At 35.1% G+C, this 122,428-nt stretch overlaps 1 long non-coding RNA gene and 1 pseudogene across 1 annotated transcript; one reads left to right on the top strand and one right to left on the bottom strand.

Annotated features, from left to right (window-relative positions):
- Positions 1-10,082: 10,082 nt before the first annotated feature.
- Positions 10,083-21,558, bottom strand: LOC131874286 (uncharacterized). The gene is made up of 3 exons (XR_009371815.1): positions 21,065-21,558; positions 10,859-10,952; positions 10,083-10,770 (listed from the first exon to the last, which is right to left on the bottom strand). It is a non-coding gene; the product is annotated as an uncharacterized LOC131874286 (long non-coding RNA).
- Positions 21,559-32,758: 11,200 nt separating this feature from the next.
- LOC131046413 (naringenin,2-oxoglutarate 3-dioxygenase-like) lies at positions 32,759-71,952 on the top strand (annotated as a pseudogene).
- The last annotated feature ends 50,476 nt before the right edge of the window (positions 71,953-122,428 follow it).

Genomic DNA, 122,428 nt, shown 5'->3' with positions numbered 1-122,428 from the left:
GTGTAACATGTTTAAAAATATGTATGAAGTGAAATAATCTTGCATGAAATGTATTTGAACTTTCACATTCACTTATGTCAATATTTTAACTTTAACATTTACTTTGTATACATTTGAAGAGTGCTTGAACAAATTATGTGTGAAATAGACAAATTATATGTGAAATGTGTTTTAACTTTGACAACCACTTTGTTGCATTTGTACTTTAGCATTCATGTGTAAGTTTGACTTTTTTATGGTCACCTATTATTAAGAATAGACTAACTTTGAAATTCACTTATCTTGTATGTTTGAACTTAAATGCTTATTTTTTGTGTTGTTGAAGTAACTTTTTGTGAAACCTTTTCAAATTAGGTACACATTCACTTTTGTGTGTTTTTAATTTGGTATGTTTGAACTAACTTTGTGTATATTTGAACTTTAGCATTTACTTTGTATGCCTGTGATGTGTGTGTTTGAACAAACTATGTGCAAAATGAACAAACATCATGTGAAATATGTTTGATTTGTAGACAACCATTTTGTTGTGTTTATACTTTGACATGTGTGTGTATGTTTACACCTTCACATTTACTTTGTGTGAAGAGTGGATTCACTTTAGCAATCAATTATGTTGTATTCTTGAAATTTAGTGTAAAATATGTTTGAACTCTGAGATTCACTCTATTTGTGTTTGTACTTTGACATTATTGAACTTTGAACTTTGAGATTCACTCTATTTGTGTTTACTTTATGTGTCTTTGAACTATTTTTTTGTGAAACATGTTTATATTTGGCATGTTTAAATACACTCCATGTTTTTGAAAAAAAATGCATGTTTATTTTATGTGTGGTTAAACTATGACATGCATTCACTTTTTTTTGTGCAAAATTTGTTGTAACTTTGAAATTCATTTTGTGTGAATTGTGTTTATGTGTTTGGAAATTAATTTTGATATTTACTTGGTGTATTCTTAAATTATCATTGGCATTCACTTTGTGTGGTGTATGCTTTAACTTTGTCATGTTTGAGCAAAGTCCATGTGTTTTGTTTCTATGTGGATTGAAAGGTAATTTTGACATTTCCTTTGTGTGATGTTTGTATTTTAACTAACTTTGGAATTCACTTTGTGTGGTGTCTTTATATTAACTTTGACTTTCATTTTGAGTGGTGTGTATTTTAACTACTTTGTGTTTAAGAAAATTTCATGTGCATCATGGTTTAACTTCTTTTCAAAGTTCATGTGGTTTTTCTATGTACTTGTTTAAACTATTAAAAGGGATCCACATGCAACAACCACTTAAATAGTCAATACATGAATGTGCTATTTAAATCTCACCCAAATTCAATAATGAAATTTTAGAGGCTTTAAAAATGTGAGTCAACTTTATCTTTTTAACCTCTCAAACAACAAATTAAAAAAAAATTATATTTGAAACAAATTTCAATTTTAAGAGATTCAATTTAATGTGTATTTTTTGGACCATGTCTATTAAGAGATCAAAATATACTATTGAAAGATCAAAATGTCTATTAAGAAATCAAAATGCACCATTAATCTTATTTGTTTTTTATTCTTTAATTAATTAAAAATTAAAATACTATTATTTTTTATTTTCAATTAATTAATACATATAGAATAAATTTGACCCAAGCTCAATTTTAATATATGGATCTAGATTGTTTAAATTTTTTGGAAGGGTTGAATAGACATTTGTTACTGTCGTTTCAAGTGGGAATGGACTCAACAAGTGTTTATCTAGTCCCCAAATTTGTGAATGAAGATAAAGAGAAATGTGCAAAAAAATAGAGTAAAGAAAAGCAATAAACAAAGAGACGACAAATGATATATAGTGGTTCACCAATGTTGGCTACATCCACTATCAAAGTAGGTAAAATCTTATTCCATCAATGTTTTTTACATAATACAGAATAAAACATCTGCAAATACAACAATAAAGATTTCATCGAAGAAAGAGAAGTCAAACAACCAAAGGACACGACCTTTGGGCAAACCAAAGGCCACGACCATTGGGCTTCACTGATGGTATGATGAAAGAATAAGTATCTGGTAGAATACTGAGAGGGGGGTGAATCAGTATATTGAAAAATTGATACAAAGTTTCCAAACTCAAACTCAGTCAAACAAAGTAAACATATCTTAGTCAAGATCAATATCCATAAGAATACTTGACATCAACCGGTTTAACTGTTATGACAACTTTAACAGTAAAAAACTTCAATCTTGTAAACATCAACAATGATTAATCATAACTCAACATATTCATCTCTCAATGCTTCTACTTAACATGCCTTAACAAAAGTTAACCAAATCAACAAATAAGATCACAACCACAAAAGCATTCACCACTTGACACAAATTTTTATACGTGGAAAAACCCAAATAGGTAAAAATCACGGTGAGATGAGACTCACAAGGATAGCTATCTGAACTCTTTCAAAGTTCTCCCTTTTAGGAGCCAAGCCTATTAAAGCTTCACAATAAGTCTTGTTAAGAACTGATTCCAGTTAGGAATCACTTGGTTAAGGGATTTACAAATATGCCTTGATGAAAAGCACAATACCCTATTAGGAGTAACCTCATTGGAGGATTTAAGAATCCAAGCTAATGGACCACCTTGTTAGAGGATTTAATGAGTAACCAAGCTTGTTAGAGCTTACCCGGTTAAGGGATTTCACTTCTATTGTAATTGTTAGAAAACAACAGGTTTTCTTGATCCGTCTGAGTAGCACTACATTTTCTTGATCAGATCCTTCTAAGCTTCAATCTGCCTTCACTCAAAGTGCAGATCCATTCACCGGTTAGGCAACTACACACTCAATAGGTTTCTATCAATCTTGCCAACAACCTTTACAAACAACTTCATCGACCTTAAATACAAATCAATTAGGTCGGTAACACAACAAAAACCTAATTCTCATCATCGAGATTACAAAAAAGTCGGTACAATATTGACCGTTAGAAATCATGATAATCTCTTCACAGTCTTTAGGAAAATTCCAACTGCTCCATGATCACCATTTCATCAAACTTTGTAACTCATCACGCTTGTGCATTAGATGCAATCCACTTTGCTCCTTCCCTAGACAAAAAACAAACACGCCAAAACAATTTGAACATATCCTCATACAATGATCACACGTGTCTCTATCATTACCGCTTATCAGATAATAAACCAACAAACTTGATCGGTTAGGGTTTAATAGCTGATAGGGTTTATCGGTTCAACCCGATTTACAACATCTTCCACAAATCTCTTCTTACCTATTACTAGCCAATATCAAAAACAACAATATCAGCAATAACATGAATACCATTACCGATTCAATTAACATCAATGACAACATATCATTAATGCAATCTCTATGCAAAATGCCAACATTCACTTCTTTAAAAAACTCCCACTTGAAGGCCAATGAAGATTGTTCCATATCAAGACTTCCCCTCTGTTTCCTCTAATATCAAATTGGTACAATGTCGAGAGAAGTCCTACAAAATTTGAGCTTCTCTCTCACGATTGCCTTTGTCAAAGCATCAACTAGATTCAAGGTTGTATCAATTTTAGCAACCAGTAACTTTCCCTCTTCGGCTAAATGATGAACATAGTGATGTCACAAGTCAATATTCTTATAGTGATGTTGAGATGTATGATGCTTAGCCATAAAAATGGTGTTGCTACTATCACAAAAAGGAACAAAATCATATTGTTTATAGCTCAACTTACATAACAAATGCTGCAACCATATCATCTCCCTGGCTCTTTCAAAGAGATCCATGTATTCAGCCTCAGTGGAAGAAAGAGTAACTGATTGTTGCAATCTGGATTCAACCCAACTAATTGCTGCCCCAATAAAAGTGAAAACATAACCGGTAGTAGACCTTTGTTTTTCTAAATCCCTACCTAAACCATAATCAACAAACCCTTGTAGTTGAGCATTGTCTCTTCCAAAACACAAACCATAATCAAAAGTACCTTTTAGATACCTTAAGATCCATTTGACCACCTCCCAATCAGATTTACCAGGATTACTCATAAATCATCTTACTACTCCCATTGCATGAGCAATATCCAGATGAGTAGAGACCATGACATACATAATACTGCCAAATGCATATGTATAAGGAATGCCTTTAATAAATTCTTGATCCTTGTGTTTTTAGACACATTTCAGAAGATAAACAAAAATGACTAGCTAAAGGAGTGCTTACAGGCTTAGCATCGGTCATACCAAATCTATCCAATACCTTATCAATGTATTGTTTCTGTGACAACTTGATTTCTCTCTTCTTCCTATACCAATAAATGGTCATTCCAATAACTCGTTTTGTTGCCCCTAAATCACTCATAGAAAACCTATTAGCTAACTAATCCTTAAGCTCACAAACAATCCTCATGCTAGTGCCAATTACTAACATGTCATCAACATAAAGTAGAACTATAACAAATTCACCATTGGGAAGTTGTTTGAAATAAACACACAGATCAAATTTACAGTGTATACTTATGCCTAATCATGAAGCAATCAAATTTAAGTTACCATTTCCTTGGGGCTTACTTGAGCCCATACAAACTTCCCTTCAACCTACAATAAAGATGCTCTTGTCCCTATTGTGCAAATCCTTTAGGCTGCTCCATATGCAATCCTTTGAATCAACATCTCCATGTAACAACATAGTCTTAACATCAAGTTGTTCAAGCTCAAGGTCCCAAACAACTGAAAGACCAAAACTAATTGAATGGTTGTCATTTTCACAACTGGTGAAAATATCTCATCAAAATCTATTCCTTTCTATTGAGCATAACCTTTCACAACCAGCCTGACCCGATAATATTTCTTGCCTCCATCTTCTTCCTTCAATTTGTACACCCATTTGTTCTTCAATGCTTTACTATGATAGCTCTATCTAGGCCTTTGATAGCTCACGTCATAGTTGCTCCCTCTCGTCTCATCTGAGCTCTACCTCTATCCATGCTGAATCAAATAGATCCTCATGTTGTCCTACACTCCTATGAGGTCTATGCAAGATATGTGAAGATTGAGGAATACGTGATGAAGTGACGATGTTAGATAGTGTGTGTTGGATAAGATCTCACCATCCCTGGACGTTGAATGTAGAAGAGAGAACAAGATTATATAGACATTATCGCTTAAAAATTTAAATGATTAAATTAAAATAATAATGAACCTTTACCTGGGTCACCCTCCGGCCAGTGTGGGTCAAATGTGATAGGGGCCTATGCCATGGTTGTCTGTGGTTTGGAGCCACTCCCCTCTCCATGCTCATAGAGCCTTGGTACCTCGAGATGAAGGCCTGTTAAAGATGAGCGATGTAAGCTTGAGATTGGCCTCTCAAGGGTTGTCTCCTCCACATCCCCCACTACATCCTCTCTTCTATCCTCTATTGCTGGAGGATCTAGGGCTATGTTGTTAGGGTCTGTGGGATCGAGGACATCATCTTCCTCATCATCATCATCCTCATCATCCTCATCATCATCCTCATCCTCCTCATCATCATCCTCATCCTTATCGGCATCCTCCTCATCATCATCCTCATCCTTATCATCATCCTCCTCATCCTTCTGCTTGTCTGCATCATCATCTCCCTCTTGGCCTCCCTCCCCCTCGATGTCAGTTCCTCCTCTTGATCTCCCTCCTCATCTCTCTCATCTTGGTAATCCTAAGTATCCTCAGACACCTCATGATCATTGTTGTGAGAATCAACTTCTCTCATCCATTGGCCAAGATTCCCCCTCGGATAGTCTAATAGGAATATGGCTTTGGGGTAGTTCATGTCCCACCATGTGATATAGTTGTGTTTCACTCTGACATCATTATTGAATGGGACAATTATGTATGTATCCTCATCATTTGAATCTGTCAACTCTATCTCATTAGTGGTAGGCCTAGGGACTGCTCCTAGTCTCACAACAACTCGAGAGTAGGTCGATATGGTTAAAAGAATGCCCTTCTCTAAACCAAACTGGGCTGCATCACTCAATCAAAATAAAATGGGATGATGATGTAACTGTGGTGACCCTCTAGAAAGTGGTTCCTCTACATGAGGCGAAGCTATCTGTGCTGATCTGGCCAAGTGGCCATCTGCCAGTACGGCCTCCACACAATATAATATGATCTCAATCTATCAATGGTCACTCTCTAGTATAACAAATCACCCCTCTACCATGGTCTAATAAGTGGATAAGCATATGTCATAGGATCATTGACATCCAAATCCACCAGACACTATGTTGGTCTGGTACATGTAATGTTCTCGAACATCCAGACTTGTAGAAGGGTGCAAGTCATCAAACTCATTCCCTCCCCATATGCAAAATATCCCAAATCATGATAGAGGTGGGCTAGCATACTCCGTCCCCATGAGAATACAATTCACTACTCCTCCATCACACAGATGGCATATGTAAGGCCCTTGTGAATGTGACTACCTCATCCATTGGGGAATATGGTTATCCCCACTGTAGCTATCATCAATCTCCTCATAAGTGGAACTCTGCCAGTAGGATGAAGTAGACAACTAATGAGGATCTAACCCTTCATCTCTACATGCATGGGTCTACCAATGCAATACACTTGCTCTCTCCTCAAAGTTGTCAATGTGTGATCCATCTAATATCTAAATGTTTGTCCTCTGATAGGGAGTCTGAGAATGTAGTACACATCCTCCAATGTGACTATCATCTCTCCCACAGGAAAGACAAAGGTGGAAGTATCTGAATTCCATCTCTCCATCATGGCCATGAGCATTGTCAGATGAAACTTGATGGAGGGCATATTGCACACGCACCACATGCTCACTTCCTTAAGAAGTTGTCGATCCTCCAGTGACATTTGTGGAATATGACTCCTCAAATTTAGGTATGTGAGCCCGATAGTGTGCTCCCACATGTATGGTAATATCTGCAAAATCAAAAAATTATGAATTAGTAATCCATTCAAAATCTAAATTAATTAACTCATCACCTATCACTTGATCATGTGCATGCCTCTGGTCACCCTATCTAGGGACCAAAGAGCCATAGTAGGATTAGGGCACTCTAGGAGGACTAGGGTGCTCTAGTGGGACCATGGCACCCTGGGAGGACTAGGGCGCCCAACAAGGACCATGGCATCCTTGTTGGGGGCACATGTAGATTAGGGTTTCCTTCCTAGTCAAAAAGTCAACTCAACCAAACAAAAAGTCAACAAAAAGTCAACTTGCAATTAAGCAGACCTACCTCGTCAAGTGGGACATCCTCAATAACGACGCACCACAGAATCTCCATCCGAGTGGGAATCATGGGTTGATACTGGGGCATTTTTTGCTAAGTGGGCTCCTCTCCTACACTTTGAGATGAAAAGGTGAAAATGACAAAGGAATAGTATCATTGTCACTATTAACGTATAAATTCTTTTAAAAAACCCTAATTTTGTATTTTCACTTAATCATTCATATCTTGCCCTAGAGAAATTTGATTCTCGCACCACTGGTTGTGTTGGAATCGTGTATCAGTTCTCTTTCTTACCAAATGTTCCATGATGTCCTTCGATCTTGTATCGGGTTTCGTTGAGAGCATTTGTCATCACTTCTTTTTGCAATTCGTCATGGTAAAAATGATACCCTATTTCAACTCACTAATTAGCAACTTGAAATAGGGGGGCATATAGCTACCTACAAATTTCATCATTTCCTTAGTAAGCATTTAGGTGATTTTGCGATTTTTATTAACAATGCGGTTTTGTAAGATGCGGTTTCTAACAATGTACTACAAATACCATTGGGGGCTTCGTCCGACACCATATGGATATATCCTTTTTTCATAATTTTTAGTTTTCTATACTTTTCTCCCTCCCCCATCTCTCTCTCAGGAATTTGTGTCTTGCCCTCTCCCTCCCTACCTTTTGCTCTCACTGTCCCTCTCTCTAAGGTCCCTCCTCTCTCTCCTTCTAATGTCTCCTCTCTCTATTTGTTCTCATCTCTCTCTACCTCCCTCCTCTCTCCCTTTCTCATAATTTTATCTCACTCAAGTTATTGTCTCTCTTTTCCTTCCCTCTCACTTTATTTCTATCTATCTCTCTTTGGTCTCATGCTCTCTTACCATCCCTCCCTCCTCTCTCTAAGGTCTCCCTCTCTCTCTCTCTCTCTCTCTCTCTCTCTCTCTCTCTCTCTCTCTCTCTCTCTCTCTCTCTCTCTCTCTCTCTCTCTCTCTCTCTCTCATAATTTTCTCTCACTCAAGTTGTTGCCTCTCTTTCCCTCGCTTGAGCTCTCTCTATCTCTCAGGTCTCCCACTCTTACTTAGGTTGTATATCACATCCATCTCCCTCTCTTTCCCTCCCTAACTCCTCTCTCACTTGGGCTCTCTCTTTGGTCTCATTCTGCCTCACTCCCTTCCTCCCCTCTCTCACACCTCTCTCTCTATCCCTCTCACTCCCTCCCTCTGTCCTTATCCCTCCCTTTCTCATTCATTCTCTCTTGAGTCCATGTGTGTCTCTCTCTCTCTCTGTCTGTGGTCTAATTCTCCCTTGATCCCTTCCTCCCTCTCTCTCTGGTCTACCCCTCTCTCACACCTCTCTCTCTCTCTATCTCTCACTCCCTCCCTTTGTCCTTAGCGCTCTCTCTCTCTCTCTATCTCTCACTCCCTCCCTTTGTCCTTAGCTCTCTCTCTCTCTCTCTCTCTCTCTCTCTCTCTCTCTGTTTGTATGTCTCTCTCTTTCTAAATAACCCTCTAAGGTCTCCCCATTTCTTTAAATAACACCCTCTATCCTTTTTTTTCTCTCACTCTTAGTTCTCTCCCCTTATTTACCTACAAATAATCTCGTCTCTCTCTCTCTCTCTCTCTCTCTCTCTCTCTCTCTCTCTCTCTCATTCATTCTCACTTGGGCTCTCTCAATTCATTGTGTATTTTTCTTTATCTCTGTTTGTCTCTTTGTCTCTCACTGAGTTCTCCACCTCTCATTCCATCTCTCTCTAAGGTCTCCACCTCTTTCTCTCCCTCATCTCTCTCTCTCTCTCTCTCTCTCTCTCTCTCTCTCTCTCTCTCTCTCTCTCTCTCTCTCGGATTCTTAAAATACAAGGTGAACTCCAAAGATACTTAAAATAACAACACACAAATGTAATGACAAAATTACCTTTCAACACACATATATAAATAACACACACGGACAATCTTCGAGCATGGCAATGTTTTAAAGCATACACCACACAAAGGAAATATCAAAATTAACTCCTGTTATAAACACAATTCATATAAGATGAATTTCAAAGTGAATGCATACCATAGTTTAAACACACATTAAATAAACATGCAATATTTTTCAAACACATGGAGTTTCTTCAAACATGTCAAATATAAACATGTTTCACAAAAAAATACTTCAAACACACACAAAGTAAACACTTAAGTTCAACATTGTCAAAGTACAAACACACACAGTGAATCCCAAAGTTCAAACATACAACATAAGTGATTGTCAAAGTTAATGCATTCTTTGAACACAAAGTGAATGTCTAAGTATAAACAAAATATTATGGTTTTTAAACTTGAAACATATTTCACATTATGGTTTGTTTGTTTCAGACATAGTTTGTTTAAACACACACTTCACACATATACACAAACTTAGTTCAAACATACCAAACTAGAAACACAATTTGAAAAGGTTTCACAAAAAGTAAACATTTAAGTTAAAACATGTGAGAGTATAGGTACAAAAAATGTGAATGCCAAAGTTCAAACATACAACAAAAGTGATATTAGAAGTTAGTATATTCTTAATATAAGGTGAACATAAAAATTCAAACTTACACACAAATGTTAAAGTACAAATTCAACAAAATGGTTGTCAAAGTTAAATACATTTCACACAAGTTGTTTGTTTCACACATAATTTGTTCAAACATACTCCATATACAAAATAAATTTTAAAGTTAAAATATTGACATAAATAAATGAAAGTTCAAACACATTTCATGCATTTCATTTCACACATCTTTTTCAAACATACAATTCACTTATATCTTGTCTAAAAATGAAATTAAAAAAATGCAATAATAAAGTAAAATAAAAATTAACACAGAAACACTAGGCTGAAAAAAATGGCCATGACCAATGACCATTCCCTGCAGCCTTGAGGAGGGGGCCAATTCAACCCCTCCGAATTTTTATTTTTTTTAAATTAAACAACAAATCCATTACATATCAATGTACAAATAAGTTTACTGATTTCAACAATTAATTCAAAAGTGCAACAAAAAAAATTAAAATTTTCTTGCACTCACATGAGCTATTGCTGCAGAGAATTATTACACCATAGTCAGAGATTTTTAAAATTGAATTGATTGTTGCCTAAAAATTCAGAGTCACATAAAATGACAAATACAATGGTGAAGTAATGGAATGAAATCAAAAGCTTGAACTAATATGGTAATTGGTAATCCTGGGACATATGCCTATATTAGATGCGTAAGAAATTGGCTGACCTTGATGCAACAATTCTGCTGATTTCAACACCTGGTATTACTCTGATGCCATATTTAGGAGCAGCTTTCAAGCAGACGGTGCCCCTGCCATAGTGTCATGGTTTGTCAGTACTCAGGGCAAGCACTGACACATGTTCTATGCATGCTCTAAACCATTCAAAAGTTTATTCACGAATTAAATACTTTTGAAAAAAATTTGTCTTGTCTGTTTTTCATATATATGGCATATGGAACATCAACATAGAATTTGTAATCTTAAGGTAGGCCTCAACAATGAACCAATATTGCCCTGCAGTGACATACGCAGTCAAATATGTTACAAAACTCAAAATATGCACAAATATAAGTTGACTAAAAGAATATTAAATTCACTCAACCTCACGTCCCCACTACTTCACATCCTTTTGGCATTCTGTAGCTATTGAAACATATTGGCCTACTTTTGTGTCCACGCAATTTGTTTCAATTTACCTATACAACAAACAAAGAAGAGTCATTCCCAAATGCCTCAAATAAACAAAATCATATATTATATGATGTAAGCCATGAGATTGCCAGCATACGCATTATAAACTTCATAAAATGCTGCCAAACACAAATTTAATATTAAAAAAACTAATGAAATGATAATAGACATCATAAATTTAAAATTAAAAAATTAATGAAATGGTAACAAACGTCCTAGATTGTAGATCATCACTAGAGTATAGAGATGAGCTAGAATGTCTCAAATGCTCAACAGAATCTTGTGTTCTCGGATTGCAGACCAATTCTACAATCTTCTGAACATAAATTTAATATTAAAGAACTAATGAAATGGTAATAGAGATCCTAGGATCTTCTGAACATAGCAGGGCATAAGGCTTCGGAGCGGATGAGTTGAACATTGCACCCGGTGGCACTCTGGAGATGTCAACTGTGTGAATTCCTGGGTGATTTGTGGATATGGTCTGTCTGTGTGGATAATTAGTTGATTTCTACTAAGAAACAAAGGCACAGAAATGCAAGAGTTAAAAAGCAGGGGATGATTGGCTGATTTGAGTGAGATAAGATGGGGACGGGGCCAGATCTTCAGGGGATAATGTTTTGAAGCACATTTTTTGAAACCTCTATATTGTCTATTCCAGAAGAAGAACAAAGAGTACAGATATAAATATAAATACAAATACAATCTAGGCATAATCTGAAGAAATAATATCAGCCCAGGTGAAAACTGGGCGAGCAGAATGGCTAAAAGAGGATTTAGATTTTTGTTTCTAGAACAATAAAGTATAATTTGGAGAAATACCATAACTTCTAAAACTGAATGTTATAGGTTGTTGATCTTTAGGGGAAATAGATTTGATGAAAAGGGAGTAAAGACAGGACGTTGTTACCTCCATTGATTCACAGCTGAACTCTGCCAAAGGAATTGTTCTGCATGAATTGTTAGCAAGTACCACTGTCAAACTTTTCTCTAGCACCCCTATGTCTGAGTGAGAACCAAAATTATGAATATTAATACGGTAAGCATGGTTGGAAGACAGAAAAAAGATAAGTACCACTGTCAAACTTCTCTTTAGAACCCCTATGTCTGAGTGAGAACCAAAATGATGAATATTAATATGGTAAGCATGGTTGGAAGACATTGTTGAATGAACCATAATAGTGAACAAAGCTGCTATGAAGGTATGAGATGTGTCAAAACACTATAGGTAGAGGTGGTTTAGTGCATTTGATAGGGCCATTGACAGAGTATATCACAAAGTGGTAAATTAGACCACAAATAATGGCCATGTAGATGACAGTACTAAATAACAGTGTTACCTTTGTTATGCTGCATTGTCCTTGATGACAAAAAGGTTTTGGTGACTATATAGCTTTATCTCTATGAATAGTGGACAGGTGTAAGCAGATTAATTTTTGGTATTCATTGATAGTGAAACTTTTTGTGGAAGAGAAGAAGGTAGGTTCAGTGACCAGTGGTTCTTCAAATTCGCATTGTGGTATTTTTTGATTTAATAATCTACAGGTATGAATGTTTCAGATGGTAATATTTTATGGCTAATTTTGTGGGGATTTCTCGCAATTGTTTTAGCATCAAATTGTCAAATTGTTATTTTTGCAGTATGTTTTGTGAAACCGTGAGAGGTAAAAAGTAAAAAAAGAAGTGAAAGAAAAAAAGAAAGAAAGATAAAAGTGTTTTCTCTTGTCAAACCATGAAGGGTAAAAAGTAAAATGGAAGTGAAAGAAGAAAAAAAATAGAAAGATAAAAGTGTTTACTCTTCTATTTTTAAAAAAATGAAAAAGATGGTCCCGAGTATTTTTCCAGTTATCAAAAATGCAAAGATTAAAAATATCTTTCTTGCTACTATATTCTTCCAAAGAAATAATCACAAGTAATTTTTTTTGAAACAAAAATTGGGAAAAGGAAAGAAGTATTTCTAAAGAGATCCTATGCAGTACATTTATTTTGGTGATAAATTTTTATTAACTCCAACCTAAGTTAGGGTTTGGTAACCCTACTCAAGGATGAACACACAAAACAGTTTTATTCCGGTTGTGATTCAGTTCTATCAAACCCGTATTACAGTTTGGGAACCTGATTTTGGAGCGTGGTCAAGGAAGAAGTTTTGTTAGTTGGTTTTGCTTGATGAAGGATAGATCTCTTGAATATAACAGGGTGTAACAAAAAAAAAAAAAATAGAGATGGCGGTGATAGACCATCTTTTGTATTAATCTTGTTCAGTGATTGACAAGTTGAGAGTTGCATAATATGATGCACTTCTGAATTTATCAGTGCTCGTAATTGGAGATATTTTCTTGATATCATTTGTGACACAGGGGTCGGTGCTCCTTGAAGTTTGAGACTTCTAAATACAGTGTAAGGAGTGGGTGCTTCTTGAGATAATAAAATATTCTTTTATCGAGTGGTTTTTCTACCCCAAGAGGGTTTTCCACTCATGAAAATCTGTGTTGTGTGCTAATCCACTTTATGTGCTCCATTAGATGAATGCTCTGATACATTTATTTATGCTTCATTGTTGTTTTACAAAATTTTAATTCTTTATGCTGGTCACTTTGTTTTTTAATTAATTCTACCAGTCATAATTTGATGCTTTGACAAGTTCAATAAGAAACATATCAAGATTACTCAATTATATATATTGTTTAATCAGAAATGCATGCTTCGATACAAGTTAGGGTGTCATATGTGTGTTAAAAGAGTTTTCCAAAGTAAAAAAAAAATTAAAGAGAGTTAAATTGATTATTGACTCTGATTCACCCCCCCCTCTCAGAGTCAATCCACTTCCAACAAGTGGTATCAGAGCGTAGGGTCCCATCTTTTAGGTCTATCCTAGGGATTGTTCCTAGTCTTTTGGAAGTCTTGTCATGGCTTATTCACAAGAAGGTGCCTCTCTTTCAAGAGCTCCCCTCTTTGATGGCACAGATTATGTGTTTTGGAAGATCAGAATGGAAACGTACTTGATCTATGTTGATGTAAATGTGTGGAACATTGTTATCACAAAATATGTTGTTCCTAATGCTATTCCTTCAGATCCTGATGCTAAATCTCAGTATGAGTTAAATGCTAGAGCAAAACATGCTCTCTTGTGTGGTCTTACCAAGGATGTTTTTGTTAAAGTTATGCATTGTGCATCTGCTCATGAAATATGGAGCAAGCTTGAAACTATTTATCAAGGTGATGCAAAGGTCAAAGAATCTAAAATTCTCACACTCAAGAATCAGTTTGAGTCATTGAGAGTGAAAGAAGATGAGACTATTGCAAATTATTTTCTTAGAATTGATGAAGTTGTGAATTCAAGAAGGGGTCTTGGTGAAAATGTTGATGAAAAAGATGTTGTTAGAAAGGTTATTAGAACTTTACTTCCTAAATTTGAAACTAAGGTGTCAACTTTAGAAGAAAAGAAAAGCTTTTCAACTATGTCTCTTGACAGCCTACAAAGCATACTCACAGCCTATGAAATGAGGATAGGTAGTAATCCTTCTAGTTCTAAAGAAACTGCATTTAAAGTAGAAAAGAAGGACGAACTAGATAGTGAGTCTGAACTTTCAGATGCTATAGAAGCTTTGCTAGTTAGAAAGTTAAAAAAGAAGTATAAGGGAAAATTACCCTTCAAATGTTTTAATTGCGGCAAAGCTGGGCACTTTGCTGCTCAATGTCCCCTGAGTGATCAAAATAATGAAGAAGAAAAACCAGAAAAAGTATTCAAAATGAAAAAATGGAACTCTAAAAAGAAATTCAATCCTTTTCAGAAAAAGAAGAGTCTTTTTATTAAAGAAGATTCTGAAAATGATTCAGATGACTCACCTTGTGAAGGTGATGAAACCTTGTTTATGGCTGCAATAGAAACTTCCTCAAAGAAAGATTTAAATAACATATCAGTAGATCAATCTGATGATTTAGATCAAGGTGAAATTGATCTTGAAGGAGAGTTACTGTGTGCTCTCAAAGAAATCAAAAGGTTTAAGAAACTTGTAGCTTCTCATGAAAGTGAAAAACAGATTTTACAAATTGAATTAAAAGATTCAAAGCAAACAGTTGAGGATCTGAAAGTCTTACTTGCTGATAGTGAATTGAAAGTTAACATTTTGGAACAGCAAAGTAGTTCTTTACATAAGCAGATTGAGCAGTATGAAAGTACCTTGCATTTGAATGAAATCTTAAGCAAACAAAAACAATGCAAGAATTTGACAAGTATAGGTTTTGATAGTGTCGAATCATCAAAACAAATTACTAAAATTGCAAATAAAAAACAATTTCAGGCCTACAATAGAATGACTCCTTTTAGGTTTGGGTTCTTTCATGGTTACTGTTTTTACTGCAACAAGTTTGGCCATAAGGTTAACACTTGCAGATTTTTGCAACATAGAACTTCTATGTTTGGACATAATCAAGCCTCTAGTTTTCCAAATACTGTGAAGTGCATTAAGTGTAACTTCTTTGGACATACTTCTTCTCAATGCAAGTCAAAAGAAAAAATTCATAAGGTGTGGAAACCAAAGTTTGTCCCTAGTTCTGAACAGTCTATGATAGTGCAAACTGCATTTCTTTCAAGTAAAAAGTCATTGTGGGTGTTGGACAGTGGCTGTTCACACCATATGACAGGAGACAGAAATAAATTCCTTCATTTTGAAAACTTTGATGAAGGTTTTGTAAGATTTGGTGATAATTCAGGAGCCTTTGTCAGAGGTAAAGGCACATTACTGCTAAATGATGACACTCCTATTCATGATGTTTATTTTGTTGAAGGATTAAAACACAATTTGTTGAGTGTCAGTCAAATTTGTGACAGTGGTTATAATGTATCTTTTAGTTCTCAAGGTTGTGCTATCAAAAATAAATCTGGTAAAATTGTTGCTACTGGTTTGAGGACTATTGGGAATGTTTACAATTTACTTGACTCCACATATTATGAAAATAATGTAGGTATGTGTCTTATGGGTCAAGTAGAAGAAAACTGGTTATGGCACAAGCGCTTGGGACATGTAAACTTTGATAATCTAGTTCGAATCAGCAAGAACCAGAATGTCAGAGGTTTACCCATCTTGAGAAAACCATTAAATATTGTGTGCAAAGAGTGTTTGAAAGGTAAACAGACAAAAGTATCTTTTAAATCTAAAGAACACTCTTCTACTAGTCCTTTACAACTTGTTCATACAGATTTATGTGGTCCAACAAGGACACAATCCATCAATGGTGAAAAATACTTCATGCTCTTTGTGGATGATTATACAAGAATGGTATGGGTCACTTTTCTCAAACATAAATCTGAAGCATTTGACAGATTTAAAATTTTTAGGAAAATGGTTGAACGTGAAACTGATTTAAAACTTAAATGTTTAAGATCAGACAAGGGTGGTGAATTTACATCACAGGAATTTGTTGATTATTGTGAAAAACATGGCATTAAAAGATAGTATACTACTGCTCGAACACCTCAACAAAATGGGGTGGTTGAGAGGAAAAACAGAACAGTCAAAGAGATGGCTCGCACAATGCTTAATGAGGCAAATCTGCCAGACAGATATTGGAAAGAAGCTGTTCACACAGCTGTTTATATTCTGAATCGTGTGCAAATTAGGGTAAAATCTACTTTTACTCCTTATGAACTCTGGTATGGTAAAGTTGCTTCAATTAAGTATTTCAAGATTTTTGGGTGCAAGTGTTATATAAAAAGAGATGAAGAGAATCTAGGAAGCTTTGATGCTAAGACTGATGAGGGTATATTTCTTGGATATTCTACTCATAGCAAAGCTTATAGGTGTTTCAATAATAGATTGAACAAAATTGTTGAAACTGTTAATGTAAAATTTGATGAGCAATTCTTTCTAAGTGATGGTATGCAGGATGTTGAAGAGGATATACCAATAAGACTGGAACAAGTTTCTAAATCTGCTGAAGCAGAAATTACAAATGAGAAGAGTCCTCCATCAAGTCCTAAAGCAGAAAATCTTTTACATACACCCTCTAGAATAATTACTAAAAGACATCCTCAAAGTCAAATTATTGGTGAAATAGATGCAGGAATCTTGACTAGGAGAAGAGTAAGAATTGGTGAACAAGCTCAAATGGCTGAGCATTACTGTCTGGTAACTAATTTTGGACCTAAGTCTGTTTCTGAAGCTCTTTCTAATGATTGTTGGTTGAATGCAATGCAAGATGAAATCAATCAAATAGAAAAGAATAAAACCTGGGAACTAGTGCCTAGACCAGATGATAAAAATGTTATAGGGGATAAATGGATTTTCAGAAATAAACTTGATGAATCTGGTAAAGTTGTTAGGAATAAAGCACGCTTTGTGTGTAAAGGCTATGCACAGCAAGAAGGTGTAGATTTTGGTGAAACATTTGCACCTGTTGCTAGGCTAGAGTCAATACGAATATTTTTGGCATACTCCTGTTATAAAAATTTTAAAATTTATCAAATGGATGTTAAAATAGCATTCCTAAATGGTTATCTTGATGAAGAGGTATATATGGAACAGCCAGAAGGGTTTGTCTCTGCAGATAAACCTGATTATGTATACAGGTTGAAAAAGGCTCTATATGGTCTTAAACAAGCTCCAAGAGCTTGGTACTCCAGGTTAGATGCTCACCTTACAACAAATGGATTTACTAGAGGTGGAGTTGACAGTAACTTATATGTCAAAGTTGAAGGTAATGATATTTTACTTGTTGAGGTCTATGTGGATGATATCATTTTTGGCTGCAATAATGATTCTTTATCCAAAAAAATTTCAAAACTCATGGAATCTGAATTTGAAATGTCCATGTTGGGTGAATTAACCTTCTTTCTTGGTCTTCAAGTAATGCAGCTTGAACAAGGCATTTTTTTTTCACAAACCAAATATGCAAAAGAAATGCTAAAGAAGTTTAATATGATAGATTGCAAACCTGTTAGTACTCCAATGGAGACTAGCTGTAAATTAACCAAGGCAGATGACTCACCTGAAGTCAATCAATCTGAGTACAGATCAATGATAGGCAGCTTACTTTATTTAACTACATCTAGGCCTGATTTAATGTGTGCAGTCTGTTTGGTTTCACAATTTCAATCTGCCCCTAAACAATCTCATTTGATAGCTGTGAAAAGAATTTTAAAGTACATTCAAGGTACTTTAGACTATGGTTTATGGTATCCACGAAATAATGATTTTACTCTTGTTGGTTTTACGGATGCTGACTGGGCTGGCTGTTTAGATGATAGAAAAAGCACCAGTGGTGCAGCTTTCTTCCTAGGAGATCGTCTTGTTGCCTGGCATAGCAAAAAGCAAGAATGTGTCACTTTATCAACTACAGAATCTGAGTATATTGCCGCAACAACTTGTTGTACCCAATTAATCTGGATGTCTTATCAACTTGCTGATATGGGTATTACAGTAAACAAGCCAATTTCTATTTTTTGTGATAACACTAGTGCCATAAATCTTTCTAAAAATCCTATTATGCACTCACGCACTAAACATGTTGCAATAAAGTTACATTTTCTACGTGAACAGGTGTTAGCTAATGAATTTCAACTTTTATATGTGCCTTCCCAGGCACAAGTGGCTGACATTTTCACAAAGGCTATCTAAAGAAGTATTTGAACATTTCAGAGACAGGTTGGGAGTTATCTCTCAATCTATTCTTGCTTAATATCTTGCATTCTATGAGGGGGAGCATCACTCTCCCCAAGTTTTTCCCTTTGTCCTTGAGACAAAAAGGGGGAGAAGCCAGTTGTTCTTACAGGTTATTCTAAAGTTTCACAGTTGGAATTACAGGTTTCACAGATAGTTGGAATTACAGGTTGTTCGAAGGTTTCACAAATTAATTGGCAATTTACTCAAGTGGTATTTATGGTATCATGATGTTGTTTCTAGCAGTTAATGATGGTTCAGTTTTATGATGGTTCAGTTTTTGCCATCAAGGACAAAGGGGGAGTTTGTTACCTTTGTTATGCTGCATTGTCCTTGATGACAAAAAGGTTTTGGTGACTATATAGTTTTATCTCTATGAATAGTGGACAGGTGTAAGCAAATTAATTTTTGGTATTCATTGATAGTGAAACTTTTTGTGGAAGAGAAGAAGATAGGTTCAGTGACCAGTGGTTCTTCAAATTCGCATTGTGGTATTTTTTGATTTAATAATCTACAGGTATGAATGCTTCAGATGGTAATATTTTATGGCTAATTTTGTGGGGATTTCTCGCAATTGTTTTAGCATCAAATTGTCAAATTGTTATTTTTGCAGTATGTTTTGTGAAACCGTGAGGGGTAAAAAGTAAAAAAGGAAGTGAAAGAAAAAAAGAAAGAAAGATAAAAGTGTTTTCTCTTGTCAAACCATGAAGGGTAAAAAGTAAAATGGAAGTGAAAGAAGAAAAAAAATAGAAAGATAAAAGTGTTTATTCTTCTACTTTTAAAAAAATGAAAAAGATGGTCCCAAGTATTTTTCCAGTTATCAAAAATGCAAAGATTAAAAATATCTTTTTTGCTACTATATTCTTCCAAAGAAATAATCACGAGTAATTTTTTTTGAAACAAAAATTGGGAAAAGGAAAGAAGTATTTCTAAAGAGATCCTATGCAGTACATTTATTTTGGTGATAAATTTTTATTAACTCCAACCTAAGTTAGGGTTTGGTAACCCTACTCAAGGATGAACACACAAAACAGTTTTATTCCGGTTGTGATTCAGTTCTATAAAACCCGTATTACAGTTTGGGAACCTGATTTTGGAGCGTGGTCAAGGAAGAAGTTTTGTTAGTTGGTTTTGCTTGATGAAGGATAGATCTCTTGAATATAACAGGGTGTAACAAAAAAAAAAAAAATAGATATGGCGGTGATAGACCATTTTTTGTATTAATCTTGTTCAGTGATTGACAAGTTGAGAGTTGCATAATATGATGCACTTCTGAATTTATCAGTGCTCGTAATTGGAGATATTTTCTTGATATCATTTGTGACATAGGGGTCGGTGCTCCTTGAAGTTTGAGACTTCTAAATACAGTGTAAGGAGTGGGTGCTTCTTGAGATAATAAAATATTCTTTTATCGAGTGGTTTTTCTACCCCAAGAGGGTTTTCCACTCATGAAAATCTGTGTTGTGTGCTAATCCACTTTATGTGTTCCATTAGATGAATGCTCTGATACATTTATTTATGCTTCATTGTTGTTCTACAAAATTTTAATTCTTTATGCTGGTCACTTTGTTTTTTAATTAATTCTACCAGTCATAATTTGATGCTTTGACAAGTTCAATAAGAAGCATATCAAGATTACTCAATTATATATATTTTTTAATCAGAAATGCATGCTTCGATACAAGTTAGGGTGTCATATGTATGTTAAAAGAGTTTTCCAAAGTAAAAAAAAAATTAAAGAGAGTTAAATTGATTATTGACTCTGATTCACCCCCGCCTCTCAGAGTCAATCCACTTCCAACAAACAGTGCATAATAGTCCAAGCATCATAAAACTAGAAAAAGGGTTAGTGGAAAGAAAGTTAGAAATCAAAAGCAATCAGAATCCTAGATGGTGGTAGAGGTTCAAGATGGCGAGATAATTCGCAAATTAGAGATTGTAGGACGAGTACATAGAATTTTGACGTCGTTTGGGTCAAGAAGCCACAGATGACAGAGCACGCTTCGAGAGGATAAGAGTTCTATTACATTTGTTATTCACAGACCTTGCTAGGCATATAGTGGCAATCTAGAGACCTAACCATCATAAAGACAAATACACTTCACACATGATAGTAGCAAGACAATGTCTGTGAGTTCTTTCTTTAAATTCTATGGACTGTTAAGGGTGGATAGTTTTTATAATAATAGCAGACTGAACTTGACAGAGACCTGCTTCACTCACAGGTTAAAGCCAAATGTTCCATAAGGATTAGAAACCCATTGTGCTCCAATGAGGCGGAGGGACTTTTATTTCCATTTTACCAATTAAAAAAACCCTCTGTAATATTAATTCACCATTAAAATCCTAAATGGGCAATGGGTTCTCTGCTATACAAGTCATTCCCTGCTACATAAAGAAGATTATCATATTGGGAAAATAGCTAAGGGAAAAAAGAAAGAATTATAAAATTAGCTTACCAAGATATCCGAAGGCAATGATGTAATATACGTCTCCTCCTCTAAATGCACCTCGCTTTTAAATTATGGGGGACAATCTTCCACTGGGTGAATGGCATACATTGGACTTAAACCCCTTTCTTCTGATGTGCATAGTTCAACCGAATTTCCATGACAGTCAGAGCTCGCTGCATTTCGTTTTCTTACCATTAGGTGGGCATACATTGGACTTAAACCCCTGTCTTCTGTTGTGCATAGTTCAACTAAATTTCCATGCATTTCGTTTTCTTTCCATTAGGCGGGAGCCATTAATTGTCGGTGCAATTCTTGAAACATGTCGCATTAGGAGTAAATCTTTTGAACATAGCAGGGCATAGGGCATCGGCGCAGATGAGCTAAACTTTGCACCCGTTGGCACTCTGGAGGTGTTAATTGTGTGAATTCCTGGGCGATTTCCATGACAGTCAGAGCTCGCTGCATTTCGTTTTCTTACCATTAGGTGGGCATACATTGGACTTAAACCCGTCTTCTGTTGTGCATAGTTCAACTAAATTTCCATGCATTTCGTTTTCTTTCCATTAGGCGGGAGCCATTAATTGTCGGTGCAATTCTTGAAACATGTCGCATTAGGAGTAAATCTTTTGAACATAGCAGGGCATAGGGCATCGGCGCAGGTGAGCTAAACTTTGCACCCGTTGGCACTCTGGAGGTGTTAATTGTGTGAATTCCTGGGCGATTTCTACTAAGAGACCAAGGAACAGAAATGCAAAGTTGAAAAACTGGCGATAATTGCTTAAATGAGTGAGGTAAGATCTTGAGGGAATTATGTTGTGAAGCACATTGGAAATAGATTTGATAAAAAGGGAGTAAAGACTGAACTATCCTACGGTGAAATCCAACCGATTGAAGAGTCGATTGCACGGAGCACCGCCATTGGGAGGGGTGTGGAAGATGAGAAATCCAACCGAACGGGTCTGAGAATGCTATATATAATAGCTGAAAGAATGGAGCGTGTTTTTTCCTTTAACGGTACCATTTTTTTTTTCAAACTCCAATGGCTATGGAGAGGGTTTTTCTTCAACGGTAACATGCTTTTTTCAATTGCAATAGATCACCTACAAGCATGTTTTTTTCAAATGCAATAGCTCCGAGAGATACTTTTTTTTCAAATGCAATAGCCCCAAATGTAATAGAAAAGAAAAATACCTTCTTTTTTTTCAAAATTTAATTTTCAAATTATTCACTCATCAATTCAAATAAAATAATAATAATTTGAAAAACAATCTTAAACTAGTTAAATAAATTGTTTACAACATAATTTAGAAATAAGTATTTTTAAGAAAATTAATTAAGAAAGAAAGGCAATCAATCAAGTTTAAAGTTTTCATAATTTTTTTGAATTTAAAATTGAGCTGACAAATTAAGTCTAAATTTCAATAAAATTATAAATTGAGCTGATAAATTAAGATCTAAAGTAATATAACTATCCAATTGTCACAACAAAAAAAACTTAAATTAATATGATTTGTGCATATCTTATATAACATTAATATGATACTTTCTATGAAAAGAAGTCTTGGACATCACTATGGGTTGATTTGATTTAGCAAAAATTTCAGCATAAAAATGAGTTTTGTCATGGACACTATTTTCATTTAATGTAAAAAAAAAAATCATTTAATTCAATTACAAATGGCATTATGAACATGTAGCTCATCATTCTAATGTGTAATGACAAAGATCTGAAATTCTACACTCTTTTTTTGAAAATAGCATTCCATCACATTCATGATAACAATGATGTAACATATAATCTAGGGTAGCAATCAAGTAATTTTTAGTAAAGCAATTTCTCATAATTTGTGCATACTACATGTTGTCCATTATAACATAATTAGAACATACATAAGTACCAATGGAGGAGAATAATTAAACTAGAAACATACCTTTAAATACAATTTTGTAAGGTCCTATAGGCTCCTTTTCCTTAACTGGTCTTGGATCACTTTGGGTGTAAAAGGTGTGTAGAGGTAGAGTGTTACTTGCCCAAAGACTCTCCTCGGTTAGGTTAAGTTAACCATCTCTTCATTTATGAGTTTGTTAATAAACCCTCCCACTCCCTGCCTTAAAAAGGGTAATAATCCCATAATGAATTCACATATAAATCTAACATTAACATTCATGACAAAAATAACCTCTCATTAGTAATAGAGTCTTAATAGCTAATTCTCACACCCATTAGTATGCAATTTTCAACCCAAAGCACTTCTACTATTAGTTTCTTAATCTTTCTAGTTGTTGTCCTTTTTTCTTGAGGATTATATATGGTTGAGGGTTTAAAACTTATGTCTATGTCATCCTAATCTATCTTTCATGGAAGATATAGTCTCCAATAGTTATATGGACTAAGCTTTATCTATTTTGAGATAATTTTAAAGAGAGAACTAGATTACATTTTTACTATCATTATACTAAATTTGGGTTGCCTGAGATCTAAGTTCTAGTTGAGATGAGAAATATTTGTGTTTTGTTCCTCGAAGGATTTTGTTTTGGCTAAGCTATTAGATTCATTATGCCTTAAGTAGATTTCTTATTTTGATGAAGTTTTAGGTGTTGAAATAATGAAACTTCCAAGTATTAAACTTAATAGTCTCATAGATATGCTAGCAACCCTATTGTTGCTCTTACTTGAGCCATGGGTAACAAGAAGACAAATAATCAAGAAAGATGTGAATGGTCTTTATAAGGCATCAAAGTAGATACATGGCATTGGAGAGGTCAAGTGTTGGGGCATTAGAGTTAAACATTGCAAATTCTATTGAAGCATGGGTGTCATCACACTATTGAAGATCACTAGGTGGAAGTTGTCATCGTTGATCCACGGGAAGGGCTTCTATAGGAAAATGAGGGGACTTGTAGGAAACAAAGAGTAAGAGACAAATTAAACAAATAGTCTGCCAATGTTTTATACGAGGTGAAAGTCATGGAGCGTGCTTAATAGTAACAAAGCCATGGAGCTGGATGAAAAAAAAAAACCAAAAAACAAAGAACATATTTTCTCTCAAAAAATTGTTCCCAAATTATTTAGTCACGAATTCAAATGCAAAAATAATAAATAGGAAAATAACTTTGAATCAAATAAATAATTTTTTTATAACATAATTTATAAACAAGTTTTAGTTCCAAGAAAATTAATTAGAAAGGAAAGGTGGTCTATCAAGCTTGAAGTTTTTGTAAACTTTTTAATTGATCACAAATTAAGACTAAAAATTCGTAAATTTTAAATCGAGGTGACAAATCACTTGTCCGAATTTCAATATATTTACAATTGAGTTGCCAAATTAAGACCTAAAGTATTATAAATGTGCAATTGTGGAAACAAATTGAAACTTAAATTAGTAAAAATTTGTAATTTAAATAGTAAATTATTAAACCTAAAAAAAATTGTGCATGTATCCTGTTAGGATAACCGGATGACAACTGAGAGGGGGGGGTGAATCAATTGTCAACAGATTATATTAATCAAACCACTTTATAACTTTTAACCGGAGCACATAAACATTGAATGTCGGAATAGCAGAAACAGATACCGGTAAGTAATAAAACTTAAGAATAAAATAGAGAATTAACACAATGCAACCATACCACATAACACCATGATTTGTACACAGAAAACCCAGTAAAGGGAAAAAGCACGGTGGGAAGCCTACCCACAGTCAGATGATACTTCTGCAGAAAGTATGTGATACAATGAAGGGCCTACACATGCAGGAAGGCACACTGCCTAGAGCATAAGGCTCATTACAAAAGAGTCTCACTTACTACAGAGAGGTTATAACCACCTCAAGATAATTGGACAACAATCCAGAAGAATGAACTACTAGAGATAGCATCTACCATGCCTGATTACAGTCCCAGTTAAGCTCAATACCGGAGGCCTTTGACCTCTTACTTAAACCCAGTTTGATCACCTATGATCGACCAAATCTCCTTTGCATATGATATTACATTCCATGACCACGATACATATTTTTCATTCCATACCATGATCTACAATGAGATCTTACATCAATTTATACAAACCCTAAGGCCTAAACCAATTGGGTCGGCCACCTAAAAGATATTACAATAAGATCATTACATACATCCATATTACAATGATATGCCATGTCGGCTTAAGACCAAAACAATAATAACCAATCCATAAAACATCCTTGTAACATGTAGAGAACACATTAACATGATACCAGACCTAATTTGGGTCCACCATGCCAAAGCAATGTCTCCAATCAGTTGAGGCACGATCAAGGATCACCTTCTGCATCCTAGATTCCATCTAGAAGTTGCACCAACACCACTTATGCATTCTATCAAATATTCTTAGTGAAACCTCTGTCGGTTAAACCTTAAACCCTTACTGGTAACACAAGATCTTCTACCGGTAACCAAAACCTGTCTGTCAGTAACCAACCAAAACAACTAGTGTTGACATCAATGACAAAACATCAATGCAACACATAATCAATTCATCCATATTTCCAACATTGTCCTACATAACATTCACATGATATTATCTATGAAATGATAGTCTTGGCCATCACTAAGGGGTTTGATGGAATTTAGAAACAATTTAAGAAAAATAAAAAAGGTTTTGTCATCAATACTATTTTTATTTAATTTAGGTGTAAAAAGATAGTCTTCATCATCATTAATATTTTCATTTAATTCAACACATTAGTTGCATCACACAATAAGTTCTTAATAGGTAGTAACCACTTAGATTCCCAATCATTCTCATAATCAAAATTATGTTGCTCCAAGCTACTTTCACATTTTTGCACATTCTTATCCACTTCAAGTTGTTTGGAACAATTCACGGACCTAATTAAGCAAATATAAACTTTGTTTCTTTAGTGTTATTGAGATATTTTACTAGTAATTTTCATCACCCATTGTACAATCTATTGTGTATACAAATCAAATAAAGAGTGAACACTCATAATCTAGTGTACTATTATTTGTTTCAACTTTTAATTCAATACCTCATGCTTGGGAGACTTAGTGCAATAGCTTCTTTATACTTTATTGATTCCCGAGTATTCGAGGAGAGACAGGTTAAACAACTTTGGATGCCTATTTCTAGAAATCATATTGAAGTTGAGGAAAAATCAACTCTACAGCTCCTAAAGATCACCTGCATGCAAACCTGTCATAGAAGGAGAGAAGCAAAAAAGCTATGGAGGCCAGAATTCAGAGATCCAGAAAAGAGGAGTCATATTGATTGTGCAACAAGAATGCAATTCAATAATTATAGTTGTTATAAAAATACAAAGAGAGAATCCTTATAAAAGGATACTCGAAACCCTAAAGAATTATAAGATTCCTAAGTTTAGATTAAGCATGGAGTATAATAGATTAATAATTAAATAAATAATTATTAGCTAATAAAAGATAACTCCAACACCCCCCCTTAAGATGAACTTAGGGAGTAGCTAAAAAAAAACTAAGGACTTAAAAAGCATGTAAAAAATGCAGGAAAGCAACAATGGGTCCCGACAACTAGGCTCGATGAGGTACCCAAGTACAATAAAATCTCTGTAAAGTGTAGAAAAAGGAGAAAACCCTGTGGGAACAAAAACTCCTCTCCAAGAAGAGATGAAAGCTCAAGTGAAGGACTAAGAAGCCTCCAAACAAGAGCGTTCCAGAAGATAGAAACAAAAGACAAGCAGAAGAATCACTGAAACATGAAGAAGTTGCAAATACTGTCGAAGAGTAACTACTGATATGAAGAACCTCCACTTAAATAGAACATGACCAAGTAGAGAAGGCTATAATCTGCATGAGTGCCCTCAAATGACACTACTCGAATCATATGGCAAACAAAGGCAAACAACTGAACTCGAAGATACAGATGACATGAAACATCAAAGCCTAAAGAGATGATCAAATGAACCAAGGAAGCATTAGAACAATAGGAAAAACCTCCCCATAATGCTGAAAAGCGAGAGGGACAGGGACACTGAAAAGAATGACCAACAAGAACTGCATGACGAAGAACCAGGAACATCGAAGGTGTAGAGAAAGTACATAGTGTCATGGAAGGAACACTCACTTGACACACATCATGAGGCTAATGTCATGGAAGGAACACTCACATGAAAAAGGTAGATGGAAAACAAAGGCAAACATCAACTCCCCCATGGCACTTTATAAGTAGTCCATGTACAATAAGACACAAGGTGTGCAAGATCCCAAGTATACAATGCATGATGATACTTTATCTCAGTGCATTTGCATAAAGAAAATTCCACAATGATCAAAAGAGACAGAGAACTAGAAATAGAAAGAACAACCAAAGATGAGACATCCTACTCAAAGAAAGAGATCCTAGGACCTGAAACATCCAAGATATTCACTAGAGTGCTAAAAAGAAAAAAATGAATGAAATATACTTGGAGCATAACATGGAAATAAAACTCATATGAATGGAAAGAACACAGAACAAGTTTTCCAACGATATAAAGTTTTCGAAAAACGGAGTTTGGATGCTCAAGTTATGTCTCCCGGAGTGCAAAAATGAACTTCTGGCTTTGATAGAAAAAAAACCATCAAAAAAGAAAAATAAAAAATTCAAACTTTTAGATCTGGATAGAGCTCAGAAAGAGCTTTCCGACGATATAAGGTTTGTCGAAAAATGCCTCCGTATGACCAAGTTACGACCAAAAGAAAAAAAACCCTCTTGTAGGGCATAAAGAGGGTAAAAATAAAAATTATTTTATTTTATTATTTTTTATTTTTTTCTCGAAATCTGTGCCAAGAAAAAGGGCATAAATGAAATTTGAAGATAAATCGATTCCTTCATTTTACCTATCCAATACTTTTAAAAAGGAACTGACAACTCAAATGCCTCTAAAATGGTTTTGCAAAACTACATTTAGTTATTAAGCCATCTAATGAATGTCTTGTATATCAATAATCAAACATAATAAGGTATTTCACATAATGAATTGAAGTCAATGACATTGTTATGAGTACACTATTCTCAAACATCTCTACCCACATTTAGGCAAGAATTTAGAAATCTTCAAAGTGACAATAACTTCTATATGCATATGCCCCACACTAAGTTACCTACCTTATCTGGATATCAAGGGAAATTTAGAAATGTTTCAATATTTAAGGCTTTTGGTTAAATAAATTTTGTTTACCTGGTGCAAATTAAATAGGTGAATTTCAAATTTTCTTTCATCTAGGAGACAATTATCTTTTATTTTGAAATTATTTTCTTTTATTTTTAAATTATTTTATTTTTATTTTTAAATTGTTTAAATACATACAATAATGTGATGTGTTTTTAATATTTTTATACTATTTAAAAATATATAAGTAATTTACATAAATTTATGTAATATAAAATCTTATGATATATTTTTAAATTCAATATTTTTGTACTTGTTCATTTTATTTCAAGCTATTAAGTAATAAAATGTATCAATAGTTTTGAATTTGAATCCAAGCTCCAATGACAAGGAGCTCACAAATCACACTAATGGCGAGGAAGAATTTAGAGGGAAAGAAGTTAAAAACAAAATGCTAGCTGATTTGTATAATTTAAATATCGATAAGGTTCAAATAGATAGATAAGTTCCAATGACAAGTAGTTCACAATTCACACTGAAATTTTAATGAAGATGTATATTTTAAATTTTAATTTTTTTCAAAATTTTATACCTCACAACATTAATAATATACTACAAACTTTGTAAGATATCATGGGCAACATTTATATGTTAAATAAATTATAGGTGGACAATTATGTTGCTTCTTTTTATGAATTCTTTCACTTGAACACATTTTACTTTTTCTAGAGCTCTCTTTTCTTCTTGTTTGTAAATATGGCATTAGTGGTTCTATGTTAGTATTGTCATTTTTTCCTTTTAACTTGGTTTAAAGATTTGATTTATTATTTCATTAGATATTCAGTTTTTTTTAATATTGGATTTTCAAAAACATCTTTATTTGGTGCTTCAAACTTGTGGCTTGGCCTTAAAAAGTATTATGTTCACAAGTTTATTTGAATTTACTTATTATTTTTATGAATTTTTTATAATTACAAAATATTTGTACCTCATAGTGAATGGATTTGTGGGTGTTGGTGTGATTCTTGCAATAGACTAACATAGTGGACTTTTTGTTTACTGCATTACTTTTAGATAAGTTGTTGATAGGGCTCAAATGTTTCATGGATCTAATCATAGGATAGATCGCATGCTTATCTATCTATTTGAACCTTATCGGTATTTAAATTTCTTTGTATCAATATAATTGTCTCACCTTTAAAATATTTACTTTTGTGTTGTCTTTACTTTTAGTTGGAACTTTGTTTGAAATTATGGACCATGGATTAATTATTATATCCATAGTTTACTTTTCTATCAAAATATTTTCTACTATTTTCTTATGTGGTCTCTTTCCCTTCAACCTAGATTCAAACCATTCTTTAGACAATTGAATTCTCTTGCTTTGTTGTTTGATTCCAAAATAATTATAATTGTTATTCTATCTTTTTATATTTTATTTCTTGCAGAATTTTAAGTTGCTTTATTTGATTCTACTTACTTGATCCTCTTCCAACGTATAACTTATTAGGTTTCAATTATGTTTCCTTATTCTATCTGATTTCTCCTAACATTTAACCATGTGGATGAGTAATGCTCTTCATTTTGTTGACAGTGGATGACGTGCTAGAAAAGTTAGTTATCTGATATATGAGATTTCTCAAACATACAAATAAAGGTTGCTAATTTATTTCAAAAACTATTATAGGTTGATGATTCCTATCATGATAGAGATCTCTATTGAAGACTAGATCTTTTATATCAAATTCAATTCCTACTCTTTGAAGTATAGAATGATATTCTATTTTATCCTTCCATATTCATATAAATAGTACCTAATATTCAAGATGAAATGATACAGAATATTGTAGGGCAAGAAGTTTGGTTGACAATGGAAGAGGCACAAAGGAATAACAACATACTTAACAAGTTGAACAACACTATCATTGCTCTTATTCCCAAGTCAAATAATTCTTATAATTATTTTGGTCTCATCTCTTTGTGCAATACAATTTACAAGATTATTACTAAAGGTCTAGCATGCATATTATCTATAATTATTTGAGATAATATTTCTATGGAGCAAGGCGATTTCATGTTAGGTAAGGAAATCTATAAAGATATTCTAATTGGTCATATATTTATGAATTCTATTTAAGAGAGAATAATTATGGCTATGGAATCAAACTTGATATAATGAAGGCTTATGATAAGGTTAGTTGAAGTTTTCTTTTATAATTTATAAATTTGGCTTTAGCTCTCCTTGGTGCAAATTAATTTTTGAGTGCATATCTTCAACTAGGTTTTTAGTACTAATTAATGGATCACCAATAGGATTCTTTCACTCCTAACAAGGTTTAAGGCAAAGGGACCTCGCTTTCCCTTATATTTTTATCATTATGATAAAATCATTGAGTAGAATTATTATGATAGAAAATATGAGGGGAAGCTAGAGCTTTATTAGAATAACTGATGAGGTTCCCCATTTACTCACTTTGTTTGTAGATGATACCTTGTTGTTTGATAATTTTTACTACAAAGAAGTTTTTGAAATTAGTATTGTGCTATCTAACTACTACTAGGTGTCAAGAAATATATCAACAAGGATAATCTAAAAAACAATTCTTTAATACTGTTGCAAGCATTATTATGAATTTTTTTTTAACTTATTGGGTTTTAAAGGGGATGTTCTTCCATACACTTATCTTGGACTTCCTTTATTTTTGTGAATGAGTAAGATTACCTTTTTGGATAGAGTGATTTCATCAATTAACTCTAAGTTATACTCTTGGGAAAGTAAGTAGTTGGCAATGGTCAGAAGATCCTTCTTGTTAAGTCTATTTTATCAGTTGTCCCTACTTACATGATGTCTCATTTGTTTATGCCATCAAATGTTATTTATTGCATGACAAAAATTATCATGAGATCTTTTTTATAGAGTGATAAGGGTGAAAAACATGAATTGGCTTTATTGGACTAAGAGAACGCAAGTTTAAACCCCTTTGGGGGTTTGGAACTAGAGATCTAGTAGTCTATAATTTTTCTTTGGACACAAAATTAGCTTGCAAACTTTATGCTTCACTAAGATCTAAATGGTATAAAAATTTACAAAATTAGTATCTAGATTCTATTGATTGCATTCATTTTAAAAATTTCCAACCCACCTCAACGTTCTTGCATATAGAACTTTATAATCAAATGTAGGGAAATTATATCTTCAAATTTACCATGGACTACATTCACAATGGAAAGAAGACTCTATTTTGGAATGATTCTTGAAATGGATATGATGTATTTGATAGGAGAATATATATTATTCTAAAAATCTAATTTATTAGTAGAATGGGAGAACAAGTGGAAGATAAGATTGAGGTCAGTTAGAATAATAACCTACCATTTGTTAAATGGAGAGATTTCTCTTCCTATCATTTCCTAGAAAATAAAAAAAATCTATTTTAAAGAGTATAATAGACAAGGGACAAGTATTCTATTCTAGAAAAGAGGACAAATTAAGTTTGTTGGGATTCATAATTGGTTTTTATTGTGTTAAAGAAGAATATAGTAGCTAACAAGGACTTGTTCCTTCACAAAATTTACTTCTTAGCCTATGTTGTGATAAACCGTGTCTTTTGAAGGCTAGTTCCTTTTCTTAGCTAGTATTTCAAAATAAGGTTGTTACAAGTGACAGAGTGCAAAAAAATTAATAATTTTGTGGATTTAAGATGTTCATTATATAAGGAAGTTAATGCTACTTTAGATAATCTATTTGTTCACTTTAAATTTACTTGTAAATGTTGGGAATGGTTATGGGATCATCTTCTTTAGAAGAGTGCTCCTCTAAAATAATGCTTCGTATATTTTCTAACTAGCCTTTTCTTTACAAGAGCTCTATATTTGGAAGCATGTAGTGGGTTTCCCCGTCTCTACTCATTTGGCATATTTAGAGGGATAAATTTTAGGATTTTTCAAAGACTTTTCCAATGCATGAGGAGTAATGATTTACAAATTAGAACTAGCAATTTATTGAAACTATTACAATGTCTTATGTTTTCTCTTTCTCAGTAAGATAGAAGCTTCTCATCATAAGATTCTAATACAATTAAAGTTGACTTTAGTAAAAAAAGGTCAAATTCCTCCTTCTCTTGGATAGATAGTTTAAAATTTTGAATGGCCTCATCATTCATGTACCATTACCTATACCACATGTGTCTAAATAAATATGGATAGATAGTTTTTCATTTTTTTATTTCAAAAGAATCTAATTGTCTAAAAAAAAAAAAATTGTATGATATAATGATTATTTGTACAAATCAAAATTCATATTTAAAATCAAAACATATATAGATTTATATTGTTATACAACTACTAATTATATACTACTAAAATATTTTAAAATTTTACTTATAATTCTTATAAATTGAACCTCTTATAAATACTCTTATAAATACGAGTGTCAGTTTAGAAATATTTATAATTGCACTTGAAACAACATGCTATCGTACGTTATAAAAACATAAAAGCAGACTACCGTTTAAAAACATAGCTGTTATATTAACATAACTATTGGAAAAAGCATGCTACCGTTAATAAAAAAAGACGCTCTCTTCTTTCACCTATTAAAATGGCAGACGATCTCAGAATGCAGGGGCCAGAGAGAGGAAGAAAGTAAGCAATGCCTGCAAGCAACGAGGAATTATAAGGAGTTGGTGTGCACCATGTCTCAGTTCTCTCGAGACTTCTTCGCCCTTCCATCGGAGGAGAAGCTCGGATACCACATGCGAGAGGGAAAGCGTGGAGGATTCTTGGTGAGCAGTCATCTGCACTGGAGAGAAATCTGCGCTTACTTCGCTCAACCCCTGCACCAACGTAACTAACTACACTCGCTGGATGAAGGTAAGTCCTCTCTCTCTCTATCCGTAATTTCTCTCCCTAATTGTGATGGGTATAATGTAAATACCCCTGTTATGAATTAGGAATACCCTACATTTGTTTTCATTCTGTGCAAAGAGATTATGGACAAGTACAGTGAGGAGCCCGAGGCGGTGACCAGGGCGTGCGTGGAGATGGACCAGAAGGTGGTGATAAACTACTACCCCAAATGCCCACAGCCACAGCCTGATATGAAGCCATTACTTTGCTCCTCCAAGACCGGGAGGGTGGCCTCCGGACGACAGGATCATTGTCAAGCCTATCCAGGGAGCTTCCGCAGTCAATCTCGGCGACCGCATGCATGTCAGTATTCCTGCTATATTACTCTCCAATTTCATCAATTTTCAAGGTTATTTAGTTCTAATAGTGTGGGTTCAATTGTGACTGATCAGTTTCTGAGCAATGTGAAGTTCAAGAGCGCGGACCATCAGGTTGGGGTTAACTCCAATAGTAGTAGATTGTCCGTTGCAGAAAGCAATCGTGTACCCACTGAAGTTGAAGGAGGGAGAACAGTGCGTCATGGAAGAGCCCATCACCTTTACTCAGATGTTCTCTCGCAAGATGAGCTGTGATATTGAACTCGCTTGCCATAAGAAGCTCGCCAAGCTCGCGCCTGCCCCTGAATCTGCCTCTGCCCTGCATCTCAGTAAACTAATTCAGCATTAATGCTCTTGAAAACATCATGTTGTCTCAATAAAAAGCTATTTAGTTTGTATGAAAGTGTAGTATGCAAGAGCCCACGGACAATCTAGTCCTCCTATTCTTTGTTTTCTGCAAATCCCCTCGCTCAACTGGAGAAGCCCTTTCCCCACAATGATTTCCTCTCCTCTGCAATGTTGTCCGAGAGAGTGATGTTCAGAATCATCTTCGGAGGAATGTTGTCCGAGAGAGTGATGGCTCCAGTGTGTTCAGTTGACCGTTGCGATGCCCTATGCCCTGCATCTGCTCCGACACTTCTGCAGAGGAATGTTGTAAGTCCCACATGCACAGTGCCTCCAAAGGAATTCTTGAGTTTAATTACTTAAATTCAGGTGCTGATTTTTCCTCTTTTTTGTTTAATTTGGTTAATGAATATATGTTTTTATAAGGGATTTTATAATTTCAAAGAACACGTGTAGAGTGTCATCATATTTTATTTTTATGACATGAATGTTAACTTGGCCAACAAAGAACAAAAGATTCTCTTGAGCATTTGAGATATTCTAGTTCATCTCTCTACTCTGTAGTGATGGTCTGCAATCTAGTATCTTTGTTATCATTTCATTAGTTTTTTAATATTAAATTTATGTTTGGCAGCAATTGATGAAGTTGGTCTGCAATCTAGGATATATTATGCTTGCTTTGTTTGCTTGTTGAGTCAACTCCTTTTCTTGGGCACCCAGCTGAGTCATCCCCTGGTCTGCAATGAAGGACATGATTGCTCTGACTTTATCCAGCTGAAGATGTTCCCAGATACTTGCAAAAACGGGTGATTTTATCAAATTGTCCTCCATATCTTCTCACCTATCTTCCAAGTTACCAATTGATTCCTATATCCTTGCAACTATGTAAAACTCGCTGAAACTACCATGACTACCCCCTCCCTGATTTCAGGTCATGTGACAAGTGACTTGAAGATGATTAAATCCCTTATAGCATTGACAGTGTATGACATTGCCAGGCAGTATTGGTTAAATATTAGTTGTGCAGTCAAGGTGTTGTAGGCAGTCAAGGTGTTGTAGGCATCTAAGTGGGAGGTGTGGCTGCTGCAAAGTCTCTTGAGTCCTCCTTATCTACCAGTTTAAACCTTTTCTTAAGATGACAAATGCTATGTAGATGGTGTACTTTTAAGGATGTCATATATATGGGAAACAAACGATACAAATTATTTCTCTATAAATCTTTAAAAAATTATTTATTCAGTGAATAAAGTTTTGAATAGTTTAGAGTGCTTGCCCTGACAGACCATGACACTGTGGCAGGGGTACCAGCTATCTTGGAAGCTGTTCATAAATTCTAAATGTTGAAATCAGCGCAATTGTCCCATCAAAGTTAGAGCATATGTTCAAGCTTTTGATTTCTTTGCCTGAGTTTTACATATTCAAATAGACTCTCTGATCCATTACAAGCTTTGGATTTCTTTCCCTTAATTAAATCCTTGCAATTAACCAGAAAAGTCATATTTGATCACCTAAATCATTATATTTGATCACCTGAATTATTATATTATACATATTTGAGCTCTTTCTATGAATCGGGTTCCTGGCTTGGTTACCCTGGTAGAATGAAAAGCACTCATACAGAAATTTTGAACTCTTTCTACTTTTCAATTTTTTATTAATAAAACTTTAATATAAATTAAGCTAGGGCATTGACATCTATGATTCAAAAATATGTTTTATTTGTTATTTTCTTTCTTCATCCATAGGACTGCTGACAGAATTTTATTTATTTTATAGTCTACTATAACTTATTCTGGAAAAGGAGAACAAGTACAGATATTAGCTTATTACGGTAGTTGTAGACCTCCCTGCAAAATTTTCTGTGAGTTCTACTTTAATATGTTTGTTTCGTGTTTTTCTTTTCTATTTTGATTATAGATAGTTTTTAAAAGAATTAAATTGTTATTTTGGTTTCGTCTTTTTTTGTGGTTGGTGATTTTCCAGCAGCAATGATGATAAGGAGGAGGAAAAAAGAAGCAGAACTCTAAAGAAGATAATGTAAACTAATTCCTCAACTTAATTTTAAAAATCTCTCACTATGATTGTAATAATTCTTTGCAGCAATAGCTCACCCAGCAAACTTCAATTTTACTGTTGTACTTATTTGTCTATTGATATGTAAATGGATTCGTTGTTTAATAAAAATAAATTATTTGGGAGGGGTTGAATTGGCCCCCTCCTAAGGTTGCAGGGAACGGTAATTGGTCATGGCCATTTTTTCAGCCTGATGTTTCTGTGTTGATTTTTGTTTTGTTTTTTTTATTGCATTTTTTAAATTTTATTTTAAACATGATATTAAGTGAACTATATGAATGAAAAAGTTGTGTAAAATGAAATAATGTTGCATGAAATGTGTTTGAACTTTCATTCACTTATGTCAATATTTTAACTTTAGCATTTATTTTGTATATATATTTGAAGAGTATGTTTGAGCAAATTATGTGTGAAACAAACAAATTGTATGTGAAATGTGTTTTAACTTTGGCAACCACTTAGTTGCATTTGTACTTCAGCATTTTTTGTGTAAGTTTGAATTTTTATGTCAGTCTTATATTAAGAATATAAAAACTTTTGGTTTCACTTATGTTGTATGTTTGAACTTTGGCATTCACATTTTTTCTATCTATACTTTGACATGTTTTAACTTAAATGTTTACTTTTTGTGTCATTGAAGTAACTTTTTGTGAAACCTTTTCAAATTGTGTTTTTAGTTTGCTATGTTTGAAATAACTTTGTGTATATTTAATCTTTAATATTTTACCTTTTATATGTGTGAAGTGTGTTTTCAAACAAACTATGTGTAAGATGAACAAACATAATGTGAAATATGTTTTAACTTTGACATGTGTGTGTATGTTTATACTTCAACATTCACTTTGTGTGAAGAGTGTATCAACTTTGACAACCATTTGTGTTATATGTTTGAAATTTAGTGTGAAGTGTGGTTGAACTTTGAGATTCACTGTGTGTGTTTCCTTGTACTTTGCCATTGTTGAGCTTATGTGTTTACTTTGAAAGTGTTTGAAGCATTGTTTTGTGAAATATTTTATATTTGACATGTTTAAGTAATCTCCATGTGTTAAAAAAAATTTGCATATTTATTTAATGTGTGGTTAAACTATGGAAAAAATTTGCATATTTATTTAATGTGTGGTTAAACTATGGCATGCATTCACTTTTTGTTTGTGCAAAATATGTTGTAACTTTAACATCCATTTTTTATATGAATTGTTATTTGGAAGTTAATTTAAATGATATTTGCTTTGTGTGGTGTATGCTTTAAAACTTTGTCATGTTTGAGGAAAGTTCATGTGTTTTGTTTCTATGTTTGTGTTTTTTATAGGCAATTTTGACATAACCTTTTTGTGTCGTTTGTATTTTAAGTAACTTTGTAGTTCACTTTGTGTGATGTGTCTTTGAATCAAATTTGACATTCATTTTGAGCAGTGTGTGTTTTAACTTCTTCATGTTTAAGAAAATTTCATGTGTATCACAATTTAACTTCTCCAACGTGTGTTTCTTTTATATGTCTTTGTTTGAAAGGTAATTGTGTTTGTGTGTGTGTGAGAGAGAGACAAAGAGACAGAGAGAGGGATTGCGACAAAAAGAGAGGGGGATACATGACAAAGTTGAAAAGAGAGAAGGGTGTGAGGGATGGAATGAGGGGGAGAATGAGAAAGAGGGAGAGAGTGAGAGAATACATGAGAGAGAGGAGAGGGAGGAGGGAGAGAGAGGGAGAGAGCGAGAGAATAAGTGAGAGAGAGGAGAGGAAGGAGGGAGAGAGGGAGGGAGGGAAAGACAGGAAGCAAATTGAGAGAGAGATATATGAATGGAGGGAAAGAGAGGCAGAGACTTGAGAGAGAGAATGAGAGAGAGCCCAAGTGAGAGGAGGGAGGTTGTGATAGAATGAGAGGGGAAGATGGTGCAGGAGCACCTAACCCAAACGTACACCAGGAGGTTAAAGATCATTCCATGAATCATTTCACTCATATTTGAGTTTATATGGTCATTTTAATGTACTTTGAGTCATTATGAGGTCATATCTAAGGCTAAAAGAGCCAATTGTAATGAGTTGTCCAAGTTGTCCTAATAAGGTCTTGATTGGGTTTATGAGGTCAAATTTGTATAAACAAGTCATGAAAGGGTAAAAAAGGTTGTAAAAGGTCATTTGAACTCCATTTTTAAGTATTTGGAAGGTTCATGTGAAGTCTTACAAGTTTGGAGTTCATATTCATCAAAGTTGTCATTTGTGGCATTAAGTGTTGTCAAGCAACAAACCATGTTCTAAAAGTTGCAAACTAAGGATGTAATTGGTCTTGGGCAGTTGTAACTGCCATATGTATGTGTGGAGGTTATAAAAACCATCATTTGGTCGAATCCAATGGGGGTGTGTATGATCGGAGGAAGGAAATGAATAACATTTGAAGTTTTTACACACTCCACATTTTTTCTTGGTATTGCAGTCTGATCATTCACGTTTTTCTTTATGAAAAGTCATTTGTCTCCATTGGAAATATATTGTATATGATAATGGCATGAGTTAAATTTGTTTTCCCTTTGGTTTCATTTAATTTCAATCACTTTGAAGCAAGTTATGCAAGTTTTGGTGAAAACTGTCAAAAAACCCTCCAAATTGGGGTTTGTGGAGAGTTTCACTAAAATATTTTGATTGCACCATTGGAATTTTTTTTAACTTTTGTGTTTGCTAGAGGGTTGAATTATCTTTCAAATGAATTCAGTTTAATTGTGATTGGTTAAGTATTTTATGAGATATTTGATGCCCTAGGCGGACTGGGAATGCAAATTTCTTGTTTTTTTTTGGTAACAGTCAAAACGGTCTCGATGCAGGGACCATAACGCTTAACTCCATCATTGGATTGTTCTTAATTTTGGATATTGTTTTAAAACCCTAGTTTTCTACAACCTCACCAAAGCGATCTTCAATATATTGTCAAGTTTGAAACTTATTAATAACAAAGTACAGGTCTATCAGACTGTCATTAATTGGGATAACATAATGCATTGTTTGGGTCTTGATTAATGTTCAATAGGTTAAAAGCGATATGAAAGATTTGATATTGGATTAGTTGGTTGATAGTAATCTTTTTAGATGCCTCAAAAATATCAAGGTTGCAGACTGAAGAATATTTTGGGTCATTGAGCACCCTAGGATTGGGACTCCATGGTTGATTTGGGGTTCTTGGTTGGTTTTTCATGATGCTCTGCATCAAATTGGTATCAGAGCCCAGCAAAAGATATGGGCTAGGAAAGTTGTTTATGTTGTGTTTGGTTGCAGGTGTTGAATCCACCTAACTGCAGAGGAACGGGTTGAGGAGAGGACCTGGTTGTGGTTGCCAAAAGACTAGGGAGAGAGGACAAAGATACTCCTAGGTGAGGCAAAGGAAGTATGAGTTTGTGTGTGTACAGTAGGAGAGGTGGATGCCTGAGGAACACCTTGAGTTGCAGCCATTGGATACTCCATGGATGTGAGTAGTTGAGAGGATGATTACCTTTTTGAAGTTGGTAGCAGTAGCATGAGGATAATGAGAGAATGATGAAACGAAGAGGCAGAGATAAAGATAAAGACAAAGACAAAGTTTCAAACCAAGATACAAAATTTTCTTGCAGGTTATTTCCAAGGGACTTGGAAAGCTTTCAAGGTCGGTAGTATGGTGCAGGAGCACCTAACCCAAACGTACACCAGGAGGTTAAATATCATGTCATGAATCATTTCACTCATATTTGAGTTTATATGGTCATTTTAATGTACTTTGAGTCATTACGATGTCACATGTAAGGCTAAAAGAGCTAATTGTAATGAGTTGTCCTAATAAGGTCTTGATTGGGTTTATGAGGTCAAATTTGTATAAACAAGTCATGAAAGGGTAAAAAAGGTTGTAAAAGATCATTTGAAGTCCATTTTTATGTATTTGGAAGGTTCATGTGAAGTCTTACAAGTTTGGAGTTCATATTCATCAAAGTTGTCATTTGTGGCATTAAGTGTTGTCAAGCAACAAACCATGTTCTAAAAATTGCAAACCAAGGATGTAATTGGTCTTGGGCAGTTGTAACTGCCATATGTATGTGTGGAGGTTATAAAAACCATCATTTAGTTGAATCCAATGGGGGTGTGTATAATTGGAGGAAGGAAATGAATAACATTTGAAGTTTTTACACACTCCACATTGTTTTCTGGGTATTGCAGTCTGATCATTCACGTTTTTATTTATAAAAAATCATTTTTATCCATTGGAAATATATTGGATATGATAATGGAATGGGTTAACTTTTTTTCCCTTTGGTTTCATTTAATTTCAATCACTTTGAAGCAAGTTATGCAAGTTTTGGTAAAAACTGTCAAAAAAACCCTCCAAATTGGGGTTTGTGGAGAGTTTCACTAAAAAAATTTGATTGCACCATTGTAAATTGTTTTAACTTTTGTGTTTTCTAGAGTGTTGAATTATATTTCAAATGAATTCAGTTTCAATGTGATTAAGTATTTAATGAGATATGTGATGCCCTAGGCGGACTGGGAATGCAGATTTCTTGTTTTTTTTGTAAGAGTCAAAACGGTCTCGGTACAGAGACCATAACGCTTAACTCCACCATTGGATTGTTCTCAATTTTGGATATGGTTTTAGAACCCTAGTTTTCTACACCCTCACTGAAGCGATCTTCAAACTATTATCGGGTTTGAAAGTTATTAATAACAAAGAACGGGTCTATCAGACTGTCATTAATTGGGACAACATAATGCATTATTTGGGTCTTGATTAATGTTTAATGGGTTATAAAATGATATGAAAGATTTGATATTGGATTGGTTGGTTGATAGTAATCTTTTTAGATGCCTCAAAAATATCAAGGCTACAGATTGAAGATTATTTTGGGTCACTGAGCACCCTAGGATTGGGAATCAATGGTTGATTTGGGGTTCATGGTTGGTTTTTCATGACGCTCTGCATCAAATTGGTATCAGAGCCCAGCAAAAGATCTGGGCTAGGAAAGTTGTTTATGTTGTGTTTGGTTGCAGGTGTTGGATCCACCTAACTACAGAGGAATGGGTTGAGGAGAGCACCTAGTTGTGGTTGCCAAAAGACTAGGGAGAGAGGAAAAAGATACTCCTAGGTGAGGCAAAGGAAGTATGAGTTTGTGTGTGTGCAGTAGGAGAGGTGGATGCCTAAGGAACACCTTGAGTTGCAACCATTGGATACTCCATGGATGTGAGTAGTTGAGAGGATGATTACCTTTTTGAAGTTGGTAGCAATAGCATGAGGATAATGAGAGAAAGATGAAATGAAGAGGAAGAGATAAAGATGAAGACAAAGACAAAGTTTCAGACCAAGATACAAAATTTTCTTGCAAGTTGTTTCCAAGGGACCTGGAAAGCTTTCAAGGTCAGTAGTATGGTGCAGGAACACCAAACCCAAATTTACACTAGGAGGTTAAAGATCATGTCATGAATCATTTCACTCATATTTGAGTTTATATGGTCATTTTAATGTACTTTGAGTCATTATGAGGTCATATGTAAGGCTAAAAGAGCCAATTGTAATGAGTTGTCCAAGTTGTCCTAATAAAGTCTTGATTGGGTTTATGAGGTCTTACAAGTTTGGAGTTCATATTCATCAAAGTTGTCATTTGTGGCATTAAGTGTTGTCAAGCAACAAACCATGTTCTAAAAGTTGCAAACCACGGATGTAATTGGTCTTGGGTAGTTGTAACTACCATATGTATGTGTGGAGGTTATAAAAACCATCATTTGGTCGAACCCAATGGGGGTGTGTATGATTGGAGGAAGGAAATGAATAACATTTGAAGTTTTTACACACTCCACATTGTTTTCTAGGTATTGCAATCTCATCATTCACATTTTTCTTTATGAAAAATCATTTGTATCCATTGGAAATATATTAGATAAGATAATGGCATGGGTTAAATTGGTTTTCCCTTTGGTTTCATTTAATTTCAATCACTTTGAAGCAAGTTATTCAAGTTTTGGTGCAAATTGTCAAAAAACCCTCCAAATTGGGGTTTGTGGAGAGTTTCCCTAAAATATTTTAATTGCACCATTGGAAATTGTTTTAAATTTTGTGTTTGCTAGAGGGTTGAATTATCTTTCAAATGAATTCAATTTCAATGTGATTGGTTAAGTATTTTATGATATATTTGATGCCCTAGGCAAATTGGGAATGCATATTTCTTATTTTTTTGTAACAGTCAAAACGGTCTCGGTGCAGAGACCATAACACTTAACTCCACCGTTGGATTGTTCTCAAATTTTGATATGCTTTTATAACCCTAGTTTTCTACACCCTCATCGACGTGATCTTCAAAATGATGTCGAGTTTGAAAGTTATTAATAACAGAGTGTGGGTCTATCAAACTGTCATTAATTGGGACAACATAATGCATTGTTTGGGTCTTGATTCATGTTTAATGGGTTATAAAACAATATGAAAGATTTGATATTGGATTGGTTGGTTGCTAGTAATATTGTTAGATTCTTGAAAAATATCAAGGCTACAGATTGAAGATTATTTTGGGTCATTGAGCACCCTAGGATTGGGACTCCATGGTTGATTTGGGGTTCTTGGTTGGTTTTTCATGATGCTCTACATCAAATTGGTATCAGAGCCCAGCAAAAGATCTGGGCTAGGAAATTTGTTTATGTTGTGTTTGGTTGCAGGTGTTGGATCCACCTAATTGCAGAGGAACAGGTCGAGGAGATAACTTGGTTGTGGTTGCCAAAAGACTAGGGAGAGAGGAAAAAGATACTCCTAGGTGAGGCAAAAGGAAGTATGAGTTTGTGTGTGTGTAGTAGGAGAGGTGGATGCCTGAGGAACACCTTGAGTTGCAGTCATTGGATACTCCATAGATGTGAGTAGTTGAGAGGATGATAACCTTTTTAAAGTTGGTAGCAGCAACATGAGGATAATGAGAGAATGATGAAAGGAAGAGGAAGAGATAAAGATGAAGACAAAGACAAAGTTTCAGACCAAGATACAAAATTTTCTTGCAGGTTGTTTCCAAGGGACTTGGAAATCTTTCAAGGTCAGTAGTATGGTGCAAGAGCACCTAACCCAAAATTACAATAGGAGGTTAAAGATCATGCCATGAATCATTTCACTCATATTTGAGTTTATATGGTCATTTTAATGTACTTTGAGTCATTATGAGGTCATATGTAAGGCTAAAAGAGCCAATTGTAATGAGTTGTTCAAGTTGTCCTAATAAGGACTTGATTGGGTTTATGAGGTCAAATTTGTTTAAACGAGTCATGAAAGGGTAAAAAATGTTGTAAAAGGTCATTTGAAGTCCATTTTTATGTATTTGGAAGGTTCATGTGACGTCTTACTAGTTTGGAGTTCATATTCATCAAAGTTGTCATTTGTGACATTAAGTGTTGTCAAGAAACAAACCATGTTCTAAAAGTTGCAAACCAAGGATGTAATTGGTCTTGGGAAGTTGTAACTACCATATGTATGTGTGGAGGTTATAAAAACAATCATTTGGTCAAATCCAATGGGGGTGCATATGATTGGAGGAAGGAAATGAATAACATTTGAAGTTTTTACACACTCCACATTGTTTTCTGGGTATTGCAGTCTGATCATTCACGTTTTTCTTTATGAAAAATCATTTGTATCCATTGGAAATATATTGGATATGATAATGGCATGAGTTAACTTTATTTTCCCTTTCGTTTCATTTAATTTCAATCACTTTGAAGCAAGTTATGCAAGTTTTGGTGAAAACTTTCAAAAAACCCTCCAAATTGGGGTGTGGAGAGTTTCACTAAAATATTTTGATTGCACCATTGGAAATTGTTTTAACTTTTGTGTTTGCTAGAGGGTTGAATTATGTTTTAATTTAATTTAGTTTCAATGTGATTGGTTAATTATTTTATGAGATATTTGATGCCCTAGGCGAACTGGGAATTCAGATTTCTTGTTTTTCTTCGTAATAGTCAAAACGGTCTCAGTGCAGAGACAATAACGCTTAATTCCACTGTTGGATTGTTCTCAATTTTGGATATGGTTTTAGAAACCTATTTTTCTACAGCATCACCGAAGCGAGCTTCAAAATATTGTTGGGTTTGAAAGGTATTAATAACAGAGTACGGGTCTATCAGACTATCATTAATTGGGACAACATAATGCATTGTTTGGGTGTAGATTAATGTTTAATGGGTTATAAAATGATATGAAAGATTTTATATTGGATTGATTGGTTGGTTGATAGTAATCTTTTTAGAAGCCTAAAAAGTATCAAGGTTACAGATTGAAGATTATTTTGGGTCATTGAGCACCCTAGGATTGGGACTCCATGGTTGATTTGGGGTTCTTGGTTGGTTTTTCATGATGCTCTGCATCAAATTGGTATCAGAGCTCAGCAAAAGATCTAGGCTAGGAAATTTGTTTATGTTGTGTTTGGTTGCAGGTGTTGGATCCACCTAACTGCAGAGGAACTATTTGAGGAGTGAACCAATTTATGGTTGCGAAAAGACTAAGGAGGGAGGAAAAAGATACTCCTAGGTGAGGCAAAGGAAGTATGAGTTTGTGTGTGTACAGTAGGAGAGGTGGATGCCTGGGGAACACCTTGAGTTGCAGCCATTGGATACTCCATGGATGTGAGTAGTTGAGAGGATGATTACCTTTTTGAATTTGGTAGCAACAAAATGAGGATAATGAGAGAATGATGAAAGGAAGAGGTAGAGATAAAGATGAAGACAAAGACAAAGTTTCAAACCAAGATACAAAATTTTCTTGTAGGTTGTTTTCAAGGGACTTGGAAAGATTTCAAGGTCTGTAGTATGGTGCAGGAGCACCTAACCCAAACGTACACCAGGAGGTTAAAGATCATGCCATGAATCATTTCACTCATATTTGAGTTTAAATGGTTATTTTAATGTACTTTGAGTCATTATGAGGTCATATGTAAGGCTAAAAGAGCCAATTGTAATGAGTTGTCCAAGTTGTCGTAATAAGGTCTTGATTGGGGTTTATGAGGTGAAATTTGTATAAACAAGTCATGAAAGGGTAAAAAAGGTTTTAAAAGGTAATTTGAAGTCCATTTTTATGTATTTGGAAGGTTCATGTTAAGTTTTACAAGTTTGGAGTTCATATTCATCAAAGTTGTCATTTGTGGCATTAAGTGTTGTCAAGCAACAAACCATGTTCTAAAAGTTGCAAACCAAGGATGTAATTGGTATTGGGAAGTTTTAACTGCCATATGTATGTGTGGAGGTTATAAAAACCATCATTTGGTCGAATCCAATCGGGGTGTGTATGATTGGAGGAAGGAAATGAATAACATTTGAAGTTTTTACACACTCCACATTGTTTTCTGGGTATTGCAGTGTGATCATTCACATTTTTCTTTATGAAAAATCATTTGTATCCATTGGAAATATATTGGATATGATAATGGCATGAGTTTACTTTATTTTCCCTTTGAAATTCATTTAATTTCAATCACTTTGAAGCAAGTTATGCAAGTTTTGGTGAAAACTGTCAAAAAACCCTCCAAATTGGGGTTTGTGGAGAGTTTCACTAAAATATTTTGATTGCACCATTGGAAATTGTTTTAACTTTTGTGTTTTCTAGAGGGTTGAATTATATTTCAAATGAATTCAGTTTCAATGTGACTGGTTAAGTATTTTATGAGATATTTGATGCCCTAGGCGGACTGGGAATGCAGATTTCTTGTTTTTTTTATAACAGCCAAAATGGTCTTGGTGCATAGACCATAACTCTTAACTCCACCATTATATTGTTCTCAATTTTGGATATGGTTTTAGAAAGATAGATTTCTACAGTCTCGCTAAAGCGAGCTTCAAAATATTGTTGGGTTTGAAAGTTATTAATAACAGAGTACGGGTCTATCAAATTGTCATTAATTGGGACAACATAATGCATTGTTTAGGTCTTGATTAAAGGTTTAATGGGTTATAAAATGATATGAAAGATTTGATATTGGATTGGTTGGTTGATAGTAATCTTTTTAGATGCTTGATAAATGTCAAGGTTGGAGATTGAAGATTATTTTGGGACATTGAGCATCCTAGGATTGGGACTCCATGGTTGATTTGGGGTTCTTGGTTGGTTTTTCATGATGCTCTGCATGAGAAGACCTGAGAGAGTTACTTGGAGAGAGATAGATTGACTAACAAACAAAGAGATGAAGATGAAGTGAGAGAGGAGAGATGGAATGAGAGTGGGACAATTGTGAGAGACATGCACACAAAGAGAGAGAGGGGGGAGAGAATTAAGAGAGGTAGTGACTTGAGAGAGAAAATGAGTGAGAGAAGGGGGGGAAGAGAGAGAGATGGTGGGAGGGATGGAATGAGAGGTGGAGAACTAAAAGAGAGAGCCCAAGTGAGAGAGGAGGGAGGTTGCAATAAAAAGAGAGAGTGAGACATAAGAGAGTTAGAGAGAGGTAGATAGATAGGCGCAAATTGAGAAGGGAGGGTGTGAGGGATATGAGGGTGAGAAATAGGAGAGAGGGAGACTTGAAAGCAAGAGAATGAGTGAGAGGGAGAGATTAGGGTGGCAGGGTAGGGAGGGTGTGATGGAAAGATAGGGGGAGACATGAGAGAGTTATGTAGAGAGAGGGTGGAAGAGAGGAAAATAGAGGGGGAGAGAGAAGGATGGACAAAAGGAGAGCCAAAGTATTGAGAGAGAATGAGTGAGAGGAGAGAGAGAGGGGAGAGGATTGGGAGAGAGAGGGAGAGAGAGTCCAAGTTAGAAATGGTGGGAGGGAAATAGATGCAACAACTTGAGAGAGAGAGGGGGGGGAGGGATCAAATCAAAGGGGAAGACTTATGAGAGAGAGAGGAGAGGGTGGGAGGGAAGGAATTAGAGGTGGAGAAATGAGAGAGAGAGCCCAAGTGAAAGAGGGAGGTTGTGACAGAAAGAGAGGGGTAGACATGAAAGAGTTAGAAAGAGAGATAAGTAGAGAGAGAGAGAGAGAGAGAGAGAGAGACACACACACACACACACACACAAAAAAAAAAAAAAAAAAAACACACAAAGAATTGAGAGAGAGAGAGAGAGAGAGAGAGGGGGGGGGGGGGTGAAGATGATGAAAATAAATGTTTAGCTATGTGTCTAAACATGAAAATTAAATCTAAACCTAAGCATATTACCTAAGAACTATTGGGTTTGAGTGGAAGTAGATGCACCCATGTTTACTTGATTTGCTCTTTTGGGCATTGTTATTGGGAGGAATATGGCTACTAAAACGAGTGTCATGATGTTAGGATGAAGATAGATTAGATAGAAAAATGGAAAACATAAGGATATGAGAGAAGAGGCCTTAATTTTTATATTTTTCATGAGTAAAATCAATGACCAAGATTAAAGATAGATGGATGCATAGGATTGGATAGGAGTGTGGTCCTATATTTGGAGGTTTAGCCTTGTGACAAGTACCACAAGGAAAAGTGAGGTGTAAGGGCTAAGTGTGCTTACACATGTGTGAGCACACATTGGGAAGAACATGAAAGAGACATGTCTATGACATGTGTAAGAGAGTAGGGTGGCTTGTGAAAATGACATATAAGAGGTAGGGTCGCATTCTCACACATGTGAGAAAGAGGAGAGTAGGGATACTTGTCACATGATGACAAGTTTAGATATTGATCCATGTAAATAGATCCAAGGGCTAGGATTTAGTGGTCAAGGATTGAGCGTAATGTGGAATTTAATAATAGGGAAAATGGTAATGAGGGTTGATTAACTTAAATTAATTAATTAAGTAGGCATTAATTAAATGATTTAGTGGCAAATTTTGTAAGATAAGGTTAGAAACAATTAAATAAATGCAATTTAATTTAGGGTGAGGAGTAAAAGTAAAGGATTAATTAAATAAATAATAAATATTTATTTAATTGGCTAGAATGGGATAAGGTCAAGTGTGGTTGGGTATGGACAAATTTTTGTGTTTATAGGGGAGAAGAGAGGCAACGACTTGAAAGAGAGCCAATGACTTGAGAGAGAGAGAGAGAGAGAGAGAGAGAGATCCCAAGTGTGAGTGGAGGGAGGTTGTTGCAGAAAGAGATCACGAGACCTAGAGAGAGAGAGAGAGGAAGGTAGGAGGAGTGGAATGAAAGGTAGAGAACTTAGAGAGAGAGAGAGAGAAACATAGAGAGATGGATACATAGTGAGATAGGAGAGTGACGGGGATATAATGAGATGGGGATAATAGAGAGAGAGAGAGGAATCATATAATATATAAGGTTTTATAACCATATATTGGAATATTATATATAAATGTTATAAGAATGTGACCCCTAATAACATTATTTTCTAATAGAGAGAGGGCAGAAGGAAGGGGGAGAGAGGGGGGGGGGGAAGATAGGCAGTGACTTAAGAGAGAGAGAGAGAGAGAGAGAGAGAGAGAGAGAGAGAGAGAAGGAAAGAGAGGTAGAGACTTGAGAGAGACAAGGAATGAGTGAGAGAGGCAGAGAGAGCAAGAGGAAGAGACCAGAGAGAGAAAAAGGCACACACACACAAAGAGAGAGGGAGGGAGGGCAAGAAAGAGAGGCAAAGACTTGAGAGAGAAAAGGAATGAGTGAGAGAGGGAGAGGGAAAGAGGAAGAGACTAGAGAGAGAGAGAGAGAGAGAGAGAGAGAGGGAGAGAGAGGGAGAGTGTATGTGCCAAAATTACCTGAGGTAAAAGTCTAGTATGGAGAGAGGTGCACTTTGCACTATACTTATTAAACCCAAGTGTTACTATACTCGTAGCAGAGATAAAAACCTTATATTTTGGGAAGCGTATGAAAAAGTATGCCACAAGGTTTGTATCCATTTGTTTCGAATGTCAGAGGGTGAAGGAAGAACACCAACACCCAATAGATTTGTTACAACCTAACATTGTGCCAAAATGGAAGTGGCAGATTATTAGTATGGACTTAGTCCAAGGATTTCCTATGTCTAGAAACAAGCATAATGATATACAAGTAGTGGTTGATAATCTTACTAAGGTAACCCATTTTATACTTAGAAATTTAACTAATAGAGAATCCATTATAGCCCATAAATTTGTTCAAGAAATATTCAGACTACATGAGGTACCAAAAAATATAATATCTAATAGGGATGCTAGAATGAAATCCAAATTTAAATGGCAAACCGAGTTTCCAACCTTAGGTACTCAACTGAACATTAGTTCAGCTTATTATCTAGAAATAGATAGTCAGATAGAAAGGGTCAATCAAGTTTTGGAAGACCTTTTGAGAATGTACTGCATGGACGAACAATACAAATGGGAAGATACCTACCCTTGATTAAATTTACATATAATTATTCCTAGAAGTCATCCATAAAGATGACACCATTTGAGGCATTATACAGAAGGAGGTGTAGGACCCCTATCACCTAAGATAAGCTGGAAGATAGGATAACCTTTGATCATGAAATGTTCTCAAAAATGGAAAAACAAGTCAAGTTGATCATAAAAAGGTTAGCAGAAGCTAAAGATCAACTTAAAAGCTATGCAGATACAAACTGAACACCCAAGCAATTTGAGGTGGGAGAGTAAGTACTCTTATGAGTTAAACCTCAAAAAAGTGCCATCAAATATCGAAAATCATCAAAACTTCCACCTAGATTTGTAGGACCGTTTGAGGTTCTTGAAGCCATTAGCCCAGTTGCATACATAATTTCTCTACCACCAAGTCTTGCTCAGTTGCATGATGTATATCATGTATGTTACCTTAAAAAGTGTATATAAGATTTTGCACACATGATTGATTGGAGTTCTTTGCAAATATAGGGCCCAAGGGTGGTCATGATTGAACTAGTTAGGGTGCTCGAGCTACGTAAGCTTGACTAATGTAATAGAGAAGTCAAATAGTGTAAACTTCAATGAGACTAATACTTCAATGATAATGCAACTTGGGAGGATTATGATGAAACTCACTTGGGGTTTCCTCACTTGTTTAATGTTTTCAATAGTTGAACTATTTTCCAAATGTTTGGATAAATGATATTTCATTTTGATGATTAATGGAGATACTCTAAATAATCAAGGACGATGATTCACAAGGGAAAGGATATGTTACATCCCTCTTGATCATTGATGATTTGCTATATTTATTAATGCACCTATACGTGATGTTAATATCTTTGAAAAATTCTTCAAAATGCATATGTGAATGAAAAATCATTAAGTTTTATTGAGCTATTTAATTGTGTTTATACATGTCAGAAATAATGATGAGATTTTGGGCTAACTACATTTTTATAACTTAGTGGTTGCAAGAAATGTATTGTCCTTCAAGAAGGGAGGGAAAGTATAATCGGGTATGGGAGGTAAGTAGATGATGGGTCGTATTGCCATTTGTATCCCAAAACCCTGTAAGTTTTGGTCATGTCATTTTTTATTAGAACCAAAGGTGGTGCAGTTGTGACTAGGTACCTAGTGTGGTCAACCCTAAAATGTTAGTTGAGTTGTTTATGTTCCATCTCTAATGTGAACTCATGTCATTGACTCAATATTTCTTATGGTTAATTTCAAAGTTAAGAAGTAATCAAATAGATCACTATGGACTTTTTTATTCTAATTTAAATTTAATATAAAACATAAATGATTATGTATGTATAAATGATAAGTCTATATATACATATGTGTATTTGTGTGTGTGTGTGTGTGTGTGTGTGTGTGCGCGTGCCACATAATAATGAAATAAAATAAAAATTAGTGTATTGGTTGATGGCCATATAAGTATGTGAATTATACAAAGGTGGTGCTAAACATTTATGCTACTCTATTGGCTATCAAAACCAATACAAGAGGATTTTAATTAGTGTATGAATTACTAAGCGCTTGCCGCCACTATGCTATTATCTTGGAATTTGTTTTTGATTAGGAAAGCAGGGAATTAGGGCCTTGACCCATTACAACAAAGCAGGGGTGCTCACCCCAAAGGACATAAGAGGTCACAACAGACACTCACAACACAAAGGTCAAAACACCTATAAAACATCAGCCCAACAACTACAGAAAGAAAGAGGCCATCGAACGACAAACAACCCCAAGGCCAACAAGGCCCAATAAACACAAAATCAAAAGGATCCTTGTAAAAAATAGTGAGTAGATACCCACAGAGGGGCAACTATACAAGGGGGGTAAGAGGCTCCCCAAGTCAACCAGAAGATCATAATGGCTAACCCCTAGTAGGAAGTCCATTCCTCTTCAGCAAAACCCCTTTTTACCTTGATAGAAAAGGAGCCCACCTCAATAGGTGCAAAAAAAGAAAAGAATGATAGACTAGTGAGCCAACCGAGAGTCCATCTAAAAGCCAACCCACCACAGAGAAGATAAGAGCACCAAGAAGAATCAATGGCCTCTTTTTCACAACCAATCACAACCTCCATAGGGGATGCATCCACCTCCATAGGATCTACAGAAGAAGAGGAAGAGAAAAAATGAAGCCAAACTCTCATCATGGCGAACAAAACACTCCCCACCTCGAAAGGGGCAACATCAAACTCCAAGGTAGCCTTGGGGTTAAGCACAAACCCGAAACTAACGCCAATCCATAACCAACGACTAACAAGGATGAGCCCATGAAAACTAACAGAAAGCCCTTGGATAACAAGGATAACATGATAACTATCCATAGAAACCAAAATGGATAGTCTCATCAAGAAAATAAAACACAACCCAATGGTGAAGGCATATGCCACCATTGACCAAATCCAAAGGGCATAACCCCTATCACCATAATCTAGATCAAGCACCATCAAAGGAAGTACAACAAAAAAATACTTGGGGTACAAGACCCTATTCAAAAAGCACAAAGAGCCATCTGTAAGGCCCAACGAGTTCCATACGAGACAAACCCTCACCACAATCCAATATACCACAGGAGGCGTTCACAACTAGGTAGTTTCCAAGCACATTGAAGGCAATGCCCCAAACACCAGCATGGGACAAAAGAGGCCACTACAATGCCAACAAGAACTCAGTCACCATGCGAAGCCTAGAAACTCCAAGTTGCAGGTACCTGCACACAACTCCAAACAACAACAGGAGCCAAGGAACACGCTCAAGAGCAAAGACCACCTCAATAGAAGTGGTAGAGGGCCAGACCAGCACCCACGAGACACGTGAGCTGAACAAGGAAAAGGACAACCTCCCTCCTTCCTAACAGATACACACGAGGGAAAACCACCCACTCATCACACCCACCAAAGAGTCGAACAAACTCCATTGTGAGGAGGATAAATAAGCACAGGCATGCACAAGAAGAAGATACCTTATAGAGGAGTTGTAAGAAATAATCCCCTTGCACAAAACAAAGCAAGGCACACCAGAGGTACGAAAGAACCTCTGTCCACTCACACATGACCACAAGATGCAATCCATAGTGAACATGGTAGAATTAGACCCCACCCAGACATGCTCAGAAGGCCAACAACTCATGACCCCATACCCATAGCCACACCGAGAAAAAAATATAGCGCCATGAACTACAATGTTGTCGCCCACCCCATCCATTCCAAGAGAGAGCATAAGTCCATGAACAACAGTTGTGGCCAGGGAGAAGCATAGATCCCCATCCACATCACTCACCACAACACCGCCAACACTAAAAGTTTGAACACTAGAGAGGGTCAAACTGGAAAGAGAGGGAAATTCCCCCACCATCAAGGCCATGAGAGCCATAACTAGGCCCCAAACATAGCCAGAGAAAAACCACCAGTCAGAGAAAGCATAAGTGGAAACCACAAACACCAACATGGAAACCATTGCCGCAACATAATCTCCAGAAATGCCCACCAGAACAACCAAAAAGGGCAACAAGCAGGCAGCCCACTCATCAGAAAAGTGCTTGAAATGAAACAGAGCACCTCGAATCGCACCAGAAAGGACCAGGGCATCAACTGGTAAAGCCCCATCGTCATCATCTTGGAATTTGTTAAAACTCACTATCGTGAACTTGTAATAGAGACCTACACATTTGATTTGAAATTCATTAAAATGGAATTGGAACTCCTTGAAATGTAACGCAATAACTATAACCATTTTGGATTATGCGGAAATGCAATAACTATAACCATTTTGGATTAGATGGAAATGCAATAATGATAACAAGTAAGAATTAATTACCATTAACATTAATATTAGTAATTAATTGTAGCAATATTTATATTAATTTTAATTTAAATGCAATAATGGTAGAAAGTAAAAATTTATAGGGTTGTAGATAATAAAATTAATATGATTAAAGGAGCTTATCATCATTAGCTCGGAGATAATGATCAAATCATTTATCATAATACTAGTGGCATGAAGTTTATCTAGTATTTGTGTTGTAATTTAGAAATATTTTATTAGCTATAAGTATTTAATTTTTTTATTTTATTTAAGAAATGATTTATTTTATTATTATTTTATTTTATTTAAAGAATGATTTATTCTTATGTAAATTTTAATTTTTTATTTTTAAATAAATTATGGAAGAGAGGTAATCTTTATAAATCTAGGTACTAAATTTAATTGATATTGTCTTAAAAAATAAAATTATGTTATTTATTATTTTAATATGTAAATTTTATTTTATTTAAGAAATAGTTTATTTAATTTTATGTTTTTTAAAGAATTGTTCATTTTTATGTAAATTTTATGTTTTAACTTTTGGATAATTATATTTAATATTTAAGTAATTGTTTTATTTCTTTTTTATTTTGAAATGTATCATTTGTTTGTGTGTGTGTGTGTGTGTGTGTTATTTTTTTAAATTTTGATTTCATAATTTTTTTAATATGTGTTGATTGCTCTTGGTTATTATCTGTGCGTATTTATATAATGTCTTGTGTCTTTTTATAATTGTAGAGCTATATAATCAATTTTAATAAAATAATTAATTATATTTTTAATTTGATTTTAGAATTGAAGTAAAAATAAAATAAGTAAATGTGTGTTTTGATGTAAAAAAAAGAAATTGATTTTACTATGATTAAGGACTCCTCAAAATATCATGTTGTACTTGGAAATAAATAAGTGTGATGAATGTGCACTTGCAATCTATAATAATGCACAAAGACTTGGAACAACGCTGCATTTGTGGCTTTAAACTGTTCTAGTGTAACTTTGATTTCAAAAGTGCAACCTTGAACCTTTAGCGTAGTCATGAACCTTTTCTCTCTTTCTTATTTACATGCATAATTATGTAGGGACACACCCTTTTAATTCAATTAAGTTGAAAAAAAACTAATAAAGAAGATTATTATCGTTAAGCTTGTCGTATGTACTTATCTTTATTACACCTAGAAATATATAATATTAGGATCAAACAATAGTGTTGCAAATACCTAATTTGTTCTCATTGATGCATTTTATTAGGGTAAAAATAAGTTTTCAAGGGACCCGAAACCCTTTACAAATAGATTTTGAGAGGATCCGGAACCCTCAACCAGAAACTTATCCGAACAAAAGGAACAAGAAAGCACCATACAACCATGGGTAAAAAGGACACCCATAACCAAAAATATGGGTTTTAAAAAAATAGGCCCCTGCAACCTAAAACAAAGTTGCAAAAATAAAAAACAACAACCAACCTAAAACCATCCCCCACCCAAGAACCATCAAGATTTACATTTAGAATTGCTCTTATGGGATTAGAGAGTCATGTCAAAATAAGGCTTAGAGAACTTAGCTTTCTTGCCCTTAACAGAAATCCATCCCTCTTCCACTTGTGTTGTCTTAACATGCCAATCTAGCACACCAAAATCCTGAGAATGAATGTCAGCAGCCACTGTCACAGCCTCACCAGAACCAGTGGACGACAAAGGCAAAAACCCGGCATCACCAATCCGCCTCAGCCCGACAGACACAACCACACCAAAACCAACAAGTGGTAAAACCCCACCATCAACAAGTGACGAAACAAGGAAGGCCAAATCAAAAGAGTCAACAAATTTGGAATTTTCAAGAGAGCCGTCAGGAATGATAGCCAAATAGTTATCACCAGAAGAAGCCTCATGAGTCCCATTCACTTGGGAAACATCAAGAGACACTTGCACAGTTTCAATAGCCCCACCAAGAGAGACAACTGGAGGGGATGCCCCAAGATCCTGTGGTTCCAAAGAAACCACCTCAGAAAAACTCCTAGGTTGATCAGATATCTTCAGAATCGTATAATGTTGTACAGAAGCGCCTTTCCACCATGTGGCCTTAGTTGCCCTTTTCTCAAAACCTTAATGCTCAATTGCATGCCTAGTTTTAAAAAATCTTCTATGGCGAAAGGGAATCCCTTCATAGTCCAAATATTGGACCCAAGAACCCTTTGAAGATTTAAGTAAAATTTCAGTAGGTAGCCCATTTGAAATATCTAGATCAACAAGTATGCGGGAAAAGGTGGAGTGGAAAATATCAAAGGATTCAACATCCACCATCAGAAAAGCACCAAGGGCATCTCCCACTTCCTCTAAAAGGGAATCATTCCATAAATGAAGTGGGAGATTAGGAAGTCGAACCCAAGTTAGAATCTTATTAAACATTTCAGTAGAAGAGTTAAAATTAGTGTGCCAAGGCTCAATCATTAACTAAAATTTATCCTCCCAGCTAAAAAACATGATCACATAAAATTTATCAATCTAATATTTAAAGAGTGATAATCAGATGACAACAAAATAGTCTAAAGACTACAATAGTATGACAATATAATATAAACATATATTATAGCAAAATAGTAATATAGTAGACTTAAGAGTCATTATAGTATGATAGTACAAAATAGTCAAACCGCAATTAATGATAGTCAAAACACACTAAATGAATAGTCACATAATGATATCTATCTTCATCTTCACGATAGTAACATAAGAACAATTAAATAATTCTTTCACAATCTCTTAGCAATTTAACTACTGATGTTTGTAATCAAAAGAGACATCATATCAAATGTTTTTCTATTTTCTACTTTCTACCCTCTCTATTTGTCTATCTCTTTATCTCCATCTCTCTATTTTTGTCTCCCGGTCTATTATTTCTCTCTCTCTTCCTCTTCCCCTCTATCTCTATCTCTACTTTTATCTACTCTAAACTAACTGCACTATTGACAGGAACATGACGCATTGTGTCCCTTGTCTAGAATAGGGATACATTAAAAAAAGCTTATGAAAATATAGCCTTTCATGAAAACATACAAACAAGAAGGCCATAATATTAGAAAGAAACATAGATACACAAATGATGTGGGAGCATCAAATGGTTTTTCTTCTTTTGGTGTATGAATACGAAACAACAAGGAATTAGATTACAACAGTTGAAGAGGATGCAACAACTAAAGAAGATGATATCAAAGCATTAAAAGTTGAAGAATTCCCTGAGAAAGAGTTGATAAATGAGAGTTTTAGCCCTTGTTCTCTAGTATCAACTAAGAAGAAAAATGGAGTATGTGCCAAGGTTTCCAAGACAATCAGATATAATTTTTCTATTGCAAGAATGGATAGCTCAATGATTTATTTGAGTTGGAAAGCACGTGTGATTGTTGATGTGTTGAATCAAAGTCATCTGTTATTTTGTGCCATTCAAACTACTCATGTTGGGTTTGAGAACTTGAAGGATATAAATGTAGATGTTCTTGATTTCAAGAAGGCATATGCAACTTATGGTAGTTTTCTCAACAGATATTGTAGACCATTTTGCAAAAAGGTAATTGCTTGTGCATACCTAGGGGGTCAATGAGAGAGATCCTCTTGATGGAAAGACATTGTGTCATTCCATTGATGACTTCATGCTTAGGAGAACATGTTTTATTTCATCTAAAGAGGAGCCTAACTTAGGAGCATAAGACAATTTTTTATTTTCTTATTTTTTATTTCAATTCCTCTTTATTTGGGCAAATTAGGTTTGGAATTAGTTTCGGGAAAATTATTTAAATGATGTGGGATAGTTGATGGAGGTAAGATTGATTTGAAGAAGAGAGACAAGAGAGTAGAGAGGTCGGACAATCATCTCCACTCTAGAAAACACATAGAACAGATAGATGCCAAGAAAGATTAGAGAGAGCAAAAAACACAGGGAGGGAACCAATCAAGAAGCAAAGAAATTGATTAGAAGAAAGAGGTTAGACATAGAGACATGGATTGTAAAGAAATAAATATTGATCAAGTTAGTTGGAGGCTAGAAGCACAAAAATAGAAGAAGTGTGTCATCAATTCCTGAAGAAAGTAAACTAGGAGCGATTGACAAAGGATTGAGTGAATTGAATTTTGGTTGTTTTGTCTAAATAAAGTTTGTATACATATAGTTGGCATCACACTTCTATATATTACATAAATACTATTGTTTTCAGACATGTTTTTTTGTTGTTGTGTTGATCATCTCAAGCAATTGATCTAATTATGTTGATTATTCGCCCTTGCGGTAGTTTATAGTTTATTGCTCTGTTAATCTCGATAAATATTAGTTCTTTGTTCGATTATTTGTCTCAAGTCTGAGAAAGAATTATTATGTTGTGTTTCTCTATCAAGTATGAAGTTCCTAGCACATTTAAGACATAAATAGTTTGTAGTATTTTGTTGGTTTGGTATTTGACTTGCATCAACCAAGTTAAACATCACATGAAAATTCTGTCAATTAACCGTCACAAGTACCACTAGAATTCGTTATCTCAAATTGGGCAAAGGAGGAACATAAGGACTAAAGAGATCCTCCTCAACATGTTTCAAAAGGAGATGTACAAAATTAAAAATATTATAAGCTTGAAAATAGAGAATTTGACCAATATACAATTGTAAATGATTCACATAAAGAAGGGAATTTGAATGAGAGCTAGCAACAAGGTTGATTCAAATATTTTCTAGAGCTGGGTGAATAGTAAGTGAATTCACACTATCAAATTTTGAGAAAATCCCACCTACTAGAGTAGAGTTGAAGTCAACCCTATATGTCTCCAAAATATTATAAAAAGATGAAATGAAGAAGATAAAGGGATAAATATAAGTTCATGTTAGGAATTTGACCAAATATTTGCCCAATAATATATTCATCCAATAGGAGAGGGACACTGACACATCCTACAAAAATAAGGTATTATAGTTAGTTTTCAACCATTTTTTGCAATGATTATTCAAATTGCATCCTCAAGAAGAAGACAAGGTATGATGAAGACATGACCCAATTTCTCTTTATTATATCAATAAGAATCGAAATGTTTTTAGAGATATTTTTTTTAGGTAAACACACCATTGAGAGACCATATTTAGAAAAGGAACATCCAAGAAGCAACAAAAATGGAAGTGAGTCTTTATTAGCTAAACAATCCTTTAAAACTTAGCATTGCATAATATTTTGGACTTGATAAAATATGTTAAAAGATTTTGCATAAAAAAAAAATCATCTAGCCTTACAACTCATGGCATAATAGAATATACATTGGAGTAATTAGGACAATATCTAATTAAAAGTATAATTAGGTCCTTTAATTAATTTATTCACTTTGTTCACTTAGTTGAGTTGATCTTTAGTTCTTTGAGCAAATTTTAGTTTCCTAATTTTAGATTAGATTTCTCTTTCTTTCTATAAAGAAAGTTATTCATTCATTACAATCTATCCAATTCATTTATAGGTTGATCTCAATATCAGATTATTCTTTGTATCAATTCTCTCTCAAGATTGCATAGCATTAGTTATGGCTTCTTCTCTTCAAATGTGATTCTTTTGCTTGTAGTTGATTCATGGACTTGTGGGGTTAAACAAATTACTCTAACAATATAGATGAATACAATAGAAATGATTTAAATTATCTTGAAGTAAAATTTATTGAGATGAATTTACATTTAAATAAAAATATAAAAACTGAAGAAGTTGAGAAATACAACTTCAAAGATCCCAAGAACACTTGCAAGCAAAATACTTGTCACAAGAGAAGAATGGGGGCAAAAAGCAATAATGGCTCTGAAGAAGAAGATTATTATTCGGAGAGGGAATAGAAATAAAAATTACAATACAATCCTTATAAAAGGATAATATGCAACCCTAAAGGTGTGCAACCCTAAAGAAACCCTAAAGGGATAAAGTGTATTTAATAATTAGAATACCTACCATATTATTAAATGCCTACCATATTATTAAATACCTAAGTTTAGCTTAAGTGTAGAGGATAATAGACTAATAATTAATTAAATAATTATTAGTTAATGCATGATAACTCTAACACCTCCCCGTAAGATGAACTCGGGGAGTAGCTAAAAAACTAAATGCATGAAGCAAAAAATGCAACTACATGAAGAAGGCAAATTTGGGTCCCGACAACAAAGCTTGATGAGGTAACCAAGTACAAAAGATCTCCGTAAAGCGGAAAAATAGAGAAAACCTCATGGGAAAAAACTCTACTCCAAAAGAGATGAAATACAAGTGAAGGTTTGAAGAAGCCTCCAAGCAAGAATGTTCCAAAAGACATAAACAAAAAAAGAGAAAAAGAATCATTGAAGCATGAAGAACCAGCAAACACTGTCAAAGAATAACTATCGATTTGAAGAACCTCCACTAAAATAGAAGATGATCAAGTAGAGAAGATTGTTATTTGCATGAGTGCCCTCAAATAACACTACTCGAATTAGATGGCAAACAAAGGCAAACAACTAAACTCGAAGATACAGATGGAAAAAAAACACCAAAGTTTGAAGAGCTGATCAATCGAAGATGGAAGGTTGCCTCCAAAAATAGAAATGAAAGAGTGTCCATATGGGAAATGATCCATCTCACCGAAATGCATAGGTAACCAGCCATTGCATCCGCATAGTGCATAGGAACAAATACTAAATACATAGCTCACTCCAATGAACCAAGGAAGCATTAGAACCAACAACCAATAGGAGAAACCCCCCCATAATCCTTACAAGGGAGAGGTGATAGGTACATTGAAACTGAATGCCAATAAAAACTACATGATGAAGAATCAGGAACATCCAAAGTGCAACAGAAAGTACAAACACATATAAAGGCTAGTGTCCTGGATTTTGAACTCACTTGACACAGATCATAAGGCTAATTTTGTGGAAGGAAAACTCATGTGACAAAGGTAGATGGAAAACAAAGGCAAACATCAAACCCTCCATGGCACTTTATAATGGACTGCAAGTACAATAAGGCACAAGATGTGCAAGGTCCCAAGCATGTAAGGCATAGTGGCACTTTATCTTAGTGCGTTTGAAAAAAAAGGAAAATGCTTAAAATGATAGCTCAAAATGTTAAAAAAAGACACAAGACTGGAAATACATGAAGATCAACAAAAAATGAGTCATCCCACGCGAACTAGAAGTTTCCATTAGCTCATATGTCCAAGTAATTCACCAGAGTGTGAAAACACAAAAAACTGAATAAAATGTACCTCGAGCAAAATCTAGAAAAAGTGCATGTATGGATGTGAAGAACTCTGAAACATTGTCTAAACATCATTGGAATCGCGAAAAAACGGAGAAACTGGCAAAAAGATATGAGCTCAGGACTGAAAATAACACCTCTGACTTCAAATGGCTATAGAATGTACCAACAAACAAATCAAGTGATGAAACCCATGAATCTAGAAAGAAGACAAAACCAGCTTTCCAATGATATCTCGTTTGTCAAAAAATGATATCGTATGCCCAAATTATGGCCAAAAGAAAAAAACCCCTCTTTTAAGGCACAAAGAGGGTTACAGAGGCTAGCATGGTGTCCGTACCGCTGACGTCAGCATGACGTTATGTTGATGTCAGTGGAATATTCCCAGAATATTCTTTGCTTGCCAAAAATAATATCTAGTGTCGACAAAAACAAACTGCCAAAAAATTAGGTTGCCAATAAATGTTTTGTGTCGAAAAAATGGTCAACCGCTAGGAAAGGGTGGATGGTCGGGAAGCGGTTGGTGGCTGGTGACAAAGAGCCTGTGCGGTGGTGGTTGGGAGGTGGCCGATGGGTGGGGGCTTGGGTGGTGGCGGTTGCCAAGAGGCGATGTTCAGACGAGGTCGAAGGCGACCAGACAATGGGCTCCCGTGTGGGTGAGCTCATGCAGCTGCTCCTCATGCAACGACGGGCTCCTGCGACGGCGACAGGAACAAGGCAAGAGACTAGTGAGCGGGGTCTGGGCATTAAACGAGGCTAGCGGGCAATAGACGGGGACCGAGTGGAGCACAGAGTACGGGTGGGGCCGGGTCCATGGCCTGTTGTAGGTCGTATGGACCTACAGAGGCCATCGACCCCCTACCAATGTGCTATCTTTAAAAAAAAACCTTTTTAAAAAGTTTTTCATAGTTTGTGTTGTATGCAGCCTCGGTATTGCCATAAAATTGCCTTAAAAAATTTAATAATTTTTTGTTTTTTTAATTTGTTTGACGAATTTCTTGAAATTCGTGCCAAAATTGGGCAAAAACCAAAACATTCTCCAAAGGCTAAAGTTGTCCAAATTGGACAAATTTTGTATAAAAATGAGGGTTTTTGGGTGGTTTGAGCTTAACGGCGAGGTCCATTTGAGCCCAAAATGCCCAAAAACAAAGAAGCACCCCATATTCAAAATAAAAACTCTGAAAAGCTTGAAACCCTAGCCTCCAAAAATTCTTCTAAAAAATCATGAACAAGTAGCAACAGATGTATGCTCTGATACCATGAAGAAGTTGAGAAATACAACTTTAGAGATCCCAAGAACACCTGCAAGCAAAATACCTATCACAAGAGAAGAATGGAGGAAAAAAGCAATAATGGCTCTGAAGAAGAATATTATTATTCAAAGAGGGAATATAAATAAAAAGTACAATACAATCCTTATAAAAGGAGAATATGCAACCCAAGAGGTGTGCAAGCCTAAAGAAACCTTAAAGGGATAAAGTGTAAATACCTACCATTATATTAAATGCCTAAGTTTAGCTTAAGTGTACAGGATAATAGACTAATAATTAAATAATAGTTATTAGCTAATGCATTATAACTCTAACAAAACAATAAAAAATAATGACAAATACTAGATGCCAATATTGAGTAGATGATGTTATGGATCAATACCAAAGTTTCCACCTTGTCCAAATTTTTGTTTGACTCATTTAGCGCCAATATGGAGAGAATAATTTCATTGTAGTCCTCCAATTTTGTACCTTCAATATTTTAAAATCTCTTTCAATAGCTGACTTGGATAACCTATATGCCACCTTATTTGCTTCCCAAAAATAGTGTTTATATTCAATATGTTCAAACAAAAGTAATAAATTCCAAGCCAATTCCATCATATTTTCAAGCTTTCATGAATGAATCTTGTTATCTGCTAAAGAATTGTAACTAACATCATATATCCTTCAATTATAATCTTTGTGAAGCTTTCTAAGATAGTTATTCCAAAAGCTAGGGATAGCGCTTGGATTTTTGCTTCATCATTAGTATTAGAAGCTAACTTCTTAGATGCTACAAATACAAATTCTCCTTTATGATCATAGATAACACATCTGACCCGTGAAGGGATAGGATTTTTCTTAATAGCTACATCAAAGTAAATTTTGATAAAAGAAGGAAACCATTTAGCACCAACTCTACTATTGTTCACTAATGGTAATCTTTTAGAAAAATATAATCTTAAGGTGAGAAGCTTTCATTTTGTTGAGGAAGAGAAAACAAAAAACATTGTAACAGTTTCAATAAATTGCTAATATTAATTTAAAAATCACCACTTCTCATGCGTTGGAGATATCCTATAATTAATCTCTACAAATATGCCAAATGAGAAGTGAAGGGGAAACACTCCATGTAGGCATCCAAATATAGAGATTTGGTAAAGAATAGGTCAATTAGAAAATAACTAGAGCATTATTTTAGTAGCAGCACTTTTCTAAAGAAGGTGATCCCATAACCATTCCCAACATTTACAAGTAATTTTAAAATGGACAAATAGATGATATGAAGTATCATCAACTTCCTTATATAATGGAATTGACATCTTAAATTCATAAAAATGTTAAATTTATGCAATCTCTCACTTGTAAGAATTTTATGTTACATTTTTGCAATCTATAATGGAACTTTATTTTAAATTTCTAACCATGAAAAGGAAATAGCAAAAGACATTATTTATCTTAAAAAAGGTTAAGAAAGCAAATTTTATGAAGGAACAAGTACTTGTTGACAAAATAAGAACCAATTTTGGATCCCAACAAACTTAGTTTGTCCTCTTTTCCAAAATAGAATACTTGTCTCTTATTTACTATACTCTTTAAAAAAATAAAAAATCTCGAGAAATCTCTCCATTTAACAAATGGTAGGTTAATATTCTAATTAACCTCAAACTAATCTTCCACTTTGTTCCCCATTCAAATAATAAATAGAATTTTCTTGAATAATATCTATTCTCATAGTAAGCACCTCATAGCCATTTCAAGTATCATGCCAAAATAGAGACTTATTTCCATTGTGAATAATCCGTGATAAATTTGAAGTTATAATATCCCTACATTTGATTATTAAGTTCCATTTATATAAATACCATACGAATGCAATCAATAAAATCTCGGTACTTATTTTGTAAAATTTAATACCATTTATATCCTAGTGAATTGTAAAGTTTGCCTGCTAATTTTGTGTCTAAAGAAAGATTATATAATGTAAGATCTTTAATTCCAAACTCTCCAAATAAAATCAATTTATGTTTTTTTACCCTTACTTTCTTTTAGGCCAACAAAGTCAATTTATGTTTTTTTACCCTTGCCACTCCATATAAAATGATCTCATGAATAGTTTTTGTCATGAGATATATGTCTTGATGGCATAAACAAAATGAGACATCATGTAATTAAGGATAGTTGATAAAATAGACTTAACAAGTAGGATTCTTTTAGCCATTATGAACCACTTACTTTTATGAGAGGGTAACTTACTCTTATCCCAAAAATTCACAGGAATACATAAATTTCTAGATAAGTGCTTGAAAGAACATCCCTTTTAAAACTTAACAAGTTGATAATTTTACTCATAATGCTTGTAATAGTATTAAAGAAGAAATTTTGATAATAATTTAATTAAACATACTTATGTTGATCAAGTAAGACCATTTCTGAGGTTGTAAGTACAATTTCTCTAGATGAATGCACAATGTGCTACCATCTTTCTAAAATCTGTGACTCGACCAACCATTAGAGTGTTACACTGCCTACGTTTTAGTAGTGTAACGCCTCTGTCGGCCTGCCTAGGTCTTGCAAATGAATCCAAATTTTCTATATTGATGTTTAAATTTTCATTTTGAGATCTCTAGCACTCTCTCTAGCATTCTCTTTTAGTTTTCCATTTCTCTCACATACACACAACAAAATATTGTCTTCTTGAAGCTCTTACCATGACATCAACAATAAAGTTGAAGCTTTGGAGAGTACTCTTGCTCTCTCATGGTATTCATGTGAGAACAACTTATAACTCCAAGTTGTTATGAAAATGGCTCTAGTCTACTCTTTGGTTAACATCAATATTGTCTCCTTTTGTATGGTTTAAGACACTAAATTTATCTTAAAGGAGGGAGGCTCTATTCCCCTCAAGTAATAGTTGTGTGTTGAAGTTCAGAGGGACAACTCATTCTCCTCAAATCCTTAGTTCTCTATAGCATACTTGCCTTTCTTGTATATAAATTTTTTGCAGTCCTTTTATGTGCCTTGTAATGGAGGGAAGTTCTATATCCTTTAGTGGTTATTCTTGTAAGTTGTGAAGGATGGTTTATTCCCTTTTAATCATCCATTGAATAATCAAGATAGATCTCAGGGATGTTCGCATTATCCCAAGTCATTATCAATGTTATGTAATCCTTTATATTGTAATATTTTCTATATCTAATAAACTATATATTATACAGGTCTAGGATCTTTTGTCAAAAACTATTATTAATAATAAATAAATAATAAATAATAATAAATGATTTTTTGTTTTTCATGCATTCAAGTGTCACAAACATGTCATATTAAATGCTTTTTGTTTTTATTAACTAATTTTTTTGCATCCATATATGACTATAATACGCCTTCGACATTATCACATATGCTTATACATAAAATTAATGATCGTAAATAACAACTTCAAGTATAGAAGGATAATAACCTATTTGATTGCCACTTCCAAGTTACTCCAATTTAGTGTATTAATAAAGCTAATAATATGAAGGGTTGTGAATAGGAAATTGATATCAACCTAGGTTGTAAGAGTATTATCAAAATCATTAGTAATGGTGGCATTGGATATAGTCATAATCTTAGTATTGGTGAAAAAAGGGGGCTATTATTAAGGGTGGAATTATTTTAGTCTCAATTATAAAGAAAAGATTAGTACCAAAAGTAATATTGAGGCACTAGGAAATTATCACAAGGTGTAATAGAGTATGGATTGTGTTATTTTCTCTATTGCTAAAAATACTATAAAAAAATTAATAATTAAAATAATTTTATTAAAAGTAAACAATAATAATTTTAACTAAAGATTCCAATAACAAATATATTGGCTAGGGTAATAACAAGGTTAGTTCTTTCCATTGGCTCTACTTTTGAGTGAAAGGAGGAGATAGTCTAATAAGATAGCTTTATCTTGACAATAGTAGCACAATCATTATATTTTCCACTCGTGAATGAAACATGAATAATTGACAAATTAATAAAGTTATGCAAATTAACAATATTATTAAGATTATCAAATTGTTAATGCTACTATTGCTTGAATAGTAATATGGTCAATCGGGGCTAATAAATCTACTACAAATTGCAAGTACATTCCTTTAATTGGAGAAATAAAATATTACTCCTTTTGGGTAAGAAATATTGTTTAGAAAAGGGGGGGAGGGGAATCAGATGATCTATAAGATCGTATAAATAGTTAAACCCAATTAATTATGAACACGAGAACTAGCTACTATATACATTTGTGCATTATTTGATAATGCCCCAATATCACAATTAAATAACAAACAAGCATATAATAAGGTAAAGGTAAAATGTTGATAATGATAAGTGGAATTTGTAATCTTACTATCAACATTAATAATATGATTGTTAAATGCATTATAACTAGAAATTGCACCTTACTATGCAATGGGTACACCAGAAAGGTGTGCAAGGTCAATCATAAAAAAAAAATTGATCTATTTTTAGTGTACTGAGAGAGAGGGGTAAAGAGATAGACATTAGGGATAGAGATATAAAGGAAGATAAATATGGATATGAGAATGGGGATGGGGATAGATAGAGATGAAAGAGACAATTATATGGATAAGAGGAGAGAGAGAGGGAGAGATAGAAAGACAATGATAGAGAGGAAATTATATAGTGAGAGGTGAGAGAGATGTGGAGATAGAAGGGTGAAGAGATATAGATCCAAACATGATTGAAACAAAAACTCTAAATTAGGAAGATATTCAGGCTCCATCACCAATAGGTTCATGTTATACTAATATGGAGAGGAGAGGGAGAGATAAAAAGAAAAATAAGAGAGGGATAGATCGAGATGAAAGATAAATATATTAAGAGGGGGGAAGAGGAGGAGAGAATGAGAGGGAGAAATAGACAGATAGAGATATGAAGTAATATTTAGAGGAGGGGAGAGAGGGAGAGATATGGGGGTAGAGGAGATGGAGAGATAACATAATAAAGATAGAGGGAGAGGTGAAAGAAGAACTATGGAGATATAGAGATAAATGAAAAAATATATAGATATGGAGATCTAGGAAGAGGAGAGGGGAAGAAAGAGAGGGAGGGAGATGGATGGATGTGGAGAGACATTTCAAGAGATAGAGGGGAGAGGAAGATATATATATATATATATATATATATATATATATATATATATAGAAAGAGAGAGAGAGAGAGAGAGAGAGAGAGAGAGAGAGAGAGAGGGGGGGGGGCTCCACCTTAATAGATAGAGAGGTATAAATGACCCATATAATACCTATAAATGTATGTTTGTGGTCATAAGATTTAAATTTGTAATGAAGAGGACATAAAGTGGCGTAATCCAAGATATCAAATGATCTACATGTATGGATTGTATTAGTTTAAAATAAGCTTTAATAAAACTTGGCTAATAAACTCTCAATACAAATTAATTTAAATAAAAGAAAAAAACTGAAAAAAACATAACTTTATATTTACAAATGATATATGTTTAAAAATTAAAATATGGAAAAATATATTTTTATTCCTTATATATAAGAACCCAAAAAGGAAATGACACCTCTTTGTCTCAAAATTATTTTACCTTATATAATATTTTTCCAAATATATATTAAAAAAAAGATTAAAATAATATTATAATTATATTTATTATAATTGAGCAACAATGTGAAAGGAGGGAGATTCCAATTGGCTTGTGTTGGCATAGGTTTTGTCTCCTTAAAGTTGACATCTTTACATGGGTTGTGCTATAGAATAAAGTGTTGACTATAGATAGGATCAAGAAGATGGGTTATGAGGGCCCTTCAAGATGTGATTTGAGCAAGAATAATGAAGAGATGGTAAACCATTTATTCTTGGAGTATCCTTTTCAAACAAGAATTTTGAACATGGTTATGTACTAGGTTGGGATGCTAGGGTACCTTTCCTAAAGATAGCTCTATTTTATTTAAGTCTTGGCTCTTCATCAATAAAAATGACGTCTTTTGGTTGTTTGTGGGTGTTATGTCCATCAATTATGGTATGGGAGTTCTGGAAAGAGCATAATAGGCACATTTTATAGGGAAAGGAGATGATGATTGATTTGTTTTTAAATAAGCTATATTTGGAGAATGGGATTCTAGTATGAAGAAGAATTGGTTCAATCTTAATAATCCACCCATTGTGGTAATTCAAGGGATTGAGATCCAAAAACTAAGAGAGCAATCAAGGTAGAGGGCTTCTCAAATAGGGTGGATCAAATAAAATTTCAACGGTGCATTGAAGGGTAACCTCAGGAAATCAGATGTTGGATGCATAATAAGGTGGTTTGATGGCTCTATTTTGAGAAAATTGTCTTTCCCTCTCCCATATGGTACTAATAACATTGCATAATTCAAAGCATAAAATAACCGATGAGGTTCCTCCATTTACTCACTTTGTTTGTAGATGATACCTTGTTGTTTGATATTTTTTTACTACAAAGAAGTTTTTGAAATTAGTATTGTGCTATCTAACTACTACTAGGTGTCAAGAAATCTATCAACAAGGATAATCTAAAAAAAAAAATCTTTAATATTGTTGCAAGCATTATTAAAAAAAAATTAACTTATTGGGTTTTAAAGGGGATGTTCTTCCATACACTTATCTTGGACTTCCTTTATTCTTGTGAATGAGTAAGATTACCTTTTTGGATAGAGTGATTTCATCAATTAACTCTAAGTTATACTCTTGAAAGTAAGTAGTTGGCAATGGCCAGAAGATCCTTCTTGTTAAGTCTATTTTATCAATTGTCCCTACTTACGAGATGCCTCATTTGTTTATGCCATCAAACATTATTTATTGAATGACAAAAATTGTCATGAGATCTCTTTTATAGAGTGATAAGGGTGAAAAACATGAATTGGCTTTATTGGACTAAGAGAAAGCAAGTTTAAACCCCTTTGGGGGTTTGGAACTAGAGATCTAGTAGTCTGACACAAAATTAGCTTACAAACTTTATGCTTCACTAAGATCTAAATGGTATTAAATTTTATAAAATTAGTATCTAGATTCTACCGATTGCATTCATTTTAAAAATTTCCAACCCACCTCAACTTTCTTGCATGTGGAACTTTATAATCAAATGTAGGGGAATTATAACTTCAAATTTACCATGGACTATATTCACAATGGAAAGAAGACTCTATTTTGGAATAATTCTTGAAATGGCTATGATGTGTTTGATAGGAGAATGTATATTATTCTAGAAATCCAATTTATTAGTAGAATGGGAGAACAAGTGGAAGATAAGTTTGAGGTCAATTAGAATAATAACCTACCATTTGTTAAATGGAGATTTATTTCTCTTCCTATCATTTCTTAGAAAATAAAAAAATCTATTTTAAAGAGTATAATAGACAAGGGACAAGTATTCTATTCTTAGAAAAGAGGACAAATTAAGTATGTTGGGATTCAGACTTGGTTCTTATTATGTTAAAGAAGAATATAGTAGTTAACAAAATTTACTTCTTAGCCTATGTTGTAATAAACAACGTCTTTTGAAGGCTAGTTCCTTTTCTTAGCTAGTATTTCAAAATAAAGTTGTTACAAGTGAGAGATTGCAAAAAATTAATAATTTTGTGGATTTAAGATGTTCATTAAATAAGGAATTTAATGCTACTTTAGATAATCTATTTGTTCACTTTAAATTTACTTGTAAATGTTGGGAATGGTTAGGGGATCATCTTCTTTAGAAGAGTGCTCCTCTAAAATAATGCTTTGTATATTTTCTTACTAGCCTATTATTTACTAGAGCTCTATATTTGGAAGCATGTGGTGGGTTTCCCTGTCCCTACTCATTTGGTATATTTGGAGGGATAGATTTTAGGATTTTTCAAAGACTTTTCCAATGCATGAGGAGTAGTGATTTACAAATTAGAACTAGCAATTTATTGAAACTATTACAATGTCTTATGTTTTCTCTTTCTCATTAAGATAAAAGCTTCTCATCATAAGATTCTACTACCATTAAGAAAAATTCTCTCCCTTCAGGGACTAGATGTCTTATCTGTGAATTTTTATTTGTAGCATCTAAGAAGTTAGCTCTTGGTACATTATTTTGGGAAGCAAATAGCATGGCATATAGGCTATCCAATTTGTCTATTGAAAGAGATTTTTAAAATGTTGAAAGACAATAATGACATCACTCTCTCCATAGTGGCACTACATGATTCAAGTCAAAATTTGGACAAGGTGGAGACTTTGGTGGATGGATCCATTACATCATCTACTCAATGTTGGCATCTAGTATTTGTCACTAGTTTCATTTCTTTCAGTTTTTGATTTAAGTGTAGGTTTGTCTTGATTGATTTAACCCTGACATAATTATAATCATTTCTATTGTACTACTTTGTATTCTATTATGCCATGAGTTGTAAGGTAGAGACTTTTTTGTGATGTAAAATTATTTAAAATATTTCCTCAAGTCCAAAATATCATGCAAAGCTAAGATTTAAAGGATTAGCTTCAATGGTGTGTTTATCCAAATTTATTTGGTTCAATTGTGAAGTATTATCCTGATTGAGGAATTTGCAGAAATAAAATAATATATCAATTGCATATTTGCACGCATTTCACATGTCATATTTCTAAGTGTTTGTTTAACAAGGAACTTTGTAGTGTGCATGTTTGTTTTAATCTTCAATATGTGATTAACATATGCAAGTGAGTCTTTGGGTCATTTAAGACATGGTTGTATTTGCCTATCACTGACATTCATGTAAGTCAAAGCTTACACTTTAAGGATATTTTCTTCACTTGAGAAGAGTTAAATATTTATAATTGGTTGCACCACATTGAATTAATAAAGGTTATTTGTTTAAATAGACAAATGCATAGTTACTAAAATACTCCATATTCTAGTATAGGAAAATGGACCATGTCCCTATCCTCACATTAACAATTTTTTGACTACATTTTTATATAATATAGTCATATCCTTATTCATTTACTCATGAACCCTAGTTTAAAAATTTGAATGACCTCACCACTCATATACCATTACCTATACCACACATGTCTAAATAAATATAGATAGATAGCTTTTCATTTTTTTATCTCAAAAGAATCTACCATTAATACCATTAAAACATAATACCATTAGAAAAACATAAAAGCATACTACCGTTTAAAAACGTAGCTGTTATATTAACATAACTGTTGGAAAAAGCATGCTACCGTTGATAAAAAAGACGCTCTCTTCTTTCACCTATTAAAATGGCAGACGATTTCAGCAGAGATATTTCGGTGATCACAAAATGCAGGGGCCAGAGAGAGGAAGAAAGTAAGCAATGCCTGCAAGCGCGGAGGATTCATCTGCACTGGACAGAAATCTACACTTACTTCGCCCCTGCACCAACGTGACTACACTCGCTGGATGAAGGTAAGTCCTCTCTCTCTCTCTCTATCCATAATTTCTCTCCCTAATTGTGATGGGTATAATCTAAATACCCTTGTTATGAATTAGGAATACCCTAAAAAAAAATTCATTCTGTGCAAAGAGATTGTGGACAAGTACAGCGATGAGCTGATGGGTTTGGCAGGCAAGCTGATGGCTGACAAAATACTACCCCAAATGCCCACAACCTGATATGAAGTCATTACTTTGCTCCTCCAAGACCGGGAGGGTGGCCTCCGGACGATAGGCTCAACTGGATCATTGTCAAGCCTATCCAGGGAGCTTTCACAGTCAATCTCGGCGACCACATGCATGTCAGTATTCCTGCTATATACTCTCCAATTTCATCAATTTTCAAGGTTATTTAGTTCTAATAGTGTGGGTTCAATTGTGACTGATCAGTTTCTGAGCAATGTGAAGTTCAAGAGCGTGGACCATCAGGTTGGGGTTAACTCCAATAGCAGTAGATTGTCCATTGCTACATTTTAGAATTCATTGGAGAACGCAATCGTATACCCACTGAAGTTGGAGGAGGGAGAACATTGCATCATAGAAGAGCCCTTCACCTTTACTCAGATGTACTCTCGCAAGATGAGTTGTGATATTGAACTCGCCTGCCATAGGAAGCTCGCCAAGCTCGCGCCTGCCCCTGAATTTGCCTCTGCCCTCCATCTCACTAAACTAATTCAGCATTAATGCTCTTGAAAACATCATGTTGTCTCAATAAAAAGCTATTTAGTTTATATGAAAGTGTAGTATGCAAGAGCCCACGGACAATCTAGTCCTCCTATTCTTTGTTTTCTGCGAATCCCCTCGCTCAACTGGAGAAGCCCTTTCCTCAGAGTGATTTCCTCTCATCTGCAATATTCAGAATCATCTGCGGAGGAATGTTGTCCGAGAGAGTGATGGCTCCACAGTGTTCAGTCGACCGTTGCGATGCCCTATGCCCTGCATCTGCTCCAACGCTTCTGCGAATCTGCAGAGGAATGTTGTAAGTCCCACATACACAGCACCTCCAAAGGAATTCTTGAGTTTAATTACTTAAATTCAGGTGCTGATTTTTCCTCTTCTGTTTCATCTGGTTAATGAATATATGTTTTTATAAGGGATTTCATAATTTCAAAGAACACGTGTATGAGTGTCATCATATTTTATTTTTATGACATGAATGTTTTTTTTTTTACCAATAAAAGGCCGAAGTCAAATTTTATTTCTTTTATAAAATTATTACATCTCCATTCAGTGTGGGCACCGGTAGGAAAGAATGGAGATAAGAAAACCTCCGGTCTAGCCCAGATCCCTTGAGGGATCAGATAACAAAAACAACTGAAAATTTTTACAATTCCTCATCTAAGGGTGGTGGCTGTCTTATTAAGACATTTTAGTTTCTTTTTGTACATAAAATCTTGCAACACTTTCTGGATGGATCCATCTTCACAAAAATGGAGAATCCACTAATACTCCGAGCTTTAACTTTTTGTCCTGTATCCCGAATCTGCAAAACCTTATTGCAACTTACTTTGCCAAACTGTTAGTAGCATAGTAAACATGATAATTTGTAAAAATCATTCAATGAATAATAACATCTTTTCTATTTTATGTAAGAGGATTGTAGCCTGGATATCCCTTAGCTTGAAACCATTTTAACCTTTTAGGATTCAATTTAAGAGATTATCCAGGCTACAATTCTGCTTACACTAATGGAAAGGATCAATTTCTAACAGTTCCTAAATTACTTTTAACACAGCAGACATCTGATACTCCATAACATAAATAAATTCATATGCCTATGTATGCACATTTAAATGTCAATATGCGAGATTATCATAGAGTCTGCCAGGATCATGATTATAAACAAATGCCCACAGTAATATATATGCCTGGAGATAGGAGTAAAACAACAAAAGAGCAAAGGACCTATACAGAGGCTAATTCAATAGAACCTACTACAGATCTGAAACAATGATTAAGTCTGGGCTGATCTCAACTTCCCTCCACAAAACCACTAAAAAAAACATTCCATCATTTCGCAGAAGATTGTAATAACCCGAATGAACCCCACCCGATAGAGAAAAGTCCAATACCACTGCTGTACCACTATAAATGCAACAGAAACCAGTGCTATCTGTCCCCTATATAACACAGGGCTAATATCAATCACATCCGATGCAATGAATCAAGAATATCAGAAAACAAAAAGCCAGAAACCTTAGCATGAATACACATAGCCTGGCAGACTCTAATTGTCATAAGAAGACATCATATCTGCCATATTGAAGACTATACCCACGCTGCCCAGGGCATTCTAAACACAGATAACATGCTTTGGAGGGGAGACCTGCATGTGCCAGAACATGAATAACCGACATCAACCAATCTCCTTGCAACACTCCTGAAACACCCCTTTTACCCACAAACAGGGTCAGGTGAGGAGAGAATGAAACAAGCATATATGAAGGTTTGAATAAGGATGTCTATGAGTTAATTTTTGTACATATATACACATACTCATATATATATAGTATCTGTATTTATATATATGTATGTATGTGTGTGTGTAATTGTATGAGTATCTATTTACACCCACACACATACACACACACACACACACACACACACACACACACATATATATATATATATATGAGTATATATATATATATGTATATTTATAAGATTGTATATATATACATATATATGCAACACCACTGCTAACTAAAACCAAGAAAAGTCCAATACCACTGTTGTACCACTATAAATGCAACAGAAACCAGTGCTATCTGTCCCCTATATAACACAGGGCTAATATCAATCACATCCGATGCAATGAATCAAGAATATCAGAAAACAAAAAGCCAGAAACCTTAGCATGAATACACATAGCCTGGCAGACTCTAATTGTCATAAGAAGACATCATATTTGCCATATTGAAGACTATACCCACGCTGCCCAGGGCATTTTAAACACAGATAACATGCATTGGAGGGGAGACCTGCATGTGCCAGAACATGAATAACCGACATCAACCAATCTCCTTGCAACACTCCTGAAACACCCCTTTTACCCACAGATAGGGTCAGGTGAGGAGAGAATGATACAAGCATATATGAAGGTTTGAATAAGGATATCTATGAGTTAATTTTTGTACATATATACACATACTCATATATATATAGTATCTGTATTTATATATATGTATATATGTGTGTGTGTAATTGTATGAGTATCTATTTACACCCACACACATACACACACACACACACACATATATATATATATATATATATATGAGTATATATATATATGTATATTTATAAGATTGTATATATATACATATATCTATATATATGAATATATATATATGTAAATATTTGTATTTATATGAGTACACCATATAACATGAATCAATCCATATGGGGTAAACTGCAAATATATACATATATATATATATATATATATATATATATATATATCTGAAACTTAGACTACCAAAATGCTGTATTAAGGAAACCATGACCGCATATCCTAGAATATATACAAGAGGGCCAAGGAGAGGACTTGGAGAGGAGTGGTGTGAGTTGTTGACATGGCCAATGCCAAAGTTTTAATCCGAGGGAGTATCCTTCCTAAAGACAGACGAATTACCATCTGCCCCTAAATTTGCTAACTTGTCAGCTATAGAGTTACCTTCCCGATAGATATGTTTAACTGAAGTTTCCTCAAAGTATTTGATCAAATCCAGAATTCTTTTTAATTCCGCTTTCAATCTCCAGTTAGACACTTCCCTAGTTCTGGCTGCATTTATAGTTAATGACGAATCACCTTCAATTTCCAGATATTTAATCTTGAGTGATTTAGCTATAATCAGTCCCTCCCGCAACGCTAAAAACTCAGCCATGTTATTTGAAGCCACACCTATGGGCTTATTAATGCTAGCTATTAGATCTCCATTGTCTTGATGAATAGCACACCCAATACCTGCTACACCAGGGTTCCCACGGGACGCGCCATCAAAGTTTAGCTTAGCCCAACCCTTTCAGGGGGGAGCCCACTTTGTTAGCTTCCTATCCATCTCAGCCTGTTTCCCACCCTTCCCAATAAACGGGGGAATTATCAAACCCAACCATTTAGAACGAAGAACCTCATCCCATCTGGATAAGTTAATAGACTTTTCCTGTGTATGTCTAAGTTTATTATTAATTTTTTCCACAATTGTTGCTTCGATCTTATTTAGAAGGGATTCTACCCTCAATTTTGATTCTTTGAAGATCCGCCTGTTTCTCTCCTTCCATATTTCCCATATGAGGATTGCCGGGGAAATTAACCACACTAAGTGATATATATCCTTTGTGTGAGGAGGTTGCCAGCTAAGCAGCCATTCTGAAATGTCCCTAGGTCTCGGCGTCAGCCATCCAAGGCTTGAGCAAAGCCAATCCCAACATCTCTGACTGAAACTGCAATTGAGAAGCAGGTGATCCGCATTTTCTTCCTCTGATTCGCATAGAGGACATCTCGATGGACCCAGGTATCCTAATTTTGAGAACCAGTCTGAGGTAAGAATTCTTTTTTGGAAAGCTGCCCATGAGAAGATACCAGCTTTGGGAAGACCAACGTTATTCCAGCATAGGCTAATCGGTATATTAGGATTGGTTGCAGCTTGACTGAGTTTTAAAAGTGAGTATCCTTCTTTGGCTTTGTAAATGCCTGAAGAGCTACCCGCCCATATTATCCTGTCTTTCCCAGTATGTAATGATAATTGCCTATGCCTCAAATTATTCCAGAGGATCTCCTTGTCAGAATTTGACAAGTTCATCTCATCAAGGGGTTTCCACTCCCAACCCAAAGCGGGATCATTGGAGATAAGCTTGATATAATCCTTAACAAACCTACCTCTGATAGATTTGCAATGTTCTATACCTTCTACACTTATACCAATTTTGTCTAAGGCCGGATAGCCCCCCCAAGAGTCTTCCCAGAACAGAGCCTCAGATCCTTTTGCAATATCCCAAGTAAGATAATCCCTGATCACCTTTCTACATTCTATCATAAAATTCCAAACTTTGGATCCTTTGGGTAATATTTCCGTCCTCAAAATGCTATCAGGGTTGGAATTAGTAAGATATTTAGCTTTGAGGATCCTTACCCATTTAAGATTTGGATCCGAGTACATTTTCCAGACTAACTTCGCCCCCAGAGCCATGTTTTGTACCCCCAAATCTTTGATGCCAACTCCCCCTGAACTGATAGGTTGGCTAATTTTGTCCCAAGAAATTAATGCGAATTTCTTTTTGTCTGAATCCATATTCCAAAAGAACTTCCTCATCTTTTTTATCATTTCGAGCCGAGCTCCTTTAGGTAATTGCTGGCAGGACATTTGATATATCGGAATAGCCGCCAAAACAGCTTTAAGTAAAGTAATCCTCCCAGCTGAAGAGAGGCATTTATTCTTCCAAGAATTCAACCTGAGATCCATCTTGTCAAGGATACCTTTCCATAATGAAATAAAATTGTTTCCCTTATCCATCAGTATCCCTAAATATTTACAAGGCAGTTTCCCTCGATCAAACCCAAAAATATTACATATATCTGTTTCTAAATTCTGCGAAGTATTGAAGAAGAAGATTTCCGATTTATTCTTGTTTACTTCCTGACCCGAGGCTAAAGCATAAATGTCAAGAATCCTTTTGAAAGCCATGGCTTCCGTCCTATTCGCATATCCCATCAGCATTGTGTCATCAGCAAACTGCTGGTGAGTAATGGCCTTCATTCCATTAGTAATTTTAATACCTTTAATAATCTAATTCATGCGAGCACATGAAATGATTCTCCCAAGGCCCTCTGCCATTATGATGAATAAGAAAGGGGATAAAGGATCCCCTTGTCTAATCCCTCTAGATATCTGGAAGAAGCCTGCAGGGGAACCATTAATAAGTAATGATACCCTGGGAGATGAGATGCATTCGAATATTAAATTGATCCATTGTTTAGAAAACCCAAAGGATTCTAAACATTTACACAAAAATCTCCAATTGACTTTATCATATGCCTTTTTAATGTCTAATTTGATCATCATAGCCGCTGAACGATTTAGTTGTAACGAGTGCATGACTTCTTGAGCCACAATAATACCATCAAAGATGGATCTACCTAGAACGAATCCTGTCTGTTCCTCTGAAATTATGCAAGGGAGAATGCCCTTCAATCTATTCGCTAAATTTTTTGTAAAAAGCTTGTAGATTGTGTTGCATAAGGAAATAGGTCGGAATTCATCAAAGTTTCTTGATTCCTCCTTCTTAGGAATCAAAGTTATGAAAGTATTGTTGATCTCCCTTAAAATACTCCCAGAGTTTCTTACAGCTTCCAAAGCTTCCACCACCTCCTTACCAATAATGTGCCAGCATTTTTGGAAAAAGCAAGCTGGAAAACCATCGGGGCCGGGTGCTTTATCAGGGTTAAGTTGCCCCAATGCTAATTTTACTTCTGATTCTGAAAGTTTGTTGCTAAGCGCTTTGTTTTGGTTTTCAGTTACGATCTTAGGAATATTCCTAAGCAAAGTTAAATTGGCGTCTTTAGGGGAAGATTCCGAACTGAATAGGGTTTTGAAATGGATCACCGCTTCTGTAGCTATGTCCTTTTGATCTTCAAGAAGTATGCCATTATTGCTCATGATCTTGTGAATACTATTGGTGATCCTCCTGTTTTTTGTACTGTTGTGGAAGAACTTAGTATTCCTATCCCCATTTTGAAGCCAATTCTCTCTAGATTTCTGTTTCCAAAAAATTTCTTCTTTTGTTAACGTATCCTCATAATTCCCGAGGAGCTCCTTTTCTTTGAGGAAGCTATCCTGATCCATTCCTAGTCTAAACACTTTTTCATTAAGGTCTGCAATTTCTTTTTCTAATGAAATTTTGGTTTCAAAAATGTTACCGAAGACTTCATTATTCCATTTCAGTAACTTGCTTTTAAGATGTTTTAGTTTATTTACAAGGCAAAACATTTTTGATCCCTGAAAATTAACCTCAGACCACCACTTGGCTATGAGATCATAGAAATCCGGATTTTGCATCCACATTTTTTCAAACTTAAAGGGGCAGCACCTCGGTGTAGCCTCTCCCTCAATATTGAGGATGACAGGATAGTGATCAGATCCTGAAGAAGGGAGTAATGAAGCTGAGAGGTTAATCGCTAGATCGCTCAGATTCCCTCTAAAAAGGAATCTATCTAGTCTCTCAGCGATTTGAGTAAAGCCTGATCTTCTATTGTACCAGGTATATATTCCATTACTAGTTTCTATATCAATCAGATTGTTAAAAGCTACCCACTCTCTAAAGTCTTTTAAAGACTGCGGTTCCCTGCGAATACCACCCTTTTTCTCTGATAAATTTAGGATAGCATTGAAGTCCCCTCCTAGAATAACAGGGGAAGAGGGATCTAGCCCCATCATAAACGAGATTTCCGACCAAACTTTGCGTTTCCCAGCATCTGGAATCGGGCCATAGATGTTTATAAGGGTAAATGAGAGCTTGCTGTGTTTGCTTGTTACCTTTCCCAATAGCCAGTTTCTGTTTCCTGCTATTGGACAGAATAATATACTACGCGGATTCCAAATGATACCTAATCCACCAGAGGCACCCCTGGCTTCCACAAATTCACAGCTTAGAAGACCTAATTTCCTTTTAAAAGCCTCAGCTTCTACCTGGGCTAATTTAGTTTCTTGAAGGAGAACGATGTCATGTTTCCATTTTATGATGTTGCGTCTAATTAGACGCTGTTTGTTAGGGGCATTCATGCCCCTAACATTCCACGAAGAGATTTTCATTGGACCGTGGGAAGGCCCTTCCCCTTCCCAACATCAAAGAAGGCAGTTAATTTGCCTTGGTCTTTTGCATTTCCATCCTGCAACCTTAATTCGCTCAAAGATTTTCTGCCTCTACTTTTAGCTTCTCTAGCGTAGTCAGGGATGTTTTTCCCGTCATATATGTTTGTTATTCCTAAGGATAGCTGGGGAAAAATCACTCCTTCTCCGTCATCCTCTCCCAGCTGGGACTGAGCTGCTATGTAGTCATTGACAGGGAGCGGGGTGATATCTCCTACCCTATTCTCATTATTTTCTCCCTCATCCATAGAGGCCAGAAGTTCCTGAATTAGAAACCTCTTCTCATCTTCCTCTTCCGGGGAAAGATTTTCAACTTCATTATTATTGAATACCTCTAGAACAGCAGCCATTCTAGAAGACATTTCTTCTTGATCTGCCTCATTTTCTTGCCCCAAGTTTACGACTGATTTTGTTTCAGAAGGAGATTTCAATGAATCCACCGAATCGGAGATTCTTTTTGACATCTCCACTAAGGCTTCTTCTTTTATGGAATTTGCCTCATCTATTATCTTATCAAGGTCATTAATATTACTGAGATTATTGTGTTTATTTTCATCTGTGTAAGTCACAGGAGGGCAGTTAGCATTTTCATGGATAGAATTTAATGTGATTTTTTCATTCTGATCTGTAAGAGGGTTTTCCTTTTGATCGATACTTTTAACCAGTACCGGGCTTGATTTCAGCCATATATCAGATTCATTTATGACCCCATCATAGAAGGTGGGATGAATGTTCCATTCCCCCCTATTTGTTACTAGCTTGGTGGGTTCCAAGACCCGAGAATTACAGTCAAATTCAACTAAGATTTTGGTGTTCTTGTTTAAAACCATACTTTCTAACCCTTCGCAGCCCAAAAAGGACCCGAACTGTTCCCCTAAGAATTCCAAAATTTTAAAATCCAAATATTCGATAGGTAAAGAGCCCAGATTAATCCATCTTGGGTATTTGTTTAAATTTTGTGAATGTGGGTCAAAATTCGGCATCCATTCACATCGAAAAAAACCAAAGCCTCTATACAATTTAACCTTACCATGCAAAATGTCATTCTTTGTATTTTGATTATCACACAAAATTGCAAGAAAATTATTTTCCAGGATAGTAATACTTACCTGTCCCGGATATAGGGCCAGCCACCAATCGACAATCCTTTTTGTATCATCATCGAATCCAGTCCATTTTACAAAAACCCCATAGTTTCTATATAAATTGAATTGGGGTTCCATCAGATAAGCCGGGATCTTGCATATACGCCTCTGCCTAATATTAGGTTTTGGCTCAAAAATTCTAACTTTCCCGAGCGGCACCAAATTAGCCCCTGTTGCCGGAGATAGCTTTGAAGCTGTGTGTTTGCGCTTATCAATATTTAAAGATGTATCTTTATTATTGCCCATCTTTTTCATGGTTTTTTTCGAACGATACACTTGCCATTTTCCGTCGGAGGGTAGCGACAGGGCTTTGGCATTTTTTGCCCTAATTTCATTATTTATCCCAAAATCGCCCTCTCTGAAGACCGAATCCCTCCTTGTGTTTGACAACGTTATGTTTCTTGCAGGGATTTTCTTACATGGCGGACTGAAGACAGAGATGCTCCTCGGACAAGAGGCGAAAACCTGTCTGCTCCCCCCCGCCGAAAATCTTGACAAATGCGTTGCGTGTTTAATTCGCATTTTCGCCTGATAGCAGAGCTTTTTTTCAAAACTTTACAATTTATGACATGAATGTTAAATTGGCCAAGAAAGAACAAAAGATTCTGTTGAGCATTTGAGATATTCTAGTTCATCTCTCTACTCTGTAGTGATGATCTGCAATCTAGGATATATTATACTTGCTTTGTTTGCTTGTTGAGTCGACTCTTTTTCTTGGGCACCCAGCTCAGTCATCCCCTGTCTGCAATCAAGGACATGATTGGTCTAACTTTATCCAGCTGAAGATGTTCCCAGATACTTGCAAAAACGGGTGATTTTATCAAATTGTCCTCCATATCTTCTCACCTATCTTCCAAGTTACCAATTGATTCCTATATCCTTGCAACTATGTAAAACTCACCGAAATTACCATGACTACCCCCTCCATGATTTCAGGTCATGTGACAGTGTATGACATTGCCAGGCAGTATTGGTTAAATATTAGTTGTAGGCATATAAGTGGGAGGTGGGGCTGCTGCCAAGTCTCCCGAGTCCTCTTTTAAACATTTTCTTAAGATGACAAATGCTATATAGATGGTGTATTTATAAGGATGTCATATATACGGGAAACAAACGATACAAATTATATCTCTATAAATCTTTCAAAAATTATTTATTCAGTGAATAAAGTTTTGAATAGTTTAGAGTGCTTGCCCTTTTGAATAGTTTAGAGTGTTTACCCTGACAGACCATGACACGGTGGCAGGGGTCCCAGCTGTCTTGATTTCTTTTGATGTTGAAATCAACGCAATTGTTCCATCAAAGTTAGCATATATGTTCAAGCTTTTGATTTCTTTGCCTGAGTTTTACATATTCAAATAGACTCTCTGATCCATTACAAGCTTTGGATTTCTTTCTCTTAATTGAATCCTTGCAATTAACCAGAAAAGTCATATTTGATCACCTAAATCATTATATTTGATCACCTAAATCATTATATTATACATATTTGAGCTCTTTGTATGAATTGGGTTCCTGGCTTGGTTACCCTGGTAGAATGAAAAGCACTCACACAGAAATTTTGAACTCTTTCTACTTTTCAATTTTTTATTAATAAAACTTTAATATAAATTAAGCTAGGGCATTGACATCTATGATTCAAAAATATGTTTTATTTGTTATTTTCTTTCTTCATCCATAGGATTGATTCTTGCTAGGAGTGACAGAATTTTATTTATTTTATAGTCTAATATAACTTATTCTGGAAAAGGAGAACAAGTACAGATATTAGCTTATAAAATTTGCACAGGTAGAAGAATGCTTAGCCAATACAAGAGAGGGCATAAACCTATATGATGATGGATTACATAGTCATAGATGATACCAATTCCTAATTGCAAATTTAATATTCAACATCCAATACATTAGTGAATGAATCTTGCTAAAAGTGGAATGATTTTTATTTTATTTTGGAGGGTGGTAAGATTCTTGCTGAACAGGAGGGGTGGTTGCTCTTGCTCATCCATGTAGTTAGAAACCTTAAAGAGGTTGGTCTTCATGGCATTGAAATCTATATAAGTGATGGAAAAGCAGCTGGTAAGAAGTTATATGAATGTACTTTTATTAGTTTCATTTTGGTTCTTCATTTTGAAGTCAGTTTGGTTGCATTTATCTTATTGTTAAAGAGTCTGATTGTCGAAGTGAGATTCACTTCAGCAATATTAATGAATGTTTGGAAAGTTATATTTAAATCATATTTTATTTTGTTGGCTTCTTTGTCCATCACTCCATGTTTTTTTTGTTTTCTTTCTTTGTTGTCAATCTATTTTTTATTTGGCATGACCATGTCTTCTCTGTTTTTATTTTCTGTGAGTTCTACTTTAATATGTTTGTTTTGTGTTTTTCTTTTCTATTTTTATTATAGATAGTTTTTAAAAGAGTTAAATTGTTATTTGGTTGTGTCTTTTTTTGTGGTTGGTGATTTTTCAACAGCAATGATGATAAGGAGGAGGAAAAAAGAAGCAAAAATCTAAAGAGGATAGTGTAAACTAATTCCTCAACTTAATTTTAAAAATCTCTCACTATGATTGTAATAATTCTTTGCAACAATAGCTCACGACAGTGCCGAGCAAACTTCAATTTTACTGTTGTACTTTCAAATCAATTACTGAAATCGGTAAACTTATTTGTCTATTGATAGGTAAATGGGTTCGTTGTTTAATAAAAAATAAATTATTTGGGAGGGGTTGAATTGGCCCCCTCCTAAGGTTGCAGGGAATGGTCATTGGTCATGGCCATTTTTTCAGCCTGATGTTTCTGTGTTGATTTTTGTTTTATTTTTTTTATTGCATTATTTAAATTTTATTTTAAACATGATATTAAGTGAACTATATGTTTGAAAAAGTGTAAAATGAAATAATGTTGTCTGAAATGTGTTTGAACTTTCATTCACTTATGTCAATATTTTAACTTTAGCATTTATTTTGTATATATTTGAAGAGTTTGTTGGAGCAAATTATGTGTGAAACAAACAAATTGTATGTGAAATGTGTTTTAGCTTTGGCAACCACTAAGATGCATTTGTACTTTAGCATTTTTGTGTAAGTTTGAATTTTTATGTTCGTCTTATATTAAGAATATAAAAACTTTTGGTTTCACTTATGTTGTATGTTTGAACTTTGGCATTCACATTTTTTCTATCTATACTTTGACATGTTTTAACTTAAATATTTACTTTTTGTGTCATTGAAGTAACTTTTTGTGAAACCTTTTCAAATTATGTTTTAGTTTGGTATGTTTGAACTAACTTTGTGTATATTTAATCTTTATATTTAATCTTTAGTATTTTACCTTTTATACGTGTGAAGTGTGTTTTCAAACAAACTATACGTAAAATGAACCAACATAATGTGAAATGTGTTTTAACGTTGACATGTGTGTGTATGTTTATACAAATTTAGTGTGAAGTGTGGTTGAAGTTTGAGATTCACTCTGTGTGTTTGTACTTTGCCATTGTCGAACTTATGTGTTTACTTTGTGTGTGTTTGAAGTATTTTTTTGTGAAATTTTTATATTTGACATGTTTGAATAATCTCCATGTGTTAAAAAAAAAATTGCATATTCATTTAATGTGTGCTTAAACTATGGCATGCATTCACTTTTTGTTTGTGTGAAATATGTTGTAACTTTAAAATCCATTTTTATATGAATTGTGATTTGGAAGTTAATTTAAATGATATTTACTTTGTGTGGTGTATTCTTTAAAAATGTTTGAGGAAAGTTCATGTGTCTTGTTTCTATGTCTGTGTTTTTTATAGGCAATTTTGACATAACCTTTTTGTGTCGTTTGTATTTTAAGTAACTTTGGAGTTCACTTTGTGTCATGTGTCTTTGAATCAAATTTGACATTCATTTTTAGTGGTGTGTGTTTTAACTTCTTCATGTTTAAGAAAATTTCATGTGCATCACAATTTAACTTCTCAAACATGTCTTTCTTTTATATGTATTTGTTTGAAAGGTAATTGTGTGTGCATGTGTGTGTGTGTGTGTGTGTGTGTGTGTGTGTGTGAGAGAGAGAGAGAGAGAGAGAGAGAGGGTGTGATGGAAAGATAGGGGGAGACATGAGAGAGTTAGGTAGAGAGGGAAATAGATGGGGGAGAAAAGGATGAAAAAAAAAAGCCAAAGACTTGAGAGAGAATGAGTGAGAGGAGAGAGTGACAGAGAAGGAGAGAGGGGGGGATAATTGGGAGAGAGAGTCCAAGTGAGAAATGGTGGGAGGGAAAGAGAGGCAACAATTTGAGAGAGAGACAGAGAGGGGAGAGGGATCAAATAAAAGGGGAAGACTTATGAGAGAGAGAGGAGAGGGTGGGAGGGAAGGAATTAGAGGTGGAGAAATGAGAGATAGCCCTGGTGAAAGAGGAGGGAGGTTGTGATGGAAAAATAGGGGTAGACATGAGAGAGAGAGAGAGGGGGGGACAAATATGTGAGAGAATGAGACAAAGATATATAGAAAGACACACACAAACACACAAAGAATTGAAAGAGAGGGGGGGTGAAGATAATGAAAATAAATGTTTAGCTATGTGTCTAAAAACGAAAATCAAATCTAAATCTAAGCATTTTAACTCATAGCTCATGGGTTTGAGTGGAAGTAGATGCAACCATGTCTACTTGATTTGCTCTTTTGGGGATTGTTATTGAGAGGAATATGGCTACTCAAACCAGTGACATGATGTTAGGATGAAGATAGATTGGATAGAAAAATGGACAACATAAGGATATGAAGAAGGTAGATGATCAAAATGAGAGAAGAGGCCTCAATTTATAGATTTTTCATGAGTAAAATCAATTACCAAGATTAAAGATAGATGGGAGTGTGGTCCTATATTTGGAGGTTTAGCTTTGTGACAAGTGTCACGAGGAAAAGTGAGGTGTAAGGGCTAAGTGTGCTTACACATGTGTGAGCACACATTGGGAAGAACGTGAAAGAGACATGTCTATGACATGTGTAAGAGGTAGGGTGGCTTGTGAAAGTGACATGTCTATGACGTGTAAGAGTAGGGTTGCTATAAGGTGACTTTTCATTCTCACACATTTGAGGAAGAGGAGAGTAGGGATACTTGTCATATGATGACAAGTTTAGATCTTGATCCATGTACCAAATTCAAGGGATAGGATTGAGTGGTCAAGGATTGAGCATAATGTGGAATTTAATAATAGGGAAAATGGTAACGAGGATTGATTAACTTAAATTGATTAATTAAGTAGGCATTAATTAAATGATTTAGTTGGGGATTTTTTAGGATAAGGTTAGACACAATTAAATAAATGCAATTTAATTTAGGGTGAGGGGTAAAGGTAAAGGATTCATTAGATAAATAATAAATATTTATTTAATTGGCTAGAATGGGATAAGGTCAAGTGTGGTCGAGTATGGACAAATTCATTTGTTTATAGGGGGAAAGAGAGGCAATGACTTGAAAGAGAAAGTGAATGAGTGAGAGAGTGAGAGAGAGTGAGTGAGGGAAAGAGAGCCAATGACGAGAGAGAGAGAGAGAGAGAGAGAGAGAGAGAGAGAGATCAGGAGACCTAGAGAGAGAGAGGAAGGTAGGAGGAATGGAATGAGAGGTAGAGAACTTAGAGAGAGATAGATACATAGTGAGATAGGAGAGTGGCGGGGATATAATGAGATGGGGAGAACACACACACACACACATAGAGGAATCATATAATATATAAGGTTTTATAACCATATATTATAATTTGTATACAAATATTATAAGGATGTGACCCATAATAACATTATTTTCTAATAGAGAGAGGGCAGAAGGAAGGGGGAGAGAGAGGGGGAAGATAGACAGTGACTTAAGAGTGAGAGAGAATGAGTGAGAGAGGGAGAGGGGGAAGGGGGAGAGAGCGGGGTGGGGGTGGGGGGAGGGGAAGATAGGCAGTGACTTAAGAGTGAGAGAGGGAGAGGGAGGGACCAAAGAGAGAGAGGAGGGAAGGAAAGAGATGCAGAGACTTGAGAGAGACAAGGAATGAGTGAGAGAGTGAGAGAGAAAGAGGAAGAGACTAGAGAGAGAGAGAGAGAGAGTATGTGCCAAAATCTCCTGAGCTAAGAAGTCTAGTATGGAGAGAGGTGCACTTTGCACTATACTTATTACACCCAAATGTTACTATACTCCTAGCAGAGATAAAAACCTTATAATTTTGAAAGGGTATGGAAAAGGATGCCACAAGGTTTGTAGCCATTTTCTTCAATTTTCAGAGGGTGAAGGAAGAACAACACCCAATAGATTTGTTACAACCTAACATTGTGCCAAAATGGAAATGGCAAATTAATAGTATGGACTTAGTCCAAGGATTTCCTCTGTCTAGAAACAACCATAATGGTATGCAAGTAGTGGTTGATAATCTTACTAAGGTACCCCCATTTTATATTTAGAAACTTAACTAATAGAGCATCCATTATAGCCCATAAATTTGTTCAAGAAATATTCAGACTACACGAGGTACTAGAAAATATAATATCCAATAGGGATGCTAGGATGAAATCCAAATTTAAATGGCAAACCCAGTTTGTAGCCTTAGGTACTCATCTGAACATTAGCTCAACTTATCATCTAGAAATAGATAGTCAGACATAAAGGGCCAATCAAGTTTTGGAAGACCTTTTGAGAATGTATTGCATGGACCAATAGTACAAATGGGAATTTACCTACCCTTGGTTAAATTTACATATAATTATTCCTATAAGTCATCCATAAAGATGGCACCATTTGAGGCATTATACAGAAGGATTTGTAGGACTCCTATCACCTAAGATAAGATGGAAGATAGGTTAACCTTTGATTATGAAATGTTCTCAAAAATGGAAAAACAAGTCAAGTTGATCAAAAAACGGTTAGCAGAAGCTAAAGATCAACATAAAAGCTATGCAGATGTAAAATCAACACCCAAGCAATTTGAGGTGGGAGAGTAAGTACTCTTATGAGTTAAACCTCAAAAAAGTGCCATCAAATTTGGAAAATCATCAAAACTTCCACCCAGATTTGTAGGACCATTTGAGGTTCTAGAAGCCATCAACCTAGTTGCATACATGATTTCTCTACCACCAGGTCTTGCTCTGTTGCATGATGTATTTCATGTATGTTACCTTAAAAAGTGTATATAAGATTTTGCACACATGATTGATTGGAGTTCTTTGCAAGTATAGGGCCCAAGGGTGATCATGATCGAGCCACTTAGGGTGCTCGAGGTACGTAAGCTTCACTAATGTAATAGAGAAATCAAACAATGTAAGCTTTAGTGAGACTAATAATTCGATGATAATGCAACTTGGGAGGATTATCATAAAATTCACCAGGGGTTTCCTCACTTGTTTAATGTTTTCAATAGTTGAACTATTTTCCAAATGTTTGGATAAACAATATTTCATTTTGATGATTAATGGAGATACTTTAAATCATCAAGGGCAATGATTCACAAGAGAAAAGATATGTTACATCCCTCTTGATCATTAATGCTTTGCTATATTTATTAATGCACCTATACGTGATGTTAATATCTTTGAAAAATTCTTCAAAATGCATATGTGAATGAAAAATCATTGTTTTATTGAGCTATTTAATTGTGTTTATACATATTAGAAATAATGATGAGATTTTGGGCTAACTATATTGTTATGACTTAGTGGTTGCAAGAAAGTGAAATGGTTGCCTACAATGTTTTTTTGTGTTGTATTTTGTGTGGTGATTACATTTTTTTTGTTGATTAGGGTTCTTGGGCATTGGCTTGGTTGATTTATTAACTTGGGGTTTTGCTAATTTGTAGGAAGTAGATTTTGATAACAGAGTGTACACCTTGTAAGTGTTTGTAGCTTCGTGTTTTGGGTGGTGTACAAGTAAGGAGGATAGATAATGTTGTGGGTTTAAAGGTTTTAACAGAAGAAGTTCTTTGTTTCTGAGATTTATTAACTTGGGGTTTTGGTAATTTGTAAAAAACAGATTTGGATAATTAGAGTTTGCAGCTTCCTCTTTTCGGTGGTGGTGCAGCCTATAGGGGTCGTAGCTTGGGTGTACAAGTAAGAAGTTTGCATTATGTTGTGGGTTAAAAGATTTTAACAGAAAAAGTGCATTGTTTGTGAGATTTATTAACTTGGGTTTTCTCTAATTTGTAGATGTGTTCATCTATGTCTTACTGCTAAGATATTTGGTTACCTAAGTGTGTTTTTATGCTTTGTTGTTGTTTGATTATAAGTTTGATTCTTCTAAATTTATTCTGATAGAGATGTGGTGAGAGTTCTTTTCTAACTCGTGGGTTTTTTTTTCAGAAGTAAGCGTAAAGAATGTATATTTTACTGTTATTGTGGGTAGGGTTGGAATGCGTTTTTTTAATTTTTAATTTTATTTAGATTGTTGTGGTTTATTTTAGTTCGTGGACTAAATAATTACAGTTGTTTAGTTTCCCACCTTCAGAGAGTTAAAAGATGAGAGTCCCCACACCTTACTGCTTTCCAATCCAAATACCTTCCCCTTAAACTACAGTCCAAGCACACACTAGTACATTTGGGGCTGATTTCCGATGGCCTATCATTGGAATTTTGACTATTTTTTGTTGGACTACCGACAAACGAAGCCGTCAAAAACTCGTCATCATTCATTCCAACGGTGTCATCTAACGTCGGAATTCTGATGACATCCTGAACTCTTATGACAACAAGCATGACCGGTCATCTAGCCAGAGAATATCGTCGGATGGACGTCAGAATTTCGACGTCTGCCAAGAAATTGCACTGATGAGGATTACGATGAGCGTCCAACAATAGAGTGTTGTCGGACATACAACATCCTCGTCGGATGTTTCATCAAATAGCATTGAAATTCTGACGCTTGCCAGAAACTATGTACCGACGAGGATGTTGTTTGTTCGACGGTTTTGTCATCGGTGCAAAGTTGGGATGATGTCGGAATTTCGACAATGATTTGTTTTTATTTTTTTAAATAATACACTCCACCAACTTGTCAATGTAGATGTTACAGGGGGTTGGAGATTGGACACCCTTGTTTGACCCCAATTGTTCTCCTCATCAAGTTGAAGATATTGTAAGCATGAAGCTGCCCAATAATTTTCATAAAGCCTACAAGCAATGCTAATGAGAGAATCCAAAATATCGACATCATGTTTTTGTTGGAAAAGCAAGTGTCGTCGGATTGAGTCAAAGTCCTTCAAAAAGTCTATAAACAACAAAAGACTATAGAAATCAATCCACTTTAGAAAGTCTAGCAAGCTGATTAATTGCCCCACTGTGAGGGATGAAATCAATCCACTTTTTCAGCTCTTCCCTTCTCGTCTCCTGATTTCGATGGTTCCGGTTTCCTGGTCAAATGATAGGAGAGGATTAGAGGCGAAATCTTAGTAGTTTCATATTGTGTTGTTGGGTGATAAAAAGGGTTTTGCATCACTCGTTAATACTACTATAAGATAGAATGCACCATCTTCCTTGATCACCTATGTCGATCTGCTATAAAGCCAAATGGGTGTACGAGCCTATGTCCCTCTCCCAATGGTTTGATAATCTCCCAGTTGTGAGCCTTCTCAACAATAGCCTAGAGTGTAAATATGTGGTCAATGGTTTGATAATCTCCCTTGAATCTAGCTTTCCCACAAGCTCAAACGTTACCTTTCTCTAGGTACTCATAAAAAAATTGCATGTCTAACATTGTAAAATATAAAGTCACAAGGGCACACATAAATCAAAGTATCATAATCAGGAATAAGTCATTAGGGCATGATCTAGTATGTAGATAGAAGAATCAAATTTTTTTGTAGACAAGGGCATAATTTTTTCAATTGCTAAAAATTGCATGTCAAACAATCATGGAAAAGGTTTTTTCCCTTTTGGAAGGTCATTATCACATCACAAACAAAAAAAAACCAAATAAAGGTTTCAAAGGGGCAAACAGGTGAAGAAAATCACCATTTTTCGAGGTCACACAATGGCTAGTGGATAATGCTGCACATAAAAGTTTGTAGAGGATACGCAAGCCAAATTTTATCATTAATGAGTCATAGCTAGGGCATTCAAATGAAGGATAGGGCACATGAGCAATGTCAAAAAATCATGGGTATTATTTTTATCTACATTCAATTATTTTTTTTGAGCTACAAATTTTGTAAAGGCATCTTTCAAATAATCTTCCAAAGTGTGAAATTTTTAGGAAATTTCAATTTTTGTGGAAGAGCCTTATTTTCTATGGTCTAGGAACGAAAATTCCATTAAAAAAATATTTTGAACTCAACTTCCACACCTAGAAAGTAAAAAAACAAATACAATGGATGAACATGAATTTGTGGGGAATAGCCAATGGAGTTAATGTTAACTGCTTTTCCAATTAGAAAGGGAAGCTCTTGTACAATAAAAAATTAACCTGTTATGAACAATATGTACTTGCAATTTACAATGTCATTCTACGAACCGCATGTCAAGCTATATAAACTTTTAAAAACTTTAAAATGAGTCTTTTTGGGTTTGCCTAGGTAAAAGGTTGAGATGCTCTTTCAACATGAGACAAAGAATTCTATGATTTTTTTATTGAAAACAAATCCTAAGATTAAACACTCCTAACAATGCAAGCACACACGAATTGGATACGTTCTAGCACATACACACAATGTTATATGTTAAGACACAATAGTTGCATTCAAAACTACATTTATCAACCTAAGACCTACTACAATACAAATCTTTTGTTGATTGTAAATTTTAACTCATAAAGCACAATAACACATCAATAATAAATTAAATATTTTAAATATTAACCTAAAACCTTTTACAATACAAATCTTTTAGTGATTGTTAAGTTTTAAGTTATAAAACACAATAGAACATCAGTAGTCATTCAAGGGTTGGAAGACCTCAAGATAGATTTGGGCAAAGTGAGTTTGCCCTATCTGATGTATGTCAATGGTTGTATGGGACTAGGGAGTAGGAGTGAGTCTTTGGGGTGTTGAAGCAACCTGAGGGGCTAGTAGGCTAGTGAGGGCTTGGGGTTTGTTCCCTATTGAATAGGTGAGTTGAGAGAAAGATCTCCCTAATTGATTGAGATTGGTGGATGCTCTGCATCACAATGCTCCAATGTGGACCTTACCTAATTATTTGTTGCTCATTGAAGCTTACACAAATTCTACTGAGGATGTCATGGGAGCCATCTTGTTATAAGATGGTAAAATAGTATGCTACTATTCAAAGGTTTTCTTTTCAACAATGAGGGACTATCTAGCTTATGATACAACTTTATTCATTAGTCTAGGTGATGTGAAAGTGTATAAAAAATAGTATGAGAAAGACTCAAATTATGAGGAATACAAATAGCAAAAAAATACATGATCATCGAGGGAAAATCTAAGATTGGTTGACAAATATAAGATAGCAACCGTGCAAATCATACAACAGTGATAAGGAGAATGCCTAAATAATATTCTATATGAATCACCAAGTAATAGCAGCATATAGTCATAATAATCCTCACACAGAGCAACGATGGAGCCTAAGAACACTATCCAATGTACAGTTGTAGTAGGATAAGAACTTTATATCCATCTATTCTATTGATACATTATTACAGAAGATAAATAGCTATAATAGTCACAATGATGCTATAGAGCAGTCATACTGGATTAAGAACATGCAACAGTGAATGTACTAGTATCAGTACAGTGCCAATGAAAAGATCATGCATGAGGAGCATTCATAGAAATCAATGAAACAAAGGATAGTATAAGCCCAAACACAAAGGAAGATCATCACACAATGTATATTTGTCACAAGCATTAGAAGTCACAAGCAAAATACAATGTTATGAGTCACAATAAGTGCCTTGGAGAGTGAGAAAACATCAAAAATAAGGTCATCTAGATTGTAGAGCAGCACAAAAGCCATAGATTGGAGGTAGAATACAATCATGAAGGCATTTTTTTGAAAAGATAGGGTTAGAGACCAGTCATGGCAATATCACAAGCACAATGTTGTCTAGATCATTTGACAGTCAATGGTGAAACCAAAGCCCACACTTAATAGTTAAAGGACGGTCCCAAAGTCAGGTACATCAAAAGCATAAAAGCAACAATTACAGTGGCTAAGGGTCCCAAAACCAGGAGATCAATAATGTATAGAGGATTAGGTGCAAACACCATTATCATGATCACTGTACAAAAGGTCACAGTCCATTCACTGGAAAACAACCAAGAGAGAAACAATGACTTAAGATGCAAAGCACAATCTTCCATTCATCAAGACAATAGCATCAAAGTAAATACAATGAAAAATACAGTCTTAGAAAGGAATCTTGATATTAATGAGGACATTGGAATTTATAGCATTATAACTAATCAAAAGTCACCATCATGGAGGTATCCTTTACAATCATATGATATAACAAGAATGAATAATGTATTAATAGCCATCAAAGAGTTTGTCATAGTGTTTTATTGTAGTAAAACAGTGATCATGATTATAATTTCAATTCAAATGCCTTCAAAGGAGCAGCTTCAACATAGGATTAGTAGTCTAAGGACAGTTTGCAACCATGGAATTTATAAATAGTTCAAAGTCCAATACAGTGAATAATGAAATACTACTACAACAATTCTTCATGGACAGTCCATAGCCTTATAACAAAAAATCTAATAAGGGGAAAAAAAATCACTATTATCATGGGTCTGAGACAATATAAAATGATCAAAATATATAGTTATTAGCAGTCATAAATTGTCTTAGAGGATTGACAAAGAAAAACATAGGTGTTCTCCTCATAGAACATAGAGATATGAAGCAATAACGAGATGTGAGGTAACAGTTATAAAATTTGGATGAACTCAAAGAGATATTTATAAATACAACCTACCCTTTATAATATCTTATTGAAAAAATGGATGCAATGCAAGTCCTTGTATCAATAATGTCTGGCAGATAGTAAAAAACTAGAACAATAAATTCCACATAAAAGTGGTTAGACTTAAAATGATAAGGAAAATTAAAAAATGCTAAGCAAATGTCAACTAATAAAAAAACTTACAAGGATGAGGCATATCCATAAATTTTGCAGTCCCGCTATGGATATCAACACTAGAAGCAACTCATACTATTAGTGTACATACAAGACAATATGGAAGTTCATTATACCCAGCAACTTGTGGTGTTGTTGTTCGTGTTGGATCTGTTGGACCCTGCAATTAAGATTCAATATACATTATTCAATAAGATTAACTGTGCAACATAATGAAATATTGAAAAGTGTGTTATCTTATTGAGCTTCGCTTGGTTTTGAGAATAGTTTAATATTCTCTACTTAACAGGACCAACCACATGAAGGTGGAAGTTCATTTGGCCTCTCCCCCCCCCCCAAACATCACTCTAAATTCCCCGTTAACATCTAACATTCATTCATTCTTTCTACCATTAATAAAATATAACATTCATTCATTAATATCACATAACATTCATTAATACATAACATCGATTAACATTAATTAACATGCAACATTCATCAATATTAATTAACACATATCATTCATAACCATTCATTAGCACATAATTACATTCATTAACACATAAAACTAAGTCATTATCAAATAAGGTAGATTACAATCATTTGTTTTTTTCTTTTTTCTTTGAAGCTACGAAAATAGTAAGTGGAGCATTGTTTTCTTCATCATTTCCCCCCTCTTTAGTTGTTCTACCCTCTGCTTGTGATCTCGATGTATGCCTAGTCCTATACTAAGGATGAGGACACTCAAGTGAAGGGGGGTCCTTTGCAATAACAAAGAAATGCCACATCATTTTGTCCAGCCTCAATCTCAACATGCTTAACACCCTCTAGATCCTCTGGAGTTGAAATACTAAAGGTTACATTAATGTTGAACACCAATTTCAATTAAATTTGTTTAAAGGAATAATAGTGGTCCTCTTTACCTGATTGGAGAACATCACGTTCTTGATGTTGTGTACTTGGATCATGCTCCACTTGGTCACCACCGACTACATGCTCTAAAATATTTTAAAAAAATGTTACATTAGTTACTACACTAATTACAAATTAAGATGTTTAATTGTATTAATAATCACATAAATAAATTTGAATAGCAAATCAATACCTCCACTACTAGGATGCACATCTAGACCTTCATGTGCAGGTTGTGTTTCACGATTAGCAAGATGCATTCCAATGTCATGCGCATTGTTATCATTGCTTGCTTATTTAAAATAAATATAGTCACTTTATGTTGGAACTCAACATCAATTAGATTATTGGTAAAGTATTCAATTTCAAACAATTTTCATTTAGCTTATTTACCTATGTGACGGATGCACCAGAATCTTGTGTTTGCCCACTCAATTCTCATAGTCGTTCAACCACGACTGTATAGCCTTGCCGGTAGGCAATTCTCTTGTCATCTTCTGTATGCACTCTATTGAATTTAGAGCCTTGCATTTTTCCTTGGTATCATGAATTTTTCTTGCATTGTTTGATCAAAAAAAATATCGTTTGCAATTTATAAATATTTTGATGCGATATTTCATTTATTGATACTTACAATTCATGTGGCAAGTTTCATATAACCACCAGAGTCGAGTTTGTGTTGCTCGTGATTTTCTTGCCTTGCCATGGTTTCCTTTGACGTGTCACTCAGTCTATGAAACGTTTGAAATATGTTAGACAATAGGAATAATTTTATAAAATTAGCAGTAGCACTATCTTTTCACCCAGCAATAGTGAAAGTCCCAAATCATCTTTGGTGGTTCCTTAGTGAGAATATAAATGTGTCTCATGTAGCATAGGAGCTCATTATCTATGTGAAAATCAAGAACCTACCACCTAGCTGTGAATTTTTGGTATATGTCAAAGAATTGAAGATCTCTAATGTTAAGTGTGTCGACTTGAATTTCATCGTCACTACCTGCAACATGTTAGTTTCACAAAATACAAAGGAAATGCTACAGGAAATCCAAACTCAACCAATAAAACTACATGAAATTGATATAAAAATAAAAAACTATTTTTTTCTTCATGATTTATGTCTCATTGTGTCCTAACTCCACTATTTCTAGTTGCAGATGATGTGCTCTTAGACAAGCACTGGTAGCTTCCAAGATGGCATATGAAGAATGGACTGATAACTGATAGTTAACTGATAATATGATATGCAATGCTAAATGATTGTGCTAAATGATTTGTCTCATTGTGTCCTAACTCCACTGTTCCTGGTTGCAAATGATGTGCTCTCAGACAAGCACTGGTAGCTTCCAAGATGGCATATGAAGAATTGTTTGATAACTGATACTATGATATGCAATGTTAAATGATTATGCTAATTGCTTCAAGGTTAAAACTCACAGATGCATAAGTTTTCACAAATGATTACCTTGAAAACTCACTTGAAGACTAACTCTTTCTCAACTCAAACTCCTGATTTTATAGACTTTGAGAGGATAAGATGATGTGGCCCATATCAACGGTCATGATTAGATCTTCAGATTTGGATGGTTGTGAGCAAAGGTGAAGGTTGAGAGAAAGGAGGAAGGAGAAGACAAGTGTCACTCATCCCACCTTGGCTGGGTTGCTGACTGAGGGAATCTAGGGATGGTTGGAGAAGATTTAGGCATGAGAGAACAAGTGGACTCAAGTCCTTCCTAAGATGTAGGGATGTTGGAGAGAATATAGAAGAAAAATTAAGAAACATGTGTACGTACACAATATTTCATTAAATTTGGAAGTTGGAGATAAATGATAAATTAATATTTAAGAAATATTAATTTCATTAGCCACAGGATTGATGAGTTGGCAAAGGAAAGATGAAGAAGATATGGAAGGTGAGTTGGATAAGGGATTAAATAATTTAGAAATATTGAATATTTGAGACTATATGATAGAAGAATAATCATTAGATATTAGATATTCAAATGATTGGAGGAAATAATTAAATATTTAGATATTCAATTAATTGATCAGAATAATAATTAAATATTAGATATTTAATTAATTAGAGGAATAGGATAGATGAGTTAATTAATAAAATATTTCAATTAAATTAATTAATAGAAAGACACAAAATGAATTAGATAAATTAATCTTTTCAAATTAACTATTTAATAGAAGAATAAACATTAAATAAATATAAAATATTTATTTAATCGCTCATAGCCATTTTTATGTGTATATATTTTGCCCCTCTTAGAATTGATGTCGAGACAACATTGTTTCAAAGATTAAATCAAGTCTCGATAGTGCGCCCGATGGAGGTAAAAATCCTGATTGTGTGCCCCCTCAGGAGATTGATCGTGAATTTGTTGAAAAAAAAATTGGATAAGAAATTGATCTCACGATAATTGAAAAGGTCTGTCAATTAAATTTATTTATGAAAAATAAATATAATTGCCCTATTGAAAAACATTAATTACACTTCCAAATAGTAAATATAAAATTAACCAAAGTTAATTTTAATTTCATTTGCATCCTTGTCAGCTTTGTGAAGAAATTTTCTTGGTGAGGTGGCAAAATGATGATGTCGTTGGAGAACCATCAATTTGAGCGCGTTCGACAATATCAGCGACCTCCTGAGTATAGGTATCTGGAATGTATCTTATCCCGAGCTTTTTGCAACTTGTTGTACAATTTTTCATATTTGTTTAGCGTGTTTTTTGTTATTTTGAATTTTTTTAATTTTCGGCAATTATGTTTAGCGTTTTTGTTTTCTTTGTTAGTGTTTTTGTTTTCTTTGTTAGTGCTTTTGCATGTAAAGTTAGCGCATTTGATAAGTTTAGCGCATGTGCTCATTTTGTTAGTGCATGTGTGATTTATTTTAGCGCTTTTGCTTGTTCAATGCTTTTGCTTTTAGTGTTTGTGTGTTTGATGTTTAAGACAGTGCTTGTGATTGTTTCACGCATATACTCGAAGGTTTAGCGCTTTTGTGAAAAAGGTTCATGCATATGTGTGGTTCAGCACTTGCATTCAATAGAATAGCGCTTTTGTTAAAAATATCGCTTTTTTTTTTTCAGATGAATGTGTTTGATGTTGTCCATGTTAAAATTCACTTTGATGATTAGATTTAGGCATTTTGATGTGCAATTGTGATGAATAAGTACTTGATTGTTTGATTTGATAATGTTGATTGATAGGATAAATGATTGATCGATTTGATGTGATTGGATAGATTAGCTCTAAGAAACCAATTTAGTTTCTAATGAAGAGCATAACAGAGTTTAATTGAACTCAGTGATTGATAGAAAACCATGATTGATAGGTTTAAATTGATTTGATAGCTTGATTTGCTTCAGGTGAAAAGATTTACCAATTGTTGATGTGAGATATTAGCGATCTCTTTGATTTGATAGATAGATGATTGATGATCAAATTCTTTTGGTAAACAGGAGAAACTTGATGTTCTCCAGTGTAAGGAGAAATTCCTAGTGATGTGACACTTAGTGCCAGAGCTTACACAGCCAGAGGTGAGACATATAGATGCCTGCAGATTACGCCACTTGTTATACATGCCTGATATTACCCATGATAAGGGATTGTTGACAGTGTTATCTGAGAGATGGCATAGCGAGCATAACACTTTCCACCTGCCCACGGGTGAGATTAGTGTGACACTTGAGGATGTCTATAGGATTCTCCACATCCCAGTGATTGGTGAGTTAGTTTAGTATGATTTTCAGGATCGTGGAGGGACAGAGGCTTGTAGAGCCGTATTTGGTGATGAGAGCATTTCGAGAGGAGAGATTCGATGGGAGGATATAATTATGTATTAGGAGACTCTCCCTATGATTCTTGCAGGTTTGATTGGGGGATTCATCTGTCCAGAAAGGAGATCTCGAGGTTTTGTTGTTGGGTGGGGTGAGATTCTTCAGAGCATGATGCAGCGTCAAACTTGATATGTGTGGGGTGTTTGTATGCTTTCTCATTTGTATCATGATATTCATCAGGTTATTTTCGATGAGAGTGCTAGTTTGTCGACAAGATGCACACGTTTGCAAATTTGGTGTTGGGAGCACATTGCTATTACTCAGCCTATTCATCATAGGGTTCGTGGTGAGAGGCAGCCATATGTTTATCTGTATGCAGGTATCCTTACTCAGCATAAGCTAGGTAAGATGGAGTATTGGCGTTGGGTTCTTGATTCACTAGATAGTGTTATTTGGTTATATCGATTGTGAGCCATGGATGGATGATGCACAAACATTACCATTCATTATGTAGAGTAGATATCTCATTGGTCAGACCCCATACATTGTTGAGAGACAGTTGATTAGTCGCATTCTGAGACAGTTTGGTATCATTCAGCCTATGCCTACTAGTGTCGCATTATATGCACAACAGTACAAAGATAGGCGAGATTGGGGACCTTTGTCATTTGAGATAGCATGTGCAGAGTCTCTGGCTACTCCTAGGATGGCTTATAATATGAGATTACACATTCTAGATCCCGGGGTTACTGCAAACTATGCTCACTACATACTGGCACACCCATTTCCTCGTATTACCAATCCAGTAGATCCTCCTCCCAGCTCAAGAGATGAGGATGACGTTTTAGATGATCCGATTGTCAGGAGATGGAGACAGAGACAAGAACTTAGAGATGCTCAGGAGGATGAAGGGGATGGAGATGAGGGAGGAGATGGAGGTGGTGGCGGTAGGAGACCTGGACGGAGAGGAGGTCGATTGAGAGTCTGTGGAGGACCGTTTGGACCAGTTGGCAGGATTGGGAGATCGTTTCCTATGGGTGGGAGAGAGTTTGGACAGATTGGGAGGGATATTGGTAGGGCAGGGATGAGCACCGAGAGGGTTGCCCTCTATAGGAGGAGGCAGGGTGACTGGACTAGATGGGGGTTGCGGGAGAGGCATTGATTCTGGTTAGATTCAGCCAAACCCTAGGGTTATTGCAGCTCATGGTCGAGAGGATGAGGATCCAGAGGATTATTTTCCACTCATTAAATTATGGGTTCTGAGAGCTACTCTAACTCAAATTCCAGCAGTTGGACAGGGAGGTGGAGATGAAGGGATTTGGGTTCATGTGTCGCAGCAGGATATGTCAGAGCAGGAGACCATGTATAGTCTTAGAGCACAGGTAGATCAGCTTAGAGGCTAGGTACATACACTCATGATAGAGAGAGACATAGTTGTTAGGAGACAATAGGATACTCAGAGCCTCCTTGATCACATTCAGCAGGTTGGATCGGGCACTCTCTTAGTTGATACTGTTAGAGCACTAGTTTGGGCTGGGAAGGAGACTTCCCATTGGTAATGACTATATGAGGATTTAGTCGTAGAGAGCCAGAGAGCAGGTAGCTATCATACCACTATGAGGATGGATACTAGCAGTAGTAGAGTCATGGGACCTCCTCAGAGGAGTGGTGATTGTGGGAGACAAGCATCTGGAGGATCTTCTCGCCCACAGCCACAGAGATGGACAGAGTCAGGTAGTACTAGTGGTACAGGACAACCTTGACTTGAATTTGTATTGGTGAGGCACTTGTACTTTTGATCTGATATCATTGTATACTTGGAATTTTATTGTTTTATGATGATCTATATGCATGGACTCTATATGATGATGATCTTTATTATGCATGTTACTCTTTTTATTATGATGATCTATATGCATTGATTATATGAATAATGTTATGATCTTTTCTCTTCATTACAATGATGCTTTATATGATGATGCAATGATAAAGGTTTGTAATTTTTTATTTTGATGAGCTTGGATGCAATTGAAAATGATTACTAACTTAAATGATGCAAATGCAATGATCTATATGGGAATGAAAATGAATGATTATGTAATATGTTATTCAAATGTTTTTTATTTTTTATATGCAATTCTTATAATGATTATGAATCTAAGTGCAAAGATGTAACTAAATGATCTTTAATGAAATGATAATGCAAATAATAATGATGATGATACACTACATGATTAATGAAATGCACTTAATTGAATGCAAACTAATACAATGATTAAAATGCAACTAAATAAAATGGATGATGATTTAAAAATAAATAAATGAATGCACCTACAATGATCAAATGCAAATTGTTTTTGTTTGTCCAAGTGTACTCAATCTTTATTCATGATCGTTGATTTGTGAATGAAATCAGATGCTTATAATGCAACTGACATTCAATGCTTATAATGCAGATGAATAATGAGCTAAAAAATGATACTGCCATTCTTCATATGCTTGTCTTGTAATAGTGCTTGATTTCATCATTGAGCTTTAAAATGTTGTAAGAAAATACAAGCAACTTGACATAAAGATTTAAGCTGACCTGAGTATTTCTTACATGGATTTTGATATAGCAATTTAATACAAGCAACTTGATATAATGAATCAAGTTGACCTGAGTATTGCTTGCAGAACAGACAAGGATTATCCCCTTTCATGTTTGACTCAGAACGTCGTCCTTGATCTTTTGTCAATCATATACTTAGACAAGTACATACCGTAGTAAGAGATAAACCACAGACAACAATCAAAGAAAATGATCATGCCTCATCATAGTTTCTCTAGTCATGGACATCCTTGAGTCGCATAGAGTACATGATTAGCAATAAAATCAAGAAATAAACACTGAATCTTGCATGTCATTCACATGTTCTCATGGTCATTAACTGATATAATCATCTTGATGAATGATCTTTGATAATCCTTTATTACTTGCTGGTTGATTCTTCATTTTCAGAGTTTCACGATTCAGTTGTCAAAAGATGTCTTGATCTTTGCTTCTTTGTTGCTCGTTATCTGTTTCAAAACCCTAGGTATTTTTGGTTTTTCTAAGTTTTCCAAATGTTTTGGATTTTCAAAGATTCAAAAAATCACCTTAGCAAAGGAATAAGGATTTTTCCCCCAGCGGAAACAAAACTTTATTATGGATGTATGAATTGATCAAGATCCAAACCATGGTGGGATACAAATGTAGATATGATTTATTTTGATAAAATTTAAGACAGTGACTACGACAAGTATGTCAAAGATTGATAATTGTTGGTAAGCTGCATATTTCCTGCTAATGGTTTAAAGCAATAGATACGAAAGATGAAATGGATGAGCTCGGAAGTGATAAATGCAATAGGATAGAGTGGATAGGTGCGCAAATCGATCTCATAGATGGAAGAACTCACTTTTTTAGATAGCGCATGTTTACCAAGTTTTCACCATCTAAATTTATTGAATTTTTTCTTTTCATATTTTTTCTTTTTTTCTGTTTTCACTGTTTTATGTTTTTTAGGGATTTTCTGCTTTTCTGATTTTTACTGATTTTTACTGATTTCTTCAGGACTCTATATGCTTTTTATTGATTTTTTCTAGGACTTTATATCTCAAGCATAGAACTACTTGAGATGAATAGAATTGATAGGTTCATCAAACCAATGACCTTCAGGGGTAGATAATTTGTATGCTCCTGAGCCATATGCTGCTACTATGACAAAAAGTCCTAGCCAATTTGGTTCAAATTTACCCTTGTTTTCTCGGTCTTGCTGATTTCTTAGATTCTCCCTTAGAACTATGTCTCCAATCTGAAAAAATGTGTGGCTTGACTCTGTGATTATAACTTCTTGCCATTCTCTGTTGATATACTTTCAAATGATCTGTTGCATTTTGGTGACATTTCTGGATCAATTCAAGTTCTTGGAGTCTAGAAACTCGTTGTTCTTCCTCTGGTATAAGACCTTTCAAGGAAACCCGTAGAGAAGGTATCTCTACTTCTATGGGTAATATGGCTTCTAATCCTTAAACTAAGCAATATGGAGTTTCCCCCGTTGGTGTGCGGATGCTGGTTCAGTATGCCCAAAGAGCAGGATTTAGCTGAATGTGCCAGTCTTTTCCAGCTTCATTGACTGTTTTCTTCAAGATCTCCAAGATAGTCTTGTTTGATGCCTCAGCTTGATCATTTCCTTATGGATAATATGGAGTAGAAAACCTATGTTGGATTTGAAATTGCTCACATAGTTCTTTCACATCTTGATTCTTAAATGGTTGTCCATTTTCAGTGATAATGGTCATAGGAACTCCATAGCAACAAATTATAAAATTCAAGATGAATGATGATATTTGTTTTCCTGTCACTTTTGTTAGAGGTACTACTTCAATCCATTTAGTGAAATATTTGGTAGCAGTCAGAATGAACTTATATCCATTAGAGGATGAAGGATTTATCTTTCCTACCAAATCAAGGCCCCATTGAGAAAATGGCCATGATCTAGCCATAGGATACAATTCTTGTGCTAGTGCATGAATGAGATTCCCATGGATCTAAAATTGTTTGCATTTCTTGGCATATGTGAATGAATCTCTCTCCATAGTAGGCCAATAGTAACCCATACGAAGAAGTTTCTTAGTTAGTGTTAATCCACTTGAGTGTGTGCCACAAATACCTACTTGAACTTTGTTAAGAACTTTCTCAGATTCTTCTTGTTCATGACATCTCAATAAAGTACTATCTAGACCTCTCCTATATAAGGTATCAACAATAATAGTATAGTGGGATGACTGATGGATAAAATTTCTTCTTTGATTGTGGGATAGGTCAGGAGGAAGGATATTCTCTTTTAAGTACTGATAGGTTTGGCCGTATAAGGGTTGGTTGGTTCCCGATATATGGCAAATCATGTAGGTATGTTGGGATTGAATGGTAGGGGTTAAGATATCTTCTACGAGGAATTTGTAACATTGTTGATTCTCCTGATTCTGCAAGAGAGATGCTATTGTAGCCATTGCCTCTGCTGCTTTGTTCTCATTTCTTGGGATTTGAGTAAATGATATTTCTTCAAAGTGTTCTTTAAACTCTTCTACTAGTTGTTTGTAGGGAATGATCTTGTCATCCTTAGTTTGATATTCATTATTTATTTGGTTGATGATAAGTTGTCAATCACCATAGACATGTAATTCCTTGATATTCCATTCAATAGCCATTTTGAGCCCAATAATCAATGCTTTATATTCTACAGTATTGTTTGTGCATGGAAACCATAGTCTATATGATTTTGGAATTGTGTGTCCCTGAGATGCAATGAATAACATTCATGTGCCCGATCCATATTGTGTATAAGAACCATCAAAGTACAATTCCCAAAAATTTGTACTTACTGTCAGAATGTGTGCATCAGGAAATTCAATGTGCAATGGTATGTCATTTTGTAAAGGTGTTTCAGCTAATTGATCAACAATGACCTATCCTTTGATAGTTTTTCGATCAACATAGTATATATCAAATTTGCTTAGTTTTATAACCCTTTTTGCTAGTCTATCTGTTAGAGTTGACTTGTTCAACAAATACTTTAGTGGATCTATCTTTGCTATTAGTTTCATAGAATGAGTCAGTATATTATGTCGCAGCTTCTGAGTTGCAAATACAACTGCTAGACATGTCTTCTCTATTGATGTATAATTCAGCTCATAGTTGACGAGTGTTCTACTAATGTAATACACCACTCTTTATTTCCCTTCTTCATCATGTTGAGCTAGGAGAGCACCTAATGATACGTTTATCACCGAGATATAGAGCAACAATGGTTTCCCTTTGATTGGTGATACCAGTACTGGAGGATTCATGAGATATTCTTTGATTTTCATAAAAGCCTCTTCACATTTCTGATCCCATTTGAATGGAACATTCTTATGGAAAAGATGAGTGAATGGATGACATCTATCTACTAATTGAGAGACAAATCTTCTGATTGATTGCAATCTTCCTTGTAAAGATTGCAATTGACTTATGTTGACTTGAATTTCATCATCAGAATACTACCTGGAACATGTTGGTTTCACAAAATACAAAGGAAATGCTACAGGAAATCCAAACTCAACCAATAAAACTACATGAAATTGATATAAAAATAAAAAACTATTTTTACCTTCATGATTTATGTCTCATTGTGTCCTAACTCCACTATTCCTAGTTGCAGATGATGTGCTCTTAGACAAGCACTGGTAGCTTCCAAGATGGCATATGAAGAATTGTTTGATAACTGATACTATGATATGCAATGCTAAATGATTGTGCTAAATTGCTTATGCTAAATGATTATGCTAATTGCTTCAAGATTAAAACTCATAGATGCATAAGTTTTCACAAATGATTAGCTTGAAAACTCACTTGAAGACTAACTCTTTCTCAACTCAAACTCTTGATTTTATAGACTTTGAGAGGATAAGATGATGTGGCCCAGATCAACGGTCATGATCATATATGCAGATTTGGATGGCTGTGAACAAAGGTGAAGGTTGAGAGAAAGGGGGAAGGAGAAGACAAGTGTCACTCATCTCACCTTGACTGGGTTGCTAACTGAGGGAATCTAGGAATGGTTAGATAAGATTTAGACATAAGAGGACAAGTCGACTCAAGTCCTTCCTAAGATGTAGGGATGTTGGAGAGAATATAGAAGAAAATTTTAGAAATATGTGTACGTACACAATATTTCATTAAATTTGGAATTTTGGACATAAATGATGAATTAATATTTAAGAAATATTAATTTCATTAGCCACATGATTGATGAGTTGGCAAAGGAAAGATGAAGTGGATGAAGTGGATATGGAAGGTGAGTTGGATAAGGGATTAAGTAATTTAGAGATTATTTAATATTTGAGACTATAGGATAGAAGAATAATCATTAGATATTAGATATTCAAATGATTGGAGGAAATAATTAAATATTTAGATATTCAATTAATTGATCAAAAGAATAATTAAATATTAGATATTTAATTAATTAGAGGAATAGGATAGATGAATTAATTAATTAAATATTTTAATTAAATTAATTAATAGAAAGACACAAAATGAATTAAATAAATTAATTTTCAAATTAACTATTTAATAGAAGAATAAATATTAAATCGCTCATAGCCATTTTTATGTGTATACATTAAATTAGGGTCATTCTAATGTTTCATGCGTGCAAGAACCAAGTGTTGTTATCAAAGCTATTGATGAAAGATAAGTCAAGCATATATCTCTTTGTTATATTTTAGGTACTTACCCACTATTTTTTAAACATCTTGTTATGGTAAATAGAAAAAGTCTCAGGTGACACTATGTTAGAAATGGCTCACCATTGTAGGTATATGGAGCACCTTTGATGGTCATTTTGCAACTCACCTTGAGTCTACATGAGTTGCAGAAGCTTGTGATAAGTATGGATGATTGTCTCCTTCCAATATGTAGTTCGTTCATTGTATGCACACCTAAACAATAGCATAAATCTCTGTCATATTTTAGGTGCCTACACACTATGTTAGAAAATGTCTCACTATAGTGGGCAACTAGATGCTATTGTTAGTCAAGATTTCTCCCCATACATGCTCTAAGACATCTATTTTGATTTCAAAAGATTGCTATAAATCAGACAAAACAAAGAGTGGTACTGAACAAAACTTTTATTTCAATTGAGTGAATTCTTGTTGTTGTGGCCCTATTCATATGAAATTTTCTTAGGCCCCCCTTTTGTTGCATGTTTAGAGGCAATGCAATGTGAATAAATGTGAGCAAAAACCTAATGTGGAATTTGGTTAGCCCCAAGAAACTCAAGAGTTTTATGAGAATCCTAGGAACAATATATCCTTTATAGATCAAGATCTTCTCTAGGTCAACAAGTACACCATCTTCATCAACAATGTACTTGAAGTACTAGATCCTATCCATGCTAAAAGAGAATTTCTCTATATTGGCATAAAGCTTAAGCCGATACAAGTTTGAAAGAACTTGTCACATGTTATTCCCATATCTTTTTTAACATAAGAATGTCATTTCAAGTAGACAACCACAAACAACCTATGAAGAATCTAGGTACATAATTCATCATTCAAATGAATGTTGTTGGTGTATTGATTATGCCAAAGGGCATCAATAACCGCTCAAACAAGCCCTTCTTGGACTCAAATAAAGTCTTCCAAATGTTAATTAGCTCAACAAGGAATTGATGGTTCCCTAATTTCAAATCAATCTTGTTGAAAATTTCAGCTCCTCGGAGCTGGTTCAAGAGGTTAGCAATTTGAGGGATCAAAAAACTTGTTCTTGATAGTGGTCTTGATTAGGACCCAATAGTCAATTTGAATCACCATGTCCCATCTTCTTCTTAGAAAGTAAACAATGGGTTTCCACAGAGCAAAAGTAGTTGGTCAATATGACCCTTTTGAATCAACTTCTCAAGTTGTTGTTAACTATTGATGTAGTCTTAAGACATCTCATGACTCTATTACATGTCCACACTTGGGTTTACAAACACAACTCTGTCAAAACAAAAACAATATCACTAGTAAAACTATGACTATGACAATTAATACCCTTAGGACAGTCATAGAAATTTAATCTATTTCATTTGGTTTTGATCCACAAACCCTTCTGAAGGTTTCATAGGGTCCCCTCACCCCTCTCTCCATCATCAACCACTTCAAAATACCAATCGCTTGGTCTTCCCACCAAATTCTTCACTCTTACTGCCTTTTACTCTCTGATATATAGAGATATCAGACTGTCCTCATGCCCAAACACGTACATGTACCAAATCTAATTTGGATCCCTTCACACAATGTAATATGATACATATCATGAACAAAGGTCTTCCCACACATTTGGGTGAATTTATATGCATGGGAGACCAAACTATACATTATTTACTCCTCTCGGTAAACACTAAGCAAGGTTTTGATAATTTTTGGAAAAACTATGATATCTTCTTTAAAACACAATGAAAGTCAATGCCATAAAAAGATAAAATGAAGTTAACTCATTGCTCTACCACATCCAATTGACTTACCATAAAATTATGATGATTTTCACAATGATAAATGAAAAGAATCAAACTGAAACGTCCAAAAATGCATAGAAAACTTGAATTTCATTAAGCAAAACTCTTGGATGGCGTGCCAAAGGCCTATTTATTCCCATCCAAGTGGGTTAAAACCTCAAACCACCATAAAATAACTTTCCAACCATATTTTTAAGAAGCTGCTACAAGAAATGCAAAAGTTGTCATGGCAAAATGACAACTTTTTCCCAATATACCTCAAACTTTTACAATTAGGTCCCAATACATGAATATTTGAATGGTATGGCAGCTTCCAAAGAGGGTAAAGCATAAGGTATGGATAATGAGGATAATGAATACTTGATATGTTTTCTACATTGCAACACCACTTCCACTTTAATCTATGCTATTTCAAGCTTCATGGTAAAGAGCAATTCAAAAATGAAAGAGTTTTTCTTCATGGCATATAATAGTGAGTAAATTAAGAGCATGATATGCAATTACCACTAGTTTCAAACAACAAATAAATAGTGTTAACATCCCTTTGACAATCATATAAAGCAAGTTAAAGCATCAAATAGCAGTTTAAGGCCAAAAAGGATAGAGCATTCAAGATCAAACCAACTCCAATAGAGAATATTAGAAACAATTCACAAAATGGCACAGTGACTATCAATATAGTGAAATTTAAACAGTATATAAACATCCATCTACATATGCAAATTTAGAAACTTCCATAGCCACGAATAAGTTCTTTCACTAAAAACGTCCTATAGGGACATATATTGAACCTTTTCAAAAGGGTTTGTCTCAACAAAAGTTGTTACCATCAAAGAGTAATTTTGATGAAGTAATCAAGAATGAGTTGTGTCGAAACAAATTTTGTGTTTCTCATAGAAAACCATGGGAGTCTAGACACCATTGTTTGGGAAAAAGCCAAGTGCATTAAATAGAAGTAATGTCTAATTAGGATGAATTAGCAACACCTAGAGTAGATGAATGTGAAATTAAACAAAAAATAAAAGAATAATGTGGACATTTAAAGGGCACACTTACAACCTTGTTAGGTGCTCCTAGATTTCATCTTTTTTCGAGTATCAAGTCTTGTAGGGGCACAAAGTTACAATCCTAATTGACAATAGAGCAACACAAAATCATCGATGAAGGATTAGTTGCTAGAAGAGGGTTACATACAAAAAAGTTCAATGGATTCAATGCTATACTGTAATGTTCCCTTCCTTGTGGTGTGCATTGATGAAAACCCTTGGGCTATTTGAATTTCCCTAGTGTAATGTCCCTTTCTCACACATAAGAAATTATTTCTCCATTATCTTATTTCTCATGCTTTCCTATAATCTAATTGGAACAAAAAAGGGAAAAGTAAATTAAATAATTAAATTGTCAAAAGTTAATTTTCTATATTTTATATTGAGTCTTGACAACTTATTTTAATTATTTAAAAAGTGACTTAAGTTGTGCAAAAAAAGATCATTAGGCTCAAGGGAAGAAAATGGTAACTTTTTTGCACACTTAAAAATGCTTGAAAATATTAAAGTGAATATGGAGCCAAAAAGAGAAATTAATATTTTATTCATTAGGAAAAAGTTACAAAAGGAGGGACTTGTGAAGAAAAAAGGGTTACCATTTTTCATATCTACTATTTGATTTGAGTTTCTTTTTTGGGGGATGAAAACCCTCTAAAAGTACCAATTTCGAGAATGAAAACCTCTTAGTTGGATTTGGTGATTTCATCTCAAAGTCATTGTTGTGCCTTGCAAGGGAAGATTTTCTAGATTAATAAAAAAGATGGATATATTATTAATGTGTTTTGAATAACTAATGAGTTTGGAGTTGAATGTGAGATTTTAGTGTTATTTTAGTGAGTTGAACAACTCAATATCGCCTTGCATAGTCACCCATAATTTGCACAAGTCTGCTCCACAATGGTGATCAAATTTTGGTCTCGAATGGAGCTCAAAATGATCAATAGTTTTCCCAGATATAAGGTAGATTCACTGCTCATATTCCATACTAATTTGCCCAACCACAAGAACAAATTTGCATTAATTAGGATGAAAAATTCGCTAGTAGAAGACCATGGATAGCAGAGCACATATTCGTTGATGATGGAATTATTGGATGACAAGATTGAATCATATTATATACAAGATTCAATCATCTTCTTTCCCAAGTCGGCTGACCTATTTGACCGACTTGATTTCATATTTTATTCCTTTACATTGGCACCCAAATGTAGGATTATAATTGAACTACATGTTACATTATTTTCTCTAATTGGGCCCAACCCAATACTTTACAAGTAATTGCTCATGATATTGTGATATTACAATATACATTAAATTTTAATTGCCACTTAGGCAACATTAAAATTTAATCAACATAATTTGATCTAGCTATCACATTTCAACAAAAATAAGGTGATTATCAAAGGTGATTCGATTGTAATAATTCTCTGCCTCAGAAAAAGACAGTCTTTAAACAATAAAATACAATACATCTTAAAAGAAACCTTGGAGCTTCTTGATTCACTAAAGGAATATTCAATCTCCCATTACTATAGGGAGGGAATAAGCTCACAAACTACTTATCAAATCATTAGGGTGGAGTTGTTGAAAGCCATCATTTCAAATGATAGGCTATTGGATTGGCAGTGTAGTACCCCTCCTCGATCAGACTCTTTTTGTATTTATGTTTGACTTCAGTTGATTGTTCAGTGGAGCATTATTGTACTTTGATTCAGATTCTATGTGATGTTATTTCATGCTTTATCTGGATTTGTGATGTATGCTTTCATGCACTATCTCAGTGCTTATGATTAATGTTATTTTTATGGATCATTATCATGGACTAACACTTTTACCTTATATGTGTGATGCGTTATTTATATGTTGAGTATTTGCATGTCTATGGGATGCGAGGGGATGATTTTCCTTCACTCACTCTGGTGAGACAGGGAACACCATGATTCTCTTTTATCGGTGTGCGTGTCGTATCTGTTTATATATTTGTCTATATGCACGTGTGGTTCTTTGGCGTAGGACATTACAGGTACTAGTACCGGGTAGGTACGGGGTATTGACTCCACCTGGCTTCACAGGTCTGAGTGTACCTTATATGTCCGACGGGAGTGGAGGAGATAGTTGTTAGACCCTAACTTGACCCGCAGTTACACTCGTGCGAGTGTTGTCAGTTGGTTTTATTTCCCATCTGGCCGGTATGCAAATCATAGTGCTTTGGTTTGGTCACTTGTGAGTCGTCATTTGATCATTCTTTATTTTGTGTGCTTTCATTCATTTAAATGGTTATTTAATTGAGTGAGTGATGCTATTTTATGCTGGCATAATTAGTTGATTTTTATGCTCGTAAGCCTATTGATTTAATTAAATAAATGAATTGCTAGAATTAAATGGTTAAATTGACTTATTTTATTGTGTAAAGTTGTATTAACATTTTGTGGAAGGAAATAAATAATTGCTTAGCCATTTAAATTTTAAATGCTTATGTTAAAAGGAAGTATTGTGAAAATGAAAATAGAAAATTAATAAAAGCTTTTATTTTTACCTTTCCATTTGACATTTGTATTTTATTTGTTGGAAAATGATTGTTTTTGGATAAAGGTAAATCTGATTGTTTTTACTTTTTAAAATAATTTAATCTGATTGGTTGCAAAACTTTTAACCTAGAAAGTTTAGGTTGAATTTATTTTCCCATATATTCTTGGGAGTTCATGGGAATAGGGGGCAGAATTTTGAAGAAGAAATTTGGAAAACCATTCTGGAAGAGGAGCTGGAAATGGATTTGGTTTGCAAGGAATGAGATTCTTCCATCATTTTGCTTGCTAGTTTGCTTGAAGGTTGGATAATCTCTTCTTGTTTGAAATTTAATTTTGAATATTTTAGTTGCTTCCTATGTGTTGGAAAAATACAAATCTCTTGTAAATCCTTGTTGAATGGTTGGAATGAAAGAAAGAGTGCCTGTTATTGTTGATTTTGTGGAACTCATATCAAATGTTTGCACATAGGAAAGAAATGGTTCATTTCTCTATTTGTTGTTTGTTATTTGTTCTTGAAAATCAAATTATTGAATTACCTCTTCTATTTAGAATAGAAAGAATTAGATTTAGCTTGTTGTGTGCTTTCTAGTATCTAATTGCCCAAGATTTGGGGTTTATGTTGGTAAAAAATGGTTGTTTACCTCTTGATAGATGCAAGGAACTCTTCCTGTGTAATTAAAGTGAGGAAATTGATCTTAATCCTTCTCCTATCTCTTAAATTCTTCTATGTTTCCCAAAGTTTTTATTTATTGGGTTCTTGTGTGATTTTAATTCACCATTTACCCTATTGATAAATATCCCTTTGTATTCTAGAGTTTGGCACTATGTATGCGCTCCCGTGAAATGAACAGGGGATGCATTGATTTTGTATCATATTGTTTTAGAAGCATTATAAGGTAAAAATTTTATTAAATTAATTCTAACCTTACCTCGTGGCAGGCTAGCCCCACCACGCGAGACAGTAGTGTCTGACAATACTGCTACGCGGTAGCAGCACTACCGATCAACAGTACTGCTACGCGGTAGCAGCACTACCGGTCGGTAGGACTGCTACTGGTCGATAGCAGTACTACTGGCAAGTAGTGCTTTCTCCTCCAATAGTAGCACCACCATGGGTAGGCCTTGGCCCTCACATGCCTTGTACCCTTTGCGGTACAATTTATAATATGTCGTTAATCTTTTTTATACAACACGATGAATTTTAAAAGTTGGTTTTTAATTTAAATTTAAATGGTAGCTATAAAGTGAATTTTATCTTGATTTAATAAATTTATTTATTGAAATCAAGGCATGAATTATTAATTCAAATTGGTAAATTTGGATGTATTCTAGAAATGGAGTAAATGTCTATTATTAATTCATATTTTATTCGGTTGAATATTAAATGTGGATTTTATTCTTCTTGTTATATTGAATTGGAAATTATATAGAGATGAATGAAGTTTCTGAATGAAAGGGTGTTTTTATTTTAGTTTTCAATCAATGAATTTGCAAGTGCTTACGATGTTGATTTTCTCAAAGATTGTCTGAGTGTGAACTTAATGAAATTAGCTTCCTTGCAAAGACTTATATTTGTGTTTTTTCTCGTCTTTGGTTCAGTCGTCCTGTAGTGGCATATTTGACTATTTTGACCAAGTGATATATGATGACCTCGTTGTCATAACCATGTAGTGTCTTTGCCTTATGGTTAACCATGAGTCAGTATGTCCTTTTTTTGACCACTTGTTTTTGGATAGTGGTGTTATGGTTGTCTGCTTTGCCATAGGGTCCTCGTGGAGTGACCATGTTTGTTTAGTGTCCTTTGAGAGAGTGGCTTTTGATTGGGGTCACGCCTAAAGTGGATGGTAGTAGGATAACCCATCGAAATTCAGATAATAAGTGATAATCTAATTAATTGATTAGGTGGGTAGTTTATAATATTATATAAGATATTGTACCTCGCGCACTGATGAGTGCTTGTAAAGGGCTTATGATGTAGTGGGAAGGCCTAGAATGGAAAACCGACCACCTTGTCTTCACAAAAGGCTAGTAGGGTCCGCATGAGACAGTTGGAGCCAGAGGTTCGGGAAAGGTTACCAGAATAACCCAGGATGGGGGCCGGGACCTATGGAGGCCAACCATGGTAACCATCATAAGCGATGTGATGACACTCTCTCTTTAGGTTCACTTTATGTATTGTGATGTTGAGTCACCTGGAATATTGTGGAGTCATTTTGTGCTATCATAGAGTCGTATTGTTTTGTCGACCATGTCATGCTTTTGCTTGCTTGAGGGTCCTTTTCTATCTCCTAGCATGGTGGGGTGATTCCATTTTGGGAATTACATGATCGGATGTTAGTGCCACTTCCCATCAGATGTTCTTGTTTGTACCTTCATGCGAAGATTGGCTTTGTAGGTGTTTCTTTGGTTCGTGGCTCATGCTCTATCTCATGTTTGGAGATTATTATTCTTTGGAGACCTATGTGGTCATTGTATCCATGATCTTATGTAACCTTGGATTGGGTTAAGTTATAACTTTATATGTATATTGAAAGCCATGTATTGGGGGTGCAATGTAATCCTAGTTGGAATGTTGTTTATCAGCTTTCTTTATGATTTGTGTAAATGCTTATTGAAGAGAAATTATATTGTATCCTTTCAATCTTTCAATGGTGTAATTGTTATTGCATATGGATTTTTATGTTCTATGAGTTTGATGGATTATTGGATTAATTGTAATTGTGGAATTTAACTTTTGGATTTATCCTTCGTTTGTAACCCTTAAGGAATTCTAGTGTAAGTCTTCCACTTGTGTTATTATTGTGCAACACTATAATTAATGCACGTATCTGATTATACTTTAAAAACAAATTGTTTCACCCTTGTTGTGGGTTTTCCTTTGGGGTTCCTGGCGGGGCGCTACATTTGGTATAAGAGCCAATGTTTCAACACTGGGTACTCTAGGTTTGTAGTTAGCCCATTCAGCTTGACCTTTTGTGGAGGTCTTAGTGGTTGTGACCTCCTTGTTTCTATCCTTGCCCTTGATCTGAACCTTTTTCTCTTGTGCAATGTTAGGTCATGGCTAGGAAATCCAAGGGAGGTGGTCGTGTTGGTGGTCGCACCAGATACAGAGGAGGAGGACAGGGTCGAGGTTCCGACTGCCGTAGAATTTCGCCACCACCCACTCATGCGAGTGTGGATTGGGATCAGTCTGTTCTTCAGGATGAACAACATTCAAGAGAGAAGGTTCCCAAGAGAGAAGAGCTGCGACAAATGTTTCAGGAGGTGCTAGCTAGACTAGGCCCCAAACCTGAGGTGGATCAGCCCATCCATGCCTGGGTAGAGGAGTCGCTTTAGCAGATTCCAGAGAGAGAGAGAGATCTCCTAGAAGGAGAGAGATCCCAGTGGACCAGGATCCAGCCATCATGGGGCACATGAAGGACTTGATGAGGTCCAATCCTCCTTTCTTTGATGGTAAAGGTACTGGTCTCGAGGTAGAGACCTGGCTTATCAGTTTAGATTGGTGTTTTGCCATGTGTCCATATGGTAGCAACACCAAGGCGAGATGCACTATCATGCATCTCGAGAGTTTTGCATCTATTTGGTGGCAGTTAGAGGAGGAGAGGACCGATGTGAGCATTAACACCGTGTCATGGAAAATATTTCTGGAGAGATTCAGAGCATGATTCCTCTCACCCCAGTGGAGACAGTCGCGAGAAGATGAGTTCTATGCTTTGTGCCAGTTTGGTTTGTCAGTAGACCAGTTTGATCATAGGTTCTTTGAGCTCAAACAATATGTCAGGATCGACAATGATGAGGCTATGCTTGTTCAACACTTCTTGAGGGGTCTAAATGACTGCATCAATGGAGGAGTAAAAGTTTTTGAGCCTGCTTTAGTAGAGGTAGCCATGGCTAAAGTCAGGCCGATGGAGCAAAACCTTAGTCGTGCTCATGGCGGCCAAACTGGAGTGCAGATCAGGAGTGACCCTTTCAGTGGGTCTAGAGGGAGAGGGAATCATTCCTAGACTGTTGCACCTTTTAGGGGTCCATAGGCACCCGCTAAGGGTGGTCAACACCAGCCGTCGAGACCAAAGAACTCTCAGGGCCAATAGGGTGGAAACTCTCAGTTTTGAAAGGGCAAGAACTGGCAAAGTGTTCCAAGGCAAACCTCTCAGAGTGCATCTTAGGCCCCTAGTGGGGAAAGCTTTCAGTAGTCCAGAGGGTCATCTGGGATTAGAGGACCTGTTAGAGGAGCTTGCTTCTCCTGTGGTCAATTTGGTCATAAAGCCATGCAGTGCCCTCAGCGTCCTCACTAGACAAGTAGCCAGAGGCCAGCCGCATTAGAGCCAATAGTGGGGGATGCAGGTAGATTCCATAGAGTATTTGCAGTGGTGGATGACCGCCAGGATGAGCATCAGATTACTGTGATTGAGACTACAGGTGTGTTGTGTGGTATTCTTATCTCTATACTTTTTTATTCTGGTGCTTCAGATTCTTTTATTTTATCATCCATTATGGAGTGGTGTGGGCTCACGTCTGCTAAACAGGCAGATAGGTGGCAAGTAGATTTGGCTACCTGTGTGCATGTGTTTGTAGATGCCTTCGTTCCCAATTGTGAGTTGGACCTAGGACCCTTTGTCACTTTAGTTAACCTTTGAGTCATTCCTTTGGGGTCCTATGGAGTTGTGTTGGGGATGTATTGGATATCATCTCATAGCGCTCGTGTAGACTGTCGTCTAAAGATAGTGGAGTGTTTAGATGACCATGGCAAGAAAGTGGGGATCATTGGAGTTCAATGATCGATATCCTTACATATGATTTCCACTATACAACTTAGGTGGTATATGCCTAAGGGGTGTCATCTTTTTGCAGTTGCTCTTGAGGATGTGGATGAGGAAGAGAGTCGATAAATCGCTCTTGATGGTCACCCTATTCTTTGAGAGTATGTTGATGTGTTTCCATTGGATATTCTCGGTATACCTCTGAAGTGAGACATAGATTTTCGCATTGACTTGGTTCCTGGTGTGAAACCTATTTCAAGAGCTCCATATAGGATGACTACTCAGGAGTTGAGTGAGTTGAAGTTGCAGGTAGAGGAATTGTTGGCCAAGGGGTTCATTCATCCTAGTATTTCTCCTTGGGGTGCATCAATTATCTTCGTTAAGAAGAAGGATGGTTCTCTTCGGTTATGCATTGAATACTAAGAGTTGAATAAGGTAACCATCCTGAATCGATATCCATTTCCTCAGATAGATGATCTTTTTGATCGTTTAAAGGGAGCCAAGGTGTTCTCTAAGATTGATCTTAAATTTGGGTATCATCAGTTGCGCATTAATGATGCAGACATTCATAGGATGGTGTTTCGTACTCGTTATGGTCACTATGAGTTCAAAGTGGTGCCATTTGGGTTGATGAACCTGCCTTCAGTGTTCATGAGTCTTATGAATGGGGTTTTTTGTAGTTACCTTGATTATTTTGTCCTTGTGTTCTTGGATGACATATTGATTTATTCTATATCTATGGAAGAGAATGAGGGTCACTTGCGACAAGTATTGCAGTGCTTGAGGGAGAATCATCTTTATGCAAACTTGGAAAAGTGTGATTTCTTCCAATCAGAGGTGAGCTATCTTGGTCTTTTAGTTTTGGGAGAAGGTATATTTGTGGAACCTTATAAGATCCAAGCCATTGTTGATTGGCCAGCACAGACAAATGTTTCTAAGGTTCGAAGTTTCATGGGTTTGGCCAAATATTACTGTCGCTTTGTTCAGAGCTTTTCTCAGATAGGTCACCCAATCCCTTCTCTTTAGAGGAAACGGAAGAAGTTTGTTTGGTAAGAGCAGTGTGAGTCATCTTTTTGTACCTTGAAGGAACTCCTTGTTAGTGCTCCAATTTTAGCAATTCCTGATCCATCCAGAATTTCATGGTATGCACAAATGCCTCTCTAGAAGGTATCGGTGCAGTGCTTATGCAGGATGGACTTGTGGTTGCCTATGAGTCTCACAAACCTCAGGATCATGAGTTGAACTATCCAGTTCATGACTTGGATTTGGCAGCTATAGTGCATGCGTTGGTTAGATGGCAACATTTCCTATTGGGGCGTCGGTTTGAGCTGCATAGTGATCACCGCAGTTTGTAGTATATTTTCACACAACCGAACTTGAATGCTTGATAGTGAAGATGGATGGAATTCCTCTACGAGTATGATTTTGAGGTTCGTTATATTTAGGGGAAAGAGAATGTAGTGGTAGATGCTTTGAGTCGTAGGTAGCATGAGGTTGCAACATTGTCCCTTGGTGTGGACTTGAGTGAGAGAATTCTTGGAGTTCTTCCTCGGGACACCTGGTATCAGGATGTTAGAGTCATGGCGGCGTGTCACAACCCTCCTTTATCACTTTTGGATTTAAAATACAAACTCTATTATATTTTTGGATAAACTATTTAAATGATTGAATGAATATCATAAAACGATAAAATAATAAAACTCACACACACACATGGAAAATATTTTTTTTCTTAATTATTTATTTAATTTTCCTCACCCAATTATGGCACATGTTGTAGGAAGAATCAGAAGCTTCTAGAGGATTCTCCACCACCTTGCATGTAACTCCTCCCACTAAGTCTAATCTTTTTGCATGAAGTCCAAAATTGGGAAAGAATCTCTTTTTTTTAATTAAAAATTTAGGTAGTGGAATAGAGGGATTTTCTTATAAATGATATGCAAGTTTTCAAAAATGGGAGTTGGTTATTCCATAAAGAAATTCTTCTCTCAAGTAAATTTTTCTTTTGTAGTCATATTTCATTTTGAAAATAACTAAGATTGCTTTGGAGGACTTCTTTCAAGTTTGAAGGATCAAGGGAGACTAATTGAAGGATTCATAGGGGATTCTACATCAATTTCAAGCATCCAGGTTCTTTCAATTTAGTTTTACTTTATCATGCATCTTATTCTTGCTGCAAATTAGATTAGATCAATTTGTTTCAACTAAATCAAATTGTTTCAATTCTTGTTGAGAACTAGAGTAGATCAATTTTTATTTCTCCCTCTAATTCATCTCCCTGGTTTTCGAATAAAAATCTGAATCTCATAGATCTCGCTGTGGATATTTCTCTATGTTTCTCATTTGATTCTATACATATTTTCCATTATCTGGTTATATATATTTTCTGCGAAAAATTGTTGAAAGAAAGGATAGGATTCGTTGTGAATAATTTTCTGCAATATTCTCGTTTGTTCTAGTTTGGTTATCTACTCCTCTCTGGAAAAATAACAGTCGAAAACCAAGGAATGAGTCCCTCTATGAAATACTGTCTATATTCCAATATGCAGATTCATATTGCTTCATTTTTTTTGTATTCTGGTTTAATTTTACTCTTTGTATTAATTATCCCAATATGCAAATCCATATTGCTTCATCTTTGTATTTTGGTTTAGTTTTACTCTCTGTGTTAATCACTCCAATATGTAAATCATTATTGCTTCCTGGTTAAATTCTACTCTCTGTGTTGATCACTCCAATATGTAAATCCATCTCTATGTATTTGCTACTGTAAGTAAATTCTTATTGTTCACATTAATACTTTACCTCTCATATTCTGGTTTAAATAAAATTAAACTGGGAACTTTAGACATAAAATATATATATATATATAGTATTAGCATTTTAATCTTAATGCATTTTGTATTAACAAATGCGAAGTGATTGATGTCGCACTGCACAAGAACAAGCCTGTGCGTACCGGTTTGCAGGTGGAGGATAGAGATAGTGCTTCATAGGGGGAGTGGTACCGTTACGATACCCTCCACTAGCCTGTGGTCACTGCTGCGGCAGTGGCCGCAGGTTAGTGGAGGGGACCGTGGGGTCCCACTCCCATTAACCCGCATGCATGCCATTCGAACTTAGTTCGATGGCAATGATTACTCTTTTTTTGAAATTCCTTTTTATATATATATAAAATTTTAGTTTAATTAAAAATTCTTTTTTTGATATGTAAATAAATTTTAGTTAATGAAAATTTTTAACTTAAGAAATCTTTTTTTAAAAAATTTATAAACTAGTTTTAATAAATTTATATTAAGTCATCTTAAGACCCACTTAGCAATTAATGACATAAGCTAAATTCTATGTTGGGACTAGTGATTTTATAAGCGGCATTATTGCGTACAACTTACCTTACCTTCGCTCATGCATATATCTTTACATTGAATCAAATATTGGTGTTCCATCTTCATGCAAATTATACATTTAATTGTTGGTATACAAGTTACCTAACTTTCATTATTTCACAAATTTTACTCAAGTTTTTGAATAAATGATTCTAGTTATGGTTCTTTTTATCCCATAGTTATTTCAATTAATTTGGCTTTGCAATGTCTAAATTCATAATTATTTTTCAACATGATGTTATTATAAGTTATAAACTAAACAAAGGAAGTTGGAAAACCAAAACTAGCAGCGTTCGGTATATATGGTGCCTCTGGGTCACGCTTACGGGTAATGTCATCGTGTTGAACTACTGCACTTAACGCCTAATAAAGTTGCATCAACGACGTCTGTGGCATCGTCCCTATAAGTCGCCGGGGAGTAATAAGGGACACCTAGAAGTTAAAATCCAAGGGGCAGGTAATCCCCCTTGGATCGATGATCTAATAAAGATAACTTTTAAATGATTTCGCATTCGTTGAGATAAACCATAGTAAACCCCTTTTAGGGATGGTCAAGTTAAATGCTTTTATGAAATTGATTTTTTCTTTTATCTTGAAGAGATATTGGTGATTTGCAATTTGGTCAAGGGTGACGCTCATGATAAGAATTAGGATCTAGTTATTTTAGGCCACAAGCAAGAGGCCATCTTGAGCCTTCGCTTAAGCGCTACCATCATGGGTAGCAACCGCAGAGAAACTGTCTAGGACATTGACCCTAGAAAGGGTTGCGTACCCACAAATCGGTTTACATCAAACCATAGAATAAAAAATAGAACTACATACTTTACGCCTTGATCCCGTGCCGAAGTGGGTATGTAGGCAGTCTTGGGACGGAGTTGTCCCTCGTACTCAGGCATTCGTGGGTGGGGTCTAGGCTTGGTTGAGTAAGAATCCTATTTGAAAGATAAGATAATTAAATTGGAAAAAGAAATTCAATGCATACTCGGAAGGAATCCCGTATGGATTCGCTTGACTTCCCGAGGCTTTAAGACAAATTCTGAGGTAGAATTCAAGCTTGTATTATTTAATTACTCCTAAGGACGGCGACCTCGGTGCACTTCTGTTAGAAGAGTGTAGTACTTAGTGAGTGGCTCAGGACCCAAATGGTCCTGATGAGTCTAAGTCTCTGGCCAGAGCATCTCCTATCCCGTTTGGATAGATGCCTACCCCATATGGGTAGATGCCTATCTCGTTTGGATAGATGCCTACCCTATATGGGTAGATGCCTATCCCGTATTGGATAGATGGAATCTTATGTCCCATATGGACAATTACCTAACCTGTATGGTTAGATTCTCATCCCGGATGGATGAATGCCTAATCCTAATGGATGGATACCTAGAGTATGCAATTGAATAAAACATAATGATTAAATTAAACACACACACAAAAAAAGAATACTCAATTTTGTTGAATCAATTATGGTGGGTTATTACATAGCATCTGGAAGACCATTGGAGGGTAGATATTCTGGATATACTCTTGAGTTAGATGGTCTTCTTTGACATCTTGGATGGATCTATGTACCTCCTTTGGAGGGTCTTCGCGTTTTGATCATGACTGAGGCCCATCGTGCACCTTTTTCAACACACCCTGGTGTCAAGAAGATGCACACACATCTTAAACAGATATATCACTGGGCTGGTGTGAAACGTGACATTGCTGATTTTGTGTCAAAGTTCTTAAAATGTCAGTGGGTGAAGGCTGAGCATCAACACCCTGCAGGGCTTTTACAGCCTAATTTGATACCGGATTGTAACTGGGATATCATTTCCATGAATTTCATAGTAGGGTTGCATGTTTCTTTACATCGTCATGATGCCATCATGGTCATTATTGATAAATTGACCAAAGTTTCTCATTTTGTTCTTATTCGATCTTCTTATACAATAGAAGTGGTGGCACGAGTCTTCTTGGGAGATATGGTGAGGTTGCATGGGATCCCTAGATGGATCATTTCTGATAGAGATCATGTCTTTACTTCAACTTTGTGGACCTCACTTCAGCATGCTTTGGGAACCCAGTTGAAATTCAGTTCATCTTATCACCCAGAGACCGACAGTCAAACTAAACATGCGAATTAGGTCTTGGAGGACATGCTTCGCATGTATGTTATGAATCAACAATCGTGCTAGGAGGAATATCTTTGCCTTGTGGATTTTTCTTATAACAACGGATATGACATCTCTATAGGCATGTCTCCCTTCTAGGCATTGTATAGTTGTCCTTGTCATACTCCTTTGAGTTGGGGTCGGTTGGAGGATAGGGTGTGTTTAGGACTGGATATGCTTCGTGAGATGGAGCAGCAGGTTGAGAAGATTTGTGGGCATTTGGTTGCTGCTCGGGATAGGAAGAAGAAGTATATCGATGCTCATAGACTAGATCTCTAGTTTTTAGTTGGCGATCGTGTGTTCTTGAGAGTGCATCCATGGAAGAGTGATCCATTATGGAAAGGGTTCTAAGTTGGTGCCTCATTTTGTAGGCCCTTTTGAGATCCTTGAGAGGATAGGACCTGTTGCCTATTGTCTTACCTTGTCGCCGAGTCTATCCCGCATCCACGATGTCTTCCATGTTTCATTTCTTTGACCTTATCATCTCGATGTGACCCATGTTCTTGATTGGAATGTTTTGCAAGTCGAGGACAGGCAACTTTCCATGGAGCCCGTGCACATTCTTCAACGTCAGGATTTGACCCTCAGGGGTTGTACCATCGACTAGGTAAGGGTCCTATGGGACCAAAGTGTTGAGACCTTAGTGACATGGGAGGATGTAGCGGAAATGAGAGAGCTTTATTCTTATCTATTTTAGGCTTCTAGGAGTAAGCCTAGGCTTGGGGGGGAGGATGTAGTACCCCTCCTCGATCAGACTCTTTTTGTATTTGTGTTTGACTTCAATTGACTGTTTAGTGGAGCATTATTGTATTTTGATTCAGATTCTATGTGATGTTATTTCATGATTTATCTGGATTTGTGATCTATGCTTTCATGTACTATCTCAGTGCTTATAATTAATGTTATTTTATGGATCATTATCATGGACTGACACTTTTACCTTATATGTGCGATGCGTTATTTATATGTTGTGTATTTGCATGTGTATGGGATGAGGGGATTATTTTCCTTCACTCACTTTGGTAAGACAGGGAACACTAGATTATCCTTCATTGGTGTGTGTGTCATGTCTGTTTATATATTTGTCTATATGCACGTGTGGTTCTTTGGTGCAGGACATTGTAGGTACTAGTATTGGGTAGGTATGGGGTATCGAATCAACCTGGTTTCACAGGTCTGAGCATGTCTTATATGTCTGATGGGGGTGGAGGAGATAGTTGTTGGACCCTAACTTGACCCGCAATTACACTTGTATGAGTGTTGTCAGTCGGTTGTCTTTCCCGTCTGGCCGATATGCAAGTCATAGTGCTTTGATTTGGTCATTTGTGAGTCGTCATTTGATCATTCTTCATTTTGCATTCTTTCGTTCATTTGAATGGCTATTTAATTGAGTGAATGATGTTATTTTTATGCTGACATAATTAGTTGTTTTTTATGCTCATAAGTCTATTGATTTAATTAAATAAATGAATTGCTAGAATTAAATGGTTAAATTGGCTTATTTTATTGTGTAAAGTTGTATTAACATTTTGTGGAAGGAAATAAACAATTGCCTAGCCATTTAAATTTTAAATGATTATGTTGAAAGGAAATTTTTTTTTCAAAACAAGGTGGCAGTGCCACTTAATATATTTTATTATATAAAATTGATTCAAAGAGCTCCCGGATAAAAGAACCAATAAGAAAAACTCCGATCCTTGCTCTACAATACATAGAAAGGTTGTGAGATTTAAATCTCAAATATGCCAAAAACTATCATGAGAGCTATGCACATTTACATAGCAGTCCACAATCTGTCTCACTTATGAATTTATCCAACTTACAATCGATCACACTTCTCAAATCGATATCCCTTCACAATATACAAATGCAACAAAACCAAAGGACCCTGCACTTATAATATCACACATACCAATTTAT

The sequence above is a fragment of the Cryptomeria japonica genome, chromosome 1 (assembly GCF_030272615.1).
Source record: "Cryptomeria japonica chromosome 1, Sugi_1.0, whole genome shotgun sequence".
NCBI lineage: Eukaryota > Viridiplantae > Streptophyta > Pinopsida > Cupressales > Cupressaceae > Cryptomeria > Cryptomeria japonica.
This window is presented reverse-complemented; position numbering and strand designations above follow the sequence as displayed.